This window comes from Heterodontus francisci, unplaced genomic scaffold, assembly GCF_036365525.1.
Source record: "Heterodontus francisci isolate sHetFra1 unplaced genomic scaffold, sHetFra1.hap1 HAP1_SCAFFOLD_185, whole genome shotgun sequence".
Classification (NCBI taxonomy): domain Eukaryota; kingdom Metazoa; phylum Chordata; class Chondrichthyes; order Heterodontiformes; family Heterodontidae; genus Heterodontus; species Heterodontus francisci.
Genome location: NW_027140672.1, coordinates 3011978 through 3156156, shown reverse-complemented (window position 1 = coordinate 3156156; position 144179 = coordinate 3011978).

Genomic DNA, 144179 nt, shown 5'->3' with positions numbered 1-144179 from the left:
ACCTTCTTCACTTTCTACTATTCCATCAATTTTTGTTTCATCTGCAAACTTACCAATCATGCCCCCAACATTCATATCCAAGTCATTAATATATATGACAAACAAGAGAGGGCCCAGAACCGATCCCTGCGGCACACCACTGGTCACCGGCCTCCAATCTGAAAAACAACCCTCCACTTCCACCCTCTGCCTCCTATTACCAAACCAATTTTGTATCCAATTGGCTAGCACACCCTGGATCCCATGTGTTCGAACCTTCTGGACCAGCCAACCATGCGGGACCTTGTCAAAGGCCTTGCTAAAGTCCATGTAAACAACGTCCATCGCCCTGCCCTCGTCAATACTCTTGGTCACCTCCTCAAAAAACTCAATCAAATTCCTGAGACATGATTCCCATGCACAAAGCCATGCTGAATATCTCTAATCAGATGTTGCCTTTCCAAATGCATATAAATACTGTCTGTCTGAATCCCTTCCAATAACTTTCCCATCACTCATGTAAGGCTCACTGGCCTGTAGATCCCTAGCTTATCACTGCTGCCCTTATTAAATAAAGGCACAACATTAGCTATCCTCCAGTCTTCCGGTACCCCACCCGTGGCTAACGATAATGTAGAAATCTCTGCTCGGGCTCCAGGAATATCCTTCCTTTCTTGCCATAGCATCCTAGGATACACCTGGTCAGGCCCTCGGGATTTATCTACCTTAATGCGCTTCAGAACCTCCAACACCTCCTCCTTTGTAATGTTGATATGCTCCAGGATATCGCTGTTCCCTCCCTTGAACTCACTAGCTTCCATGTCGTCTCCATGGTAAATAAAAACGAGAAGTATTAGTTTAAGACCTCGCCCATTTCCCGTGGCTCCACACATAGATTACCACACTGATCCTTAAGGGGACCTACTCTCCCCCTCGCGTCCCTTTTCCTCTCAATATACTTATAGAATATTTTAGGATTCTCCTTTAGCTTATCTGCCAGCGAAATCTCATGGCCCCTTTTCACCCTCCTAATTTCCTTATTAAGTGTACTCCTATATCCCCTGTACTCCTCGAGGGACTCGTTTGATCCCCACTGTCTATACCTGACATATACCTCCTTCTTTGTCCTGTGGAGACCCTCAACATCCCTTGTCAACCAAGGTTCCCTAAACTTGCCAGCCTTGCCTTTGCATCTAACAGGAATATGCCAGCACATAACTATTCCTTTCTCACTTTTAAAAGCCACCCACTTGCCAGACGTCCCTTTACCTGTAAACCGTATCTGCCATTCAACTTTTGAGAGTTCCTGTCTGATGCCATCGAAATGAACCTTCCTCCAATTTGGGACTTCAACCTGAGGACCAGTCCTATCCTCTTCCATAACTATCTTGAAGCTAATAGAGTTATTGTCACTGGTCCCAAAGTGCTCCCCCACTGACACATCATCTACCTGCCCATCTTCATTTCCTAAGAGGAGGTTGAGTGCAGCCTTTTTTCTAGTAGAGCCATCAACATACTGCTTCAGAAAACTATCCTCGTCACACTTAACAAATTCTTGCCCATCTGATGCCTCAGCACTAAGCCAGTCCCAGTCAATATTAGGTAAGTTAAAATCACTTACTATTACAACCTTATAATTCCTACACCTATCTGTGATTTCCCGACATATATGCTCCTCCAATTGAGCTGCCAGTCTTGCCTATCCCTCAACCACGTTTCTTTAATAGCTACAATATCACATTCCCATGTACTGACCCATGCTCTGAGTTCATCTGCCTTACCTGTAAGGCCTCTTACATTAAAGTACATGCAGTTTAGCCTACCAGATCTTCCACGCTCCCTGTCCAGCCCCTGCCAGGCCCGCCTACTGGACTTGCTTGCATTAACCTCGACATTTACCTCAACTATCTCATCGGAGAGACTACTACTTTGAGTCCTACCCTCCTGCAAGACTAGTTTAAACCCTCCCGAGTAGTACTAACAAATCTCCCCGGAAGGATATTGATTCCCTTCCAGTTTAGATGCAACCCGACCGTTTTGTACAGGTTACCTCTGCACCAGAAGAGATCCCAATGATCCAAGTAGCTGAAGCCCTCCCGCCTACACCAGCTCTTCAGCCACACATTCCTTTGCCTAATCCTCCTATTCCTACCCTCACTAGCACGTGGCACAGGGAGTAATCCTGAGATTCTTCTTCTTCATTGGGCCTCCTAGTCTCGAGAAACAATGGATAAGCGCCTGGAGGTGAACAGTGGTGTGTGGAGCAGCTCCTGGAGTGGCTATAAAGGCGTATTCTAGAGTGACAGGCTCTTCCACAGATGCTGCAGAAAAATGTGTTTGTCGGAGCTGTTACACAGTTGGCTCTCCCCTTGCGCTTCTGTCTTTTTTCCTGCCAACTGCTAAGTCTCTTCGACTCGCCACACTTTAGCCCTGCCTTAATTGCTGCCCGCCAGCTCTGGCGATCGCTGGCAACTGACTCCCACAACTTGTGATCTTTGTCAAAGGACTTCATGTCGCGTTTGCAGACGTCTTTAAAGCGGAGATGCGGATGGCTGGTGGGTCTGATACCAGTGACGAGCTCGCTGTACAATGTGTCTTTGGGGATCCTGCCAACTTCCATGTGGCTCACATGGCCAAGCCATCTCAAGCGCCGCTGACTCAGTAGTGTGTATAAGCTGGGGATGTTGGCCGCCTCGAGGACTTCTGTGTTGGAGATACGGTCCTGCCACCTGATGCCAAGTATTCTCCGGAGGCAGCGAAGATGGAATGAATTGAGAGTTGCTGTTGGCTGACATACGTTGTCCAGGCCTCGCTGCCAAAGAGCAAGGTACTGAGGACACAGGCTTGGTACACTCGGAGTTTTGTGTTCCGTGTCAGTGCGCCATTTTCCCACACTCTCTTGGCCAGTCTGGACATAGCAGTGGAAGCTTTTCCCATGCATTGTTGATTTATTTTTAGAGATACAGCACTGAAACAGGCCCTTCGGCCCACCGAGTCTGTGCCAACCATCAACCACCCACTGATACTAATCCTACACTATACCATATTCCAACCACATCCCCACCTGTCCCTATATTTCCCTACCACATACCTCCACTAGGGGCAATTTTATAATGGCCAATTTACCTATCAACCTGCAAGTCTTTGGCATGTGGGAGGAAACCGGAGCAGCCGGAGGAAACCCACGCAGACACAGGGAGAACTTGCAAACGCCACACATTTCTGCATCTAGAGACAGGTTACTGGTGATAGTTGAGCCTAGGTAGGTGAAATCTTGAACCACTTCCAGAGCGTGGTCGCCAATATTGATGGATGGAGCATTTCTGACGTCCTGTCCCATGATGTTCGTTTTCTTGAGGCTGATGATTAGGCCAAATCCTGAGAGTAACCCTAGAGGTTCTACTTTTTAACCTTCTGCCTAACTCCCTATATTCACTGTGCAGGACCTTATCTCTCTTCCTGTGCATATCGTTAGCACCAATATGGACCACGACCTCTGGCTGCTCACTCTCCCCTTTCAGAATTTCCTGCAGCCACTCCGAGACATCCTTGACCCTAGCAGCAGGGAGGCAACATATCATCCTGGTGCCTCTTTTGCGGCCACAGAAACGCCTTCCTGCACACTCTACGATAGAATCCCATATCATGATAGCTCTTCCACTCCTTTTCCTCCCCTGCTGTGCAGCAGAGCCCTCTGTGGTCCCATGGGCCTGGCTGTTGCCGCTTTCCCCTGGGAGGTCACCCCCCCAACAGTATCCAAAGTAGTCGATCTGTTTGAGAGCGGGGTGGCCACAAGAGACTCCTGCACTACCTGCCTGTGCCTACTACTCTGTCTGGTGGTCACCCATCGCTTTTCTGCCTGTGCAGCTATTACCTGCGGTGTGACCAACTCGCTAAACATGTTATCCACGACTTCCTCAGCATTACGGATGCTCCACAGTGATTTCACCCGCAGCTCCATCTCCGTAATGTGGGTAACCAGCAGCTGCAGATGGATACACTTCCTGCACACATGGTCACCAGGGACACTGGGAGCATCCCTGATTTCCCACATAGCGCAGGAGGAAAATCACGGGGCTGAGCTCTCCTGTCATGACCTACCCTTAGATTAATTAGTTACACCCTTAATTTAAAAAAATACTAATTACATGAGGGGCCTTGTTCTGCCCACTTCAATCTAAGGTTCTTAATAATTAAAAAAAAGAAACACTTCAGCAGTACTCACCTTATCACCAGAGTTTTTTTCCACAAAAATAAACTTTTCACTTTTTTAAAGATATCTCCATGCACTAACAGCTGCTACTCACCCAACCAATCAGCTTGCAGCTCTCCTCTGACTTCACTGTTGGCGTTCTTCCTGAAGAATTCTTTCATATTATGGTCGCTCATCCTCAAGGGATTTCACACAACTAGATTGTCAATTATTCCTCTCTCTTTACACAATACCCAGTCTGGGATGGCCTGTTCTCTAGTTGGTTCCTCACAGTATTGGTCCAGAAAACTATCCCATATACATTCCATGAATTCCTCCTTGACGTTATTGTGACAAATTTGATTTGACCCAATCTATATGCAGATTAAACTCACCCATAATTACAGATGTTGCTTTATCGTATGCATCTCTAATTTCCTGTTTAAGACCATTCCCACATCACCACCACAGTTTGGGGGTTTATATATAACACCCACTAACGTGTATTGCCCCTCAGTGTTTCTCAGCTCTATCCATACAGTCTCCACATCATCAGAGCTAATATCCTTCCTCACTATTGCGTTAATTTCCTTTTTAACCTGCAATGCAACTCCACCGCGGATGGAAATAAGCCGTTTTACTGATGGTGTGAATATTTGTTCAGAAGCTCATCGCCAGGTATCTCAAGGTTAACTATGTAACCACGTTTCTGAACAGTTTGACTTCGTCTCAAGCATTTACAAAGGAGAGGGATGGAGTGTGTAGCTAGGAAATGTTTGGAGTGGAGACAGAAAACAATGGCTTCAATCTTCTCAATATTTAATTGACATTGCAGATGTGTGAGCTAATACATTTTGAAAGGATGAATGAGGAGAGACAATACAAGTTAAATGGTACAACTATAAAGGTGGTGAAATAACAGAGACACTTGGGGTATTTGTACACAAATCTTTGAAGGTGGCAGGAAAGGTTAACTAGACAGTTAATAAATATATGGCATTCTCGGGTTTATAAATAGAGGCAAAAAGAACAAAAGGTGAAACATATATAAAATACTAGTTCAGCTCCACCTGGAGTCTTGTGTCGAATACTGGGAACCACACTTTAGGAAGGACATGAATCCTTCGGAGAGGGTACAGAACTGTTTTACGAGAATTTGTGCAGGCATGAGGGATTACAGTTATGGAGCTGGGGTTGTTCTGCTTAGAGCAGAGAACTTTCAGAGGAGATTTAATTGAGCTGTTTAACATTAGGAAGGGTTTAGATAAATTAAATAAAGAGAAACTGTTTCCAATGTCCAAGGGACCGGCAATCAGAGACATAGATTTAAGGCGATTGATAAAAGAAGCAGACATGAGGATTTTTGTTTTTGAGTGGTTTGGATTTGGGATGCACTCTCTGATAAACTGATGGATACAGATTCAATAGTTGATCGCAAAAGGGAATTGGATAGATATCTGAAGCAGAAAAAATGTTAGGATATAGTGAAAGAGTCAGGGAGTGGGAGTAACTGGATTGCTCTTTGAAAGGGCCAGCACAGACTTGATGGGCCGAATGACATCATTCAGGACTGTGCTATTCTATGATTCTATGATTGTTCCTGTCTGTACTTTCCCAATATTCCTATCCTTTCAGCAGCTGTTTGATAAAGTAGCACATAACAGCCGTGTTAGCAAATTAGAAACACTTGGGATTAAAGGACCAATGTCAGCCGTGGCTCAGTTTGTCGCTCTCTCCCCTTTCAGTCACAAGCTTCTAGGATCAAGTGTCACTGCAGGACTTGATGACAAGAATCAAGGCTGACACTGCAGTCCTGTACTGAGTGAGTGCTGCACTGTCCGAGGTGCCGCCTCATCAAATAAAAGGAAAAGCCAGGCCCCGTCTGCCCTCTCAAGTGGATGTAAAGATCCTATGGAATTATTTAGAAGGTCAGGGGAATTATTCCCAGTTTCCTGGTCAACATTTACACTCAAATTAACATTACAAAAACAGATCTGATCATGATCACACTGCCACTTGTGGGATCTTGCTGTGCGGAAATTGGCTGTGTTTTTCCTGCATTCCAAGAAAGACAAAACGGTAAAAGGTACTCGTTAGTTGTAAGTCGCTTTGGGACATGCAGTGGTCATGAAGGCGTTACATAAATGGAAGTCCTTTTTTTTATTTTCAATGTCAGCATGCAGGAAATTAGGTCAGTGACAGAAAGCAGAGAGCAGCGGAGAATGGTTGTTGTTTAGTCTGGAGGGAAGTACAAAGTGCGGTTCCCCAGGGTCACTGTTGGAATCACTGTTGATGTATGTTAATGCAATGGGCTTGTGTACAGAGAGGACAATTTCAACGTTTTCAGAGGGCAGGAATCTCAGAAATGTTAATAAACAGTGTGATGGATAGTAACAGACTTCAGCAGGACAGAGACTGACTGGTGAAATGGACAGGAACATGGCAGATGTAATTTAACACAGTAAAGTGTGAAGTGAGACATTTGGGTAGGCAATATGAGGAGAAACAATATAAATTCAATGGTACCATTATAAAGTGGGTGCAGGATTAAAGAGACTGGGGGTGGACACACACACAGATCTTTGAATGTAACATGTAGTGTCCTTGGTGTTAGAGAGAGAGGCACAGAGTAATAAAACTCAGGAGGAAATGCTGATGTTCATCCATCATTGGTTAGGTCCCAGCTGGAGAATTGTGTCCAGTTCTGATCACCACACTTTGGTAAGGATGTCAAGCACTTAGTGAATATACTGAGGTGATTTACAAGAATGGTACCAGGTATCTGGGAATTCAGTTACGTGGAGAGATTGGAAAAGCTGGGATTGTTCTCTTCTGAGCAGTGAAGGGTAAGGAGAGGTTTAATATAGAATTCAAAATCATGAAGGGTCTTGATAGGTTAATTAATGTGAAACTGTTTCCAGTGTCAGAAAGTTCAGTATTAAGAAGACACAGATTGAAGGTAATTGACAAAGAACCAAAGGTGAAATGAGGAGAATTTTCTTACACAGCGAGTTGTTGGGATCTGGAATTCACTGCCTGAAAACATGGTGGAAGCAGATTCAATAATATCTTTCAAAAGAGAATTCAGCAAATACATGAATTGGAATTTAAAAAGCTGGAGAGTGAGTCAAAAGGAGGAGAGAGGAACTAATTTGATATCTCTTTCAAAGAGACTGCACTGACACAATGGGCCGAATATCCTCCTTCTGTGCGTAGGGTTTGTGATTCATGATCTGCCCGTGCCGGTACTTGTTGAGGCAGGTGACACACAAATCTCCTGCTTTCTCCTCATTTCCATGAATTCTACTTGCTGCCCAGGGTGACCCACGCTGATGTCTGTCTGCACATTAACTGGGAGCGAAGTGTGCGTGAGGCTGGCTCGTGTTTCAGCCAGCATTCAGATTTTAAAGGCAGACTGTCCCTCTTAAAGGGAAGCTGCACTGAATCACAGGAGGCTGCGTGTGCTGCTGGTGCTGCTGACTGTGAATTCTGCAATTGGAAACAAGGTAAATGGAATACTAGGACTGAGAGAGGCATCTGCAGTTCACGGATGTGGTGCTGGAGGCCTTAGTCATGGAGGGGAACAGGAAGAGGGAGGCCATGTTTTCATAGCGTGGGGCCGAGGCCCTCAAGTAACACTCTCCGAAGGGAATGGGAGCAGGTGGCCTGGGAGGTCAATGCAAGAAGTCCGGCCCCGAGGACCTGGCAGCAGAGTCGGAAGAAGTTTAATGAGCTCACACGGGTGATCAATGTCGGTGAATTCATCTCCACATGGCATCTCCTACCCCCAACACAACCAACGTCTCACACTGCTCAATGTACCACACCCCCATCACTCACCCATCAGCAATCCCTAACACTCAGGACTCACACCTAACATTCACTTACTCCACCTCACCCTCACACATCTTCCACTGGTGCCAGCCTCGCACCCACCTCTCAATGCCTCCACATACCTCCAGCTATTCAGCTATGGTAGGCAAATCACCCAAACACAGTGAAACACAATCACTGCCATTCTGCTCTCTCTCTTACAGGACAAGGTGGCCCATAATCACAGGGAGCAGCAGTGTTCCGGCGAGGGCCAGGCATAACTTCATCACCTGAGCCTGAGGGAGGAGATGGTTCTTCACATCATGGGACCGGCTGTGACAGAGCCCGTAACATCCGGCATCACCGACAGTATTCAGGATGATGCTGTGCTCCTGCCTTATGTCCCTTCTTAACTCCCACCTCCCCCTCATCCTGCTGTCTGGGATGATGTACAAGCTGCAAATGGTGGGACCATTGACCTCCTGCTTTCCATCCCACCCTCAATCCCTCACCCCAACTTTCCCCTTCTAATGTTATACTTTCCAATGATAACCCAAAACTACCAGCTTCCCAGTCACAGCAGCTCCAGGAGACAGAGAGAGAGCAGCAGCACAGCACTGATGGCGAAGCGCCATCACTTGGTCTAATACTCACAGCCAACAGTTCAAATACTTACACTGTGTGTGCTTTAGAGGCTGGTATAGAGTCGGAATCTACACGTGGTGAGTCACCGAGCACAAGTGAGCTGCAGCCAGGCCAGGGGGAAAGGATAGTCCATGTGTCAGCTCACCAGAGGGCGAGGTCACAAACGAGTTATAATACACAGGACTCAGATATGAACATTGCTGGAACTGCATACACGAGAATGCTGATGGACATGTACACTGAGATACTTTGTCCATTGACAGGCCTGTCAGACAGTCTGTTATCACTGTCAAGGAACATGGAGGAGTCCGGCTCCAAGATGGCACAGGACATTGCACAGAGATTGAAGCCCATTCTTTCCCCTGTGGAAGTGGTCACTAACTCCATGACATCACTCGCAGACCCAGCCATGATACTGCATCTGGTAACCATTGTCTCAGCTTCCACTGCAGCACAGACGGCAGACACCCAATGTCTCAGTGCTGCAATGGAAGCTCAGACTGAGGTCATGAGATCCATGCTTGCTGCCATGCAGGATCAAGCTTCTCTGGTGGGTAGGGCAGAGCCCCCTCCTCTTGCCTCTTGACATAGATTGCCCTCTCTGCAGCCTCTGATCCATCTGTTGGTCATGTTACAGACCCAGAGACACTGTAACTACAGTCCCCAAACCTCGTCCAGAATTGGGTCACAATGTCCTCTGTCCTGCCTGAATGTCTGCAGCAGCTCACAACACAACGTCCAGAAAAACATCCAAAGCACCTCCACTAACTTTGCAATGGCATTAGCAGGTCAAAAGCCCCTCACCTGTAAGTTCGATGCCTGGTCCTTTGAAATAACAAGTGACGAACACAGATTGTCAGTGGACATCCACAGACCAAGTTTCAAGGACAGACATCAACATTGTTGCGCTGGTGCACTGACGTCACCTTGAACCCTCCTTACACTAACAGCACATACATAGAACGCCCGGGCAAGTCCCCTGCCCAGCATGGGGCACTGTGTTGGCCACACTAGAAGTGGCCGGCTGTGCAGATAGCATCATTTTATGGATCAAGGTTTCTGTAACATTGGCACCAGCATGGAATTCACAGCCGGGGGAAATAGAGAGAAAAAGCAACTCACTTTCAATGGGGAATTGGGAAAAGAGTTGAAGGCATAATATTTTCAAGAATATGGGATATGGACAGGGAAATGGGACTAATTGGAGGGGTGAGGCCATGGAGGGATTCAAACACATGAATGAGAATATTTAAATTAAGGTGCTGCCAGACCGGGAGCCAATGTAGATCAGTGAGCACAGGGGTGATGGGTGATCAGGATTTGGGGTGATGGGTGATCGGGATTTGGTGTATATTAGTTTACAGGCAGCAGAGTTCTGGATGGTCTGTGGTTTATGGAGGTTTATAACTGGGAGGGTGACCAGGACAGAATTGGAATAGTCAAGTGTGGATTTAACAAAGGCACAGATGAGGGCTTATGCAGGAGATGTTTTGAGACAGAGGTGGACATGGGTGATATTACAGAAGTGGTATTAGGCAGGTTAAGTGATGGAGAGAACATGACGATGAACTCAGCTCAGGTATAAATAGAACATAGAGGTTGTAAACTGTCTGTTTCAGCCTCAGACATTGGCTAGTGAGGTCGATATAGACAGTGGATAGGGAGCAGACTTTGTGAGAGAGTTTGAAGACAGAGGCTTTAGTATTCCCAGGATTTACATGACAAGAACACAAGTCAGTGACATATGGTTTATAGATTTAATAGTTGGATACAGAGACTTACCAGGGACACCAATAATAGCGAGGATGGGATAGTAAATCGTTTGAATCATCTTTAGTGCATAATAGATTCGCATTTCTAATGTTCTCCAATAATAATCTGCAGTAACTTCGCCAAACTAATAGGATAAACTCTTGCTGCCCATTTTTGTAAAATTCGAATCTATTGTTCTCAGATTCTGATCAATCCTTTCCCACTCTCTGGAGCTGCTGTTAGTGTGGGGGTGATGCTCCCGGCTTGGAATAACACATTGAAAGAAATCCCTTATTAATGGAAGTGGAAAACTCTCCAATGACACAATTAAGGTGCATGGAGACTGACATTAATTACACACATTGAACAAACAGATTCAGTTAACCCCTGTCAAACCAACAATTAGTGTTCCAAAATAAAGTAGAACATTTACCCAGACTGGATGTTATGTATGAGGTTTGTTAAGGGAAGTAGTGGTAGAGTCACTGGCCAGAAGCTTTCACTCCTCCTTGGCTATGGGTGTAGTGACAGGGGAGTGGAGGACTGTAAATTATGCACCCTATTTTTAAAAAAAAGAGATTGGATAAACCCTGTAACTTCTGACCAATCAGTCTAATGTTGGCGATTGGAAATTTCTAGAGGCCATAACCCAGCTCAAAAATATATCTTTCTTGGAAAAACATCTGATAATAAATGACAAACAGGATGGATAGCTTGATAACCAATCATGTCTGATAATCTTGATCAAGTTAGTTGATGACATAACTGTGAGTGTTGATGAGGTCAGCGTGTTTCGTGTTATGTATATGATCTTTCAAAAGGCCTGTGATCAAATGACATTTCATAGACTTGTTATTAAAAACTGGATGACATGGATTAATGTGAGAGTGATAGTGTGGATATGACATTGACTCAGGGACAGAAAGCAGAGAGAAGTTGTGAACAGACATTGTTTAATCTGGGGGTGGAGAAGTATACAGTGATGTTTCTCAGGGGTCAGTATGAGAACCATTGCTGTTCCTGACATAAAGATAGATGCATGATATAGACTTAAATGTAAAAATAAACAATTTCAACTCCTGCAGATGACATGAAACTCATATGTAAGGGTGGCAAAGGCGCAGACCACAGAATTATCCAACCTCACAGACTGTATATGTTTTAAAAAAATTATCATGGACTCTCATCCAACACCAATGTATTTCTCACTCTAATTTATTTATGTGTGATTCTCGTTTGAGTGTGTGCGTGAACGTGTAGCGTACATGTTTATTATTTTATGCAGATCCAGTTTAGATCGTTAAGTATAATAAACTCACCTCTTGTTTAATCTCAAGAAAACCTGTCTGACTGGCTCTTTCACGAGCACAATAAAGATATAAGGTAAAATATTCACTGAGGTGGTCAGCACGTCCAATGCGATAAAGGAATAAACCCTATTGTGGTCAAATGAGAGATAGGAGAAGAGGGGATCTGGGAACCCTCCTCACATGGCTGTAACAGAAATTGATTGTAACCCAATGACAAACGAGAAATTAGAAGTAGGAAAAACAATTGATTCCCAGAAAAAAATGAAGATTTCAATGTAGGTTTTATTGTGGCTTTCGCTGCTACAGCACTAAAAAGTTCACATTCGGAGACAGTACCATCCTAAGCCACAGCTTATGAAAATATGAACAGATGAATTAGGATCACGAGTAGGCCACTCGGCCCCTCAGGCCTGCTCTGCCATTCAATAAGATCATGACTAATCTGATTGTAAACTCGACTTCACATTTCCACCTGCCCCCGATAACCTTTCACCCCCTTGCTTATCAATAATCTATCTACCTCTGCCTTACAAATATTCAAAGACTCTGCTTCCAGCGCCTTTTGAGGAAGAGATTTCCAAAAACACATGACCCTCACAGGAAAAAAATCTCCTCATCTGTGTGTTAAATGGGTGACCCCCTTATTTTTAAATAGGGACCCCTAATTCTAGATTCTCCCACAATGGGAAACATCCTTTCCGCATCCACCCCGTCAAGACGCCTCAGAGTCCTATATGTTTCAATGAAGTCGCCTCTTACTCTTCTAAAGTCCAGCGGATACAAGCCCAGCCTGTCCAATATTCCCACATAAGACGGCCCGCCCATTCCAGGTATCAGTCTAAATAGCCTTCTCTGTATTGCCCCCAATACATTTACATTCTTCCATTAACAAGGAGACCAATACTGTACATAATACTCCAGATGTGGTCTCACCAATGCCCTGTAAAACTGAAGCATGACCTCCATACTTTGCTATTCAATTTCTCTTGCAGTGAACAATAACATTCTATTAGTTTTCCAATTACGTGCTGTACCTGCTTACTAGCCTTTTGTGATTCATACACTTGGACACCCAGATCCCTCTGCATCTCAGAGCACTGCAATCTCTCACCATTTAGATAACAGGCTTCTTTTTATTCTTCCTGCCAAAGTGGATAATTTCACACTTTCCTGCAGTATACTCCATTTTCCAGGTCTTTGCCCACTCACCTAACCTATCTATATTCCTTTGCAGTCCCCTATGTCCTGTTCACAACTTAGTTTCCTACATATCTTTGTGTCATGGGAAAATTTAGCAACCATACCTTCGGTCCCTTCATCCAATTCATTTATATAAATTGTAAAAAGTTGAAGATCCCTGTGGTACACCACTCGTTTCATCTTACCAACCAGAAAATTACACATTTATGCTGACATTCGGTTTCCTGTTAGCTAGTCAATCTTCTTTCCATACCAATATGTTACCCCCGACACCATGAGCTTTTATTTTCCACGATAAACTTTGATGTTGCATCTTATCAAATGCCTTATAGAAATCTAAGTGCAGTACATCCACCGGTTCTCCTTCATCCACAGCACATGTAACTCAAAGAACAAAGAACAAAGAACAAAGAAAATTACAGCACAGGAACAGGCCCTTCGGCCTTCCAAGCCTACGCCGATCCAAATCCTCTATCTAAACCTATCGCCTATTTTCTAAGGGTCTGTATCTCTTTACTTCCTGCCCATTCATGTATCTGTCTAGATACATCTTAAAAGACTCCATCGTGCCCGCGTCTACCACCTCTGCTGGCAACGCGTTCCAGGCACCCACCACCCTCTGCGTAAAGAACTTTCCACGCATATCCCCCGTAAACTTTTCCCCTTTCACTTTGAACTCATGTTCCCTTGTAATTGAATCCCCCACTCTGGGAAAAAAGCTTCTTGCTATCCACCCTGTCTATACCTCTCATGATTTTGTACACCTCAATCAGGTCTCCCCTCAACCTCCGTCTTTCTAATAAAAATAATCCTAATCTACACAACCTCTCTTCATAGCTAGCGCACTCTATACCAGGCAACATCCTGGTGAACCTCCTCTGCACCCTCTCCAAAGCATCCACATCCTTTTGGTAATGTGGCGACCAGAACTGCACGCAGTATTCCAAATGTGGCCGAACCAAAGTCCTATACAACTGTAACATGACCTGCCAACTCTTGTACTCAATACCCCGTCCGATGAAGGAAAGCATGCCGTATGCCTTCTTGACCACTCTATTGACCTGCGTTGCCAGATTCAGGGAACAATGTACCTGAACACCCAAATCTCTCTGTACATCAATTTTCCCCAGGACTTTTCCATTTCCTGTATAGTTCCCTCTTGAATTGGATCTTCCAAAATGCATCACCTCACATTTGCCCTGATTGAATTCCATCTGCCATTTCTCTGCCCAACTCTCCAGTCTATCTATATTCTGCTGTATTCTCTGACTGTCCCCTTCAGTATCTGCTACTCCACCAATCTTAGTGTCGTCTGCAAACTTGCTAATCAGACCACCTATCCTTTCCTCCAAATCATTTATGTATATCACAAACAACAGTGGTCCCAGCACGGTTCCCTGTGGAACACCACTGGTCACACGTCTCCATTTTGAGAAACTCCCTTCCACTGCTACTCTCTGTCTCCTGTTGCCCAGCCAGTTCTTTATTTATCTAGCTAGTACACCTTGGACCCCATGCGCCTTCACTTTCTCCATCAGCCTACCATGGGGAACCTTATCAAATGCCTTACTGAAGTCCATGTATATGACATCTGCAGCCCTTCCCTCATCAATCAACTTTGTCACTTCCTCAAAGAATTCTATTAAGTTGGTAAGACATAACCTTCCCTGCACAAAACCATGTTGCCTATCACTGATAAGCCCATTTTCTTCCAGATGGGAATAGATCCTATGCCTCAGTATCTTCTCCAGCAGCTTCCCTACCACTGATGTCAGGCTCACCGGTCTATAATTACCTGGATTTTCCCTGCTACCCTTCTTAAGCAAGGGGACAACATTAGCAATTCTCCAGTCCTCCGGGACCTCACCCATGTTTAAGGATGTTGCAAAGATATCTGTTAAGGCCCCAACTATTTCCTCTCTCGCTTCCCACAGTAACCTGGGATAGATCCCATCCGGACCTGGGGACTTGTCCACCTTAATGCCTTTTAGAATACCCAACACTTCCTCCCATCAAAGAAACTCCATCAAAGAAATCCAACAAACTGATTAAACATGACTTAACTTTCATAAATCCGGGTTGATTCTGCCTGATTACCTCGATTTGTTCTGACTGCTGGCGATATCATCTCTAATAATATCTTCTCAATTTTTCCCCAAGACAAATGTGAAGCTAACTGGCCTGTAGTTTCCTGCTTTCTGTCTCCCTCCCTTTTTGAATAAAGGAGTTATATTGCCAATAAAGGAGTTACATACAGAGTGAAGTAACTTGGTATAGGTTAAACGCCCTGTCTGCTAAAAAGTTGAGTAATGTAGCCGGAAGGTTAGGGATTACACTCCGGCCAAATGCTAGGGAATACGTAATCGTTAGACTTGTGGCCAACCATTTTTCTCTTGAAGCTGAAGGCTCAAACAGGGTTAGAATCACTAACAGATAGAGTAATGTTAGCTAAGGTAAAACTAGAACAGAAAGGACTAGAATTGGAATTCCAGAGAGAGCGAGAAAGAGCAGAGTGAGTGTCAAGAAAGGGAAAAAGTAAGAGTGTTCCAGAAGGAGAAGGAGGAAAGGGAATTATGGCGGCTCAAACAACTAGATGAAGACCCAGTACACCCAGTGAAGGCACAGCTGCTGACGGAGCTATCCCGAGATCAGGACCATGTGCTGAGCATTTAAAGTTCTCCCAGTTCATTCTAAAGTTCAATGAGGAGGATGTGGCAGCACTTTTCTTTCCTTTTAAAACATTTTCAACGCAACTGCAATGACCGTCAGAGAACTGGACGCTGGTTTTACAAAATAAAATAACAGGAAAAGATGAAAGTTCATCAGATTATGAGAGGACTGAAAATGCTATCCTGGGCCCATATGAGATAGTACTGGAGCTGGACCAGCAGAAATTCAGAATCTTTGGAAAGCAGCCTGACCAAACCTCCCTGGCGTTTGAAAGAGTTAAGCAATTTCGGAACATTGGAACATAGGAGCTGCAGTAGGACATCGAGCCTGTTCCACCATTCAATATGATAGTAGCTGATCATCCACTTCAATGCCTTTTTCCGACACAATCCCCATTTCCCGTTCCGTCACTGGTATTTAGGCTGGGGCATTGAGTACACCAATTGGGACATCATGTTACATTTGTACGTAACATTGGTTAGGCCGCATTTGGAGTATTGTGGGCAGTTCTGGTCGTCGCACTACACAAAAGATGTGATTAAGCGAGAGAGGGTGCAGAAAAGATTCACAAGGATGTTGCCTGGTTTGAAGGGCTTCAGTTATAAAGAGACTGGATAGGCTGGGTCTGATTTCCCTGCAGCGAAGGAGGCTGAGAGGAGACATGATAGAGGTATCTCAAATTAAGAGAGGCATAGATAGGGTAGATAGCCAGAGTCTGTTTCCCATGGTAGGGGTGACTAAAACTAGAGGACATAGATTTAAGTTGAGAGGGAGGAGGTCTAAAGGGATCAAAGGGTTAAATGTTTCACACAAAGAATAGTGGGTATTTGGAATGATCGGCCTGAGGAGGTGGTGGAGGCAGGAACAGTAGTGACATTTAAGAGGCATCTGGACAGGTACTTGAATGAGCAAGGCATAGAGGGATATGGAATTAATGCAATCAGTTGGGATTAGTATGGATCGGCATTATAGTCAGCCCGGACGCGGAGGGCCGAATGGCCTGTTTCTATGCTGTACGACTCTATGACTCCATTTAGAAATCTGTTAATCTCTGCTTTAAACATACTCAATGACTGAGCTTCCACAGCCCTCCGGGGTAGAGAATTCCAAAGATTCACAACCCTCTGAGAAAAGACATTTCTCCTCATCTCTGTCTTCAGTGGATTTCCACTTATTTCGAAATTGTTTCCCCTGGTTCTAGACTCCCCAACCAGCGGAAACATGTTAGCTGCATCTACCCTGTCTATCACTTTCAGTATTTTGTAGGTTTCAATGAGATCACCTCTCATTCTTCGAAACTCTAGAGAATACAGGCCCAGTTTCCCCAATCTCTCTTCATGGGATGGTCCCGCCATCTCGGGAACAAGTCTGATGAACCGTCATTGCACTCCCTCTATGATCATAACATCCTTCCTAAGGTAAGGGGACCAAAACTGCACACATTACTCCAGGGGCAGTCTAACCAAGTTTCCATACAATTGCAGCAAAACGTCACTACTCCTGCACTCAAATCCACTTCAATAAAGGCTAACATACCATTAGTCTTCCTAACTGCTTTCTGCACATGCATGTTTGTTTTCAGTGACTTATTGACGAGGACATCCAGGTCCCTTCGTACAACTACACTTTCTACTCTCTTACCGTTTAAGAAATACTCTGCACATCTGTTTCTGCTACCGAAGTGGATAACCTCACATCTTTCCACATTATATTTCAACTGCCATGTTCTTGCCCACTCACGAAGTCCGTCCAAATCCCCTTGAAGCCGTTTTGCATCTTCCTCGCAACACTCATTCCCATCTAGTTTACTGGCATCTGAAAACCTGGAAATATTACATTGGTCCCCACATCCTAGTCATTGATACATATTGTGAACAGCTGGGGCCCAAGCACTGATCCCTGCAGTACCCCACTAGTCACAGCCTGCCAAGGCAAGAATGACTCATTTATTCCTACTCTGCTTTCTGCCTGTTCTTCTTCTTTGGGCCTCCTTATCTCGAGAGACAATGGATACGCGCCTGGAGGTGGTCAGTGGTTTCTGAAGCAGCGCCTGGAGTGGCTATAAAGCCCAATTCTAGAGTGACAGGCTCTTCCACAGGTGCTGCAGAGAAATTTGTTTGTCGGGGCTGTTGCACAGTTGACTCTCCCCTTGCGCCTCTGTCTTTTTCCTGCCAACTACTAAGTCTCTTCGACTCGTCACATTTTAGCCCCGTCTTTATGGCTGCCCGCCAGCTCTGGCGAACGCTGGCAACTGACTCCCACGACTTGTGATCAATGTCACAGGATTTCATGTCGCGTTTGCAGACGTCTTTAAAGCGGAGACATGGATGGCCGAAGGGTCTGATACCAGTGGCGAGCTCGCTGTACAATGTGTCTTTGGGGATCCTGCCATCTTCCATGTGGCTCACATGGCCAAGCCATCTCAAGCGCCGCTGACTCAGTAGTGTGTACAAGCCGGGCATATTGGCCGCCTCGAGGACTTCTGTGTTGGAGATACGGTCCTGCCACCTGATGCCAAGTATTCTCCGGAGGCAGCGAAGATGGAATGAATTGAGACGTCGCTCTTGGCTGACATACGTTGTCCAGGCCTCGCTGCCAAAGAGCAAGGTACTGAGGACACAGGCCTGATACACTCGGACTTTTGTGTTCCGTGTCAGTGTGCCATTTTCCCACACTCTCTTGGCCAGTCTGGACATAGCAGTGGAAGCCTTTCCCATGCGCTTGTTCATTTCTGCATCTAGAGACAGGTTACTGGTGATAGTTGAGCCTAGGTAGGTGAACTCTTGAACCACTTCCAGAGCGTGGTCGGCAATTCTGCCTGTTAACTAATCCTTAATCCATGCCAGTACATTATCTCCTATTCCTTGTGCTTCAATTTTACTAACCAACCTCCTGTCGGGGACTTTATCAAAAGCCTTCTGAAAATACAAGTATACCACGTCCACCGACTCCCCTTTATCAATTCTGTGAGCAACATCCTCAAATAACTCCAACAGGTTCGTCAAACATTGTTTCCCATTTATATATCCATGTTGACTCTGCCCAATCAGATCCATTTATCACATTCTTTAGAATAGAGTATAGCTTGTTCCCAGCGACTGATGTAAGGCTAACATGTCTGTAGTGCCCTGTTTCCTCTCTCCCTCCATTCTTAAATACTGGGGAGACATTTTCTATCTTCTAATCTACAGGAACAGTTCCAGAATCTACAGAATATTGAAAGATATTCACCAATGTATCCACTATTTCCAAAGCTTCCTCTTTCAACACTCTGGGATGTAGAATATCAGGTCCTGGGGACTTGTCAACCTTCAGCTCTATTAATTTCTCCAAGCTAACCATCTTACTCATACTAATTTCCTTCACTTCCTCAATCCCCCTAGTCCCTTAGATCTCTAACTCTGGGAGATTTCTTGTATCTTCCTCAGGCAGACACAAAATAATCATTTAGCTTCTCTGCCATTTCTCAATTCCCCATTATAAATTCTCCTGACACTGCCTGTAATGGACCCACATTTGTCTTAGCTAAACTTTTCCTTTTTCCGTACCTGTAGAGGATTTTACAGTCCATTTTTGTGTTTGTTTTTGGCCAGTGATATGAGTGCTCAAGATAGACCCCACATATGAAACCCTCAGAGCGGTGATCCTCCTCGAGGAGTTCACAAACTCGCCCGCTCGCATTAAAACCCACATAGAGGGCCAGAAGGTTCACAGATATTCTGGCTGATGAATTTTCCCTTGTACGCAAAGCCTTAACCCCAGAGGGAACTCCGTTCCTAGTCACCCCAAAGATCCGAGAATAAAAGGTGGAAGGGTGATCGGAGTCCCAGCAGCCATGGGCAAGAACGAAAATCGGGACACACAAGGGTCCATCCTCAGGCCAAATAGGACGGTACTGAGAGCAGGAGTAATGGCTGAAGATCTGTATGTTTTCACTGGAATAAGGCAGACCACCATCGAGATGACTAATGGACGTGACGGGGAAAACCTGTAGGATTAATCAGGGTCCACCAGAGCAGTGCAGGAAAACGGGCCATGATGGAAAACACAGCAGATCAGGCTGTGCTTTTAACTGTCGCAGTCAGACCCAGTAAACCTACCACTGAGCGTGTGGGAAACTTAACAAAATCCCAGAGTTACCAGGATTTAGTATTAAAAGGAAAAGTGACCCCATACCCCTCGAGTGGGGCAAGCAAGCCCATCGTCATACTGAGGGATACAGGGGCCACCCAATCCTATCAACTGGGAAAAGGCATCACCTTTCCTCCAGAGAGTACAGTGAATGCTGGAGTGTGAGTGAATGCTATCGGAAGACAGTATATGTCCATACCTTTATATCAGCTGCACTTGGAGTGTGACCCAGTTTCAGGACCGGTAACCATGGGAATTGTACCTAGATTACTGGTGTATGGGTCGACCTGCTCCTGGGTAATGATCTGACAAGGGAAAAGGTGGCAGCTTCCCCAGTAGTTCTTGAGATACCAAAAGAGGTCAGAGAGACAGAACATTTACAGAAGAAGATCCCAGGCATTCTCCCTGATTGTGTGGTGACTCGGTCCATGGCCAAACAATCTCCTGAACTTACACAGCAGACGGATGACCCTACTGTCTGGTTGTCTCAAACCTTCTTTGGGAAGTTAGAGGACCCAAAGTATGTGTTAAACAGATCGTCCTTAGTTGAGTCTCTGTGTTACAAAAATAGCACAGACTGTCCAAACCAAAACTGAAGCAGAGGGAGTTGCAGAGTGCTACTATTTAAAGAATGAGGAGCTGATGTGGCAGTGGAGACCTGCTCACAGACCTGCGGATGAAGACTGGACAGTGGTTCACCGCATAGTGGTGCCGCTGGGGACCCTTACAGAAATATTAAGAATGGCCCACGAACATCCACTGACTGGACATGTCGGTGTACGAAAAATCGAAGACCGCATAAGAGAACATTTAGACTGGCCACAACTCACAATTCACCAAAGTGAAGGACTTGGTGGATGATAAGCCAATGGAAGGGAGTGCAGATAGTCTCGGTCATGTTGTTATCAAAAAGGAGGCTTTGGGCGTCTTGCAAAGCATTAAGGTAGATAAGTCCCCAGGGCCTGATGGGATCTACCACAGAATACTGAGGGAGGCAAGGGAAGAAATTGCTGGGTCCTTGATTGAAATCTTTGCATCCTCATTTGCTACAGGTGAGGTCCCAGAGGACTGGAGAATAGCCAATGTTGTTCCTTTGTTTAAGAAGGGTAGCAAGGATAATCCAGGAAATTATAGGCTGGTGAGCCTTACGTCATTAGAGAGCATTCTTCGGGACAGGATTTACTCCCATTTAGAAACCAACGAACTGATTAGCGAGAGGCAGCATGGTTTTGTGAAGGGGAGGTCGTGTCTCACTAACTTGATTGAGTTTTTTGAGGAAGTAACGAAGATGATTGATGAAGGAATGACAGTGGATGTTCTCTACATGGACTTCAGTAAAGCCTTTGACAAGGTCCCTCATGGCAGACTGATACAAAAGGTGAAGTCACACGGGATCAGAGGTGAGCTGGCAAGATGGATACAGAACTGGCTCGGGCATAGAAGACAGAGGGTAGCAGTGGAAGGGTGTTTATCTGAATGGTGCACTGTGACTTGTGGTGTTCCGCAGTTCTGTGACCTTTGCTGTTTGTAGTGTCTATAAATGATTTGGAGGAAAATGTAGCTGGTCTGATTAGTAAGTTTGTGGACAACACAAATATTGGTGGAGTTGTGGATAGTGATGAGGATTGTCAAAGGATACAGCAGGATATAGATCGGTTGGATACTTGGGCGGAGAAATGGCTGATGGAGTTTAATCCGGACAAATATGTGGTAATGCATTTTGGAAGGTCTAATGCAGTGGGACGTATACAGTCAATGGCAGAACCCTTAGGAGTATTGACAGGCAGAGAGATCTGGGCGTACAGGTCCACAGGTCGCTGAAAATGGCAACGCAGGTAGATAAGGTAGTCAAGAAGGCATGCAGCATGCTTGCCTTCATCGGTCGGGGCATAGAGTATAAAAATTGGCAAGTCATGCTGCAGCTGTACAGAACCTTAGTTAGGCCACACTTAGAATAATGTGTGCAATTCTGGTCGCCACACTACAAGAAGGACGTGGAGGCCTTGGAGAGGGTAAAGAAGAGGTTTACCAGGATGTTGCCTGGTCTGGAGAGCATTAGCTATGAGGAGAGGTTGGATAAACTCGGATTGTTTTCACTGGAACGACGGAGGTGGAGGGGCGAAATGATCGAGGTTTACAAATTTATGAGTGGCATGGACAGACTGGATAGTCAGAAGCATTTTCCCAGGGTGGGAGAGTCAGTTACTAGGAAAAATATGTTTGCGGTGAGAGGGGCAAAGTTTAGAGGGGATGTGCGAGGAAAGTTCTTTACACAGAGGATGGTGAGTGCCTGGAATTTGCTGCCGGTGGAGGTGGTGGAAGCAGGTACGATAGCGACGTTTAAGAGGCATCTTGACAAATACATGAATAGGATGGGAATAGAGGATACAGTCCCTGGAAGTGCAGAAGATTTTAGTTTAGGCAGGCATCAAGATCGGCGCAGGCTTGGAGGGCCGAATGGCCTGTTCGTGTGCTGTACTGTTCTTTGTTCCACGAAGATGTGGTTGAGCTCTGTAAAACTGGTCACATGTGCCAGGTTGTGCGGAAGCCACAACCGGCAGTAAAACCTGCATCCCTAATTCCCATACAGTTTTTGGGGAACCCTTCAGCAGAGTGCTGGTGGATTGTGTGGGACACCTGCTGAAAACAAAGTGGGGTCTACCAGTATCTTCTCACCATTATGGACGTAGTGGAACAATACCCAGAGGCCATTCCCTGAGGAGCTATCTCAGCCAATGTAGTTGTGGAGGGGCTGATCCAATTCTTTACACGATATGGGTTGCCTGCTGAGATCCAGATGGACCTGGGCACACATTTAATGTCCAGTATTTTTGAAAATGTCATGGGTAATCTGAACATAACCCAGCTAAAGCCCTGAGCCTACCACCCGCAGTCACAACGGGCTTTGGAGCGGTACCACCAGACCCTAAAGGCAATGATCAGCTCATACTGCTATGAGTAACCCTATGACTTTGACAAAGGGCTGGGATTTCTCCTGTTGGTTACCAGGGACTTATCCAGTGATTCCACTGGCTTTAGTCTCTTTGAATTAGTTTATAGACAGGAGATGAGAGATCCTCTTTAACTAATCAAGGAGAAGTCTTTGGGACACAGGGATGAGTCTTCCATGTTAGACAACATTTCCATGCTCTGGGAATAGTTCACGAGAGCCTCTGTAATGGCACAGGAGCACCTAAAAACCTCCCAGATAGCTATGAAAATGTAAGCAGGCAAAAATGCCGCGGCCAGAACATTTCAGGACAGAGACCATGTATTGTTATTCCTCCCAATGCAGGGTGAACCCCTAAAAGCCCAGTTCAGTGGTCCATGTCGAGTGGCAAACGGAATAGTCAGGTAAGTTATTTAATTGATACAGCAGACCAAAGGAAAAAAAGTGAAGGCTGTGGAGGGGACAGACAAGTACTGATCTGTCAGACAGTCAGGAGGGAAGGATTGAAAAGGACAGTGAGGACACGTTAGAGGAGGGCCAGGAGGATTCCCAACTAAAACCCCCTACTCTCCAATTAGCCAACTCTGAAATGTTAGAGAAATTAGACCACACGCTCTCCTCCTTAAATGCAGGACAAACAGGTACCCTAAAAAGGCTGCCAACAGCCTTTGCAGAAACGTGCAAGGACAAAGGAAGGTTTCCAAAAAGGTAAGCCAATGGTGAGGGAGATGGATGACCTAGTGGAAGTGCTACAGGAGAGTGCAGTGAAAGCCGGACAGACACTCGTGAGCACTAATGTCCCAGAGGACATAGGGCAGATCATAAAAATAATCCTCCCCATAGTAATGAGAAAAGGGAAGGGAAAATACCCTAAAGTAAACAGCACTTGTGTACCGCACCAGAAAGCTAAAAGTCAGGTCAGTGTGGATCTACCCATTGAAGAATCCAATGATCAATTCCCAAACCCAAAGCTCATCAAACACAACAATTTCAAAGCAGAACTCAGCAAGAACAAAGGCCCAGATGAAACCTCAAACACCTCACAGGGGCTAAAATAAACAATGCATTACACACTGTCGGTTTAGGGAGAAAGATTATCAATGTGCAGGAACCTGATTGGTTCAAGCTTCATTGCAAGAGAGAGAAAAAAAACAATGTAATCGCTGATGAATTGTCCAGGGCGGAACCCGACACGTAACCATCCCAGCCAAAACTCCAACACAATTAATTCAGCACAACTGTAACAGACAATGTCAGCTGCAGTAATTCTAAGATGAATGTGTCAATTTGAGAAGTTATTATTGAGATTGAATGTGTGTTTCCCTCTATTTCTTCCCACAATTATGTAATGAAATGTTCCTGTTATCACATTTCTTTCCGTGTGCTGCAGCGGTGTCAAGATAACACAATTAGTCAAATGAGGAATTTTAATTCATCGGTTGGAAACTTACAGTAAACTTTAATGGAAAAAATCCTACAGTTAGCCTTGAAAAATCTGGGAGCCAAGATTGCCACCGCAATTGGTATCTGAAAAACCTTTTCACATTCCAAGATCTCCAACAGGAGATACATGTCTGATGAGCGTGGAGCGAAAACGTTGGCTTGCTCTCGTTATCGAATTACCGTAGATTGCATTCATTAACACGGCATACAAGGCCATCCTGACACATTGACTTTAAAAGAACAAACTCTTCCAAGTGTAAATACTGGTATCCTGAGTCCTGGGGAGATAGAAGTTCCTAACCTTGAATCACATTATAAGTGACCAGAGAACACAGTGAATCAGTCATGCGGCCTTCTGTCCATCTCTGTGAAAGCTGGGAGCTTCCCCTGGACAAAGACAGACAAGTCAGTGATTCAAACTGTGTAGAAGCAGAAGGACTGCATCCTCCCTCTCTCTCTCCGTCTCTCTGTCAAGATAACAACACACGTTTGAAAAACACATGTGACTGTGGACCCTCCAAGCCTACAGATTACTACAGACAGAGACACCAGGGGAAGATAGCCACCCACAAGTCTGCCACCAAGAAAACACTGAGCCACGTGGGCCAGCAACAAAGGGCATTTTGACCAGCCAAATACTTCAAGAATACAAATTGAGCCAGAAGACCACCGAATCTACCAACATCACAGAATAAGTATGTATTTTTCAAAATTAATTTAGGACTCCAATACAACCACAAATGTACTTCTCACTCTGTAATATCGTTGTGTGTGATTCTCGTGAGTGTGTGTGTGGTGTACTTTTAATGATTTTATTTCGATCGGGTTTAGATTGTTAAGCATAATAAACTCACGGTTCCTTCACTATCACATCAAAGGGAAACGGTAAAATACTCACTGAGATGGTTAGCACATCCACTCTCTAAAAAGGACAAAACCTATTGCGGTCAAATAAGAGGAAGGACAAGAGAAGCGACTGTGACCCCTCCTCACCTGACCGGAACAATAGGCAGGGTTGCGGATGGAGAGAATATGGGAATGAACTCAGATCAGCATTAAATAGATAGCAGAGGTTATAAACTTCCTGGTTCAGCCTTAGACAATTGCCAGTGAGGGAATGTAGAACGTGAATAGGGAATAGAGTTTGTGACAGAAACTGAAGACACGATTTAAATGACAAGAATTCCAAATCCGTGAAATATGGTTTATAAAACTAATAGTTGGATACAGAGACTTACCAGGGACACCAATAATAGCGAGGATGGGATAATAAATCGATTGAATCATCTTCAGAGCATAAAAGATCCGCCGTTCAAATGTTATCAAAAAATAATCAGCAGTGAGCCAGTAAAACCAATGGGAGAAACTCCTGCTGTCCATTGTTGTAACATTCCAGTCTATTATCCTCAGATTCTGACCCATTGTTGTAACATTCCAATCTATTATCCTCAGATTCTGACCCATTGTTGTAACATTCCAGTCTATTATCCTCAGATTCTGACCCATTGTTGTAACATTCCAATCTATTATTCTCAGATTCTGACCCATTGTTGTAACATTCCAGTCTATTGTTCTCAGATTCTGATCTATCCTCTCCCTCTCTCTATGGAGCTGCTGATCCCTGTTCATGCCGGCGGTGATGTTCCCGCTGACAATGTGGGATAATACATTGAAAGGAGCCCCTTATTAATAGAAGATGGAAACCCTCCAGTGACACAATTAGGGCCTATGGAGACTGACATTGATTACAGTCACTGAACAAACAGGTTCAGTTAACTCCTTTCAATCCAACACTTTTTGTACCACAATAAAGTAGAACATTTATCCAGTCTGGATAGGATATCTGAGATTCAATGAGGGAAAGAATTGTGGAAACAGCAGCAGCACTGGTCAGAATCTTCGAATCCTCCTTGGATATGGGAGTGGTGACAGAGGACTGGAAGGCTGAAAATTTACACCTTGTTTACAAAAGGAGAGGTTGGACAAACCCTGTAACTACTGACCAGTCAGTCTAATGTTGGTTGTTGGAAACTTCTGGAGGCCGTAACCCAGCACGAAGCACGTGTTGCCTGTAAAATCATGGGTTAATAAATGACAAGCAGCAGAGATAGGTTAACGGAAAATCATTTTCTAATCTTGATCGAGTTCGTTGCGGACATAACTGTGAGTGTTAATGAGAATAGCGAGTTTCGTGTAATGGAATCATAGAAACAAAGAAAGGTTAAGGCACAGAAAGAGGCCAGCCGATAAACGATCCATCTGTTCTAATTCCACCTTCCAGCATTTGTTTAATAACCCTGCAGATTGCAGAACTTGAGCTGCATATCCAGTCTTCATTTGAATAGGTTGAGGGTCCCTGCATGAACTACCCTTTCAGGCAGTGAGTTCCAGACTCACACCAACGCAGGGGACACAGTACTGAGCCTTGTGGAACGCCACTGGAAACATCCCTCCAATTTCTAAAATACCTTCAACAATTACCCTTTGTTTCCTGCCCCTGAGCCAATTTCCTATTTCTGGGTGAACAAGTGTTTTCCTCAACTCCCCTCTAATCTTTCCACCAATCATTTTAAATCTATACCCCCTCATCGCTGACCTCTCTGCTAAGGTGGATAGACCCTTCACCTCCACTCCATCTAGGCCCCTAAAAATGCTGTACATTTCAATCAGATCTCCCCTCAGCCTGCTCTGTTCCAAGGAGAACCCCAGCCTATCCAATCTTTCCTCATAGCTTCATTTTTCCAGTCCTGGCAACATCCTCGTAAATCTCCTCTGTACCCTCTCTGGTGCAATTACATCCTTTCTGTAATGAGGTGACCTGAACTGCACACAGTACTCAGGTTGTGATCTACCCAAATAGTTATACAGTTCCAGCATAACCTCTGTGCTCTTATATTCTATACTTTGGCGAATAAAGGAATTGATTCCATATGCCTTCTTAACACCTTATGGACCTGTCCTGCTACCTTCAGGTATATGTGGACATTAACTCCAAAGGTCCTTCACTTCCTCTACACTTCTCACATGTTCCCATTTATCGTATATTCCTTTGCCTTGTTTGACCTCCTCAATTACATCGCCTCATACTTAATCAGGTTGAATCCCATTTGGCACTTTTCTGCCTTCGATATCTTCCTGCAGCCTACAGCAATCCTCCTCGCTATCTACCACATGGCCAATCTGTGTGTCATCGACATACCTCTTGATCATGATTCTACATTTACGTCCAAATCGTTAATATATACCACAAACAGCAGGGGACCCAGTACTGAGCCTTGTGGATCGTCACTGGAAGCAGCCCTCCAGTCAATAAAACACTCGTCAGCAATTACACTTTGTTTCCTGCCACTGAGCCAATTTTGTATCAACCTGGCTGTATTTCCCTGGATTACATGGGATTTTATTTTTTGAACCAGTCTGACATGTGGGACCTTGTCAAAACCCTTGATAAAAAATCCATGTAGACCACATGAACTGCACTACCCTCATCTATCTTCCTTGTTACTTCTTCAAAAAATTCAATCAAGTTGGTCAAACTAGAGCGTCCCTTAACAAATCCATGCTGACTATCCTTGATTAGCCTGTGCCTTTCTAAGAGACAGTTTATCCTGTCTCTCAGAATAGATTCCAATAATTTGCCCACTACTGAGGTTAGACTGACAGGCCTGTAATTTTTCAGTCTAACCCTGGCTCCATTCATAAACAGAGCTATAATGTTAACAGTACTCCAATCCTCTGGCACCACACTTGTACCCACTGACGACTGGAAAATGATGGTCAGACCCTCTGCTATTTCCTCTCTTGCTTCTTTTAACAGCCTAGGATGCATTTCATCTGGATCTGGTGACTTATCAACTTTCAAGAATGCTAATCCCAATAATACTTCCTCTCTCCCGATGGATATCACATCAAATACTTCATATTCCACCTCCTTAGCTACAATATCAACATCATACCCCTCTTTTGTAACGTGAAACACGAAGTATTCATTAAGAACCATACCAGCATCTTCCACCCCTGCACATGCATATGCAATTATGTATATACACTTATGTGAACAGACTTTCAAAAGGCCTGTGATCAAATGACATTTCATAGACCTGTTATGAAAATGGAACACATGGATTAATGTGACAGTGATAGTGTGGATATGACACTGACTCAGGGACAGAAAGCAGAGAGAAGTAGTGAACAGACATTGTTCAGACTGGTGGAGGAGGGGGAGTATACAGTGCAATTTCTCAGGGGTCAGTATTAGAACCAGTACTCTTCCTGACATATGGATAAATGGATACATGACAAAGACTTACTTGTGAAGAGCAGAGTCTCAACATTTGCATAAGCCAGGAAAATTATAAATGTAGTAACCAGTGTGAAGGATAGTAGCTGCTTCAGGAGGACATGGACAGACAGATGGTGAAATGAGAATACACATGGTGAATGAAATTTAACACATAGAATTGGGGAAGTGATTATTTTGTGAGGGAGAATAAGGGGAGTGAATAGAAACTAAACTGCACCATTTAAAAGGTGATACCGGAACTCAGAGACTGGGTGCATATGTACACAAATCTTCAATGGTGGCTGGACAAGTTGTGAAGATTTTTAAAAGGCATCCGGAATCCTTAGCTTGATAACTAGAAGCAAAGAATTTAAAAAAAAAACACAAGAACATTCCGCTAAGACTAGAAATGACTGTTTGAGCCTCAGCCGGGATATTGTTTCCAATTCTGGACACCACACTTTATGAAGATTTCAAGGCCTTGGAGATGGTACCTGGGTGTTACACTAGAATGGTAACAGGGATGAGGGACTTCAGTTATGGGGAGAGAATCTGGGATTGTTCTCCTTAGAGCAGAGAAGCTAAAAGGGAGATTTAATAGAGGGGCTGTAAATGTAGATGTTGTTTGCTAGAATAAATGAGGAGAATCTGGTTTCACTGGATGAAGGGTCAGTAACCAGAGAACACAGTTTAATGTTGATTAACAAACAAACAGAGGAGAGATGAGGAGATTTTCTTTTCTTTACACAGCGAGTGTTTATGATTTGGAATTCACTTCCTGAAAGGGTTGAGGAAGCAGATTTAACAGAAACTTTCAGTCAGGACTTGGATCAATACTAACAGGGTGATTTACTGGACTTGGAGAAAAGAACAGGGGAGAGGAATCATTGAAAATGTCCTTCAAAGAGCTGGAACTGGTACGATATGTTAAATAGTCTCTTCCTGTGCTGTGTGATTCTCTGACTGTCTGATAATAGAAACCATTGAGTATGTATCTCATGTGCACAATTGACATTCAGTAGTTTTTAATCCCGAGATTAATTGTTACTTGTTTTCTGATGAAGCCAACAGCAGAAAGACAGATACAAAGAGCTGGTGAGATAAATTGTGTTGATAATTTGTTTATTGGGTTATGACGTCTCACTCTGATCACAGACCTCGCCTGGTTTCAATCTGTCAATTACAAATTCATTGATTTTATGACTATTTTATATCCTGTCTATTTGTTCTCAGGATATGGGTGATACTGACAAAGCCAGCATTACTTCCCCATCCCTGGTTACCATGAGAAAATGGTGAGTCTTCATCTTGAACCACTGCAGTCCCTGTGGTTCTAACAAACAAAATAACATTTAGTATTTAGATGAGACAGTTTCATCACTGGGCATTTCAGAATGAGTTAGGTTTGAACATGAGGATGAGTGTTTTCAAATCAAGATGTTGCCGGAGCAGGGGCCAATGTTGGTCAACGAGCACTGCAGTGATGGATGAATGGGACTTGCTTTGAGTTTAGATACAGGCAGCAGAGTTTTAGATGAACACATGTTTGTGGCAGAGTCAGTACAGGTTCGATGCAGAGTAAAGCTCACTCTACACTGTCCCCATCAAACACTGCCATGACAGGTACAGCACGGCTTAGATCCAGAATAAAGCTCACTCTACACTGTCCCCCATTAAATACTCGGAGGACAGGTACAGCACTGGGGTTGGCTGCTGCCTAATTGGAGGTGCTGAGTAGTTAACGAAGTTCAGCTGACTGTTGCTCTGTGAAGAGGCTGGAAGCTGTGTGACTGCTGCAAGAGGGAGAGACTGAGATTGAAGGAAAGGTTTTTCCACATTGGCAACATGAGTCTGGGGACAGAGGCTGGGAGACGAGCTAATTCGATAGCTCTTTCAAAGAGACAGTACTGACACAATGGGCCGAATAGCCTCTTTCTGTGCTGCGCCAATCTCTAATTCTATGAGCAAGAGACAAAGTGTGAGGTGACTGAGGGAAAAAGAGAAAAAACGTGAAAGAGGGAAAGGTCAATCGGAAGTGCAAAAAAATCATGTTTGCATCACTTTTTCAGCAGAGGAGTCATGATTTGCCCGTCCCCGTTCCTGTTGAGACAGGTGACACACAAACGTCCTGCTGCCTCCTCATTTCCATGCATTCTACGTACACCACAAAGCGACCCGCGCTGCTGTCTGTCTGCAAGCTTAACAGGGGCCTAACTGTGTGTGAGGCTGGCTCGTATTTCAGCCAGGCTTCAGCTCTTCAAGGCAGTCTGTCCCTCTTAACGGGAGGTTGCACTGAATCACAGGAGGCTGCCGTTGCTGATTGGGAATGCTGCAATTGGAGACAAGGTCAATGGAATCTAGGACAGAGAGAGGGCTCTGCTGTTCACGGATGTGGTGTTGGAGGCCTTAGTCATGGAGTCTGAAAGGAGGAGAGAGGCCATGTTTCCGTGGAGTGGGCTGGAGACCCTCAAGGAACGTCCTCCGAAGGGAATGGGAGCAGTTGGCCAGGGAGGTCAATGCAAGAGGTCTGGCCCTGAGGACCTGGCAGCAGAGCCAGAAGAAGTTTAATGAGCTCACACGTGTGGTCAATGTCAGTGAATTCATCTCCACATGACATCTCCTACCCCCAACACCACCAACCTCTCACACTGCTCAATGTACCACACCCCCATCACTCGCCCATCAACAGTCCCTAACACTCTGGGCTAACACCTAACATTCACATACTCCACGTCACCCTCACACACCTTCCACTGATACCAGCCTCACACCCACCTCTCACTGCCTCCACATATCTCCAGCTATTCAGCTATGGTAGGCACATCACCCAAACACAGTGCAACACAATCACTGATATTCTGCCCTCTCTCTTACAGAACATGGTGGCCGACAATCACAGGGAGCAGCAGTGAACCGGCGTGGACCAGGCAGACCTTCATCCCCTGAGACTGAGGGAGGAGATGGTTCTTCACATCATGGGACCGGCTGTGACAAAGCCCATAGCATCCGGCATCACCGAGAGCATTCAGCATGATGTTATGCACCTGCCTTATGTCTCTTCTTAACTCCCACCTCCCCCTCCTCCTGCTGTCTGGGATGATGTACAAGCTGCAGATGGCGGGACCATAAATTCATGCTTTCTATCCCACCCCCAATCCCTCACTCCAACCCTCCTCTTCTGATTTTATACTTTCCAATGACAACCCAAAGCTGCCAGCTTCCCAGTCACAGCAGCTCCAGCAGACAGAGAGAGAGCAGCAGCACAACACTGAGAGTGATGCCCCATCATTTGGTCTGAAATTCATAGTCACCAGATCAAATACTGACACTGTGTGTATCTTATAGGCTGATATAGAGTCGGAATCTGCACGTGGTGAGTCACCGAGCACGAGTGAGCTGCAGCCAGGTCGGGGGAAAGGATAGTTCATGTGTCAGCTCACCGGAGGACGAGGTCACAAACGAGTTATAATACACAGGACTCAGATGTAAACATTGCTGGAACAGCAGACAAGAGAATGCTGATGGACATCTATACTGAGATACTTTGTCCATTGACAGTCCTGTCAGACAGCCTGTTGTCACTTTCAAGGAACATGGAGGAGTCCGGCTCCAACGTGGCACAGGACATTGCACAGAACTTGAAGCCCATTCTTTCCCCTGTGGAAGTGGTCACTAACTCTATGACTGCATTAGTGGACCCAGCCATGATGCAGTGTCTGGTGACCATTGTCTCAGCTTCCACTGCAGCACAGACGGAAGACACCCAAAGTCTCAGTGCTGCAGTGGAAGCTCAGATTGAGGACATGAGATCCATGCTTGCTGCCATGCAGGATCAGACAGCTGTCATCATGGCTGTGGATCTCAGTGCTCAAAGGGGTTTGCAGGCTCTCACAGCAGTCCAGCGATCTGTGATCCAGTAGATTACTAGGATTGCTGAGGTGTCGCCCCGGGGGAGTGACAGTGTCTCCGTGGAGCATGAACCTGCTGTCCTCTCTCAGGATGACAGTATTTGTTCTCCCTTCACTGTCACTCCACCAGTGTCCTTGCTGTTACCCATCAGCCAGCCCAGGCTGCTGCTGCCCATGTCGAGGTGGTGCAATCCGAATACGAGCCCGCAAGGCCCAGAGCTGCTCGAGGACCTCCTGCAAGTCCATCTGCAGTCTCCCCAGAGAAAGTCAGCAGCCTTCCATCAGCCATGCTGCAGCCATTGTGGAAACACTGTGTAGGAGCACTAGGCAAGTCGAGGGATCCACAAGACAGGCACTAAGGGAATACACAAGGGTGAATAGTTCAGTTTAGTTTGAATAATTGAATGTGTTGTTGGATAAAGATGTTAATGAAAATGTTTTTGCTGGTGGTTTTTATTGCAGGATGGTGACCAAGGGGACACTGTGATGGGGCGTCTCAGATGGGTGTAATGGTGGAGAATGGGGGATCCATGGTGGGAAAGGGAAGTTGTCTTATGGGAACTGGAATCTTAGGTGACAGTCTCCAACAACTGTCCGGGTCGATGGCATCCAGGAAATATCCTCCCTGCCTCCACCTCCTCCTCCTGAGGTGTCCTCTGGATTCCTGTTGCCAATGCCTGTGTCCTCATGATAGTGATGATATGAAGGGTGCAGCAGAACACCATGAACTTGGACACCTGCTCCAGTGTGTACTGGAGGACTCCCCCCGAGCGGTTCAGACATCGGAAGCATTGCTTCATCACACCGATGATTTGTTCCACCATGTTCCTGGTGACTCCATTGCTCACGTTATACACATGTTAATTGTGTGAGGTTGGTTGGCGGTGGGAGGTGGTTTGGGGATGTAGAAACATGGGCTGTGTCTAGAGAATGGAATCTTTCATCTCTGAGGAGCCACATTCTGGTTCTGCATAGGGGCCAAAGTGTGGAACCGGCTGACTGCATCAGAATGAATGTATGGTGGCTGCTGCCACGATAGTGGACATTCACCAACATGATGTACTGGCCATGCTCACACACCAACTGTACATTAATGGTGTGAGCGTTCCTCCAGTTCATGTACCCCTCCCCGTCGACATGGAGGCCCCGCAGAGACACATACACCATCAGGAATCCCGCTCTCCTGACAAAGCCACGGGATATCTCATCCTGCTTCTCCCTGCTGAGGGAGAAACTGATGACATAGATGGTCACCCTCACCTCCCTGAATTATCAATGGGGAACACACAGGCCTCGCAACTACTGGTCAGTTAGTTTAACATCAGTCGTGAGTAATGTTTTAGAAACAATAATCAGGGAAAAAGGACAACACACACTTGGAGAGGTTTGAGTTATTTAAGGATTGTCAGCACGGATATCTAAATGGCAGATCACGCTTGACTGAACTAATTGAATTTATTTTGATGATCAGAGAAGGTTGATGCAGGGAATGTGGTGGATGTTGTCTACATGGATTTTATGAAAGTATTTGACGAAGAACCAAACAAAAGCTTGGTTAGCAAAACTGAAGCTCATGGAATAGCATCCAATTGGATCAAAAATTGTCCAGAGGACAGAAAAAAGAGAAATGTGTTAAATGGTTGTTTTTCAGACTGGAGCATGGTCGACAGCGATGCTCCCCAAGGGTCAGTGCTACGACCACAGTGTTTTTTTGCTCTATATAAATGACATGGATCTTGGAATACAGAATAGAATTTCAAAATGTTCTGATGATCCCATACTTGGAGGTGTAGTAAACAGTAAGGATGTTGCAAACTGCCTGCAACAGGATATTGATAGGCTAGCAGAATGGACAGAGAACTGACAGGTAGAATTTCATACAGAGGAGTGTGAGGTGATGCATTTTGTCAGAAGGAATAGGAAGGTAATATAGACTTAATGACACCGTTCTAAAGATTGTGCAGGAACAGAGGGACCTGGGGCTCCATATGCATTGATCTTTGAAGGTGGAAGGACATATTAGGAGAGTGTTAAGCAACGCTCATCAGATATTGGGCTTCATGATTATAGGCAAAGATACAAAAGCACGGAAGTTATGCTGAAACTTTATAAAGCTTTGGTTAGGCCCCAACTAGAGAACTGTGTCCAGTTCTGGTCACCACACTTTCGGAAGGATGTGAAGGTCCCTGAGAGGGTGCAAAGGAGATTTAACAGAATGGTTCCAGGGATGTGGGGTTTAGCTACAAGGTTTGTTTGGAGAAGATGGAGTTACTCTCCCTGGAGTAAAGGAAATTGAGAGAGAGTTGACAGAGGTGTTCAAGATTATGATAGGCTTAGATAAGATAGACAAGGAAAAACTTGTTCCCATTAACTGATGAAACACAGACTAGGGGACACAGATGGAAGGTTTTGGGTAAGAGATGCAGGGAAATATGAGGAAGAACATTTTTACACAGTGGATGGTAATGAGCTGGAACTCACTGCCCATGAGGGTGGTGGAAGCCGAGACAATCAATGATTTCAAAAAGAAACTAGATGGACACCTGAAGGAAATGCACTTGCAGAGATACGGGGATTGAGCGGGGGAGTGGAACTGACTGGATTATTCCACAGAGATCTGGCACAGAGAGGCCGACTGGCCTTCCTCTGTGTCATAAATGTATCTACCACTCACTATGACTCTATGTTTGATATGTTTCCTGCTCCTGCCTGGAAAGATCCAGATACATAGATGTTCAAAGAAACTGTGACCTTAACAGCCACTGACAGCTCCGTCCTCACCCTGGTGTGAGGCTCCAGGCCGTGTTGCAGGAGATGACACCGCTCTGTGACCTTCTCCTTATTGAATCAGAGTCACACTACTCCTGGGTTAGGTGTAGATAGGAAAAGGAAAAGTGCTCTTGGAAAACCCGGGATGGGTAGGGCAGGGCCCCCTTCTCCTCCCGCTTTACAGAGCTTCCCCTCTCTGCAGCCTCTGCTCCATTTGTTGGTCATGTAACAGACCCAGAGACACCGTAACTACAGTCCCCATACCTCGTCGAGTGTTGGCTCACCAAATCCTCTGTCCTCCCTGAAGGTCTGCAGCAGCTCACAACACAACCTCCGGAAAACCATCCACAACACCTGCACTAACTTTACAATAGCAGAAGTAAGTCAAAAGCCCTCACCTGTAAGTTGGATCCCTGGTCCATTTAAATAACATTAGAGGGGATTCATTGTGATGCTAAATGTATATTCAGCTGACATTGACGAAAACAGGCGGTCAGTGAACATGCAGAGACCAGATTTCAAAGACGTACATCAAAGCTGTCTGGTTGGTACATTGAAGTCACATTCAAAATCATCCTCACATGAGCATCACAAACATAGTACGACTCGCTAGAGACCTGCCCACCATGGGGCACTGTGCTGACCATACTAGTGTACTGCCCACCATGGGGCACTGTGCTGACCACACTGGAGCCCGGTCCAGCATTGGGCACTGAGCTGATAATACTAGTGTACTGCCCACCATGGGGCACTGCGCTGACCACACTAGAAGTGGCTGGTGTGTGGTTGACATCATTTTATGTTTCCAGCTTCTGTGTCGTCAGCACCGCTGGTTCTGTAGAGTTGCAAATCTTGGCGAGGGACAGATACAGAGAGAAAGAAATTCACTTTAAAAAGAGAATTGAGAAAAGTTTGAATGCATATTATTTGCAGAAATATGGGAAATGGACTGGGGAATGGGACTAATGGAGTGGTGAGGCCATGGAGGGATTCAAACACAAGAATGAGAATATTAAAATTAAGGTGCTGCCAGACCGGGAGCCAATGTAGATCAGTGAGCACAGGGGTGATGGGTGATCGGGATTTGGTGTGAGTTAGGATACAGGCAGCAGAGTTCTGGATGGGCTGTGGTTCATGGGGGAGGGTGGCCAGGATAGATTAGGAATAGTCAAGTTTGGATTTAACAAAGGCACAGATGAGAGTTTGTGCAGCAGATGGGCTGAGGCAGAAGTGGAGACGGGTGATATTACTCAGGTGGTAGTCGGAAGGGTTGGTGATGGAGTGTATTTGAAGATGAACTCAGGTCAAGTAAAAATAGAACACAGAGGTTGTAAACTGTCTGGTTCAGCCTCAGGATCGGGTATGTGGTTCACAGATAGGGGATGGAGTTTGTGATGGAGACCAATGGACCAATGACACTGGCTTCTCTCTTCCCACAATTTACGTTCCAGAACAGTATTTCAGTAAACAGGGTTTACAGATCTGCTAGCTGGAAATAGAGGCAGTATCAGCAGCAAAGAGGAGACAGTAAATTACAAGAACTGAAATACCATTAGCAGTGGTTTATACAGCTGATTTCTGGAGATAGAGATTCAGCAGAAATAACAACAGCAGCAAGGAGGGCAGAGAAAATTACAGGAGCAGTAATGCAGTTAAACATGGTTAATCAAGGTAATTACTGGAGATATTCACCGGGATTAACAACAGCAGCAAGGAAGGTAGAGTAAATTGCAGGAATATAATACAGTTAAACATGGTTAATCAAGGTAATTACTGGAGATATTCACCGGGATTAACAACAGCAGCAAGGACGGTAGAGTAAATTACAGGAGCAGTAATGCAGTTAAACATGGTTAATCAAGGTAATTACTGGAGATATTCACCGGGATTAACAACAGCAGCAAGGAGGGTAGAGTAAATTACAGGAATATAATACAGTTAAACATGGTTCACAGAATAAATACCTGGGAACAGATACTAACCAGGGACACCAACAAGAGCGAGGATGGGATAATAAATGTATTGAGCAATCCGAAGTGCGAGGTAGATGCGAAAGTTTAATGAGAACCGATCATAATGTGTAGAAAGATCGTGAAGTTCTGAGGATAAACTCTTGCTCATTGTTGTAACATTCCAATCTATTGTTCTCAGACTCTGACCCATTGTTCTCAGATTCTGATCTATCCTCTCCCTCTCTCTGGAGCCGCTGATCCCTGTGAGTGCCGGGCGTGATGCTCCCGCTGACACTATGATAACACATTGAAAGAAGTCCCTTATCAATAGGAGAGGGAAACCCTCCTGTGACACAATCAGGGTCCAAGGAGACTGACATTAATTACAGTCACTGAACAAACAGTTTCTGTCAAGCACTTTCAATCCAACACCTTTTGGACCACAATAAACTGGAACTCTTACCATGTGTGAATGGATGTATAGGGGTTTCTGAGGGAAGGAATGATGGAAATAGCATAGGCACTGGCCAGAATCTTCCAATCCTCCTTGGATATGGATGTGATGACAGAGGATTGGAGGATTGTAAATGTTACATCCTGCTTAAAAAAGGAGATATGGGATAAACGCTGTAATTACTGACCAGTCAGACTAGAGTCACGGCTGGGGAATCTTTTCGACGTGACAACCCAAGAGAACAATATTTGTTGCTTGGAAAAACATTGGATAGTAACTGGTTAGCAACATCGATATGCTATAGACAAATGATGTCTGGCGAACTTCAACAACAACAATCTATATTTAGATATTGTCTTTCAACCATCCCACGATGCTTCACAGGAGCATTATGAAGCAAAGTACGAACTGACATACAACAGGAGATATTAGGTCAAAGGACCAACAGCTTAGCCAAAGAGGAAAGTTTTCAGCAATGTCTTAAAGGAGGGAAGCGAGATGGAGAGGCGGAAGTGTGTAGGGAGGATACTGCAGAGATTGGGCCCCGGCAGCTGAAGGCACGGTCACCAGTGGTGCAGTGATTAAAATAACAAAGAACCAAGAACAAAAAACAGTACAGCACAGGAACAGGCCATCCGGCCCTCCAAGCCTGCGCCGATCTTGATGCCTGCCGGAACTAACACCTTCTGCACTTCCGGGGCCCATATCCCTCTATTCCCTTCCTATTCATATATTTGTCAAGATGTCTCTTAAACGTCGCTATCGTATCTGCTTCCATCACCTCCCCTGGCGGCAAGTTGCAGGCACTCACCACCCTCTGTGTAAAAAACATGCCTCGCACATCCCCTCTAAACTTTGCCCCTCGCACCTTAAACCTAAGTTCCCAAGTAACTGACTCTTCCACCCTGGGAAAAAGCTTCTTAATATCCACTCTGTCCATGCCGCTCATAACTTTGTAAACATCTAAACGGATGCAAAAGAGGCCAGAATTCGAGAAGCACAGATGGCTCGATGGGTTCTGGAGCTGGAGGAGATTACAGAGATAGGGAGAGGCGAGACCATTGAGGGATATAAAAACAAGGATGGGAATTTTAAAATCAAGACATTGCTTGACTGGGAGCCTATGTCGGTCAGTGATGGTTGAAAGGGACTTGGTGTGAGCTAAGACATGGGCAGCAGAGTTTTGGATGACCTCAAGTTTACAGAGAGTAGATGTGGAAGATCAGCTAGGAGTGAGTTGGAATAATCACATCTCGAGGTGATGAATGCATGAATGAGGTTTCAGCAGCAGATGGGCTGAGACAGGGGTGACGTCAGGCGATGTTACTGAGGTGGAAATAGGCGGTTGTAATGATATCCTGAAAATGAGGTGAAAGCTCATTTTGTGGTGAAGTGTGACACCAAGATTGCAAACAGACTGTCTGAATCTCAGACTGTTACCAGGGAGTGGGATGGAATCAATAGCAAGGGAACAGAGTTGGAGTGGGGAGTGAAAACAATGGCTTCAGTCTTCCCAATATTTAATTGGTAGAAATTTCTGTTCATCCAGTACTGGGTGTCGGATAATCAGTCTGATAATTTAACAACAGTGGAGGAGTGGAGAGAGGTGGTGGTGACGTAAACTTGATGGAGTTCTTTGATGAAACAATGGAGAGGGTCAATGAGGGTGGTGTGATTGAAGTTATATATATGGACTTTCAAAAGGTGTTTGATCAACTGGCATTCAATAGACAAGTTCTATTCACCGAGGAGAGGGACATGACGGATGTTGAGGTTAGGAACAGATGTTTGATTACTCTAGGTCAAGTCGGCATAAGGAGGGAGGAAGTGTTGGGTATTCTAAAGGGCATTAAGGTGGACAAGTCCCCAGGTCCGGATGGGATCTATCCCAGGTTACTGAGGGAAGCGAGAGAGGAAATAGCTGGGGCCTTAACAGATATCTTTGCAGCATCCTTAAACACGGGTGAGGTCCCGGAGGACTGGAGAATTGCTAATGTTGTCCCCTTGTTTAAGAAGGGTAGCAGGGATAATCCAGGTAATTATAGACTGGTGAGCCTGACGTCAGTGGTAGGGAAGCTGCTGGAGAAGATACTGAGGGATAGGATCTATTCCCATTTGGAAGAAAATGGGCTCATCAGTGATAGGCAACATGGTTTTGTGCAGGGAAGGTCATGTCTTACCAACTTAATAGAATTCTTTGAAGAAGTGACAAAGTTGATTGATGACGGAAGGGCTGTCGATGTCATATACATGGACTTCAGTAAGGCGTTTGATAAGGTTCCCCATGGCAGGCTGATGGAGAAAGTGAAGGCGCTTGGGGTCCAAGGTGTACCAGCTAGATGGATAAAGAACTGGCTGGGCAACAGGAGACAGAGAGTAGCAGTGGAAGGGAGTTTCTCAAAATGGAGACGTGTGACCAGTGGTGTTCCACAGGGATCCGTGCTGGGACCACTGTTGTTTGTGATATACATTAATGATTTGGAGGAAAGTATAGGTGGACTGATTAGCAAATTTGCAGACGACACTAAGATTGGTGGAGTAGCAGATAGTGAAGGGGACTGTCAGAGAATACAGCAGAATATAGATAGATTGGAGAGTTGGGCAGAGAAATGGCAGATGGAGTTCAATCAGGGCAAATGCGAGGTGATGCATTTTGGAAGATCCAATTCAAGAGTGAACTATACAGTAAATGGAAAAGTCCTGGGGAAAATTGATGTCCAGAGAGATTTGGGTGTTCAGGTCCACTGTTCCCTGAAGGTGGCAACGCAGGTAAATAGAGTGGTCAAGAAGGCATACGGCATGCTTTCCTTCATCGGACGGGGCATTGAGTACAAGAGTTGGCAGGTCATGTTACAGTTGTATAGGACTTTGGTTCGGCCACATTTGGAATACTGCGTACAGTTCTGGTCGCCACATTATCAAAAGGATGTGGATGCTTTGGAGAGGGTGCAGAGGAGGTTCACCAGGATGTTGCCTGGTATGGAGGGCGCTAGCTATGAAGAGAGGTTGAGTAGATTAGGATTATTTTCATTAGAAAGACGGAGGTTGAGGGGGGACCTGATTGAGGTGTACAAAATCATGAGAGGTATAGACAGGGCGGATAGCAAGAAGCTTTTTCCCAGAGTGGGGGTTTCAATTACTAGAGGACACGAGTTCAAAGTGAAAGGGGAAAAGTTTAGGGGGGATATGCGTGGAAAGTTCTTTACACAGAGGGTGGTGGGCACCTGGAACGCATTGCCAGCGGAGGTGGTAGATGCGGGCACGATGGAGTCTTTTAAGATGGATCTGGACAGATACATGAATGGGCAGGAAGAAAAGAGATACAGAAGCTTAGAAAATAGGCGACATGTTTAGAGAGAGGATCTGGATCGGCGCAGGCTTGGAGGGCCGAAGGTCCTGTTCCTGTGCTGTAATTATCATTGTTCATTGTTCAAGTTAGGAAAACTGAACACTATGGATTAAATGTACAGTGACAGTGTGGATATAACATTGGTTAAAGAACAGTAAACAGAGAGAAGTGGTGAAAGGTTGTTGTTCAGACTCGATGGGCGTATACAGTAGTGTTCCCCAGTGTTCTATATTATGACCACTGCTCCTTTTGCTGTTGGAAAACCCGTGGTCGGTAGTGCAGAGCCCCCTCCTCCTCCTTCTTTACAGAGATCCATCACTCTGCAGCCTCTTCTCCATTTGTTGGTCATGTTTCAGACCCAGAGACACTGTAACTGCAGTCCCCAGACCCCGTCCAGAGTTGGGTCTCCAAGTCCTCTCTCCTCCCTGAATGTCTGCACAGCTCACAACACAACCTCCAGAAAACCATCCACAGCACCTCCACTAACTTTACAATAGCAGAAGTAAGTCAAAGGCCGCTCACCTGTACGTTGGATGCCTGGTCCTTTTAAATAATACTAGAGGACGTGTGTGTGTGTGTGTGTGCATATATATATAAGTCTCAGTGTCTGGGCTGTGGTGTGTGTGTGTGTGAGTGTGTGTGCGTGTGTCTGTGTGTGTGTGCATATATATACGTCTCAGTGTCTGGGCTGTTGTGTGTGTGTGTGTGTGTGTGTGTGTGTGTGTGTGTGTGTGCATATATATAAGTCTCAGTGTCTGGGCTGTTGTGTGTGTGTGTGTGAGTGTGTGTATGTGTGCATATATATAAGTCTCAGTGTCTGCGCTGCGGTGTGTGTGTGTGTGTGTGTGTGTGTGTGTGAGTGTGTGTGTGTGTGTGTGTGTGTGTGTGCATATATATAAGTCTCAGTGTCTGGGCTGTGGTGTGTGTGTGTGTGTGTGCATATATATAAGTCTCAGTGTCTGGGCTGTGCTGTGGTGTGTGTGAATGTATGTTCAGCTGAGAGTGACTAACACAGGTGGTCAGTGGACATGCACCGACCAAATTTCAAAGACGTACATCAAAGTTGCTGAAATGGCTGATTGACATCATATTCAGACCCCTCCTCACGCTACAGACACACACACGTTACACCCACGCTCGCACCCAGGCCAGCCTGGGTGTCCTGTACAATGTGCTGGATGTGAATAGAAGTGCAATTCATATCAGGTTATGGATCTAAACTTCCACAGCACCAGTGGAGCTGGAGAGATGAAATGTGTGGTCAGGGAGAGAGACAGAGGGAAATAAACTCACTTTAAAAAGGGAATTAGAAAAATACTTTTATAAAGTTCAGGAATATTGGAAATGAACAGGGGATTGGGATAATCAGAGGGGTGAGGACATGGGGGGATTTGCTCACATGAGTGAGAATAATAAAATTGAGGTGTTACTGGACCAAGAGCCAATGTAGGTCAGTGAGTGCAGTGATGTTGGGTGAACAGAATTTGGTGTAAATTAGAAGATGGCAGCAGAGTTTTGGATGACCACAAGGTTACAGAGAGTAGAATGTGGGAGAGCTGTCAGAAGTGTGTTAGAATAGTCAAGTCTCGAGGTAACAAAGGCATGGATGAGGGTTTCCGCAGCAGATGAGCTGAGCTTTCTCTCTCTCTCTCTCTCTCTCTGTTTCTCTCTCTGTGGCCTTCACCTACTCTACCCTACACTCAGAATCTTATGCTTCAATAAAGTCACCTTTTAATCTTCCAAACTCCAGCTGATATAAGCCTAGCCTGTCCAGCCTTTCCTCAAAAGACAACCCACCCATTCCAGGTATTAATCTAGTAAACATTCTCTGTACTGCTTTCAACACATTTACATCCTCCTTAAATAAGGAGACCAGTAAGCTACACAGAACTCCAGATGTAGTCTCACCAATGTCCTGTATAAATGAAATATAACCTCCATACTTTTGTATTCAATTCCTTCTGCAATACATGATAACATTCGATTAGTTTCCTGATTACCTGTTGTACCTGCATCATAACCTTGTACAATTCATACACTAGCACACCCAGTTCCTCTGCATCGTAGAGCTCTGCAATCTCTCACCATTCAGATAATTCGTTTCTTTTTTATTCTTCCTATAAAATGGACAATTCCACATTTTACTCCATTTGCCACATCTTTGCCCACTAACGTAAGCTATCGATATCCCTTTGCAGCCCAATTATGTCCTCTTCACAACTTTCGTTCTGATCTGTCTTTGTTTCATCAGAAAATTTAGCAACCATACCTTGAGTCCCTTCATCCAAGTCATTTATATAAATTGTAAAAAGTTACGTCCCCAGCACTGATCTCTGTGGCACACGACTCGTTACATCTTACCAAACAGAAAATGACCCATTTTGCCTACTCTCTGTTTTCTGTTGGATAGCCAATTTTCTATCCATGTCAATATGTTACCCCCTACACCATTAGCATTTAGTTTCTGCAATGACCATTGATGTGACACGTGATCAAGTGTCTTCTGGAAATCTAACTACATTACATCCAACGGTCCCCCTTTATCCACAGTACGTGTAATTTCTTCAAAGAACTCCAATAAATTAGTTCAACCAGATTTTCCTTTCACAAAACCATGCTGACAATACCTGATCACTTTAAATTTCTCTACCTGCTCTGCTATAATGTCTTTAATAGCTTCTAACATCTGATCCTTAGCCAGAAAGCCTTTCTCACCTGTCACAGGTCGTACGTCTACTATGTCTATTCTTATTCTGTGCTGTATATGAATTGTTACTCCTCAATAAACTGCTTGTGACCCTTCGACCACCTTTTGGGTAATCTGGGATCTTATAGTGGTGTAGGAGAGGGAACAGAGTTCATGCCAAAGTCCTGCCTCCCTTTTCTATGATCCTGTATAATGGACAGGGACTACTGGGCAGTAATGTGCTCAAAGGTTATCAGCAGTAATTGATTATCTCTATATTTGTATATTGTAGAACATTAAACCATACCCCTACTCTGGTGTCCATTGCACCCTCAATATTCATGATTAAAATATCAGAGGAGTGTGAACCAGTCACCTCTGATCACCCTGAGGTAAAGGCGATTCTTGAGTCGGTGCTGAGTGTATTCACAACTCATAAAGATGACTGTGGAAACATGAGCAGACCTGAAGAAATTAACTGACCATTGCATGCTCCATGAAGCAGTATTCTTACCGAGCTGAGATTATATCATATATTCTAGACACTATCAGGTCATTATTATACCAGGGTGTCGTTTACAAAGACACATTCATTACTAACTGCCCCATTTGGCCGGTTACAAAACCAGATGGTAGCTGGTGACTGACTATTGACCATCACAAACTCAACTCAGTCATCCCTGTGTGAGCCCGGTTATGTGAGAGACACCCACCCTACTCTTCCGGATTCCCAGCGGCAGGGCTGTCTTCACCACCCTGGATATCTCTAATGGTTATTGTAGTATCCCAGTAAAACTAGAGAAACAATTTAAATTCACATTCACTTCTGAGGACCAGAGATACCCCTGGACATGTCTGTCAGAAGAGGTTCCACAATAACCCCACTATTCTCCACAAACATATGGCCGGGGTCCTTATGAGCCCTTCACAGTCTTCGTGCTGCTGCAATATGTCGATGATCTCCTCTTCATCACCACAGACCGTGTCCACACATTTAACCCTTTTACAGGAACGACTGCAGGTACTTTGGGAACTGGACTAAAAGACCATCCATGTAAGGCCCAGCTGGTGTAAGATCGTGTCACCTTTCTAGGTGTCCAGATTGGCTCATCCAACATCAGCCCAGACCAACATCAAGATCAAAGAACAAAGAACAAAGAAAATTACAGCACATTAACAGGCCCTTCGGCCCTCCAAGCCTGCCACTGACAGCTATGTCCTCACCCTCGTGTGAGGCTCCAGGTCGTCTTACAGGAGGTGACACAGCTCTGTGACCACATCGTTATTGAATCAGAGTCACCTCACATACTGCTCCTGGGTTAGGTTTCGGTAGGAAAAGTGCTCTTGGAAAACCCGGGGTGGGTAGGGCAGATTGTGGTTGAATACAATTCTGCTGCTGCTGATGGGCCACAGCACCTCATGGCTGCCCAGATTTGAGTTGCTAGATCTGTTTGAAATCTATGCCATTGAGCATGGTAGATTCCCCTTCCTCCTCCCTCTTTACAGAGCTTCCCCTATCTGTAGCCTCTGCCACATTTGTTGTTCGTTTTACAGACCCAGAGACACTCTAACTACAGTCCACATACCTCGTCCAGAGTTGAGTCACCAGATCCTTTGTCCTCCCTGAATGTCTGCAGCAGCTCACAACACAACCTCCAGAAAACCATCCACAGCACCTCCACTAACTTTACAATAGCAGAAGTAAGTCAAAAGCCCCTCACCTCCAAGTTGGATGTCTGGTCCTTTTAAATAACACGAGAGGGGGTTCCTCGTGCTGCTGAATGTATGTTCAGCTGAGAGTGACTAACACAAGCGGTCAGTGGACATGCACAGACCAAGTTTCAAAGATGTACATCAAAGCTGTCAGAATCGCTCACGGACGTCACATTCAAACTATCCTCATATGAGCATCACATGCATGTACAACAGGACTGGACCCTTGCCCAGCATGGGGCACTGTGCTGACAACACTAGAGCCCTGTCCAGCATGGGGCATTGTGCTGACCACACTAGCGCCCTGTCCAGCATGGGGCACTGTGCTGACCACACTAGAGCGCTGTCCAGCATGGGGCACTGCGCTGACCACACTAGAGCGCTGTCCAGCATGGGGCACTGTACTGACCACTCTAGCGCCCTGTCCAGCATGGGGCACTGTGCTGACCACACTAGCGCCCTGTCCAGCATGGGGCATTGTGCTGACCACACTAGCGCCCTGTCCAGCATGGGGCACTGTGCTGACCACACTAGAGCCCTGTCCAGCATGGGGCACTGTGCTGACCATGATAGAAGTAGCCGGCTGTGCTGTTCACGTCATTTTCTGAAACCAGGTTACCATAGCGTTGGCACCAGCGGCGCCATAGATTGAAAATCGCAGCAGGGGAAGTTAAGGATTTAAAATAACTCACTTTATAAAGGAAATTGGATGTAAAGTTGAAGGTATAAGATTTTCAAGAATATGGACAGGGGAATGAGATTAATTGGAGGGGTGAGGCCATGGAGAGATTCAAACACCAGAATGAGAATATTAAAATTAAGTTGCTGTCAGACCTGGAGTCAATGTAGATCAGTGAGCACAGGGGTGATGGGTGATCGGGATTTGGTGTGAGTTAGGATACAGGCAGCAGAGTTCTGGATGATCTGTGGTTTATGGAGTTTTATAACTGGGGGGGGGGGGTGTGACCAGGATAGTCTTGGAATAGTCAAGTGTGGATTTAGCAAAGGTACAGATGAGGGTTTATGCAGCAGGTGGGCTGAGGCAGAGGTGGAGACGGGTGATATTACAGAGGTGGGAGTAGGCACGGCTGATGATGGAGAAAAAATGGAGATGAACTCAGCTCAGGTTTATATAGAACACAGAGGTTGTAAACTGTCTGGTTCTGCCTCAGTCATTAGCCAGGGTGGAGAATGAGTTTGACAGATAGGGGATGGAGTTTGTATGGAAACCAATGACACTGGCTTCAGTCTTCCCAAAGTTTACATTACAGAACCGTATTTCAGTGAAACAGGGTTGACAGATCTCCTGGCTGGAAATAGAAACAGCAGCAGAAGAAATGATGAGAGAGTAAATGACAAGAACTGTAATACTATTAGCAATGGTTTATAGAGCTAATAGTTGGAGATAGAGATTCACCAAGAATAATAACAGAAATAAGCAGGGCAGAGTAAATGACTGGAGCAGTAATGCAGTTAAAAAACGGTTTATAGAATTAATAGCTAGACAGAGAGAGAGAGACTTACCAGGGATACCAACAATAGCGAGGATAGGATAGTAAATGTATTGAATAATCTTAAGTGCGCGATGGATCCGAGCATTTAATGAGAGCCGATCATAATATGTAGAAAGAATGTAAATATCCCAGGATAAACTCCTGTCCATCGTTGTAACATTCCAATCTATTGTTCTCAGATTCTGATCCATCCTCTCCCTCTCTCGAGAGCTGCTGATCCCTGTTAGTGCTGGGGTTATGGTCCATCTCACAGTATGGGATCACACATTGAAAGGAGTCCCGTTTTAATAGAAGATGGAAACCCTCCAGTGACACAATTAGGATCCATGGAGACTGACATTAATTACAGTCACTGAACAAACAGGTTCAGTTAACCACTTTCAATCCAGCACTTTCTGTATCACAATAAAGTAAAACATTTACCCAGTCTGGATGGGATGTATGAGGGTTGCTGAGGGAAGGAATGGTGGAAATAGCAGAGGCACTGGCCAGAATCATTCAATTCTCCTTGGATATGGGAGTGGTGACAGAGGACTGGAGGTTGCAAATGTTACAACCTGTTGAAAAAAGGACAGATAGGATAAACTCTACAATTATTGACCAATCAGACCGGTGTCACCAGTGGGGAAAAATCTAGAGGTGACAACCCAGGAGAAAAATATTTGTTACTTGGAAAACCATTGGTTTGTAACTGGCTAGTAACATGGATATGCTGAAGGACAATCATGTCTGGCAAAATTCAACAACAACAACTTATATTTATATAATGCCTTTAACATTGTAAAACATCCCAAGGTGCTTCACAGGAGCATTACGAAGCAAAGTATAACGCTGAGACACAACAGGAGATATTAGGTCAGATGACCAACAGCTCAGTCAAAGAGGTAGGTTTTAAGGTGTGTCTGAAAGGAGGAAAGCGAAGTGGAGAGGCGAAGAGGTGTAGGGAAGATATTACACAGCTTAGGGACCCGGCAGCTGAAGGCACGGCCGCCAGTGTTGCAGTGATTAAAATCAGGGATGCACAAGAGAGCAGAATTAGAGGAGCATAGATATCTCGGTGTGTTGTGGAGCTGAAGGAGATAACAGAGGTAGGGAGGGACGAGGCCATGGAGGGATGTCAAAACAAGGTGGAGAATTTTAAAATCAAGACATTGCTTGACTGGGAGACAATGTCGGTCTTTGGTTGATGAACCGGACTTGGTGTCAGCTAAGACATGGGCAGCAGACTTTTGGATGACCTCACGTTTACAAGAGAGTAGATGTGGGAGATCAGCCAAGAGTGAGATGTAATAGTCACATCTAGAGGTGACAAAGGCACGAATGAGGTTTCAGCAGCAGATGGACTGAGACATGGTGAAGTCGGGTGATGTTACTGAGGTGGAAATAGGCGGTTGTAATTATATCCTGAGAATGAGGTTAAAGCTCATTTTGTGGCGAAATGTGACACCAAGGTTGCAAACAGACTGTCTGAATCTCAGACTGTCACCAGGGAGAGGGATGGAATCAATAGCAAGGGAACAGAGTTGGAGTGGGGAGTCAAAACAATGATTTCAGTCTTCCCAATATTTAATATTGGTTAAGGAACAGTGAACAGAGAGAAGTAGTGAAACGTTGTTGATCAGACTCGATGGGAGTATACAGTGGTGTTCCCCAGGACTCGGTATTAGGATCGCTGCTCTTTTTGCTCTTGGAAAACACGAGGTGGGTAGGACAGAGACCCCTCCTCCTCCCGCTTTACAGAGCTTCCCCTCTCTGCAGCCTCTGCTCCATTTGTTGGTCATGTTACAGACCCAGAGACACTGCAACTACAGTCCCCATACCTCGTCCAGAGTTGGGTCACCAAATCCTCTGCCGTCCCTGAATGTCTGCAGCAGCTCACAACACAACCTCCAGAAAACCATCCACAGCACCTCCACTAACTTTACAATAGCAGAAGCAAGTCAAAAGCCCCTCAACTGTAAGTTGGATGCCTGGTCCAGCAGTGCAGCTCACACCATTTTATTGATCCAAACTTCCATAGCACAAGTGGAGCTGGAGAGATGAAATGTGTGGTCAGGGAGAGACAGAGGGAAACAAACTCACTTTAAAAAGTGAATTAGAAAAAGACTTTAATATGAACAAGTTTCAGGAATATTGGAAATGGACAGGGGATTGGGATAATCAGAGCGGTGAGGCCATGAAGGGATTCGTTCATACGATTGAGAATATTAAAATTAAAGTGTTACTGGACCAAGAGTCAATGTAGGTCAGTGAGCACAGGGTTGTTGGGTGAACAGAATTTGGTATAAATTAGAAGATGCCAGCAGAGTTTTGGATGACCACAAAGTTACAGTGAGTAGAATGTGGGAGACCAGCCAGGAGTGTGTTAGAATAGTCAAATCTCGAGGTGGAAAGGCATGGATGAGGGTTTCAGCAGCAGATGAGCTGAGCTCTATCTCTCTCTCGCTCTTTCTCGTTCTCTCTTTCTGTTTCTCTCTTTGTCGCCTTCACTTGCTCTGCCCCCCTCTGGATCTTATATGTTTCTATCAAGTCGCCTATTAATTCCCTCAACTCCAGCTGATGTAAGCCGATCCTTTCCAGCCTTTCTGCATAAGACAGCACACCCATTCCAGATATTAGTCTAGTAAACCTTCTCTAAACTGCTTCCAACGCATTTACATCCTTCCTTAAATAAGGAGACTAATACTGTACACAATACTCTAGTTCTGAAGAAGTGTCACTGACCCAAAACGTTAACTCTGCTTCTCTTTCCACAGATGCTGCCAGACCTGCTGAGTGGTTCCAGCACTTTTTGTGTTTATATTAATTAGCAATTCTTGCCTGCGCTCTGTTTCCTGTTCGCTAGCCAATCTTCTATCCATGCCAATATGTTGCCCCCTTAACCATGAGCTTTTATTTTCCGCATTGACATTTGATGTGACACATTATCAAATGCCTTCTGGTAATCTAAGTACAGTACATCCACCGGTTCCCCTTTAGCCACCGCACATGTTACTTCTTCAAAGAACTCCAATCAATTGGTTAAACATGATTTCCCTTTCACAAAACCATGTTGACTCTACCTGATCACCTTGAATTTTTCTATGTGCCCTGCTATAGCGTCTTTCATACTCACTTCCAATAACTAATCTGTAGCCAGAAAGCCATCACCTGTTACAGGTCATATGTCTCCTGTTTCTAATCTGATTTTGTGCTGTATTTGAACTGTCATTACTCAATTAACTGCTTGTGACTCTTCTCCCTCCTTTTGGTTAATCTGTGACCGTTGATCAGATCTTACAGTTGTGTAGGAGAGCGTTCACAGAGATCTGGATCATAGGCTTGGCTAACTTGGTTTGTGAGAAATGACAAACTCAGTTGAGCGATCTTTGCTGGGAATGGGTAGGAGATTTGGAGACAGAGAGAGATTACAATCGGCCTGATACCTGTGGTTCTTGCAAAGTCTACGTAGGAATCTTGTGACAGAGAGCTGGAGAGAGAAAATGTACACTCTAAAACATGTGATTAGCGTTGGGACTGGCTCAGAAATCTCGAAGCTGGTGGCATTGGCAAATTTGGAGATTCTACTCTGTATTCCAAGAACTAAGTCATTTATATACCGCAAAATCACAATGGCCCCAACACTGAACTTTGGGGAACTCCCACTGTCTACCATCCTCCAAACTTAAAAACAACCATTTATTACCACTCGCTGTTTTCTATCCTTAATCCAATTTGACAATGATCCTCTTATTCCATGAGCCTCAATTTTGCTAACCAGCCTTTTACGTGGTACCTTATCAAACACGTTCTTAAAATACATATAAACAGTATCCACGGCATTCCCTTCATCAACCGTCTCTGTTACATGATCGAAAACATCAAGTAAATGAGTGAAGTATGATCTACCTTTACTGGAGTGTGTACGAGATGGGTTTCTGGAGCAGAACATTGAAGGACTAAGAATCGGGCTATTTTATGTAACGAGAAAGGATTAGTTTATAACACTGCTATAAAGGAGCTTTTGGGAAATAATGACCATATTATGATAGAATTTCACATTCCATTTGAATGTGATAAATCTGAAACTAGGGTGTTCAATCTGAACAAGGGGAACCATGAAGGTACGGGGGCAAATTGTCAATTTAGTGTTAGCAAAGAGGTAGTACTTGAAAATGTAACTGGACTGAAGGCTGATAAATCCCTGGACCAGATGAGCTACATCCCAGAGTGTTAAAGGAGGTGGCATTATAGATGGTGGATGTATTTATGGGAATCGTTCAAACTTCTCGATTCGGGAAGAGTTCCTGAGGACTGGTAAGTAACAAATGTAACCCCACTATTTAAGAAGGGTGGGAGAGGGAGAATGAGAACTGCAGGCCTGTTAGTTTAACATCAGTAATAGGGAAAATGTTAGAATCTCTTGTCAAGGATGTGATAACTGGACACTTCGAAAATAATAATAAAATTGGCAGAGTCAACGTGGATTTATGAAAGGGGTATTATGTTAGAATTAGAATTAGAACATTACAGCGCAGTACAGGCCCTTCGGCCCTCGATGTTGCGCCGACCTGTGTAACAAACCTGTTGAAGTTTATTGAGGATGTTACTTGTTGCATTACGAAAGGAGAACCAGCAGGTGTGGTGCATTTGGACCAATTTTGGTAAGGTCCCACACAGGTGATTAGTAAATAAAATTACAGCACATGGAATTGGGGGCAATATGCTGGTATGGATCGAGAACTGGTTAACAGACAGAAAACAGAGAGCAGGAATAAACGGGTCATTCTCCGAATGGCAGGATGTTACTAGTGGGGTAACACAAGGATCAGTACTAGGGCCACTGCTGTTCACAATCTATACAAATAATTTGAATTTGGGGACCAAATGTAATATTTACAAATTTGCTGATGACACAAAACTAGGTGGGAAAGTAGGTTGTGAAGAGGATGCAAGGAGGCTTCAAGTGGATTTGGACAGGCTAAGTGAGTGGGCAAGAACATGGCAGCTGGAATAGAATATGAATAAGTATCAAGTGCTCCACTCCGGTAAAACAAAAGCAGAAAGACAGAATATTTCTTGACTGGCGAGAGGTTGCGACGTGTTGATTTTCAAAGAGACCTGTGTTTCCTTGTGCATGAGTCATTGAAAGCAAATGTGCAGGTGCACCAATCAATTTGGAAGGCAAATGGTATGTTGGCCTCCATCTCAAATGGGTTTTGAATACAGGAGTAAAGATGTCTGGCTGCAATTGTATCCCGCCTTGATGAGACTGCACCTGGAGTATTGCGTACAGTCTTGGTCTCCTTGTCTAAAAGAACAAAGAACAAAGAACAGTACAGAACAGGAACAGGCCACTCGGTCCTCCAGGCCTGCGCCGATCTTGATGCCTGCCCAAACTAAAACCTTCTGCACTTCCGTAGTCCGTATCCCTCTATTCCCATCCTATTCATGTATTTGTCAAGATGCCTCTTAAACGTCGCTATGGTACCTGCTTCCACCACCTCCCTCGGCAACATGTTCCAGGCACTCACCACCCTCTGTGTAAAGAACTTGCCTCGCACATCCCCTCTAAACTTTGCCCCTCTCACCTTAAAACTATGTCCCCTTTTAACTGACTCTTCCACAATGGGAAAAAGCTTCTGACTATCCACTCTGTCCTTGCCGCTTATAAATTTGTAAACCTCTATCATGTCGCCCCTCCACCTCCGTCCTTCCAGTGAAAACAATCCGAGTTTATCCAACCTCTCCTCATAGCTAATGCCCTCCAGACCAGGCAACATCCTGGTAAACCTCCTCTGTCCCCTCTCCAAAGCCTCAACTTCCTTCTGGTAGTGTGGCGACCAGAATTGCACACAATATTCGAAGTGTGGCCTAACTAAAGTTCTGTATAGCTGCAGCATGACTTGCCTATTTTTATACTCTGTGCTTCGACCGATGAAGGCAAGCATGCCGTATGCCTTCTTGACTACCTTATCCACCTGCGTTGCCACTTTCAGTGACCTGTGGATCTGCACGCTCAGATCTTTTTGCCTGTCAATACTCCTAAGGGTTCTGCCATTTACTGTATACTTCCCACCTGTGTTAGACCTTCCAAAATGCGTTACCTCACATTTGTCCGGATTAAACTCCATCTGCCATTTCTCCGCCCAAGTCTCCAACCGATCTATATCCTGCTGTATCCTCTGACAATCCTCATCACTGTCAGCAACTGCACCAACCTTTGTGTCATCCACAAACTAATTATCAGACCAGCTACTTTTTCCTCCAAATCATTTATATATACTACAAACAGCAAAGGTCCCAGCACTGATCCCTGCGGAACACCACTAGTCACATTCCTCCATTCAGAAAAGCACCCTCTGTCTTCTATGACTGAGCCAGTTATGTATCCATCTTGCCAGCTCCCCTCTGATCCCATGTGACTTCACCTTTTGTACCAGTCTGCCATGAGGGACCTTGTCAAAGGCTTCACTGAAGTCCATCTAGATAACATCCACTGCCCTTCCTTCATCAATCATCTTCGTCACTTCCTCAAAAAACACGATCAAATTAGAGAGACGCGACCTCCCCTTCACAAAACCATGCTGCCTCTCGCTAATAAGTCCATTTGTTTCCAAATGGGAGTAAATCCTGTCCCGAAGAATCCTCTCTAATAATTTCCCTACCACTGACGTAAGGCGAACCGGCCTATAATTTCCTGGATTATCCTTGCTACCCTTCTTAAACAAAGGAACAACATTGGCTATTCGCCAGTCCTCTGGGACCTCAACTGTAGCCAATGAGGATGCAAAGATTTCTGTCAAGGCCCCAGCAATTTCTTCCCTTTCCTCTCTCAGTATTCTGGGGTAGATCCCACCAGGCCCTGGGGACTTATCTACCTTAATGCTTTGCAAGACACCCAACACATCCTCCTTTTTGATAATGAGATGAATGAGACTATCTGCACTCCCTTCCCTCGGCTCATCATCCACCAAGTTCTTCTCCTTGGTGAATGCTGATGCAAAGTACTCATTTAGTACCTCGCCCATTTCCTCTGGCTCCACACATAGATTCCCTTCTCTGACCTTGAGTGGCCCAACCCTTTCCCTGGTTACCCTCTTGCTCTTTATATACGTATATAAAGCCTTTGGTTTTTCCTTAATCCTGTTTGCCAATGTCTTCTCATAACCCCTTTGAGCCCTCCTGACTCCTTGCTTAAGTTCCTTCCAACTGTCTTTATATTCCTCAAGGGATTCGTCTGTTCCTAGTCTTCCAGCTCTTATGAATGCTTCCTTTTTCTTTTTGACAAGGCTCACAATATCCCGCGTTATCCAAGCTTCCCGAAACTTGCCAAACCTATCCTTCTTCCTCACAGGAACATGTTGGTCCTGGATTCTAATCAGCGGACGATTGAAAGACTCCCACATGTCAGATGTTGCTTTACCCTCAAATAGTCGTCCCCAATCTAAATTCTTCAGTTCCTGCCTAATATTGTTATAATTAGCCTTCCCCCAATTTAGCACTTGCAGCCGAGGACTACTCTTATCCTTATCCACAAGTACCTTAGAACTTATGGAATTATGGTCACTGTTCCCGAAATGCTCCCCGATGAAACTTCGACCACCTGGCCGGGCTCATTCCCCAGTACCAGGTCCAGTACGGCCCCATTCCTAGTTGGACTATCGACGTATTGTTTCAAGAAGCCCTACTGGATGTTCCTTACAAATTCTACCCCATCCAAGCCCCTAGCACGAAGTGAGTCCCAGTCAATATCGGGGAAGTTAAAATCACCCACCACTACAACCCTGTTACCTTTACATCTTTCCGAAATCTGTCTACATATCTGCTCCTCGACCTCCCGCTGGCTGTTGGGAGACCAGTAGTCAACCCCCAACATCGTGACTGCACCTTTCCTATTCCTGAACTCCACCCATATTGCCTCGCTTCATGACCCCTCCGTGGTGTCCTCCCGAAGTACAGCTGTGATATTCTCCTTAACAAGTAATGCAACTCCCCACCCCTTTTACATCCCCCTCGTTCCCGCCTGAAGCTTCTAAATCCTGGAACATTTAGCTGCCAATCCTGTCCCTCCCTCAACCAAGTCTCTGTAATAGCAACAACATCATAGTTCCAAGTACTAATCCATGCTCTAAGATCATCTGCCTTACCTGTTATACTTCTCACATTGAAAGAATTGCACTTCAGACCACCAGTCCCGCTGTGCCCTGCAGCATCTCCCTGCCTGCTCTTCCTCTTAGTCTTACTGTCCTTACTGTCCTAGTTCCCCCTCATTTATTTCACTTGGTGTCCTACTGCTCTGGTTCCCACCCCCCTGCCACACTAGCTTAAACCCTCCCGAGTGACGCTAGCAAACCTCGCAGCCAGGTTATTTGTGCCCCTCCAGTTCAAATGCAACCCGTCCTTCTTGTGCAGGTCTCATCTGTCCCTGAAGAGATCTCAATGGTCCAGATATCTGAAACCCTCCCTTCTACACCAGCTGTTCAGCTCCGTGTTTAGCTGCACGATCTTCCTATTTCTAGCCTCACTGGCACGTGGCACAGAAGGAGAGATTTGCCATGCAAGGATTGCAACTGAGGTTCAGCAGGATAACCATGGGATGGCAGGATTGTCTTATGAGGAGAGATTGAGAAAAATGGGCCTGTATTCTCTCGCATTTCAAAAAATGAGCAGTGATCTCATACAAAATTCTTACAGGGGGTGATGGGGTGGATGCAGATCGGATTTTTCCCCTGTCTGGTGAGTCTACAACCAGGGGACATAAACTCAGAATAAGGGGCAGGCAAATTAACACTGAGATGAAGAAGAATAACTTCACTCAGAGGGTGGTAAATCTTTGGAATTCACTGCCACAGAGGGTGTGGAAGCTCAATATTGAGTATGTTCAAGACAGAAATCAATGGATTTCGGGAGACAAATGACATCAAGGGATACAGGGATAGCACGGGAATGTGGCGTTTAGGTAGATGATTAGCCATGATCTAATTGAATGACAGAGCAGTGTCGATGGGCTGAATGGCCTACTCCTGCTCCTATGTTCCTGCAAACACGTGCTTGCTATCCTTCATTCCCTCAAACCTCTCCAAGTTTCTGTTGATTTCTTCTCTAATTATTGTTTGCTGAACATTACCCTCTACTGATGTTAAACTAATTGGTCTGTAATTGCTAGGACTGTGCTCACAACATCATTAAAAATATGCAGATTTCAGGTAATTGGCAAAGAACCAGAGACAAATTGAAGAGAATTTTCTTACACAGTGAGTTGCCAAATTTAGAGCCCCCGGTTGTCCAGAAACATACAGAAACATAAATCAGAAAAATAAAGCTTATGACAGTCACAAACAAATAATAATTTAGAAAGCTGAGAGGAGTAAAGAAAGTGCAGGGGTGAAGTAAAGAAAGGAAATTAGAAAAGCAAAGAGAGGGCATGAAAAAATATTGGCAGATAAAATCAAGGAAAACCCAAAGATGGTTGATCAGTACATTAAGAATAAAAGGATAACTAAGGAAAGGGGAGGACATATCAGAGATGTACAAGGTAGTTTGTGCATGGTTGCAAAAGATGTTGGCAGGGTCCTTAATGGATTTTATGTCTCTGTCTTCACAAAGTAAAGGGATGATGTAGACATTGTAATTAAAGAGGAGGAGTGTGAAATATTAGATACAATCAGCATAATGAGAGAGGAAGTACTCGAGGGTCTGAAATCCTTGAAAGTGGATAAATCGCCAGGGCAGGATGGATGGTATCCCAGGCTGTTAAAGGAAGCGAGGGAGGAAATAGCAGATACTCTGAGGATCATCTTCACATTCTCACTAGATACAGGCGAGGCATTAGACGATTGGAGGTCTGTGAACATAGTGCCAGTGTTTAAACATAGTGCAAAGGTTAGGCCAAATAATTATAGGCTGGTCAGTCTGACCGAAAGGCCCGCTACCCGACACAAACCCGATGAGACCCGACGTCATATGTCGGGTTCGGGTCGGATCGCTCTTCCGGATCCGGTTTTCGGGCTCGGGTTGGGTCGGACACACACAGTACTACCTTTTGCTCGGCTGGGAAGGAAAGAGAAGTTGAGTAAGTAAGCATCAACATTTGAAAAGCCTGCCAGAGCTGGGAGTCTGTGACGTCAAGGAGGGAAACTTGCATCTGGACTCAACAGACTGTGAGTCTGCGCAGTGAGAAAGTGAGTGTTTCTATGATGTCACCGCGCTCATGATGCAGCTTCCTTCCATTCCATCCAAAAGTGCTAAGTACAGTGAGTGCAATATGGTCGGGTCAGGCTCGGGTCGGCTCGGACTCGGGTCCAATGTGGTTCTGTGAGGTTTGGTCGGTTTTATTTCCAGACCCGAGCAGGCCTTTAGATTAGATTAGAGATACAGCACTGAAACAGGCCCTTCGGCCCACCAAGTCTGTGCCGAACATCAACCCCCCATTTATACTAATCCTACACTAATCCCATATTCCTACCAAACATCCCCAAATGTCCCTATATTTCCCTACCACCTACCTACACTAGTGACAATTTATAATGGCCAATTTACCTATCAACCTGCAAGTCTTTTGGCTTGTGGGAGGAAACCGGAGCACCCGGTGAAAACACACGCAGACACAGGGAGAACTTGCAAACACCACACAGGCAGTACCTGGAATCGAACCCGGGTCCCTGGAGCTGTGAGGCTGCGGTGCTAACCACTGCGCCATTGTGCCGGACATCGGTGGGCAAATTATTAGAATCAATTCTCAGAGCTACGATAAACTGTCACTTAGAAAGGCAAAGATTAATCAGGGATAGTCAGCATGGATTTGTTTAGGGAGGGTCTTGTCTTACTAACATAACTAAGTTTTTTGAGGAAGGAGCAAAAAGGATTGATAAAGGTAGTGCAGTGGATGTGGTCTACATGGATTTTAGTAAGGCGTTTGACAAGGTCCCACATGGCAGACTGATCAGAACAGTGAAAGCTCATGAGATACAGGGGAATGTGGCAAGTTGGATCCAAAATTGGCCAAATGTCAGGAAACAAAGGGTAATGGTCGACAGATGTTTCTTGTGAATGGAAAGCGGTGTCTAGTGGCGTTCCCAGGTCTCAGTGTTGGGTCCCTTGCAATTTGTGATAGATATTAATGCTTTGGACTTAAATGTGGGAGGCAAGATTGGAAAATTTGCTGATGACACAAAAATTGGTCATGTAGTTGATAGTGAAGAGGATAGCTGTGGACTCCAGAATGATATCAATGGTTTAAATGGTTTGGTTGAGTGGGTGAAAAAGTGGCAAATGGAAGTCAATCTGGGGAACTGTGAGGTAATGCAGTTGGGAAGGGCAAATAAAGCGAAGGAATACACAACAGACAGGAGGATAGTGAAAGGGGTAGAAGATGTTAGAGACCTTGGAGTGTTTGTCCACAGTTCCTGGAAGGTGGCAAGACAGGTAGACAGAGTGGTGAAGAAGGCATATGGAATGCTTTCCTTTACTGGCCGATATATAGAATACAAAAGGAGGGATGTAATTCTGGAATTGTATAAAACACTGGTTAGGCCACAGCTGGAGTATTGTGTACAGTTCTGGTCACCACATTACAGGAAGGACATAATTGCTTTGGAGAGAGTACAGAGAAGATTTTCAAGAATGTTGCCAGTGATGGAAAATTGCATCCATGATGAAAGATTGGATAGGCTAAGATTGTTTTCTTTAGAACAGAGGAGACTGAGGGGTGACTTGATTGAGGTGTACAAAATTATGAGGGGCCCAGGTAGAGTAGTCAGGAAGTACATGTTTCCCCCATTGGAGAGGTCAATCACCAGGGGGCACAGATTTAATTGATTAGTAGACGGATCAAAGGGGACGTGAGGACAAACATTTTCACCCAGAGGGTGGTGGGTGTCTGGAATTCACTGCCAGGAACGGTGGTGGAGGCAAAAACCATCAAAGATTTTAAAAGGTACCTGGACCTACACCTGAAGTGCTGCAACTGGCAAGGCCATGGACCAGCGGCTGGAAGATGGGATTAGATTCGGCGGCTAGTTTTTTCAGCCAGCAGAGACACATTGGGCTGAATAGCCTCCTTTTGTGCCATAACCCTTCCATGGATATTTGGTCCAATCTGTCTGTGGGTGGGATCTGGAATTCAATGCCTGAAATCATGGTGGAAGCAGATTCAATAATATCTTTCAGAAGGGAATATAACAAAAACTTGACAAGGAAAAAAAATCAACAGGAGTCTGGGGAAAGAGGAGGGAGTGGGACTAATTAGTTAGCTCTTTAAAGGAGACAGCACTGATACAATGGACATTCTGTGCTGCATCAATCTGTGATTATATGAACAAGGGACAAAGAGAGAGAGGGAGAAAGGGTGAAAGAGAAAAGGAAAATAGATACAGAGTTAAAGAGAAGTTTCTACCAGTTTTCAGGGGTTGGGACTGTGATTCGTGATCTGCCCGTGCCCATTCCTGTTGAGGCAGGTGACGCACAGACTTCCTGCTGCCTCCTCATTTGCATGAATTCCACGTACCGCCTAGGGTGACCCGCGCTGCTGTCTGTCTGCAAGCTGAACAGGGACGTAACTGTGTTTGAGGCTGGCACGTGCTTCAGCCAGGATTCAGCTCTTAAAGGTAGTCTGTCCCTCTTAAAGGGAAGCTGTACTGAATCACAGGAGGCTGCTGCTGACTGTGAATGCTGCAAATGGAGACAAGGTAAATGGAATACTAGGGCAGAGAGAGGGCTGTGCTGTTCACGGATGTCGTGCTGGAGGCCTTAGTCATGGAGGTTGACCGGAGGAGAGAGGCCATGTTTCTGTGGGGTGGGGCGGAGACCCTCAAGGAACGTCTTCCGAAGGGAATGGGAGCAGGTGGCCAGGGAGGTCAATGCAAGAAGTCTGGCCCCAAGGACCTGGCAGCAGAGCCAGAAGAAGTTTGATGAGCTCACACGGGTGGTGAATGTCAGTGAATTCATTGCTACATGGCATCTCCTACCCCCTACATCACCAACCTCTCACCTGATCAATGTACCACACCCCCATCACTTAGTTTCAAAGACGTGTATCAAAGCTGCTGGAATGGCTGATTGGTGTCAGATCAGATCCCTCTGCACACTACCAGCACATACTTGGTGAACAGGGACGAGAGCCCTGCTTAGCATGGAGCACTGGAAGTGACCGGCAGCTCAACTGATACCATTTTATGGATCCAAACGTCCATGGCATTGGGCCCAGTGACACTGCAGAGCTGAGAATACCTGCCATAGACAGATACAGAGGGAAAGAAGCCTTCTTTTAAATCGGAATTGAAGAAAAGACTTGAAGGCAGGAATATGGGAATGGACAGGGCAATGGGACTAATTGAGGATGAGATTCAAACACAAGAATGAAAATATTAAATTTAAGGTGCTGCTGGTCCCGGAGCTAATGTAGATCAGTGAGCACAGGGGTGATGGGTGATCAGGATTTGGGGTGACGGGTGAAGAGGATTTGGTGCATATTAGTGTACAGGCAGCAGAGTTCTGGATGGGCAGTGGTTTGTGGAGGTTTATAACTGGGAGGGTGACCAGGATAGAACTGGAATAGTCAAGTGTGGATTTAACAGATTTAAAGATTGATGAAGACAAATGTAGGTCCCTTACCGTCAGAAACAGTGGAATTAATTATGGGGAACAAAGAAATGGCTGACCAACTAAATGCATACTTTGGTTCTGTCTTCACAAATAAGCACACAAATATCATATCAGAAATGTTGGGGAACACGGGGTTTAGTGAGAGAAAGTAACTTAAGGAAATCTGTATTAGTAGAGAAATGGTGTTGGGGAAATTGATGGTATTGAAGGCCGATAAATTCCCAGGGCCTGATAATCTACATCTCAGAGTGCTGAAGGAAGTGGTCCTAGAAATAATGGATGCATTGGTGGTCATCTTCCAAAATTCTATAGATTCTGGATCATTTCCTAACGATTGGAATGTAGCTAATGTAACCCCAGGGAGGTTGAGAGAAAGCAGGGAATTATCGACAAGTCAGCCTGACGTCGGTGGTGGGGAAAGATCTAGAGTCCATTATCAACGATTTTATAGAGGAGCACTTGAAGAAAAGTGGTTGAATCGGACAGAGTCAGCATGGATTTACTAAAGGGAAATCACGCTTGACAAATCTGCAAGAATTCTTCGAGGATGTAACTAGTAGAGGGGGAGCCAGTGGGTGTGGTTTATTTGGACTTTCAGAAGGCTTTCGACAAAGTCCCACGTAACACATTAGCCTGTAAAATTAAAGCACATGAGATTGGTGCTAGTGTATTGTGATAGATAGAAAATTGGTTGGCAGACAGGAAACCCAAGAGTAGGAATAAATGGGTCTTTTATTCCGAATGGCAGGCTATTCACCTGCTAATGTCACTAGTGGGGTACCATAGGGATTGGTGATAGGACCCCAGCTATTCACAATATATCTTACTGATTTCGGTGAGGGATCTAAATGTAATATCTCCAAATTTGCAGATGACACGAAACAGGGTGGGAGGGTGAGTTGTGAGGAGGATGCAGAGAGGCTTCAGGGTGATTTGGACACATTGAGTGAGTGGGCTAATGCATGGCAGATGCAGTACAATGTGGATAAATGTGAGGTTAATCACTTTGGTAGCAAAAGCAGGAAGGCAGATTATTATCTGAATGGCTATAAACTGAAAGAGGGGAATATGCAAGGAGAGCTGGGTGTTCTCGTACACCAGTCACTGAAGGTAAGAATGCAGGTGCAAAGGACATTAAAGAAGGCAAATAGTATGTTGGCCTTCACAGCGAGATGATTCGAGTACAGGAGCAGGGATGTCTTGTTGCAATTATTCAGGGCCTTGGTGAGGCCACACCTGGAATATTGTGTACAGTTTTGGTCTCCTTATTTAAGGAAGGATGTTATTGCTATAGGTTTACCAGACTGATTCCCTGGATGGCTGGACTGACGTCTGAGGAGAGATTGAGTCGGTGAGAATTATGTTCGCTGGAGTTCAGAAGATTGATGGGGATCTCATAGGAACCTATAAAATTCTAACAGGACTTGACAGAACAGATACAGGAAGGATGTCCCCGATGGTGGGGGAGTCCAGAACCAGTGGTCGTCGTCTAAGGATACGGGGTAAACCTTTCAGGACTGATATGCAAAATTTCTACACCCAGAGAGTGGTGAGCCTGTGGAATTCGCTGCCGCAGAAAGCAGTTGAGGCCAAAACATTGCATGTTTTCAAGAAGGAGTTAGATATAGCTCTTAGGATGAAAGGGATCAAAGGAAATGGGGGGAAAGCGCAAACAGGTAGCTGAGTTGGACGATCAGCCATGATCATAATGAATGGCGGGGCAGGCTCGAAGGGCCGAATGGCCTACTCCTGCACCTATTTTCTATGTTTCTATGTTAACAACGGCACAGATGAGGGTTCATGTAGCAAATGAGCTGAGGCAGACGCGTGATATTACAGAGCTGGTAGTAGGCAGGGTAGGTGATGGAGAGAATAAGGGTTCAGAACTCAGCTCAGGGTTAAATAGAACACAGAGGATGCAAACTGTCTGGTTCATCCTCAGATATTAGCCAGTTAGGGGTACGTCGTTCATGGAGATGGACAAAATTTCCGAAGGAGACCGATTGCACAAGCTCCACTCTTCCCAAAATTAAAATTGTAAGAACATTATTTCAGTGAAACGCGGTTTACAGATCACATCGCGGGAAGTAGGGACTTAGCAGGGGCAGCAACAGCAGAAAACATGGTAGAGTAAATTCCATGAACTCTAATACAAGTAGCAATGGTTTATAGAGCTCATAGCTGGAGATAGAGTTTGCCAGGGATAACAAAAGTAACAAGGAGGGCAGAGTAAATGACAAGAACAGTAATGTTGCGAAACTTGGTTTATAACATTCATAGCTGGATAGAGAGACTCACCAGGGACACTGATAATAGCAAGGATGCGATAGTAAATGTGTTGCATAATCTTCAATACAAGATAGATCCGATAGTCTAATGGGAACCGATCATAATTGGCAGAAAGATAGTCAAACTCCCAAATGAAACTCCTGCCCATTGTTGTAACATTCCAGTCTGTTGTTCTGAGATTCTGACCCATTGTTGTAACATTCCAGTCAATTGTTCTCAGATTTTGATCCATTGTTGTAACATTCCAATCTATTGTCCTCATATTCTGACCCATTGTTGTAACATTCCAGTCAATTGTTCTCAGATTCTGATCCATTGTTGGAACATTTCAATCTATTGCTCTGATCTATCCTCTCCATTTCTCTGGAGCTGCTGATCCCTTTTAGTGCCAGGGCTGATGCTCCCGCTAACACTATGTGATAACACATTGAAAGCAGTCCCTTATTAATAGCAGAGGGAAACCCTCCAGTGACATGATTCGAGTCCATGGAGACTGACATTAATTACAGTCACTGAACAAACAGGTTCAGTTAACCCCTTTCAATCAAACACTTTTTGTACCACAATAAAATAGAACATTTACCCTGTCTGAATGGGATGTATAAGGATTACGGAGGGAAGGAATGGTGGGAATAGTAGAGGCACATGACAGAATCTTTCACTTCTCCTTGGATATGGGAGTGGTGACAGAGGACTGGAGGTTTGTAAATGTTACACCCTGGTTACAAATGGAGAGATGGAGTAAACCCTGTTCTGTTCAGTCAATCTGACGTCAGTGGTGGGGAAATTTCACAACCCAGGGCAGAAATATTCGTTGGTTGGAAAAGCACAGCATAATACATTTCAAGCAGCACAGATATACCAATGAAAAATCATGTCTGGCAAACTTCAACAAGTACTTATCCTAAGGTAAGCAGCATTATGAAACAAAGTATAACACTGAACCACAAATGCAGATATTCGGTTAGGAGACCAAAAGCTTGGTCAAAGAGGTAGGATTTAAAGGAGTGTCTTAAAGGATACAAGCGAGGTGGAGAGGTAGAGCTGTATAGGGAGGATATTCCCGAGCTCGGGACCGAGGCAACTGAAGGTGCAGACAGCTATGGGGGAGTAATTAATATCAGGAATGCACAAGAGGCCAGAATTAGTGGAGCAGAGATATCTCAGAGGGTTGTCGGGCAGGAGGAGATTACAGTTATCGTGAGGGGTGAGACCATGGACGGATTTGAAAACATGATTGAGAATTTTAAAATAAAGGCATTGTTTGACTGTGAGGTGATGTAGGTTCGTGATCGGGGAATGGGACTTGTTGTGAGTTCAGACACAGGCAGCACAGCTTTAGATTACCTCAAATTTACATGTAGTAGCATGTGGGAGAATGAGTTGGAATAGTCTAGTCCACAGGTAATGAAAGCATGAATGAGAGCTTCATCAGCAGATGAGTTGAAACAGGGGTGACGTTGGGCGATCTTATTGAGGTGGGAATAGGTGGGCATAGTGATGGCACGAATATAAGGTTGGAAGCTCATTTTGTGTTCAAATGCCACAGAATCACAGAATTGTTACAGCACAGAAGGTGGCCATTCAGTCCATCGAGTCTGCTCTGCCTCTCCAAAAGAGCAATTCATCTAATGCCACTCTCCTGCCTTCTCCCTGTAGCTCTGTACAATCTTCCTTTTCAGATAGCTATCCAATTTCCTCCTGAATGCCTCGATTGAATCTGCCTCCACCAGACTCTCAGGTACCGCATTCCAGACCTTAACACTCGCTGTGTGAAAAAGTTTTCCTCATGTCACTTCTGCTTCTTTTACCAATTACTTTAATTCTTTGTCCTCTCGTTTTCGATCCTTTCAGGAATGGGAACAGTTTTTCCCTATCCACTCTGTCCAGACACCTCATAATTTTGCAGACCTTTTTCAAATTTCCTCTCAGCCTTCTCCTCTGCAAGGAAAATGTTCCAACTTCTCCAGTCTATCTTCAATACTGATATTCGTCATCTCTGGAACCATTCTTGTGAATGTTTTTTCACACTCTCCAATGTTTCCATGTTATCTAATGTGCCCAGAACTAGACGTAACGCTGCAGCTAAGGCCGAACTAGTGTCTTATACAAGTTCAAAACAACCTCCTTGCTCTTGTATTCCATGCTACAGGATACTGCAGGCTTTATTAACTGCTCTCTGATCCTGTCATGCCACATTCAATGACCGATGCACATATACATCCAGGTCCCTCTGCTCCAGAACCCCCTTTAGAATTGTAACCTTTATTCTATATTTTCTCTCCATGTCCTTCCTACGAAATGAATCACTTCACATTTCCCCACATTGAACTTCATCTGTCTGCCCATTCCACCAACTTGTCTGTGTCCTTTTGAAGTTTTACACTATCCTCCTAATAGTTCATAATGCTTCCAAGTTTTGTATCATCTACAAACTTTGAAATTGTGCCCTGTACACCAAGGTCTAGGTCATTAATATATGTCAGGAAGAGAAAGGGTCCTAACACTGATCCCTGTGGTCCTCCACTACAAATCTTAAATAAAAAACGAAACGAGCTGGAAATACTCAGCAGGTCTGGCAGCACCTGTGGAGAGAGAAGCAGAGTTAATGTTCCAGGTCAGTGACCCTTCATCAGAACTGGAAAAGGTTAGAAATGTAATAAGTTTTAAGCAAATAAAGCAGGGATGGGGCAAAATGGAGCAGAAGGGGTGTTGATAAGACAGAGGGCCAGAGAGATTAACTGACCAGGAGGTCATGGGGCAAAGGCAAAGAGAGTGTGCTCATGGTGTGGTGAAAGACAAAGCATTAGTGCAGAGCAGTTGTTAAATGACAGAACAATGAACAGCCCGAGCTAAAAGCACCAATATAAAAATCCCAGTTTAAGTCTGGCACATGGTAAAATAAATCTGATAAAACAAATAATAAAAATGGACCTGCTCTGAATGCACTGAAATTATTGAACTCAGTGTTCAGTCCAGAAGTCTGTCGAGTGCCTAATCAGGCAATGAGGTGCTGTTCCTCGAGCCGGCGTTGATGTTCACTGGAACACCGCAGCAGGTGAAACGCAGATTGGGTGAGCGCTTTGTGGAACACCTCCACTCAGTCCAAAAGCATGATCCCGAGCTTCCACTCGCTTGTCATTTCAACACCTTTGATCCCCCACCCCTGCTCAAATGTCCACATTTCTGTCCTTGTGTTTACACCCTCTACTCCCGCTTTACTTGCTTAAAACCTATTACATTTCTAACCTAATCCAGTTCTGATGAAAGGTCACAAGCCTGGAACATTAACTCTGTTTCTCTCTCCACAGACACTGCTGAGCATTTCCAGCACTTTCTGTTTTTATTTCAGATTTCCAGCACCTGCAGTATTTTGTTTTGATTCCACTACAAACTTTTCTCCAACCCGAAAAGCATCCATTAATCACTACTCTCTGTTTCCTGTCACTCAACCAGTTTAGTTTCATGTTGCTACTGTCCTTTTATTTGATGAGCTGTAACTTTGCTCACAGGTCTGTTGTGTGACACTTTATCAAATGCTTTTTGGAATTCCATTTAAACCACATCAACAGCATGTGGGTGCCTGGAACGCGTTGCCAGCCGAGGTGGTAGATGCGGGCACGATGGCGTCTTTTAAGATGTATCTGGACAGATACATGAATGGGCAGGAAGAAAAGAGATACAGACCCTTAGAAAATAGGCGACATGTTTAGATAGAGGATCTGGATCTGCGCAGGCTTGGAGGGCCGAAGGGCCTGGTCCTGTGCTGTAATTTTCTTTGTTCTTTGTTCTTTGTTCATTGTCCTCATCAAGCTTCTTTTTTACCACTTCAAAAAACTCCAGCAAGTTTGTTAAACACCATTTTCCCTTAACAAATCCGGCTGGTTTTCCTTAATTAACCCACATTTGTCCATGTGCCTATTAATTTTGTCCTGAATATGACACCAATGTTAAAAACAGACTGTCTGAATCTCATACTGTTGCCAGGGAGAGGGATGGAATCATTAACAAGGGAACAGAGTTGGAGTGGGGCGTGAAAACTATGGCTTCAATCTTCCCAATATTTAATTGGAGGAAATTTCTGCTCATCCAGTACTGGATGTCGGATAAGCTGTTGGATAATTTAACAACAGTGGAGGAGTGGAGAGAGGTGGTGGTGAGGTAAACATGATGGAGTTCTTTGATAAAACAATTGAGATGGTTGATGAGGGTGGTGTGATTTATGTTATATTTATAGACTTTCAAAAGGTGTTTGATCAAGTGTCATTCAATAGACTGATTAGGAAAACTGAACCCAATGCAGTTCTTTGATAAAACAATGGAGACAGTTGCTGAGGGAAGGAATGGTGGAAATAGCAGAGGCACTGTCAGAATCTTCCAATGCTCCTTGGATATGGGAGTCATGACAGAGGACTGTAGGGCTGTAAATGTTACTCCCTGTTACAAAAGGAGTGATTAGATAAATACTGTAACTACTGACCAGTCAGTCGAATGTCAGTGGTTGGAAATTACTAGAGGCCAGAACCCAGCTCAAAAATATATCTTTCTTGGAAAAACATGGGATAATAAATAACAAACAGCACGGATAGGTTAATGGAAAATCATGTCTGATAATCCTGATCAAGTTCGTTGATGACAAAACTGTGAGTGTGTTGTGTTATGTGTACAGACATTCAAAAGGCCGGTGATCAAATGTCAGTTTATAGACTTGTTATGAAAAATGGAACATATGGATTAATGTGACAGTGATAGTGTGGATATGACACTGACTCAGGGACAGAAAGCAGAGAGAAGTGGTGAACGGTCATTGTTCAGACTGGGGGAGGGGGAGTATACAGTGCTGTTTCTCAGGACTCGGTATGAGAACCAGTGCTGTTCCTGGAATATAGATAGATATATAAATGACACCAACGTCTCCGTAAAAAAAAAAAACATAATTTCAACTCTTGCAGAAGACATGAAACTCATAGCTAACGGTGGAACAATGCAGACCAGAGAATTATCCAACCACACAGACGTTTTTTTTTAAATTTATTTATTCTGGACTCTAATCCATCACGAGTTTATTTCTCACTCTAATTTATTTGTGTGTGATTTTCATGAGAGTGTGTGCGAGAATGTGTAGAGTATATTTTTATTATTTTATTTAGATTCAGCTTCTATTGTGAAGTATAATAAACTCACCTCTTGTTTAAACTCAAGAAAACCTGTCCGATTGGTTCTTTTATGATCACAACAAAGATAAAAGGTAGAATACTCACTAAGGTGGTCAGCACGTCCACTGTTAAAAAGGATACCCACTTGCGGTAAAATAAGATATAAGACAAGAGGGGGACTGGGACCCTTACTCACCTGGCTGGAACAGAAATCTGGAGGTTCGAATGATGATAACGCAACAACACATGAGAAATTGGAAGTGGGAAAAACAATTGATCCTGAGAAAAAAGTTGAAAATATCAATGCAGGTTTTATTGTGGTTTTCACTGCTGGAACACTGAAATGTCCACGGTCGAAGACAGAGCATACAAACATATGAACATATGAATTAGGAGCAGGTGTAGGCCACTCGGCCCCTCAAGCCTGCTCTGCCACTCAATAAGATCATGACTAATCTGATTGAAACCTCAACTCCACATTACCACCTACCCTCGATAATCTTTCACCCCCTTGCTTATCAAGAATCTATCTATCTCTGTCTTACAAGTACTTAAAGACTCTCTTCCACTGCCTTTTGAGGAAGAGAATTCCCAAGGCTCACATCCCTCAGAGAAATAAAAATCTCCTCATCTCTGTTTTAAATGGGCGACCTCTCATTTTTAAATCGTGACCCCTAATCCTAGATACACCCAGATACACACATCTTTCCACATGCACCTGTCAAGACTGCTCAAGATCTTAGATGTTCAAATCAAGTCGCCACTTACCCTTCTAAATTCCAGTGGATATAAGCCTAGCCTGTCCAATATTTCCTCATAAGACAGCCCACCCATTCCAGGTATTAGTCTAGTAAACCATTTCAGGGTTGCTTCCAATGCATTTACATCATTCCTTAAATAAGGAGACCAGTGCTGTATACAGTACGCCAGATGTGGTCTGACCAATGCCCTCTATAACTGAAGCATAACATGCCTACTTTTGTATTCAATTACCGTCGCGATAAATGATAACATTCTATCAGCTTTCCTAGTTACTTTCTGAACATGCATACTAAGCTTTGGAGATGCATGCAAAAGGACACCCAGATCCCTTTGCATCTCAGAGCTCTGCAATCTCTCACCATTAGATAATATGCTTCGATTTTATTATTCCTGCCAAAATGGGCAATTTCCCACTTTCCCACATTATACTCAATTTGCCAGGTCTTTACCCAATCACTTAACCTATCTATATTCATTTACAGTCTCCTTATGTCTCCTTCACAAGTTACTTTCTTACTCATCTTTGTGTCATCAGCAAATTTGGTAACCAGGCCTTCGGCTCCTTCATCCAAGTCATTTATATAAATTGCAAAAAGTTGAGGTCCCAGCCCTGATCCCTGTGGCACACCAGTCCTTACATCTTGCCAACCAGAAAATGGCCCATTTATGCCTACTCTCTGTTTGATGTTAGCTAACCAATCTTCTATCCATGCCAACATGTTACCCCATTCACCATGAGCTTTTATTTTCACAAAACCTTTGATGTGGCACCGTATCTATTGCATCCTGGAAATCTATGTACAGTACATCCACCGGTTCCCCTTTCTCCGCAGCACATGGTACCTCTTCAAAGAACTCCAACAAATTGATTAAACATGATTTCCCTTTCATAAAACCATTTTGATTCTGCCTGATTAGGTTGAATTTTTCTAAGTGCCGGCTACACCGTCTTTAATAATAGCTTCTAACATGTTTCCTATGACAGATGTGATGCTAACTTGCCTGTAGTTTTCTGTTATCTGTTTCCCTGGATTTTTGACTAAAGGAGTTACATTCCCAATCAAGGAGCTATATACAGAGTGAAGTAACTTGGTACAGGTTAAAGTCCCTCTCTGTCGAAAAGTTGAGCAATGTAGCTGGACAGTTAGGGATTACTCTCCATCGATTTTCCACTTAAAGCTGAAGATTCAAACAGGGTTAGAATCACTAACAGATAGAGTAATGTTAGCTAAGGTAAAACTGGAAAAGAAGAGACTAGAATTAGAATTCCAGAGAGAGCGAGAAAGCGCAGAGCGAGTGCCAAGAAAGGGAAAAAGTAAGATTGTTCCAGAAGAAGAAGGAGGAAAGGGAGTTAAGGTGGCTCAAACAACTAGATGAAGACCCAGTACACCCAGTGAAGGCACAGCTCGTGAGGGAGCTACCCCTAGCTCAGGACCATGTGCTGATCTCTTAAAGTTCTCCCAGTTCATGACAAAGTTCAATGAGGAGGATGTGGCAGAATTTTTCGTCACTTGTGAAAAGCTTGTAAAGCAACCAAAATGGCCGGCAGAGAGCTGGACACTGTTTCTACAAAGCAAAGTAACAGGAAAATCCCATCAGTTCTGTTCAGTGTTGCCACCTCCCTATTCCTTTTGAAACATCTAAACCCCGGAACATCCAACATCCATTTCTGCCCCTGTGATATCCAAGTCTCCCTAATGGCCACAACATTGTCGCTCCAAGTACTGATCCATACTCTAAGTTCATCACCCTTATTCCTGACACTTCTTGCGTTAAAATAGACACACTTCTCCCATCATACTGGCTGCAACTGTGCCCTGTCAACTGTCTAACCTTGCTCACAGACTCTCTGCACTATGTATCTGCCTGTTCAACATATGGAGTAAATGGCAAGAACAGTAATGCAGTTAAACATGGTTTATAGAATAAATAAGTGGATTGAGACACTTCCCAGGGAAACCAATGATAGCCAGGATGGGATAAAAAAAATATTGAATAATCATAAGTGTGTAATAGATCCGCCTGTTTATTGGCAGCCAGTCAAAATTTGCAGAAAGAAAGTCAAACTGCCAGATGAAACTCCTGCCTATTGTTCTGACATTCCAATCTATTGTTCTCATATTCTGACCCATTGTTGTAACATTCCAATCTATTGTTCTCAGATTCTGACCCATTGTTGTAACATTCCAATCTATTGTTCTTAGATTCTGATCTACCCTCTCCCTTTCTCTGGCGCCACTGATCCCTGTTAGACCCGGGGATGATGCTCCCACTGACACTAGGGGTGACACATTGAAATGAGTCTCTTATTAATAGAAGAGGGAAACCCTCCAGTGACACAATTACGATCCATGGAGACTGGTATTAATTAAAGTCACTGAACAAACAGGTTCAATTAACACCTTTCAATCCAACACTCTTAGCACTACAATAAACTGGAGCATTTAACCGGTCTGGATGGGAATTATGAGGGTTGATGAGAGAAGGAAAGGTGCAAATGGCAGAGGCACTGGACAGAATCTGTCAATTCTCTTTGGATATGGGAATGATGACAGAGGACTGGAGGGCTGCAATTGTTACACCTTGTTTAAAAAAGGTGATATGGGTTAAACCATGTACTGTCCAGTCAATATGACGTTAGGTGGGGCATTTCAAAACCCAGGTCATAAATATTCGTTGCTTGGAAAAGTACAGCATAATAAATTTCAAGCAGCACGGATATGCTAACGACAAATCATGTCTGGCAAACTTCAACAAGAACTTATCCCGAGGTACTTCACAGCAGCATTATGAAACAAAGTATAACACTGAACCACAAAATGGGATATTAGGATGGGTAGCCAAATGCTCGGTCAAAGAGGCAGGTTTTAAAGGAGTGTGTTAAAGGATAAAAGCGAGGTGGAGAGGTGGAGCTGTGAAGGGAGGATATTCCAGAGCTTGGGACCGAGGCAACTGAAGGTATGGCCACAAAAGGGAGAGTAATTAAAATCAGGGATGCACATGAATCCAGAATTAGAGGAGCAGAGGTACCTCGAAGGACTGTGGGGCTGGAGGAGATTACAGAGATAGTGAGGGGTGAGACCATGGAGGGATTTGAAAACGTGTTGAGAATTTTAAAATAAAGACATTGCTTGACTGTGAGCTGATGCAGGTCAGTGATCGGGGAATGGGACTTGTTGTGAGTTAAGGCTCAGGCTGCAGAGTTTTAGATGACCTCAAGTTTACAGATAGTAGAATGTGGGAGAATGAGTTGGAATAGTCTAGTCTACAGGTGATGAAAGCATGAATGAGAGCTTCAGCAGCAGATGAGTTGAGACAGGGGTGAAGTCGGGCAATGTTATTGAGGTGGAAATACGTCGTCATAGTGATGGCACGAATATGAGGTTGGAAGCTCATTTTGTGGTCGAATGTCACAGAATAATAGAATTGTTACAGCACAGAAGGTGGCCATTCAGTCCATCGTATCTGCACTGGCTCTGCAAAAGAGCAATTCACCTAGTGCCACTCCCCTGCATTCTCCCTGTAACTCTGTCCAATTTTCCTTTTCAGATAACTATCCAATTTCCTCCTGAATGCCTCGATTGAATCTGCCTCCACCACACTCTCAGGTAGTGCATTCCAGACCTTAACCACTCGCTGTGTGAAAAAGTGTTCCTCATGTCACTTATGCTTCTTTTACCAATTACTTTAATTCTTTGCCCTCTCGTTTTCGCTCCTTTCAGGAATGGCAACAGTTTTTCCCTATCCACTCTCTCCAGACACCTCATAATTTTGCAGACTTTTTGAAATCTCCTCTCTGCCTTTTCTTCTCTAAGGAAAATGTTCCAACTTCTCCAGTCTATCTTCCTAACTGATATTCTTCATCCCTGGAACCATTCTTGTGAATGTTTTTTCACACTCTCCAATGTCTTCACGTTAGATAAGGTGTGGTGCCCAGAACTAGACGTAATACTGCTACTGAGGCCGAACTAGTGTCTTACACTAATTCAAAATAACCTCCTTGCTCTTGTATCCCATGCCTCTGTTAATAAAGCCCAGGATACTATGTGCTTTATTAACTGCTCTCTCATCCTGTCATGCTACCTTCAATGACCGATGCACATATACGTCCAGGTCCCTCTGCTCCTGCACCCCCTTTAGAATTGCACCCTTTATTTTCTATTGTCTCTCTATGTTCTTCCTACCAAAATGAATCACTTCACATTTCTCCACATTGATCTTCATCTGCCACCTGTCTGTCCATTCCACCAACTTGTCTATGTCCTTTTGATGTTCTACACTATCCTCTTCACAGTTCACAATGCTTCCAAGTTTTGCATCCTCTGCAAACTTTGAAATTGTGCCCTGTACACCAAGGTCTAGGTAATTAATATTTGTCAGGAAGAGAAAGGGTCCCAACACTGATCCCTGGGGAACTCCACTGCAAACCGTAAATATGAACAAAAAGTGCTGGAAATACTCAGCAGGCCTGGCAGCATCTGTGGAGAGATAAACAAAGTTAACGTTTCAGGTGTGTGACCATTCATCAGAATTGGCAAAGGTCAGAAATGTAATAGATTTTAAGCAAATAAAGCAGGGGTGGGGAAAAAGTGAACAAAAGGGGTGCAGATAGAACAGAGGATCAGAGGGATTAAGTGACGAGGAGGTCTTGGGGCAAAGGCAAAGAAAATGTGCTTGTTGTGTGGCGAAAGATAAAGCATTAGTGCAGAGAGGGTGTTAAATGATAGAATAATGAACAGCTCTAGCCAAAAGCACCAAGAGAACAAATCCAGTTTCAGGCCGACACATGGCAAAAAATGTTAAAACAAAATAATTGTTGATCTCAATATTCAGTCCAGAAGGCTGTAAATGCCTAATCGGACAATGAGGTGCTGTTCCTTGAGCTGGCGTTGTTATTCACTGGAACACCGCAGCAGGCTAAATGCAGATTGGGTGACCGCTTTGTGGAACACCTCCACTCAGTCCAGAAGGCATGACACTGAACTTCCGCTCGCTTATCATTTCAACACCCTCCATCCCCCACCCCCGCTCTAATGCTCACCTTTCTGTCCCTGTGTTTCCCCCCAAACCCCCACTTTCTTTGCTTAAAACCTATTACATTTCTAACCTTTGCCAGTTCTGATGAAAGGTCACCGACTTGAAACATTAACTCTGCTTCTCTCTCCACAGATGCTGCCAGACCTGCTGAGTATTTCCTGCACTTTCTATTTGTATTTCTGATTTCCAGCATCCGCTGTATTTTGTTTTGATTCCACTACAAACTTTTCTCCAGCCCGAAAAGCATCCATTAATCACTACTCTCTGTCTCCTGTCACTCAACCAGCTTAGTTTCATGTTGCTACTGGCCTTTTTATTTGATGAGCTATAACTTTGCTCACAGGTCTGTTGCGTAACACTTTATCAAATGCCTTTTGGAATTCAATTTATACCACAGCAGCAGCATTGCCCTCACGAAGCTTCCTTTTTACCTCTTCAAAATATTCCAACCATTTCGTTAAACACAATTTTCCCCAAACAAATACATGCTGGTTTTCCTATTTGTCCATGTGCCCATTAATTTTATCCCAAATATGACACCAAGGTTGCAAATAAACTGTCTGAATCTCAGAGTGTTACTCGGGAGAGGGATGGGATCAATAGCAAGGGAACAGAGTTGGAGTGGGGGCTGAAAACATTGGCTTCAGTCTTCCCAATACTTAATTGGAGAACATTTCTGCTCATCCAGTACTGGATGTCGGATAAGCAATCTGATAATTTAACAACAGTGGAGGAGTGGAGAGAGGTGGTGGTGAGGTAAACTTGATGGAGTTCTTTGATAAAACAATGGAGAGGGTTGATGAGGGTGGTGTGATTGAAGTTATATATATGGACATTCAAAAGGTGTTTGATCAAGTGCCATTCAATGGACAGGTTAGGGAAACTGAACCCTATGGATTAAAGGGATAGAGACAGTGTGGATATAAAATAGGCTAAGGAACAGTAAACAGAGAGAAGTGGTGAAAGGTTGTTGTTCAGACTCGATGGGAGTATACAGTGTTTTTCCCCAGGGTTTGGTATGAGAACCACTGCTCTTTTTGCTCTTGGAAAACCCGGGGTGGGTCGGGCAGAGACCCCTCCTCCTCCCTCTTTACAAAGCTTCCCCTCTCTGCAGCCTCAAACTCAGCTCATTCACTCCTACATGAATCCAGTTGTCTGAGAGACACCCACCCTACTCTCCCGGATTTCCTGCGGCAGGGCTGTCCTCATCACCCTGGATATCTCTAATGGTTATTGGAGTATCCCAGTAAAACTAGAGAAACAATTTAAATTCACATTCACTTCTGCGGACCAGAGATACCCCTGGACATGTCGGTCACAAGGAGTTCCACAATAACCCCACTATTTTCCACAAACGTATAACCGGGGGCCTTCTGAGCTTTTCAGTCTTTCTGCTTTGTGCAATATGTCAATGATCTCCTCCTCATCACCACAGACCGTGTCCACACATTTAACCCTTTCACAGGAACTACTGCAGTTACTTTGGGAGTTGGACGAAAAGACCATCCACGTAAGGCCCAGCTGGTGCAAGGTTGTGTCACCATTCTAGGTGTCCAGATTGGATCATCCAGCATCAGCCCAGACCAACATCAGGTCGAGACCATCCAGCATCTACAACTGTCCACCTCAAAGACTGCCCAGTGCCCTATATTCAGGCTGGTGGGGTATTAGGGGACCTTCATCCCTCGATTTGCAGAGACTGTGACTCCACTTTATGAACTACCTAATGGTGATATTGACCAGTTTTAACCCGGTTGGACTGAAAAGAGCACGGAAGAAGCAGTACAACTGAAGAAAGCTGTCGCCCAGGTAACGCGCCTTATCCCACCTAACACTGGCAAGATTTTCCACATGGAGGTGGAGGACACAGTGAAAAGCCTGGTTGCTGTCCTGTGTAGAGAAAACCAGGAGAAACTACTCCCCATTGTGAATGACTCCAGAATTGTGAGTGGGTCTGAACTGATTTACTCTGTTTGTGAAGGACATTGATTAACCACGTTCTGGCCACTTACATCACGGGTGATACTGCCCAGTCCATGATAAACTTTCCCAGTATCGGAAAGCAGTAGTAATTGTAATCCCCTGTCAGAGAGTCATAGTCATTTGAGCACAGAATGAGGCCACTCAAACCATCGAGTCCATGCCAGCTCTTCCGAGATAAAGCCAGTCAGTCTCATTCCCCAGCTCTGTCTCCATATTCCTGCAAGTTTATTTCCCTCACGTGTCCATCCAATATCCTTTTGAAATCATTCACCATCACTCCTTCCACCACCCTCGTAGGCAGTGAATTTAGAGGCCATTCCCACTCGCTGTGTAAAAAAGTTGTTCGTCACATCCCCCTGTATCTCTGTTCCACCACCTGAACTCTGGTCCTTGTACCATTAACTAATGGGAACATCTTTTCCCTTCTACCTTTTCCAAACAAGTCATCATCATGTATACCTCTATCAAATCTCCCCTCAATCTCCTTTACTCCAAGGAAAATAATATAGGCTTTTCAAGAGTAACCTTGTAGCTAAAATCCTCCATCCCTGGAACGATTCTGGTAAATCTCCTCTGCACCCTGTCAAGGACACTCACATCCTTCCTAATGTGTGGTGAACAGAACTGGATGCAGCACTCCAGTTGGGGCCTAACCAGAGCTTTATAAAGGTTCACAATAACTTGCCTTCTTCTGTACTCACCACCTCTATTTATTTTAGGATAATCAGTATGGATTTGTTAAGGGAAGATTTTGTTTGACCAACTTGGTCGAATTTTTTGAAGAAGTAACAAGGAAGAGAAATGAGGGTAGTGCAGTTGATGTGGTCTACTTGGATGGTAGCAAGCCTTTTGACAATGTCCTACATGGCAGACTGGTTCAGAAAATCAGATTGGGGTGGCACAGTGGCGCAGTGGTTAGCACCACAACCTCACAGCTCCAGCGACCCGGGTTCAATTCTGGGTACTGCCTGTGTGGAGTTTGCAAATTCTCCCTGTGTCTGCATGGGTTTCCTCCGATGCTCCGGTTTCCTCCCACAAGCCAAAAGACTTGCAGATGGGCAGGTAAATTGGCCATTATAAATTGCCCCTAGTATATGTAGGTGGTAGGGAAATATAGGGACAGGTGGGGATGTGGTAGGAATATGTGATTAATGTAGGATTAGTATAAATGGGTGGTGGATTGTCAGCACAGACTCGGTGGGCCGAAGGGCCTGTTTCAGTGCTGTATCTCTAAAAAAAAAATAAAATCCCACGGGATCCAGGGAAATGCATCAAGGTGGATACAAGATTGACTCAGTGGCAGGAAAGAAAGGGTATTTGTTGACGGCTGTTTTAGAGACTGGAAGGCTGTTTCCAGTGGCGTTCCGCAGGGCTCAGTACTGGATCCCTCGCTTTTTGTGGTCTATATTAATGATTTGGACTTAAATGTAGGGGGCATTATCAAGACGTTTGCAGATGACACAAAGATTGACCATGTGGTAGCGAGTGAGGAGGGTAGCTGCAGACGACAGAAAGATAGTGATGGCCTGGTCAGATGGGCAGAAACGTGGCAAAAGGAATTCAACTTGCAGAAGTATGATCTGATGCATTTAGGGAGGTGAACCAAGGCAAAGGAATACAGGATTGATGGCAAAATACTGAGAAGTGTAGAGAAAGTGAGGGACCCTGGATTGAATTTCCACACATCCCTGAAGATAGCAGGAGTGTTCGACAACGTGGCATAGGGAATGCTTTCCTTTATCAGCCCAGGTACAGAATACAAGAACAGGGAGGTTAGGCTGGGGCTGTATAACTCATGGGTTAGGCCACAACTTGAGTACTGTGTATAGTTCTGGTCACCTCAGTACAGAAGGGATGTAATTGCACTCCAGAGGGTACAGAGGAGATTTACGAGGATGTTGCCAGGACTGGAAAACTGCAGCTATGTAGAAAGATTAGATAGGCTGGGGTTCTTCTCCTTGAAACAGAGAAGGCTGAGGGGTGATCTGATTGAAATGCACAAAATTGTAAAGGACCTGGATAGAGTGGAGGTGAAGAATCTATTCACCATAACATCGAAGAGGGGGAATAGAGTTAAAGTGATTGGTAGAAAGATCAGAAAGGAGATGAGGGTGGTGCTGGGTCTGCAATTCACTACCTGAAAGGGTAGTTGAGTCAGAAACCCTCAACTCATTCAAACATAGTCTGGATATCCACCTTAAGTGCTGTAATCTGCAGGTCTACGCACCAAATGCTGAAAGATGGGATTAGAATAGACGGATCATTTTCTAGCTGGCGCAGACAAGATGGGCCAAGTGGCTGCTTTCTGTGCCTTAACTTTCTATGATTCTACTAGAATGCTTCCAGGGATTGGGGTATTTTAGTTACAAGGTTAGTTTGGAGAAGATGGAGTTGCTGTCCCTGGGATAAAGGAGATTGAGAGAGTTTGATAGAAGTGTACAAGATTATGATCGGTTGAGAGAAGATAGACAAGGAAACATTGTTCGCATTAACTGATGAAACACGGACTAGGGGACACAGATGGAAGGTTTTGGGTAAGAGATGCAGGGGGAATAGGAGGAAGAACTTTTTTACACAGTGGATGTTAATCAGCTGGAACTCACAGCCCGTGAGTGTGGTGGAAGCCGAGACCAGGATAGAATTGGAAGAGTCAAGTGTGGATTTATCAATGTCACGATGAGGGTTTACGCAGCTGGTAGGCTGAGGCACATATTAAAGAGGTGTTATTGGTGTCAAGGAAACACGATACGCCAATGAGGAATTTTAATTCATCAGTTGGAAACTTACATTAAAGTTTTAATGGAACAAATCCTGCAAGAAACTGGCAGCCAAGATGGCCACTGCAATTTGTATCTGAAGCACCTTTTCACATTCCAACGTCTCCAACAGGAGACACATGTCTGATGAGCCTGGACCCAAAATAATGGCTTGCTCTTGAGACTGAATTTGCTAAGATTGCGTTCATTAGCATGGAATTCAAGGACATCCTGACACACTGACCTTGAAAGCGTAAACTACTCCAAGTGTCAACAATGGCATCCTGAGCCCTAGGGAGATGGCAACTCCTCACCTTGAATCTCATTAGAAGGCTCCGGAAAATATATTGAGGCAGCCATGAGACCGTCTGACCATCTCTGTGAAAGCTGGCAGTTTCCCCTGGACAAAGACAGACAAACCAGTGATTCAAACTGGCAGAAGCAGAAGGGTGGTCTCCTTCCCCCCTCCCCTAGCCACCCCCCAACCCCAAGCCCCGTTCTCTTTCTGTCTCTCACCAGATGACATCACAAGTTTGAAAACCATCAGCGACTGTGGACCCTCCAATCCTACAGATTGCTACAGACTGAGGCACCAGGGTAAAAAGGCCACCTACCAGTCTGCCTTCAAGAAAATCCTGAACCATGTGGATCAGTCACAACGGGCACTTCGACCAGCCAAAGACTTCAAGAGTACAACTTCAGCCGGAAGATCAGGGATTTATCAAACCTCACAGACTGCATATTATGTTTTCGAACATAGAACATAGAACAGTACAGCACAGTACAGGCCCTTCGACCCACGATGTTGTGCCGAACCTTTAACCTACTCTAAGATCCATCTAACTACCTACCCTTCATTCTACTATCATCCATGTACCTATCCAAGAGTCGCTTAAATGCCCCTAATGTATCTGCTTCTACCACCACCGCTGGCAGCGCATTCCACGCACCCACCTGTGTAAAGAACCTACCTCTGACATCTCCCCGAAACCTTCCTCCAATCACCTTAAAATTATGCCCCCTGGTGATAGCCCTTTCCACCCTGGGAAAAAGTCTCTGACTATCCACTCTATCTATGCCTCTCATCATCTTGTACACCTCTATCAAGTCACATCTATTTATTTTATTTAGAGATACAGCACTGAAACAGGCCCTTCGGCCCACCGAGTCTGTGCCGAACATCAACCACCCATTTATACTAATCCTACACTAATCCCATATTCCTACCAAACATCCCCACCTGCCCCTATATTTCCCTACCACCTACCTACACTAGTGACAATTTATAATGGCCAATTTACCTATCAACCTGCAAGTCTTTTGGCTTGTGGGAGGAAACCGGAGCACCCGGAGAAAACCCACGCAGACACAGGGAGAACTTGCAAACTCCTTCTTCGCTCCAATTAGAAAAGCCCTAGCTCCCTCAATCTTTCTTCGTAGGACATGCCCCCCAGTCCAGGCAGCATCCTGGTAAATCTCCTCTGCACCCTCTCTAAAGCTTCCACATCCTTCCGAAAAATGAGGCGACCAGAACTGAACACAATATTCCAAGTGTGGACGAACCAGGGCCTTATGGAGCTGCAGCATAACCTCGCGGCTCTTAAACTCAATCCCCCTGTTAATGAAAGCCAACACACCATACACCTTCTTTACAACACTATCAACTTGGGTGGCAACTTTGAGCGATCTATGGACATGGACCCCAAGATCCCTCTGTTCCTCCACACTAACAAGAATCCTGTCTTTGAGCCTGCATTCCGCATTCAAATTCGACCGTTGATTTATTCTGGACTCTAATCCAGCCACGATTTTACTTCTTATTCTGTAATCTATTTGTGTACGTGAGATTCTTGGGTCAGTGACAGCATAAATGTATAACGTATGTTTTTATTATTTTATTTTGATTGGGTTTAGATATTAAGTGTATTAAACTCACCTCTTTCATGGTTAAACTCAAGAAAACCTTTCCGATTGGTTCCTTCACTATTACACCAAAGGTAAAAAGTAAAACATCACAAAAATGGTAAATACATCCACGGTTAAAAAAGAACAAACACGATTGCGGTCAAATAAGAGGAAGGACAAGAGGACCGACTGTGAACCCTCATCACCTGGCTGTATCAATATGTAGGGTTGGAGGTGGAGTTAATATGGGGGTGAACTGAGCTCAGCATTAAATATACCAGAGGCTGTAAACTTCCTGGTTCAGCCTCAGTGAGGGGATTACAGATCGTGGAGAGGGAATAGAGTTTGTGACAGAAAGTGAAGACAATGGATTCAGTCTTCTCACGATTTAAATGACAAGAACCCTAATTCACTGAAATATGGTTTATGAATCTAATAGTTGGATACAGAGACTTACCGGGGACACCAATAATAGCGAGGAAAGGATAGTAAATTGTTTGAATCATCTTCAGTGCATAATAGATCCGCCATTCTAATGTTAGCCAAGTATAATCTGCAGTAACTAAACCAAACCAAAAGGAGAAAGTCCTGCTGTCCATTGTTGTAACATTCCAATCTATTGTTCTCAGATTCTGACCCATTGTTGTAACGTTCCAATCTACTGCTCACAGATTCTGATCTATCCTCTCCCTCTCTCTGGAGCTGCTGATCCCTGTAAGTGCCGGGTCTGATGCTCCAGCTGACACTATGGGTAAGACATTAAATGAAGACCCTTATTAATAGAAGAGGGAAACCCTCCAGTGACACAATTAGTGTCCAAACAGACTGACATTAATTACAGTCACTGAACAAACAGGTTGAGTTAACCCCTTTCAATCCAGTTCTTTTGTACCACAATAACGTAGAACATTTAGCTGGTCTGGATGGGATGAGTGAGGGTTGCTGAGGGAAGGAATGGTGGAAATACCAAAGGCACTGGCCAGAATCTTCCAATCCTCCTTGGATATGGGAGTGGTGACAGAGGACGGAAGGGTTGTAAATGTTACATCCTGTTTTAAAAAGGAGAGATAAATAAACCCTGCAACTACTGACCAGTCAGTGTAATGTCGGTGGTTGGAAATTTCTAGAGGCCATAACCCAGTACAAAAATATATAATCCTTGGAAAAACATGGGATAATAATTGACAAACAGGCCGGATAGGTTAATGGAAAATCATGTCTGATAATCCTGATCAAGTTCGTTGATGACAGAACTGGGAGAGCTGATGAGGATAGTCTGTTTAGTGTTATGTATATAGACTTTCAAAAGACCTGTAATCAAATGACATTTCATAGACTTGTTATGAAAAATGTAACACATGGATTATTGTGACAGTGATAGTGTGGATATGACACTGACTCAGGGAGAGAAAGCAGAGAGAAGTGGTGAACAGACATTGTTCAGACTGGAGCAGGGGGATTATACAGTGCTGTTTCTGAGGAGTCGATATTAGAAACAGTGCTCGTCCTGACATATAGATAAATATATAAATGACATAGACTTAGAGTAAAACAAAAACATAATTTCAACTATTGCAGATGACATGTAAATCATAAATGCTGTCACTAGTGTGGCAGACAGTAGCAGGATTAATGAGGACATGGACAGTCTCATGGTGAAATGAGAATACACATGGTGAATAGAATTTAACACATAGTACTGGGGAGGTGATTATTTTGTGAGGGATAATAAGGGGAGTGAATAGAAACTAAACTGCACCATTTAAAAGATGGTACAGGAGCACAGAGTCTGGGAGTGTATGTACAGACATCTTCAATGGTGGCTGGACAAGTGGTGAAGGATTTAAAAAGGCATAGGGGATCGTTAGAATTATAACTGGAAGCAAAGAATTAAAAAAAACAACACAAGAACATTCTGCTAAGACTAGATAAATGACTGTTTAAGCCTCAGCTGGAATATTGTGTCCCATTCTGGACACCACACTTTATGAAGGATTCCAAGGCCTTGGAGATGGTGCTAGATGATATACTGGAATGGTAACAGGGATGAGGGACTTCAGTTATGTGGATAGAAGCTGAGATTGTTCTCCTTAGAGCAGAGAAGATAAAAGGGAGATTTAATCGAGGGGCTCAAAATGATGATGTGTTTTTCTAGAATAAATAAGGAGAATCTGGTTTCACTGGATGAAGGTTCAGCAACCAGTTTAATGTTGATTAACAAACAAACAGAGGAGCGATGAGGAGATTTTCTTTTCTTTACACAGCGAGTGTTTATGATTTGGAATTCACTTCCTGAAAGGGTTGTGGAAGCAGATTTAACAGAAGCTTTCAGTCGGGAATTGGATCAATACTAACAGGGTGATTTACTGGACTGGGAGAAAAGAACAGGGGAGAGGAATCATTGGAAATCTCCTTCAAAGAGCTGGAACTGGTACGATTTGTGAAATAGTCTCCTCCTATGCTGTGTGATTCTCTGACTGTCTGATAACAGAAATCATTGAGTACGTATCTCATGTGTACAATTGACATTCAGCAGTTTTTAATCCCGTGATTAATTGTTACTTGTTTTCTGATGAAGACAACAACAGAAAGACAAACACAAGGGGCTGGTGAGGTAAATTGTGTTGACAATTTGTTTATTGGGTTATGACATCTCTCTCTGATCACAGACCACGCCTAGTTTCAATCAGTCAATTACAAACTCATTGATTTTATTCCTATTTTATTTCCTGTCTATTTGTTCTCAGGATATGGGTGATACTGACAAGGAAGGCCAGCATTACTTCCCCATCCCTGGTTGCCATGAGAAAATAGTGGGCCTTCATCCTGAACCACAGCAGTCTGTGATGTGAAGGTGTTCCCTCAAACAAACCAACATTTAGTATTTTGAGGAGGCAGTTTCATTTCTGAGTAGTTCGGAATGAGTTGGGTCAGAAAGCTAGGATGAGAATTTTAAAATCGAGGCATTACTGGACCAGGAACCAACGTAAGCCAGTGAGCACAGGAGTGATGGATGAACGGGACTTGGTGGAAAGTCCTGTTACCCGACCAGAACCCGATGGGACCCGATGACATGTGTCGGGCCATTCTTCTGAACTCGACCTTTGGGCTTGGGTCGGGTCGGGTCGGTCTCGGGGGAAAATGGACGGACCTGGGCCGGGTCGGGCTCGGGTCCCATATGGCTCCGTCGGATTCAGGTCGGGTTTTTGTTTGTGACTTGAGCAGGCCTTTAACTTGGTGCGAGTTTGGATAGGAATTTTATTTGTGCTGAAGTTTATGGCAGGGGCAGCACGGCTTCGATACAGATTCAAGCTGCCTCTAAACTGTTCAGTTCAACACAAGTTTAAAAAACGGGGGAAAGAAAAGAAAAAAGAGGGAAAAAATGGGGTCAGACACAGAGTGAATCTTTCTCTACACTGTCCCCATCAAACACTCCCAGAAGAGGTACAGCATGGGGTTAGATACAGAGTAAAGCTCCCTCTGCACTATCCCCAGCAAACACTCCCATGACATGTACAACACTGGGATTGGCTGAGCAATTTGAAGCACTTCCTGCCAGCAATCAGGGGGAGCAGCTGCACCTGTGCTGTAGCAACTGCAGAGCGGAGACTGGAGAAAGTGGAGATAGGAAGAACATGGAACATTACAGCGCAATACAGAACCTTCGGCCCTCGATGTTGCGCCGACCTGTGAAACCATCTGACCTACACTATTCCATTTTTATCCATATGTCTTTCCAATGACCACTTAAATGCCCTTAAAGTTGGCGAATCTACTACTGCTGCAGGCAGGGCGTTCCACGCCCCTACTACTCTCTGAATAAACAAACTACCTCTAACATTTGTCCTATTTCTATCACCCCTCAACTTAAAGCTATGTCCCCTCGTGTTTGTCATCACCATCCGGGGCAAAAGACTCTCACTATCCAACCTATCTAACCCTCTGATTATCTTCTATGTCTCTATGAAGTCACCTCTCCTCCTCCTTCTCTCTAACGAAAACAACCTCAAGTCCCTCAGCCTTTCATCGGAAGACCTTCCCTCCATACCAGTCAACATCCATGTAAACCTCTTCTGCACCCTTTCCAAAGCTTCCACATCCTTCCTATAATGTGGTGACCAGAACTGCACGCAATACTCCAGGTGCGGCTGCACCAGAGTTTTGTACAGGTGCAGCATGACCTCGTGGCTCCGAAACTCGATCCCCCTACTAATAAAAGCTAACACACCATATGCCTTCTTAACAGCCCTATTAACCTGGGTGGCAACCTTCAGGGATTTATGTCCCTGGACACCAAGATCTCTCTGCTCATCTACACGATCAAGAATCTTCCCATTAGCCCAGTACTCTGCATTCCTGTTATTCCTTCCAAAGTGAATCACCTCACACTTTTCCGCATTAAATTCCATTTGCCATCTTTCAGCCCAGCTCTGCAGCCTATCTATGTCCCTCTGTAATCTACAACATCCTTCGGCACTATCAACAACTCCACCGACCTTCGTGTCATCCGCAAATTTACTAACCCTCCCTTCTACACCCTCTTCCAGGTCATTTATAAAAAATGACAAACAGCAGTGGCCCCAAAACAGATCCTTGCGGTACACCATTAGTAACTAAACTCCAGGATGAACATTTGCCATCAACCACCACCCTCTGTCTTCTTTCAGCTAGCCAATTTCTGATCCAAAGCTCTAAATCACCTTCAACCCCATACTTCCGTATTTTCTGCAATAGCCTACCGTGGGGAACCTTATCAAACGCCTTACTGAAATCCATATACACCACATCCATGGCTTTACCCTCATCCACCTGTTTGGTCACCTTCTCGAAAAACTCAATAAGGATTGTGAGGCACGACCTACCCGTCACAAAACCGTGCTGACTATCGCTAATGAACTTATTCTTTTCAAGATGATTATAAATCCTATCTCTTATAACCTTTTCCAACATTTTACCCACTACCGAAGTAAGGCTCACAGGTCTAAAATTACCAGCGCTGTCTCTACTCCACTTCTTGAACAAGGGGACATTTGCTATCCTCCAGTCTTCCGGCACTATTCCTGTCGACAATGACGACATAAAGATCAAGGACAAAGGCTCTGCAATCTCCTCCCTGGCTTCCCAGATAATCCTAGGATAAATCCCATCTGGCCCAGGGGACTTATCTATTTTCACACTTTCCAAAATTGCTAACACCTCCTCCTTGTGAACCTCAATCCCATCTAGCCCAGTAGTCTGAATCTCAGTATTCTCTTCGACAACATTTTCATTCTCTATTGTAAATACTGACGAAAAATATTCATTTAACGCTTCCCCTATCTCCTCTGATTCCACACACAACTTCCCACTACTATCCTTGATTGGCCCTAATCTAACTCTAGTCATTCTTTTATTCCTGATATACCTATAGAAAGCCTTAGGGTTTTCCTTGATCCTATCCGCCAATGACTTCTCGTGTCCTCTCCTCGTTCTTCATAGCTCTCCCTTTAGATCTTTCCTGGCTAGCTTGTAACGCTCAAGCGCCCTAACTGAGCCTTCACGTCTCATCCTAACATAAGCCTTCTTCTTCCTCTTGACAAGCGCTTCAACTTCTTTAGTAAACCACGGCTCCCTCGCTCGACAACCTCCTCCCTGCCTGACAGGCACATACTTATCAAGGACACGCAGTCGCTGCTCCTTGAATAAGCTCCACATTTCTATTGTGCCCATCCCCTGCAGTTTCCTTCCCCATCCTACGCATCCTAAATCTTGCCTAATCGCATCATAATTTCCTTTCCCCCAGCTATAATTCTTGCCCTGCGGTATCTCCCTGTCCCTGCCCATCGCTAAGGTATACCTAACCGAATTGTGATCACTATCACCAAAGTGCTCACCTACATCTAAATCTAACACCTGGCCGCGTTCATTACCCAGTACCAAATGCAATGTGGCATCGCCCCTGGTTGGCCTGTCTGCATACTGTGTCAGAAAACCCTCCTGCACACACTGGACAAAAACTGACCTATCTAATGTGCTCGAACTATAGTATTTCCAGTCAATATTTGGAAAGTTAAAGTCCCCCATAACAACTACCCTGTTACTCTCGCTCCTGTCGAGAATCATCTTCGCTATCCTTTCCTCTACATCTCTGGAACTATTCGGAGGTCTATAGAAAACTCCCAACAGGGTGACCTCACCTCTCCTGTTTCAAACCTCGGCCCATACTACCTCCGTGGAAGAGCACTAGCAAATCTCCCCCCCAGGATATTGGTACCCCTCTGGTTCAGGTGAAGACCATCCTGTTTGTAGAGTTCCCACCTACCCCAGAAAGAACCCCAATTATCCAGGAAACCAAAACCCTCCCTCCTGCACCATCCCTGCAGCCACGTGTTCAACTCCTGTCTCTCCCTATTCCTCACTTCGCTATCACGTGGCACGGGCAACAACCCAGAGATAACAGCTCTGTTTGTTCTCGCTCTAAGCTTCAACCCTAGCTCCCTGAATTTCTGTCTTAAAACCCCATCTCTCTTCCTACCTATGTCGTTTGTGCCTGTGTGGACCACGACTTCGGGCTGCTCCCCCTCCCCCTTAAGGATCCCAAAAACACGATCCGAGACATCACGAACCCTGGCACCTGGGAGGCAACACACCGACCGTGAGTCTCTCTCGTTCCCACAGAACCTCCTATCTGTTCCCCTAACTATGGAGTCCCCAATGACTAATGCTCTGCTCCTCTTCCCCTTCCCTTCTGAGCAACAGGGACAGACTCTGTGCCAGAGACCTGTACCCCATTGCTTACCCCTGGTAAGTCGTCCCCCGCAACAGTATCCAAAACGGTATACCTTTTGTTGAAGGAAACGGCCACAGGGGATCCCTGCACTGCCTGCTGGTTCCCTTTCCTTCCCCTGACGGTAACCCATCTACCTACTTCTTTTACCTGAGGTGTGACTGCCTCCCTATAACTCCTCTCAATAATCCCCTCCTCCTCCCGAATGATCCGAAGTTCATCCAGCTCCAGCTCCAGTTCCCTAACGCGGTTCACGAGGAACTGGAGTTGGGTGCACTTCCCGCAGATGCAGTCAGCAGGGACACTCTTGGCGACCCTTACCTCCCACATTCTGCAGGAGGAACATACAACTGCCTTAACCTCCATTCCCAGTATTCTAAATTCCCAACAAATCTACTGAAAAAGCAAAAAAAAGTCAAAACATGTTAGCTTTGCAATCTGACGGACAGAAGTTTTTCAATAAAAAGCTTACCTTATCAACACACCAGAGTCCTTTTTTTTTGGTTATAGGAGGAGGATGGGTGGGAGACACTACCCGAGTAGTGTTTCGGGAAAAGCAACCACCCAAATATGTAACCTCACTTACCCAGCAGTCCCCTGGTCCGCCGAAACAAAAGGTAGTTAACTTTAAACTGAAACTGACCTCCCAGCTATTCGCTCGCTCGCACTAGCAACTCCTGAAAAAAGCCCCTGTACCAAAGGGAAAATCAATTCAAACTGCCCAAATATGTATATTTTACTTACCCAGCAGTCCCCTGGTCCGCTGAAACTAAAGGTAATTAACTTTAAACTGAAACTGACCTCCTCGCTGTTCGCTGGCTCGCACTATCAGCTCCCGAAAAAAGCTGCTGTACCAAAGGGTGAATGCAGAATTGAGAGAATCCATCAAGGAAGGCTGCAATTGTTATAGATAGGTGGGTGGCAGAGCACCTGAAGAACTCTTAAGTTTGGACTGTTTGGGGGGAGGGAGAACAGGCCGTAAGACTTGGGCGGGGCTGACAAATCCAGTAGGGGGCCCCTGTATTTGTATTGGTGCTTGCACACAGGGAGCTCCGTTCCCACCCCAATTACCTGCTCGGGACAGCTGGAGTTGCCTGGGGAAGACTTTTTTTGTTAAAAGCAGAAGAGGAGAGTACCCGGCGGCTTCAGCCATCCCGGGCGAAGAAGCCTCCCCCAACTAGAAGACAACAAACAGTTTTGGACTAATTGTTACAAACGTGCTCCAACTGGCAGATGGATCAAACATCCCTGTCAGCCTTTCTCTCCCTTCCTCCACTCAGTCGCCTGAGTAATCTATCCTCCCATTTTCTTTTACCTTCCTACCCCTATCCTCCTCAACTCCCACTCCACTTTGTTTACAGTTTGTTTGTTTATTGTTTCAATTGTAAATTTGCTTTGTTTCTTGGGGGTGGACGTGGCTCTTAGACCCCATGGCAAGCCCTCCTTCGCCGGTGGCGGGGCCTTCCCGTTCATATGCTGCTGCGGCTGCTGCAGCTGCACCTGTTGCCCCGTCGGCGTTTGCTTTATTAACATCGAAACATGGGGTCAATAGCGACATCCACCCGAACATGACTGTAGAGGCATGTGTGAAAGCAATGGCCGAGGTTGTCGGCCCTTCGGCCATTGTTGCAGCCTCTAAAATGTACGGGAAAGCAGTGTTATTCCTGAAGACCGAGCAGGCGGTGTCCCTGGCTCTGAGCAAGGGGCTCACCGTGGGCGGGACCTTCCTGCCAGTGGACAACCTGGAGGAAACTGTGCAAAGGCTCACTCCATCCAATGTCCCGCCCTTCATTCCTGGTGAGCTCCTCCTTCCCCACCTGCACCGTCTGGGGCAGGTAAAGTCGGGGCTCACCCCAGACCTGCTCGGTCTTCGGCAGAACAGCCTCTGACACGTGTGCTCCTTCCGCCGCCAGTTATTCATGCAGCTCGCGTGGGAGGAGGTTACAGAGGGCCACTTTAATGTAGAGTTCCAGGGGACGGCCTACCGCGTCTTCTGGACCTTGGACGGGGTGCGTTGCCATGTCTGTAAGGGGGTGGGGCATGTTCGTAAGAACTGCCCCAACCTCCCTGCTGCCAACACCAAATCGGCGGCCCAGGTTGGCACCGCTGCACCTCCTCCCACCCCCCCAACTCCTCTACCAGATACCATACAGTCGGTACAGGAGGCTGTGGTTTTCACGGCCTCCGGCAGGGAGGGGGTGACCGTCCAAGTGGAAGGAATGCGCGGAGGAGAAATCAACATCGAGAGGCGCGTCCCCTGGAAACAGGGACACTACCCGAGTCTGAGCTCAGCACAAAGCCCGATCTCGGGGAGTCAACTTGCCCCAGGGCTGGGCTCAAGCCCAGGGTGAATAAATAAAAAGTGAGTGCGGAGGTGGAGGCCTCTGATAATATGGAGGTCTCTGAGCCTCCGCACCCAACTGGGAAAAAGAGGAGAAGGCAGCCTTCCACAGAGGTGACAAGGGGCCCTGAGGCGCAGGGCCCATCTGCTGAAGGTGAGCTGTCTCCGGTTTCGGGTCCACAGGTTTCCCCTAACGCCACCACCAAGGCCACAAAGTCTGGGCAGGAGATCCCTATTCCTCAGGATGGAGTGGAGGGGGAGGCACCTGGACATGTGACCACTCCAGGGGAAGCCAGTAGAGCCCTGCTTGTGATGGAGGAGCCTGGGGACGCCACCCATTCTGCCACTGCCACTGGGTCGGGTGCCCTGAGTAAAGGGGAGGGCGGGGCCTCAAATTGTCGGCCCTCCCAGCCGGAGTCCACCACCAACCAGGATACACCCGACCCGGTTGTAACCGAGAACGCTGCCCCATCTGCTGGGCCTGTGGGTGCTGGCGGAGGGGGAGATGGCCTCCTCCCTCCGCCTCCTGTGGTCTCGGCTCCGGCTGGATTTCTGGAGTCAGGAACGCCTGTCTCCCCTGGACCACTCATTGCCCTGGGGATGGAGGTGAAGGGGGGTCCTGAACTGCTGGCGCCCACAGGCTCCAGTTTCACAATAGAACCCAGAGAGGACTCCTCCGCCATCGATCCTGGGGGTGGGATCGTGATGGAAGCGGGATCAGCTGGCGCTGCCGGGACGTCCGCCCCACAGTGTGTGGTGGGTGTGTCGGCCAGTGGCGGTGATGACCCGGAGGAGGATGGGGATTCGGTGTGGGGCACGGAGGATGATCTTGATTCCATCGCCAGTGAGGTGGTGGAGTCCCTCGTGCCTCCCACTGAATCTCCTCTCATCCCCACGGCGGAACTCCGGGATTTCCTCGCGGTTTGCAGGGGTTGCCGCAATAAAGGTCAGCTGGCCCTCGGTCGTTGGTCGAATCTGGCGCTGATCATGCAGTCCGTCCGTGCCACCCTTAAGAAAGCGGGCAAGCGCGCGGACGTGAAACTGGTTGAGAGGCGCCGTTTTAATGTGTTCCTCAATGGATTGCTGGGGGAGTGGAGGGCCAGGTGCACTTCCACTCCCTCCTCACAGTGAGGTGTTGGTGACGGGTTTTTAGTACCTTTGACATGAAGATAACCATAGCCAGACTCAACATCAACGGCAGCATGGGGTCTCACCACAGATTTGCCAATCTCTCAGTCCTCAGGGAAGGGAGTTACGCTGTGAGCTTTCTGCAGGAATCCCACACCGTTCCGGGAGACGAAGCCACCTGGCTCCTGGAGTGGCAAGGTGGGTTCTACATGAGTCACCTCACCCCTATTTCTAATGTGGTGGCTATCTTGTTGGCCCCGACTTTTCAGCCGGAGATCTTGGGGGTCAAGGAGCTAGTGCCGGGTTGCTTGCTCCACCACGCCGTTCGCCTGGGGACCGTGCTGCTCCACTATGTGAACGTGTACGCGCCCAGGCCCGGCGCGTTGCAAGCGCGCTTCTCTTGAGCTCCATCGATAGCAGCGAGTGCATCATCCTCGGGGGGGGGGGGGGTGGGATTTTAACTGCACCTTCGAGTTGGGGGATCAATCAGGTCCCCAGCGCGGCCAAGCGTCGGTGGAGAAGTTGAGGGGCTGATCAGCTCCCTTAACTTGGTGGACGTCTGGCAGAAACTCCATCCCGACTCCAGCGCCTTCACGTGGAGGTCTGGAGGGGGAGGGTCGCGAAACGACCGCCTCTACTTTTCGCAGGCGTACGTCTCACGCGTCTCGGCGGCCTCCAGGTGGCTGGTGCCATGCTCCACCACCTGGTGTGGGCAGAGTTCTTTCCGCTCCGCACGCTGGCGGGATCTGCGTACTGCACATTAACAACTGGCTGCTGGAGGACGAGCGGTTCCGGGACTCGTTCTGTCGATTCTGGGCCGACTGGAGAAGGAAGCAGGGGAGCTTCCCCTCCTTGAGGCTATGGTGGGATGTGGGCAAGACTCACATCCGCGTCTTCTGTCAGGAGTACGCGAAGGGGTCGACCAAGAGGCGGGAAGCCGAGATCGGGCGCCTTGAGAGGCAGGTGCTCGACTTGGAGTCCCGCCTCGAACATGCCATCATGGGCCCGGCCCTGTGGCAGGCGTACAAAGAGAAGTAGGGCGCGCTGAGGGACCTGCAGCTCATAACGTCCCGAGGCGCGTACGTGAGGTCGCGGATCCAGATCCTGGAAGATCTGAACCGCGCCTCACCCTTCTTCTACTCGCTGGAAAAATGGCGGGGGGTTGGTAAGCAGCTCGTCGAGCTGCTGGCCGACGGCGGATCCTCCATCACGGATCCGGAGAGAATGGGCCTCCTGGACCGTACTTATTGCAGTGCGTTGTTCTCTCCGGATCCGTCCAGCGAGGATGCACGCAGAGTTTTGTGGGAGGACCAGCCGCAAGTCAGCCCGGAGGGCGCCGAAGGTTTGGAGGCTCCGCTCACGTTAGAAGAGCTCCACCAGCTCTCGCGGGGCAAATCCCCAAGGTTGGATGTGTTGACCGTGGAGTTCCTCAGGGCGTTCTGGGACATCCTGGGGGACGATTATGCGCGGGTCCTGGGGGAAAGCCTGGCGACCGGGGAGATGCCCCGGCGGTCGTCGTCCTGCTGCCAAAGAGGGGCGATCTCCGCCTGCTTAAAAACTGGCGTCCGGTCTCCCTCCTCAGCACGGATTATAATATCTTTGCCCGGGCTATGTCTACCTGCCTGGGCTCCATGGTGGCCCACATGATCCAACCCGACCTGTCCTACACGGTCCAGGGCCGGTCCATCCAGGACAACATCCACCTGTTCTGGGACCTGATCCATCTTTCCCAGAGGACTGGTCAGTTGGTCGCCTTACTCTCCCTCGATCAGAAGAAGGCGTTCGACAGGGTGGATCACAAAAACCTTTTCGGGACTCTGCGCACTTTTGGACTTGGGCCGCATTTGCAGGAGGTTGACGGGATTGACTCTGCGTGAGCCGGCCAGCGGGTCGTCCTCTCAGCTTCCGCCGACGACGTGCTCCTCGTGGTCACAGATCCCGTTGACTTGCGGAGGATGCGTGACTGCCAGCAAACCTTTTCTGCTGTGTCCTCCGCGAGGATCAATTGGGAGAAATGTTCCGGACTCCTGGTTGGTCAGTGGCGGGTGGACTCCCTGCCGGAGGAGATGACACCTTTTGCGTGGAGCACCACGCACCTCCTTTATCTGGGAGTCCACCTGAGCCCCGCTGAGGAAGCCTGGCGGGCAAACTGGCAGGAGTTGGAGGCGAAAGTCACCACACGGCTGGGGCGTTGGTCAGGACTGCTCCGAGTGCTTTCCTACAGGGGCCGAGCGTTGGTCATAAACCAACCTCCATGTTGTGGTACCGGTTGGTCACTTTGGCCCCGCCCCCTGTATTTGCCACCAAGATCCAGAAGAAACTCGTCGATTTCTTCTGGGGCAGGAGGCAACACTGGGTCTCTGCCGCGGTCCTGAGTCTCCCGAACGAGGAGGGCGGTCAGTCGCTGGTGTGCATCCACACCCAGGCTGCGACTCTCCGCCTTCTGGCCCTGCAGAGATACCTGTACGTCGTGCATCCTCCCAGATGGTGTGCGCTGGCGACGTATTTTTTCCGCCAGTGTCACTGCCTTCAAGACGACACGCAGCTCCCGGTGGAGTCCATTAGCCGCGCCTCTCTGAGGGAGTTGCCTGTCTTTTACTGGGATCTATTCTGCGTCCGGAACATGGTCGCCTCCAGTCAGGGCGCTCCCCCGCCGGCGGAGGAGAGCGCCTCGGCTGTCCGTGCGGCCGACTCCGGGGACTGTCCGGCGGGCGGAGGAGTAGCCGAAACCCCCGGGAAGCCCCTCACTGCGGGTGGCGAGGGGGCTCGGGAGTGCGGAGCGATTTCGGCGGAGCTGACCCCCGCTCGGCCGGAACTGCTCATCGGATCCAGGCCCCGAAACCCTCCTCGGGAGCCGGTCCCGCACAACCCGAGCCGCTTCTCAGAAATGCCCTCCGTGCCATTCCAATCGGCGTGGAGGGGTTTCCTGTACGGGCTGCTCAAGCACACTCTCCACTTCCTCGCCCTCGTCAGCCGGCCGGACAAGCCCTGGCGGTCCACGTTGCCATCTGGCGGCGAGGGGAATCCCCGATTGACATCTCTCTACGCGGGAGTCTTCCCCCTTTACATCAGGGACCTGGGGTGGAGGGTGCTGCACAGAGCAGTCCCGTGCAATAGACTTTTAAGTAGGTTCATGGACTCCCAGGCCGCCATTACATTCTGCGGCCTGGATGAGTCCGTGTTCCATGTTTATACGGATAGTGCGAGGTTGCAGCCCCTCTTTGAATATCTGAAGGGGCTGCTCCTCAAATTCTGGCTGCACTTCAGTCCCACGGTCCTGATCTTTGGGCACCCAGTGCTGAGGGGCTTGGGCCGGGAGGAGGATCTCCTTGTCAGTCTGCTCCTGGGCCTGGCCAAGGTGGCAATTCACAGGTCCAGGTTGCGGGCCGTCGGGGGGTCCGTCCTCCCCGATTACCTGCCCCTCTTCCGCGGTTACGTTCGCGCCCGGGTGTCCCTGGAGAAGGAGCATGTGGTGTCCGCCGGTACGCTTGAGGCCTTCCATGGCCCGTGGGCACCGCAGGGACTGGAGTGCATTGTCGACGCCGAAAATGGCATTTTAATTTGAGTTTTTGTTTATTTCTGTTTTTAATAAAGTTATTTTTAAAAATATAAGTGTGTATATAAAGGTGGCCTGAAGAATAAAGGCCCCCTCGACATAAAAGATATAAAAGGGGCCTGGGGTATAAAGGCCACCTTGGAAAAGAGAAAAAAAAAACGGGGTTAGAAAAAAAAAAAGGTGCTTAGATACAGAGTAAAGCTCCCTCGACACTGTCCCCTATCAAACACTCCCAGGACAGGTACAGCACGGGGGTTAGATACAGAGTAAAGCTTCCTCGACACTGTCCCCATCAAACGCTCCCAGGACAGGTCATCACGGGGGGTTAGATACAGAGTAAAGCTCCCTCAACACTGTCCCCATCAAACACTCCCAGGACAGATACTACACGGCGGTTAGATACAGAGTAAAGCTCCCTCGACACTTTGGGCACCCGGTGCGGAGGGGCTTAAGCCGGGAGGAGGATCTCCTCGTCGGTCTGCTCCTGGGCCTGGCAAAGGTGGCAATTCACAGGTCCAGGCTGCGGGTGGTCGGGGGTTCCGTGCTCCCCGATTGCCAGCCCCTCTTCTGCGGTTACGCTCGCGCCCGGGTGTCCCTGGAGAAGGAGCATGTAGTTTCCGCCGGTATGCTTGAGGCCTTCTGTGACCGGTGGGCACCACAGGGACTGGAGTGCATCATCGACGCCGCGAATGGCATTTTAATTTGAGATTTTGGTTTATTTATCTGTTTTAAATAAAGGTATTTAAAAAATGTAAATATGTATCTAAAGCGGGCCTGAGGAATAAAGGCCCCCTCAATATGGGATATAGAAAAGGGGAAGAAAAATAAACAGGGTTAGATATAGAGTAAATCTCCCTCTACACTGTCCCCATCAAACACATACAGTGCAGGAATGGCACGGGTTTACAAACAGAGCAAATGTCCATCTATCTGTGCTATCGATGTTACAAGGTTAGTTTGGATAAGCTGGAGTTGTTCTCCCTGGAGTAAAGGAGATTGAGAGAGATTCGATAGAGGTTTACAAGATTATTAGAATTAGAATTAGAATTAGAATTAGAATATTACAGCGCAGTACAGGCCTTTCGGCCCTCGATGTTGCGCCGATCATCTGACCTACACTATTCCATTTACATCCATATGTCTATCCAATGACCACTTAAATGCCCTTAAAGTTGGCGAGTCTACTACTGTTGCAGGCAGGGCGTTCCACGCCCCTACTACTCTCTGCGTAAAGAAACTACCTCTGACATCTGTCCTATATCTTTCACCCCTCAACTTAAAGCTATGTCCCCTCGTGTTTGCCATCCTCATCCGAGGAAAAAGACTCTCACTATCCACCCTATCTAACCCTCTGATTATCTTGTATGTCTCTATTAAGTCACCTCTCCTCCTCCTTCTCTCTAACGAAAACAACCCCAAGTCCCTCAGCCTTTCCTCGTAAGACCTTCCTTCCATACCAGGCAACATCCTAGTAAATCTCCTCTGCACCCTTTCCAAAGCTTCGACATCCTTCCTATAATGCGGTGACCAGAACTGCACGCAATACTCCAGGTGCGGCCTCACCAGAGTTTTGTACAGCTGCATCATGACCCCGTGGCTCCGAAACTCGATCCCCCTACTAATAAAGGCTAACACACCATATGCCTTCTTAACAGCCCTATTAACCTGGGTAGCAACTTTCAGGGATTTATGTACCTGGATACCAAGATCTCTCTGCTCATCTACACTACCAAGAATCTTCCCATTAGCCCAGTACTCTGCATTGCTGTTACTCCTTCCAAAGTGAATCACCTCACACTTCTCCGCATTAAACTCCATTTGCCATCTCTCAGCCCAGCTCTGCAGCCTATCTATGTCCCTCTGTACCCTACAACACCCTTCGACACTATCCACAACTCCACCGACCTTCGTGTCATCCGCAAATTTACTAACAGAAGTTATGACAGAAGTAGATAAGATAGACAAGGAAAAACTATTCCCATTCACTGATGAAACACGGACAAGGGGACACAGATGGAAGGTTTTGGGTAAGAGATACGGGGGAATATGAGAAAGAACGTTTTTACACAGTGAATTGCAATGAGATGGAACTCACTGCCCAGGAGGGTGGTGGAAGATAACACAATCAATGATTTCAAAAGGAAACTGGATGGGCACCTGAAGGAAATGAACTTGCAGGGATAGGGGGATTGAGAGGGGGAGTGGGAATGACTGGATTGTTCCAGATTGAGCTGGCATGGAGGGGTAAAATGGCCTCCTTTTATGTCGGAAATTATTTTATGACTACATCGATTTCTACATCCCTACGTTAGATTTGTCTCATGCTCCTGCCTGTAAAAATCCAGATACATAGACGTTCAATGAAACTGTGACCTTAACAGCCACTGACAGCTCCGTCCTCACACTGGTGTGAGGCTCCAGGTCGTGTTACAGGAGGTGACACAGCTCTGTGACCACATCCTTATTGAATCAGAGTCACCTCACACACTGCTCCTGGGTTAGGTGTAGGTAGGAAAAGTGCTCTTGCAAAACCGGGGTGGGTAAGGAAGAGCCCCCTCCTCTCCATCTTTACAGAGCTTCCCCTCTCTGCAGCCTCTGCTCCATTTGTTGGTCATGTGACAGACCCAGAAACACTGTAACTACAGTCCCCATACCTCGTCCAGAGTTGGTTCACCAAATCCTCTGTCCTCCCTGAATGTCTGCAGCAGCTTACAACACAACCTCCAGAAAACCATCCACAGCACCTCCAATAATTTTACAACAGCAAAAGTAAGTCACAAGCCCCTCACCTGTAAGTTGGATTCCTGGTCCTTTTAAATAACACCTGTGGGGGTCCTTCGTGCTGCTGAATGTATGTTCAGCTGAGAGTGACTAACACAGGCGGTCAGTCGACATACACAGATCAAGATTTAAAGACGTACATCAAAGCTGTCGGAATGGCAGATTGACGTCAATTCAAACCCTTCCTCACACTAACAGCACATGCACAGTATACCCAGGCTAGTTCCCTGCCCAGCTCTGGGCACGGTGCTGGCCACACTAGAAGTGGCCGGCTGTGCAGTTCACATCATTTTATAGTTCCAGGTTTCCATAGCGTTGGCACCATAGAGTGAAACGTCATAGAGTGAAACGTCATAGAGTGAAAATCACAGCAGGGGAAGATATAGAGTGAAAACAGCTCACTTCTAAAAGGGAATTGGAAAAAGACTTGAAGGCATTAGATTGACAAGAATATGTGAAATGCAAAGGAAATGGGACTAATTTGAGGGGTGAGGCCATGGAGGGATTCAAACACAAGAATGAGAATATTAAAATTTAGGTGCTGCTAGACCCGGAGCCAATGTCGATCAGTGAGCACAGAAGTAATGGGCGATCGGGATTTGGTCTGAGTTAGGATATAGGCAGAAGAGTTCTGGATGGGCTGTTGTTTATGGGGGTTGATAACTGGGAGGGTGACCAGGATAGAATTGGAATAGTTAAGTGTGGATTTAACAATGGCACAGATGAGGGTTTATTAGCAGATGGGTAGAGGTGATGATGGGTGATATTACAGAGGTAGTAGCAGGTAGGGTTGGTGATAGGCGGAATATGGCAATGAACTCAGCTCAGGTATAAATATAACAAAGAGGTTCCAAACAGTCTGTTTCAGCCTCAGACATTGGGTAGTGAGGGGAATGCGGAAAGTGGATGCAGAGTGGAATGTGAGACAGAGACTGAAGACTGTGGCTTCAGTCTTCCCAAGATTTACATGACAAGAACACTAAATCAGTGAAATATGATTTATAGATCTAATAGTTGGATACAGAGACTTACCAGGGACACCAATAATAGCGAGGATGGGATAGTAAATCGTTTGAATCATCTTCAGAGCATAATAGATCCGCAAATCTAATGTTATCCAAAAATAATCTGCAGTAACGAGGCTAAACCAATAGGAGAAACTCTTGCTGTCCATTGTTTTAACATTCCAATCTATTGTTCCCAGATTCTGATCCATTGTTTTAACATTCCAATCTATTGTCCTCAGATTCTGACCCAGTGTTGTAATATTCCAATCTATTGTCCTCAGATTCTGACCCATTGTTGTAACATTCCAATCTATTGTTCGCAGATTCAGATCTCTCCTCTCTCGCTCTCTGGAGCCGCTGATCTCTGTTAGTGCCAGGGGTGATGCTCCCACTGACACGATGAGCCAGCACATTGGAAGGAGTCCATTATTAATAGAAGAGGGAAACCCTCCAGTGACACAATTCGGGTCCTTGGAGACTGACGTTAATTACAGTCAATGAACAAGAAGGTTCAGTTAACACCTTTCAATCCAACACTATTTACAACACAATAGTGTCGAAAATTTACCCAGTCCAGATGGGATACATGAGGTTTGTTGAGGGAAGGAATGTGGAAATAGCAGAGGCACTGGCCAGAAGCTTTCAATCGTCTTTGGATCTGGGAGTGATGACAAAGCTGTTACAAGCTGTTTAAATAAGGAGACATTAGATAAACCCGATAACTACTGACCAGTCAGTCTAATGTCGGTGGTTGGAAATTTCTGGAGGCCATGACCCACTACAAAAATATATCATTCTAGGAAAAACATGTGATATTAAATGATAAACAGTACGGATAGGTTCATGGAAAATCATGTCTGATAATCTTGATCAAGTTAGTTGATGACATAACTGTGAGTGTTGATGAGGATAGTGTGTTTCCTGTTATGTATCTGGACTATCAAAAGGCCTGTGATCAAATGACATTTCATAGACTTGTTATGAAAAATGAAACACATGGATTAACGTGAGAGTGATAGAGTGGATATGACACTGACTCAAGGACAGAAAGCAGAGAGAAGTGGTGAACAGACATTGTTCAGACTGGGGGAGGGGAGAATACAGTGCTGTTTCTCAGGGGTCAGTATTAAAACCAGTGCTCTTCCTGACATATAGATAAATATACAAGTGACATAAACTTATATGTAAAACAACATAATTTAAACTCTTGCAGATGACATGACACATAAATAAGGGAGGCAAAGGCGCAGACCACAGAATTACCCAATCTCACAGATTTTGGTTTATTTTTAATTTATTCTGGACTCTAATCCGAATAGAAATTTAGTTCTCACTCTATAATTTATTTCTGTGTGATTTGCAGGTCTGTGTGTGTGTGCATCAATGTGTGTATGTTTATTATTTTATTTAGATTCAGTTTAGATTGTTAAGTATAATAAACTCACCTCTTGTTTAAACTCAAGAAAACCTGTCTGATTTGTTCTTTCACGATCACAACAACGGTAAAAGGTGGTCAGCATGTCCAGTGCTAATCAGGAATAAGCCCCGCTGCAGTGAAATAAAAGTTAGGACAAGAGGAGAGCCTGGGACCCCTCCTCACCTGGCTGTAACAGAAATCTGGCGGTTCTAGTGATCATAACGCAACAACAAATGAGAAATTGGATGTGTCACAGATACACAGAGTTTTACAGCACAGAAACAGTCCCTTCGCCCCACTCTGTCTGTGCCGGCCATCAAGCCTGTCCATTCTAATCCCCTTTTCCAGCACTTGGCCTGTAACCTTGTATGCTATGGCATTTCAAGTGCTCATCTAAATACTTCTTAAATGTTGTGAGGGTTCTTGCCTCTGCCATCTTTTCAGCTAGTGTGCTCCAGATTCCAGCCACCATCCGAGTGAAATATTTTTCCCTCAAATCTCCTCGAAACCACTTGCCCCTTACCTTAAATCAATGCCCCCCTGTTATTGACACCTCTGCTAAGGGAAAAGTTTCTTCTTCTCTACCCTATCTATGGGTCTCATAATTTTTCCTGCTTTCTGTCTCCCTCCCTTTTTGAATAAAGGAGTTACATTGGCATAAAAGGAGTTACATACAGAGAGAACTAACTCGGTACAGCTTAGAATCCCTCTCTGTTGAAAAGTTGAGTAATGTTGCTGGACAGTTAGGGATTACTCTCCGCCCAAAAGCTAGGAAACCCAAAATTCTAAGACCTGTGGCCAATCATTTTTCACTTGAAGCTGAAGACTCAAACAGAGTTAGAATCACTAACAGATAGAGTAATATTAGCTAAAGTAAAACTAGAACAGAAGAGACAAGAATTAGAATTCCAGAGAGATCGAGAAAGAACAGAGTGAGCGTCAAAAGAAAGGGAAAAAGTAGGAGTGTTCCAGAAGGAGAAGGAGGAAAGGGAGTTAAGGTGGCTCAAACAACTAGAGGAAGACCCAGTACACCCAGTGAAGGCACAGCTAGTGAGGGAGCAGCCCACAGCTCAGGACCATGTGCTGAGCTCTTACAGTTATCCCAGTTCATTCTAAAGTTGAATGAGGAGGATGTGGAAGTTTTTTGTCACTTTTGAAAAACTTGCAAAGCAGCTGAAATGGCCGGCAGAGAACTGGACACTGTTTTTATAAAGCAAAGTAACAGGAAAAGCTCATGAGGTGTATTCAATGTTGCCAGATGAAAGTTCATCAGATTCTGAGATGACTAAAAACGCTATCCAGGGTGCATATGAGATAGTATCAGAAGGTGCATTTGTTTTAATGCAAGAAGTGTAGTAGGTAAGGCAGATGAACTTAGGGCTTGGATTAGTACCTGGGAGTATGATGTTATTGCTATTACTGAGACTTGGTTGAGGGAAGGGCACGATTGGCAACTAAATATCCCAGGATATCGATGCTTCAGGCGGGATAGAGAGGGAGGTAAAAGGGGTGGAGGAGTTGCATTACTGGTCAAAGAGGATATCACAGCTGTGCTGAAGGAGGGCACTATGGAGGACTCGAGCAGTGAGGCAATATGGACAGAACTCAGAAATAGGAAGGGTGCGGTAACAATGTTGGGGCTGTACTACAGGCCTCCCAACAGCGAGCGTGAGATAGAGGTACAAATATGTAAACAGATTATGGAAAGATGTAGGAGCAACAGGGTGGTGGTGATAGGAGATTTTAATTTTCCCAACATTGACTGGGATTCGCTTAGTGTTAGAGGTCCAGATGGAGCAGAATTTGTAAGGAGCATCCAGGAGGGTTTTCTAGAGCAGTATGTAAATAGTCCAACTCGGGAAGGGGCCATACTGGACCTGGTGTTGGGGAATGAGCCCGGCCAGGTTGTTGAAGTTTCAGTAGGGGACTACTTTGGGAATAGTGATCACAATTCCATAAGCTTTAAAATACTCATGGACAAAGACGAGAGTGGTCCAAAAGGGAGAGTGCTAAATTGGGGGAAGGCCAACTACACCAAAATTCGGCAGGAGCTGGGAAATGTAGATCGGGAGCAGCTGTTTGAAGGTAAATCCACATGTGATATGTGGGAGGCTTTTAAAGAGAGGTTGATTAGCGTGCAGGAGAGACATGTTCCTGTGAAAATGAGGGATAGAAATGGCAAGATTAGGGAACCATGGATGACAGGTGAAATTGTGAGACTAGCTAAGAGGAAAAAGGAAGCATACATAAAGTCTAGGCGGCTGATGAAAGACGAAGCTTTGAAAGAATATCGGGAATGTAGGACCAATCTGAAACGAGGAATTAAGAGGGCTATAAGGGGTCATGAAATATCTTTAGCAAACAGGGTTAAGGAAAATCCCAAAGCCTTTTATTCATATATAAGGAGAAAGAGGGTAACTAGAGAAAGGATTGGCCCACTAAAGGACAAAGGAGGAATGTTATGCTTGGACTCAGAGAAAATGGGTGAGATTCTAAACGAGTACTTTGCATCGGTATTCACCGAGGAGAGGGACATGACGGATGTTGAGGTTAGGAACAGATGTTTGATTACTCTAGGTCAAGTCGGCATAAGGAGGGAGGAAGTGTTGGGTATTCTAAAGGGCATTAAGGTGGACAAGTCCCCAGGTCCGGATGGGATCTATCCCAGGTTACTGAGGGAAGCGAGAGAGGAAATAGCTGGGGCCTTAACAGATATCTTTGCAGCATCCTTAAACACGGGTGAGGTCCCGGAGGACAGGAAAATTGCTAATGTTGTCCCCTTGTTTAAGAAGGGTAGCAGGGATAATCCAGGTAATTATAGACCGGTGAGCCTGACGTCAGTGGTAGGGAAGCTGCTGGAGAAGATACTGAGGGATAGGATCTATTCCCATTTGGAAGAAAATGGGCTCATCAGTGATAGGCAACATGGTTTTGTGCAGGGAAGGTCATGTCTTACCAACTTAATAGAATTTTTTGAGGAAGTGACAAAGTTGATTGATGAGGGAAGGGCTGTCGATGTCATATACATGGACTTCAGTAAGGCGTTTGATAAGGTTCCCCATGGCAGGCTGATGGAGAAAGTGAAGGCGCTTGGGGTCCAAGGTGCACTAGCTCGATGGATAAAGAACTGGCTGGGCAACAGGAGACAGAGAGTAGCAGTAGAAGGGAGTTTCTCAAAATGGAGACGTGTGACCAGTGGTGTTCCACAGGGATCCGTGCTGGGACCACTGTTGTTTGTGATATACATTAATGATTTGGAGGAAAGTATAGGTGGACTGATTAGCAAATTTGCTGACGACACTAAGATTGGTGGAGTAGCAGATAGTGAAGGGGACTGTCAGAGAATACAGCAGAATATAGATAGATTGGAGAGTTGGGCAGAGAAATGGCAGATGGAGTTCAATCAGGGCAAATGAGAGGTGATGCATTTTGGAAGATCCAATTCAAGAGTGAACTATACAGTAAATGGAAAAGTCCTGGGGAAAATTGATGTCCAGAGAGATTTGGGTGTTCAGGTCCACTGTTCCCTGAAGGTGGCAACGCAGGTAAATAGAGTGGTCAAGAAGGCATACGGCATGCTTTCCTTCATCGGACGGGGCATTGAGTACAAGAGTTGACAGGTCATGTTACAGTTGTATAGGACTTTGGTTCGGCCACATTTGGAATACTGCGTACAGTTCTGGTCGCCACATTATCAAAAGGATGTGGATGCTTTGGAGAGGGTGCAGAGGAGGTTCACCAGGATGTTGCCTGGTATGGAGGGCGCTAGCTATGAAGAGAGGTTGAGCAGATTAGGATTATTTTCATTAGAAAGACGGAGGTTGAGGGGGGACCTGATTGAGGTGTACAAAATCATGAGAGGTATAGACAGGGTGGATAGCAAGAGGCTTTTTCCCAGAGTGGGTGTTTCAATTACTAGAGGACACGAGTTCAAAGTGAAAGGGGAAAAGTTTAGGGGGGATATGCGTGGAAAGTTCTTTACACAGAGGGTGGTGGGCACCTGGAACGCATTGCCAGCGGAGGTGGTAGATGCGGGCACGATGGAGTCTTTTAAGATGTATCTAGACAGATACATGAATGGGCAGGAAGAAAAGAGATACAGAAACTTAGAAAATAGGCGACATGTTTAGAGAGAGGATCTGGATCGGCGCAGGCTTGGAGGGCCGAAGGGCCTGTTCCTGTGCTGTAATTATCTTTGTTCTTTGTTCTTTGTTCGTACCACCAAAAATTCGGAACACTCCGAAAGTCGCCTGAGCGAACTTACCTCCAGTTTGAAAGAGTTAAGCAGCTTCGGAACATAGGAGCAGGAGTAGGCCATTCAGCCCATCTAGTAGCCCCGCCATTCAATACGATTATGGTTTATCTTCTATTTCAATTCCTTTTTACCACACTATCCCCATATCCCTTTATGTCATTTGTATTTAGAAATCTGTCAATCTCTGCTTCAAACATATTCAATGACTGAGCTTCCACAGCCCTCTGGGGTAGAGAATTCCAAAGATTCACAACCCCCAAGTAAAGAAATTTCGCCTCATCTCTGTCCTAAGTGACTTCCTCCTTATTTTAAAATTGTCTCTGCTGGTTCTAGACTCCCCAACCAGGGGAGACATCTTAGCTGCATCAACCCGTCTATCCATTTAATTCTGTTGTAGGTTTCAATGAGATCACATCTCATTCTTCGAAATTCTGGAGAATCCAGGCCCAGTTTTCCTAATCTCTTCATAGGACAGTCCTGCCATCCCAGGAACAAGTCTAGTGAATCTTCGTTGCACTCCCCCTATGGCAATAATATACTTCCTAAAGTAAGGGGAGCAAAGCTGCACACAGTACTCCAGGTGTGGTCTCACAAGGTTCCATACAATTGAAGCAAGACTTCACCACTCCTGTACTCAAATTCTCTTGTGATAAAGGCTAACATACCATTAGCCTTCTTAAGTGCTTGCTGTCCCTGCATGTCAGCCTTCAGTGACATATTGACAAGGACACCCAGATCCCTTTGTACATCTACACTTTCTAATTTCTTACCATTCAGGAAATACCCTTCACATCTATTCCTCCCTCCAAAGTGGATAACCTCATATTTTCCACATTATATTCCATCTGCCACGTTCTTGCCCTCCCACGAAGTCTGTCCAAATTCCCTTGAAGCCGCTTTGCACCTTCCTCACAACACATACATTCCCACATCTTTTTGTATCATCTGCAAACTTGGGAATATTACTCTGGTCTCCACATCTAAATAAATGATACATATTGTGAACAGATGGGGCCCAAGTACTTACCCAAATGTTTCCTTTTTACTTACCCCACTAGTCACAGCCTGCCAAAGTGAGAATAACCCATTTATTCCTACTCTCTGTTTTATGCTTGTTAACCAATCCTTAATCCATGCCAGTATATTGCGTCCTATCCCATGTGCTTTAATTTTACTAACCAACCTCTTGTGGGGCACTTTATCAAAAATTCATCTGAAAATCCAAATAGACTACATCCACCGACTCCACTTTATCAATTCTGTTACTAATATCCTCAAAAAACTACAACAGGTTCATCAAACATGATTTCCCATTCATAAATCCATGTTGACTATGTCCAATCAGATCATTATTATCCAATTATCCATTTATCACATCCTTTATGATAGATTCCACCATTTTCCCAACTATTGATGTCAGGCTAACAGATCTGTAATTCCCCGTTTTCTCTCTCCCTCCCTTCTTAAATCGTGGGGTGACATTTGCGACCTTCCAATATGCTGGAACCGTTCCAGAAGATGATCACCCATGCACCCACTGTCTCCACAGCTACCTCTGTCAACACTCTGGAATTTAGAATATCAGGTCCTGAGGATTTATCAACCTTAAACCCCATTAATTTCTCCAACACAAACTTCTTACTAATATTAATTTGCTTCACTTCCTCATTCCCCCTAATCCCTTGGATCTCTAATTCTGGGAGATTTCTTGTATCTTTCTCAGTGAAGACAGACACAAAGTGATCATTTAGCTTCTCTGCGATTTCTCGATTCCCCATTATAAATTCCCCTGACTCTGCCTGTAACGGACACATACATGTCTTACCCAAATGTTTCCTTTTTACGTAACTATAGAAGATTTTACAGTCCACTTTTATTTTTGCCTCTGACTAGTAGATACGGAAAATCGGGATACAGCCCACATATGTAAACCTCAGAGTGGTGATCCTTCTCGAGGAGTTCAAAAACTCAGTCCCGCTCCCATTAAAACCCATGCAGAGGAAAAAAAGGTTCGAAGAACCAGGAAGGTTGCAATTCTGGATGATGATTTTTTTCCGTGTACACAAGGCCTTAACCCCAAAGGGAATGCATTCCCTAGTCACCCCAAAGACCCGGGAATAAAAGGTGGGAGGGTGATAAGAGCCTGAGCAGCCACAGGCAAGGAGGAAAATCTGGACACACAGGCGTCCACGCTCAGGCCAAATAGGACGGTACTGAGAGCAGGAGTAAAGACCAATGATCTGTATGTTTCCACTGCAGCAAGGCAGGTCACCATCGAGTTGAATGCTGGAAGTGATGGGGAAAACCTGTAGGATTACTCAGGGTCCACCAGAGCAGTGCAGGAAAACGGGCGCTGATGGAAAGCACAGTAGGTCAGGCTGTGCCTTTAACTGAAACAGTCAGACACAGTAACACAACCACAGAGAGTGCGGGAAAACTTAACAAAATCCTTGAGCGTTACTAGAATTTTGAATCCCAGGGGAAAGTGACCCTATACCCCTTCATTGAGGTTAGCAAGCCCTGGTCATACTCAATGATAAAGGTGCCACCCAATCCCTTCTGCTGGGAATAGGCATGACCTTTCTCCGAGAGTGCAGTGAATGCCAGAGTGTTAGCAAATGGTATAGGAAGACAGTATATGTCCATACCTTTATATTGGGTGCACGTGCAGTGCGACCTATTTTCAACACCAGCAGCTATGGGGACCTGTTCCTGGGTATTGATCTGGCAGGGAAAAGGTGGCAGCTTCCGCAAAGGTTCTGGAGAGACCACAAGAGATCAGGGACACAGAGCAGTTACAGGGGAAGGTCCCCGGCATTCTCCCTGATTCTGTGGTGACTCGGTCCATGGCTAAACAATCCCCATCAGAGGTGGCTGAACTGACACTGGAGATGGATGTCCCTACTGTCTGGTTGTCTGAAACCTTCTTTGGGAAGGTAGAGAGCACAAAGGATGTGTTAAACAGATCTTACTTAGTTGAGGCTCAACAACTCGACCCAGTGTTAAAATATAGCACAGACTGTCCAAAACATAACTGAAGCATAGGGAGTTGCAGAGTGCCACTATTTAAAGATTGAGGTGCTAGTGAGGAAGTTGAGACCTCCTCACAGACCTGAGGATGAAGAGTGGACAGTGCTTCACCAGATAGTGGTGCTGCTGAGGACCCTTAAAGAAATATTAATGGCCCACGAACTTCCAATGACAGTACATGTTGATGTATGAAAATTTAAAGTCCACATAAGGCAGCATTTTGACTGACCACAACTGCACAAAGATGTGGTGGAGTTCTGTAAAACTGGTCACACCTGCCATGTTGTGGGGAGGCTCCAACCTGCAATAATACCTTCACCCTAATTCCCATACCAGATTTTGTAGAACCCTTCAGCAGAATGCTGGTGGATTATGTGAGACACCTGCTGAAAACAAAACGGGACAACCAGTATCTTCTCACAATTATGAATGTGGTGACCCGATTCCCAGAGGCCACTCCCCCGAAGAACTATCTCTGCCAAGGTAGTTGTGGAGGAGCTAACCCGTTATGGGCTGCCTGCTGAGATTCAGATGGATCAGGTCACACATTTTACGTCCAGTATTTCTGAAAAGGTCATGGGTATTCTAGACATAACCCAGCTAAAGTCAACCACCCACAGTCACAAGGAGCTTTGGAGCAGTACCACCAGACCCTAAAGACAATGATCAGGCCATACTGCTATGAGTAACCCCATGACTGGGACAAAGGGATGGCATTTCACCTGTTGGATACCAGGAACCTATCCACTGAGTCCACTGGCTTTAGTCTCTTTGAATTACTTTATGGACACGAGGTGAGAGGTACTCTTAAACTAATCAAGGAGAAGTTTTTGGGACACAGGGATGAGTCTTCCATGTCAGACTACATTTCCATGCTCCGGGAGTGGCTCACGACAGCCTGTGCAATTGCTCAAGAACACCTAAAGATCTCCTACTCAGTTATGAAAAGGTAAGCAGGCAACAATGCCAAGGCCAAAACATTTCAGGACAGAGACCATGTATTGTTACTATTCCCAATGCAGGGTGAATCCCTGAAATCCCGGTTCAGTGGTCCATATCGAGTGGCAAAAGGAATAGTCAGGTAAATTATTTAATTGGCACCCAGACCAAAGGAAAAACGCAAAGGCTGTGGAGGGAACAGAGAAGTACAGATCTGGCAGACTGTCAGGAGGGAAGGATTGAAAAGGACAGTGAAAACAGGTTAGAGAAGGGCCAGGAGGATTCCCTTTTGGAATCCCCTACTCTCCGATTTGCCAACCCTGAAATGTTAGTTAAATTAGACCCCACACTCTCCTTCTTAAATGCAGGTCAATGAGGCAACCTAAAAAGTCAGCTAAAAGCATTCACTGAAGCATGCAATGACAAAGGAAAGTTCGCAAAAAGGCAAGCCAATAGTGAGGGAGATGCCTCACCGAGTCGAGGTGCCGCAGGAGAGTGCAGTGAAAGATGGACAGCCACCTTCGAGCCATAAAATCCCAGAGGACATGGAGCCAGTTAGCAAAATGATGCTCCCCGTAGTACAGGGAAAAGGGAAGGGAAAATACCCTAAAGTAAACAGCACTTGTGCACCTCACCAGAAAGCTAAAAGTAAGGTCAGTGTTGATCTACCCACTGAAGAACCCAATGATCAGGTCCCAAACCCAAATCTAATCAAACCCAACAATTTCAATGCGGAACTCAGCAAGAACAAAGGCACTGAGGAAATCCCAGACACCTCACAGGGTCTAAAATAACAATTTATTACACACTGTGGGTTTAGGGAGAACGATTATCAAGGTGCAGGAACCGGAATGGTTAAAGCTTCATTGCAGGAGAGAAAAAATAAACAATGTCCAGGGTCGAACCCGACACATAACCATCCCAGACAAAAGACCAAAACATTAAATCAGTACAGCTGCAACAGACAATGTCAGCTGCAGTAATTCTAAGATTAATATGTCAGTTTGGGAAGTGATTATTGAGAATGAATGTGTGCTTCAGTTACAGTTACAGTTACAGAGATACAACACTGAAACAGGCCCTTCAGCCCACCGAGTCTGTGCCAACCATCAACCGCCCATAGATACTAATCCTACACTAATTCCATATTCCTACCACATCCCCACCTGTCCCTATATTTCCCTACCACCTACCTATACTAGGGCCAATTTATAATGGCCAATTAACCTATCAACCAGCAAGTCTTTGTCTTGTGGGAGGAAACCGGATCACCCGGAGGAAAGGAAGCCCACGCAGACAGCGGGGGAACTTGCAAACTCCACACAAGCAGTACCCACATTTGAAACCACGTCGCTGGAGCTGTGAGGCTGCGGTGCTAACCACTGCGCCACTGTGCCGCCCCACTGTGCACAATTCTGCAATGAAATGTTCCTGTTATCACATTTTTCCCCGTGTGCTGTGGCGGTGTCAATATAACACAATATGCCAAATTATGAAATTTAATTCATCGTTTGGAAACTTACAGTAAACTTTTAATCGAAAAACAACCTTGCAGTTAACCTTGAAAAAACTGGCAGCCAAGATGGCCACCGCAATTGGCATCTGAAACACCTTTTCACATTCGAAGGCCTACAATAGGAGACACATGTCTGATGAGCCTGGACCCAAATCATTGGCTTGCTCCAGTGATTGAATTACCTAAGATTACATTCATTAACACGGCATACAAGGTCATCCTGACACATTGACTTTGAAAGAGCAAACTCCTGCAAGAGTAAATACTGGTATCCTGAGCCCTGGGGAGATAGAAGTTCCGAACCTTGAATCTCATTGTAAGGGTCCAGCGAATGCACTGAGGCAGTCAGGAGACTGTCTATCTCTGTGAAAGCTGAGAGTTTCCCCTGGACAAAAACAGACAAGTCAGTGATTCAAATTGAGCTGAAGCAGAAGGGCTGTGTTCCCGCCACACCCCTCCCTCTCTCTCCGTCTCTCTCTCCAGATAACATCACAAATTTGAAAACCTCATGTGACTGTGGGCAGTCCAAGCCTACTGATTGCTACAGACAGAGCAACCAGGGGAAGAAAGCCACCGACAAGTCTGCCTCAAAGAAATCCCTTAGCCATGTGGACCATGTGACAAACTGCACTTTGACCAGAAAAAGACTTCAAGGATACAACTTCAGCAGGAAGACCACGGAATGGTCAAATCTCACAGAATGAATTTTTTAAAAATATTTATTCTGGACTCCAATCCAACCACAAATTTATTTCTCACTCTGTAATCTATTTCTGTGTGATTCTCGTGTGTGTGTGTGTGTGTGCATAAATGTCTTCTATTTATTTTAATGATTTTATTTAGATCGGGTTTATATTGTTCAGTATAATAAACTCACCTCTTTCATGGTTAAACTCAAGAGAACCTGTCCAATCGATTTCTTCACCATCATACCAAAGATAAAATGTAAACCACTCACTGAGACGTTAAGCATATTCACAGTTTATAAAGGACAAACACTGTTGTGATCAAATAAAGCCGAGCGACTTTGACCCCTCCTCACCTGGCCATAACAATAGGCAGGGTTGGTGATGGAGAGAATATGGGGATGAACTCAGCTCAGCATTAAATAGATACCAGAGGTTGGAAAGTTCCTGCATCAGCCTCCGACAACGGCCAGCAAGGTGGATGCAGATCATGGAGAGGGAATGGAATTTGTGACAGAAACTGAAGATAATGCTTTCAGTCTTCTTACGATTTAAATGACAGGAACACTAAATCAGTGAAATATGGTTTATGAATCTAATAGTTGGATACAGAGACTTACCAGGGACACCAATAATAGCGAGGATGGGATAGTAAATAAATTGAATCGTCTTCAGAGCATAAAAGATCCGCCATTCTAATGTTATCCAATCATAATTTGCAGTAAGATAGTCAAACCAATAGGATACACTCCTGTCCATTGTTGTAACATTCCAATCTATTGTTCAGATTCTGATCTATCCTCTCCCTCTCTCTGCAGCTGCTGATCCCTGTTAGTGCCGGGGTTGATGCACCCACTAACACTATCGGATAACACATTGAAAGGAGTGCCTTCTTAATAGAAGAGGGGAACCCTCCATTGACACCATTAGGGTCCATGGAGACTGACATTAATTACAGTCACTGAACAAACAGGTTCAGTTAACACTTTTCAATCCAACACATTTTGTGCCGCAGTAAAGTACAAAGAAAAAGAACAAAGAAAATTACAGCACAGGAACAGGCCCTTCGGCCCTTCAAGCCTGCGCCGATCCAGACCTCTATCTAAACATGTCGCCTATTTTCTAAGGGTCTGTATCTCTTTTCTTCCTGTCCATTCATGTATCTGTCTAGATACATCTTAAAAGACGCTATCGTGCCCGCATCTACCACCTCCGCTGGCAACGCGTTCCAGGCACCCACCACCCTCTGCGTAAAGAATTTTCCATGCATATCCCCCCTAAACTTTCCCCCTTTCACTTTGAACTCGTGTCCTCTAGTAATTGAATCCCCCACTCTGGGAAAAAGCCTCTTGCTATCCACCCTGTCTATACCTCCCATGATTTTGTACACCTCAATCAGGTCCCCCCTCAACCTCCGTCTTTCTAATGAAAATAATCCTAATCTACTCAACCTCTCTTCATAGCTAGCGCCCTCCATACCAGGCAACATCCTGATGAACCTCCTCTGCACCCTCTCCAAAGCATCCACATCCTTTTGGTAATGTGGCGACCAGAACTGCACGCAGTATTCCAAATGTGGCCGAACCAAAGTCCTATACAACTGTAACATGACCTGCCAACTCTTGTACTCAATACCCCGTCCGATGAAGGAAAGCATGCCGTATGCCTTCTTGACCACTCTATTTACCTGCGTTGCCACCTTCAGGGAACAGTGGACCTGAACACCCAAATCTCTCTGGACATCAATTTTCCCCAGGACTTTTCCATTTACTGTATAGTTCACTCTTGAATTGGATCTTCCAAAATGCATCACCTCGCATTTGCCCTGATTGAACTCCATCTGCCATTTCTCTGCCCAACTCTCCAATCTATCTATATTCTGCTGTATTCTGTGACAGTCCCCTTCACGATCTGCTACTCCACCAATCTTCGTGTCGTCTGCAAACTTGCTAATCAGTCCACCTATACTTTCCTCCAAATCATTAATGTATATCACAAACAACAGTGGTCCCAGCACGGATCCCTGTGGAACACCACTGGTCACACGTCTCCATTTTGAGAAACTCTCTTCTACTGCTATTCTCTGTCTCCTGTTGCCCAGCCAGTTCTTTATCCATCTAGCGAGTACACCTTGGACCCCATGCGCCTTCACTTTCTCCATCAGCCTGCCATGGGGAACCTTATCAAACGCCTTACTGAAGTCCATGTATATGACATCTACAGCCCTTCCCTCATCAATCAACTTTGTCACTTCCTCAAAGAATTCTATTAAGTTGGTAAGACATGACCTTCCCTGCACAAAACCATATTTCCTATCACTGATAAGCCCATTTTCTTCCAAATGGGAATAGATCCTATCGCTCAGTATCTTCTCCAGCAGCTTCCCTACCACTGACGTCTGGCTCACCGGTCTATAATTACCTGGATTATCCCTGCTACCCTTCTTAAACAAGGGGACAACATTAGCAATTCTCCAGTCCTCCGGGACCTCACCCGTGTTTAAGGATGCTGCAAAGATATATGTTAAGGCCCCAGCTATTTCCTCTCTTACTTCCCTCAGTAACCTGGGATAGATCCCATCCAGACCTGGGGACTTGTCCACCTTAATGCCTTTTAGAATACCCAACACTTCCTCCCTCCTTATGCCGACTTGACCTAGAGTAATCAAACATCTGTTCCTAACCTCAACATCCGTCATGTCCCTCTCCTCGGTGAATACCGATGCAAAGTACTCGTTTAGAATCACACCCATTTTCTCTGAGTCCAAGCATAACATTCCTCCTTTGTCCTTTAGTGGGCCAATCCTTTCTCTAGTTACCCTCTTTCTCCTTATATATGAATAAAAGGCTTTGGGATTTTCTTTAACCCTGTTTGCTAAAGTAGAACATTTATCCAGTCTGGATGGGATGTATGATAGTTACTGAGGGAAGGAATGGTGGAAATAACAGAGGCACTGGACAGAATCCTTCAATCCTCCTTGGATGTGGGATTGATGCCAGAGGACTGCAGTTTTGTAAATGTTACACTGTTTAAACAAGTAGAGATTGGATAAACCCTGTAACTATCAGTCTCAAGTTGGTGGTTGGAAACTTCTAGAGGTCATAACCCAGCAGAAAAATATATCTTGCTTGTACAAACATGGGTTAATCAATGACAAGTAGCATGGATAGGTTAATGGAAAATCATTTCTGATAATCTTGATCGAGTTCGTTCAGGACGTAACTGTGAGTGTTAATGTGGATAGCATATTTCATGTAATATACTCAGAGAAAGTTTAAGACAGAGAAAGAGGCCACTTGGCCCATTGTGTCTGTGCCGGCCGATAAATGATCCACCTATTCTAATCCCACCTTCCAGCATTTGATCCATAGCCCAGAAGATTATGACACTTGAGTTGAACATCCAGACTCCTTTTGAATGAGTGCAGGGATTCTGCCTCAACTATCCTTACAGGCAGTAAGTTCTAGACCCTCACGAAAAACAGGGGACCCAGGACTGCACCCTGTGGAATGCCAAAGGAAGCAGTCCTCCAGTCACTAAAATACCCCTCAACAATTACAGTTTCATAAAAACAAGAAATGCTGGAAATACTCAGCAGCTCTGGCAGCATCTGTGGAGAGAGAAGCAGAGTTAGCGTTACAGGTCAGTGACCCTTCTTCACTGACCTGAAACATTATCTCTGCTTCTCCCTCCACATATGCTGCCAGACCTGCTGAGTACTTCCAGCATTTCTTGTTTTTACTTCAGATTTCCAGCATCCGCAGCATTTTGCTTTTATTATAACAATTACCCTTTGTTTCCTGTCACTGAGCCCATTCTGTATTTTTGGGTGAACAAGTTTCTCCTCAATTCCCCGCTAGTCCTTCTACCAAGCACTTTAAGTTACTGCCCCCTATTCACTGATCTCTCTGCTAAGGTGAATAGACTCTTCACCTCCACTCTATCCAGGCCCCACGAAATTATGTCCATTTCAATCAGGTCTCCCTTCAGCCTTCTCTGTTCCAAGTAGAACAACCCCAGCCTATCTAATCTTTCTTCATAGCTGCATTTTTCCAGTCCTGGCAACATCCTTGTAAATCTCCTCTGTACCCTCTCTAGTGAAATTACGTCCTTTGTGTAATGAGGTGACCAGAACTGCACACAGTACACAGGTTGTGACCTAACCAATGATGTATACAGTTCCAGCATAACCTTCCTGCTCTTGTATTCTATACCTCAGCTAATAAAGGAACGGAGTTCATATGCCTTCTTAACCACCTTATCGGCCTGTCCAGCTACCTTCAGGGATCAGTGGACATTGACTCCAAGGTCCCTCACTTCCTCTACACTTCTCAGTATTTTCCTATTAATCGTCTATCCCTTTGCCTGGTCTGACCTCCTCAATTGCATCACCTTAGACTTATCCAGGTTGAATTCCATTTGTCACTTTTCAGCCATCAATATCTTCCTGCAGCTCACAGCTATCCTCCTCGCTATCAACCACACGACCAATCTGTGTACCATCTGCACAAATCTTGATCATGCCCCCTACATTTACGTTCAAATCGTTAATATGTACTACAAAAAAGCAGGAAGTCCAGTACTGAGCCCTGTGGAACGTCACTGGAAACAGACCTCAAGTCAGTAAATCACCCATCAACAATCACCCTTTGTTTCCTGTCACTGAGTCTATTTTGTATCCAGCTTGTTGAATTTCCCTGGATTCCATGGGATTTTATTTTTTTAACTAGTATGCCACATGGGACCTTGACAAAAGCCTTGTCAAAATCCATGTAGACCATACCAACTGCACTACCCTCATCTATCATCCTTGCTTCTTCTTCGAAAAATTCAGTCAACTTGGTCAAACAATATCTTCCCTTATCAAATCCATGCTCAATATCCGTGATTAACCTGTGCCTTTCTAAGTGACACTTTATCCTCTCTTTCAGAATAGATTCCAATAATGTGCCCACTACTGAGGTTAGACTGACTGGCCTGCAATCATTCGGTCTATCCCTTGCTCCCTTTTTAAAGAGGTACAATGTTAACAGTTCACCAATCCTCTGGCACTACACCTGTATCCAGTGAGGACTGGAAAATGATGGTCATATCCTCTGCTATTTCCTCTCTCACCTCTTTTGACAGCCTAGGATACATTTCAACTGGCCCTGGTGATGGATCAACTTTCAAGGATGCTAATCCCATTAATACTTCCTCTCCCCCTATGTATATCAGATCCAATAATTCACACGCCTCATCCTTAACCACAATATCTGCATCGTCCCCCCCCCCTTTTGTTAAGACAGATCCAAAGTATTCATGAAGAACCATACCAACATGTTCCTCCCCTTCTCGTGTATATCCATTTATGTCTATAGACTTTCAAAAGGCCTGTAAACAAATAACATTTCATAGACTTGTTATCAGAAATGGAAGACATGGATTAATGTGACAGTGATGGTGTGGATATGACAGTGACTCAGGGACAGAAAGCAGAGAGAAGTGGTGAAAAGTCATTGTTCAGATTGGAGGTGGAGGGGAATACACAGTACTGTTTCTCAGGGTTTGATTCACTCCACGTGATATCAAGATATGACAGAAGGCACTGTATACTGCAATGGCTATGAGCCCTGACAATATTCCAGCAATAGTACTGAAGACCTGTGCTCCAGAACTTGCCGCACCCCAAGCCAAGCAGTTCCAGTAGAGCTACAACACTGGCATCAACCCGGCAATGTGGAAGGTTGCCCAGGTATGTCCTGTAGACAAAAAGCAGGACAAGTCCAACCCGGCCAACTACCGCCCCATCAGCCTACTCTCAATCATCAGTAAAGTGATGTAAGGTGTCATCAGCAGAGCTACCAAACAGCACTTGCTTAGCAATACCCTGCTCAGTGACACTCAGTTTAGGTTCCGCTCGAGCCACTCAGCTCCTGTTCTCATTACTTCATTATCTCAAACCCTCCGCTGGCTGGAGTCATACCTAGTGAAAAGGAAGATGGTTGTAGTTGTTGGAGGTCAATCATCTGAGCACCAGGACATCACTGCAGGAGTTCCTCAGGGTAGTGCCCTCGGCCCAACCATTTTCCGCTGCTTCATCAATGACCGACCTTCAATAATAAGGTCAGAAGTGGGGATGTTCGCTGATGACTGCACAATGTTCAGCACCATTCGTGACTCCTCAGATACTGAAGCAGTCCGTGCAGAAATGCAGCAAGACCTGAACAATATCCAGCCTTTGGCTGATAAGTGGCAAGTAACATTCGTGCCACACAAGTGCCAGGCAATGACCATCTCCAACAAGAGAGAATCTAACCATCTCCCCTTGATATTCAATGGCATACCATCGCTGAATCCCCCACTATCAACATTCTGGGGGCTACCATTGACCAGAAACTGAACTGGAGTAGCCATATAAATACCGTGGCTACAAGAGCAGGTCAGAGGCGAGGAATCTTGAGGTGAGTAACTCACCTCCTGACTCCCCAAAGCCTGTCCACCATCTATAAGGCACAAGTCAGGAGTGTGATGTCAGGGGTACTCTCCACTTGCCTGGATGGGTGCAGCTCCAACAACACTCAAGAAGCTCGATACCATTCAGGAAAAAGCAGCCCGCTTGATTGCCACCCCATCTACAAACATTCACTCCCTCCATCACCGACGCACAGTGGCAGCAGTATGTACCATCTACAAGATGCACTGTAGCAATGCACCAAGGCCCCTTCGACAGCACCTTCCAAACGCACGACCTCTCCCAACTAGAAGGACAAGGGCAGAAAATGCATAAGAAAATCACCACCTTCAAGTTCCCGTTCAAGTAACACACCATCCTGACTTGGAACTATGTCGCCGTTCCTTCACTGCCGCTGGGTCAAAATCCCCTCCAAACAGCACTGTGGGTCTACCTACTCCAAATGGACTGCAGCTGTTGAAGAAGGCAGCTCACCATCACCTTCTCAAGGGCAACAAGGGCAATAAATGCTGGCCAAGCCAGTGACGCCCAAATCCCATGAATGAATATAAAAAAGAGCCAGGGTGTGGAACTAACTGGTAGATCTTCGAAAGGGCCAGCACTGACATGTTGGACCAAATGGCCTTCTTCAGTGCATTGCTATTCTATGTTTCCATGATTGTTCTTGCCTCTACTTTCCTGATATTCCTATCCTTTAAACAGGCGTTTGATAAAGTACCACATAACAGCCATGTTACCAAGTTAGAAACACATGGGATTAAAGGACCAATGTCAGCAGTGGCTCAGTTTGTAGCTTTTCCCCTTTCAGTCACAAGCTTCTAGGATCAAGTGTCATTTGATCGCAAGAAACAAGTAACAGGACTTAATCACAAGATTCAAGGCTGACACTGCAGTGACATGACTGAGGGAGTGTTGCACTGTCAGATGTGCCGTCTATCGAATGAAACATTAAACAAACATTTGCCCTCTCAGGTGGATGTTAAAGATCTGATCATTATCACATTGCTGCTTGTGGGATCTTGCTGTGTGGAAATCTTCTGCCATCTTTCCTACATTACAATAGTGACTAGGGTTTAATAAGTACTCATTGATTGTAAATCGCATTGGGAAGTGCAGTGGTCATGAAGGCGCTACATAAATGGAAGTTTTTTAAAAATTTACAATGGCAGCATGCAGGAAATTAGCTAAGTGTCAGAAAGCAGAGAGTAGTGGAGAATGGTTGTTGTTCAGTCTGGAGGGAAGTACATTGCGGTTTCCCCAGGGTCACAGTTGGGATCACTGTTGCTGTATGTTAATGCAATGGGCTTGTGTACACAGGGGATAATGTCAAAGTTTTCAGATGGCAGGAAACTCAGAAATGTTAACAAACAGTGATAAGGATAGTAACAGACTTCAGGAAGACAGGGACTGACTGGTAAAATGGGCAGGAACATGGCAGATGTAATTTAACACAGTGAAGTGTGAAGTGAGACATTTGGGTAGGAAGTATGTGGAGAAGTAATATAAACTTAATGGTACCATTATAAAGTGGGTGCAGGATTGGAGAGACCTGGGCTGTGCACACACAGATCTTTGAAGGTAACATGTAGTGTCCTTGGTGTGTGAGAGAGAGGCACAGAGTAAAAAAAACTCAGGAGGAAATGCTGATCTTTATACATCATTGGTTAGGTCCCAGCTGGAGAATTGTGTCCAATTCTGATCACCACACTTTGGTAAGGATGTCAAGGACTTAGTGAAGATACTGAGGTGATTTTCTGGAATGGTACAATGGATCTGAGTACCAGTTACGTGGAGAGATTGGAAAAGCTGGGGTTGCAATGAAGGGTAAGAGGAGATTTAATATAGAATTCAAAATCATGAAGGGTTTTGATGGGATAATTAATGTGAAACGGTCTCCAGTGTCAGAAAGTTCAGTATTAAGAAGACACAGATTGAAAAAGAACCAGAGGTGAAATGAAAATAATTTTCTTACACAGCGAGTTGTTGGGATCTGGAATTCACTGCCTGAAAAGATGGTGGAAGCAGATTCAATAATATATTTCAAAAGGAAATTTAACAAATACTTGAAAAGGAGAAAAAACGCAGGAGTCTGGGGAAAGAGGAGGGGAGAGGAACTAATTAGGTAGTTTTAGTTTAGTTTAGAGATACAGCACTGAAACAGGCCCTTTGGCCCACCGTGTCTGTGCCAACCATCAACCACCCATTTATACTAATCCTACACTAATTCCATATCCCTACCACATCCCCACCTATCCCTATATTTCCCTACCACCTACCTATACTAGTGGCAATTTATAATGGTCAATTAACCTATCAACCTGCTTGTCTTTGGCATGTGGGTGGAAATCGGAGCACCCGGAGGAAACCCACGCAGACACAGGGAGAATTTGCAAACTCCACGCAGGCAGTAACCCGGGTGGCTGGAGCTGTGAGGCTGCGGTGCGAACCACTGCACCATTGTCCTGCCTCTGCACCACTGTGCCGATTAATACCAGCTGGAGTGGTACTGAGTCTCACTCACACACCAGGGAAGAGACAATTCAAACCAGACCTCTATTAATAGCAGCTGGAGTGGAACTGAGTCCCACTCAAGCACCAGGAAAGAGACAGTTCATTACAGACCACCATTAATACCAGCTGGAGTGGTACTGAGTCCCACTTACACAGCAGGAAAGAGACAATTCAATCTAGGCCTCTATTAATACTAATTAGTTAGCTCTTTCAAAGAGACAGTACTGACACAATGGGCCGACAGACCTCCTTCTGTGCTGCATCAATCTCTGATTGTATGAGCAATAAACAGAGACTGAAGAGAGAGAGAGAGAGAGGGGGGGAAGTGTGAATGACGGAAAGGGAAATAGCAAGAACGAGAAAATCGGGTTTGCATCGCTTTGTCGGCAGAGGGATCATGATCCGCACGTGTCCACTCCTGTTGTGGCAGGTGACACATTAAGCTCCTGCTATGTCCTCATTTCCATGAAAAATTCGTGTCGCCCATGGTGACCCGCGCTGCTGTTTGCCTGCAAATTTAACAGGAGCCTAATTGTGTGTGAGACTGGCTCGTCCTTCATCTAGCATTCAGCTCTTAAAGACAGTCTGTCCCTCTTGAAGGGAAGCTGCACTGAATCACAGAAGGCTGCTGCTGCTGACTGTGAATGCTGCAATTGGAGACAAGGTAAATGGAATACTTGGACAGAGAGAGGGCTCTGCGGCTCACGAATGAGGTGCTGGAGGCCTTAGTCATGGAGAGTAACAGGAGAAGAGAGCCCATGTTTCTGTAGGGTGGTGTGGAGACCCTCAAGAAACACCCTCCAAAGGGAATGGGAGCAAGTGGCCACGGAGGTGAATGCAAGAAGTATGGCACCGACGGCCTGGCAGCAGAGCCAGAAGAAGTTTAATGAGCTCACACGGGTGGTAAATGTCAGTGACCTCATCACCACATGGCATCTCCTACCCTCAACACCACCAACCTCTCACACTGCCCAATATAACACACCCCTATCATTCACCCATCAGCAGTCCCTAACACTCAGGACTCACACCTAACATGCACATACTCCACCTTACCCTCACACACCTTCCACTGATAACCAGCCTCACACCCATCTCTCACTGCCTCCACATATCTCCATCTATTCAGCTATGGAAGGCACAGCACCCAAACACAGTGCAACACAGTCACTGACATTATGCCCTCTCTCTTACAGGACAAGGTGGCCCATCATCACAGGGAGCAGCAGTGAACCGGCGGGGAACAGGCATACCTTAATCCCCTGAGCCAGAGGGAGGAGGTGGTTCTCCACATCATGGGACCGGCTGTGACAGAGCCCGTAGCATCCGGCATCACCGAGAGCATTCAGGATGATGCTATGTTCCTGCCTTATGTCCCTTCTTAACTCCCACCTCCCCCTCATCCTGCTGTCTGGGATGAAGTACAAACTGCAGATGGCGGGACCATGGACCTCCTGCTTTCCATCCCAACCCCAATCCCTGACCGAACCCTCCCTTTTATACTTTCCGATAATAACCCAAAACTGCCAGTTTCCCAGTCACAGCAGATCCAGGAGACAGAGAGAGAGCAGCAGCACAGCACTGATGGTGAAGCCCCATCACTTGGTCTGATACTCACAGTCACCAGATCAAATACTTGCATTGTGTCAACCTTAGAGGCTGGTATAGAGACACAATCTGCACGGGGTGAGTCACCGAGCACAAGTGAGCTGTAGCCAGGCCAGGGGGAAAGGATAGTTCATGTGTCAGCTCACCGGAGGGCGAGGTCACAAACGAGTTATAATACACAGGACTCAGATATGAACATTTCTGGAACAGCATACAGGAGAATGCTGATGGACATGTACACTGAGATACTTGGTCCATTGACAGGCCTGTCAGACAGTCTGTTATCACTGTCAAGGAACACGGAGGAGTCCGACTCCAACATGGCACAGGGCATTTCACAGAGCTTGAAGCCCATTCTTTCCTCTGTGGAAGTGGTCACTAACTCCATGACAGCACTAGTGGACCCAGCCGTGATACAGTGTCTGATACCATTGTCTCAGCTTCCACAGCAGCACAGACGGCAGACACCCAAAGTCTCGGTGCTGCAGTGGAAGCACAGATTGAGGACATGAGATCCATGTTTGCTGCCAGGCAGGATCAGACAGCTGTTATCATGGCTGTGGATCTCAGTGTTCAAAGGGGTTTGCAGGCTCTCACAGCAGTCCAGCAAACTGTGATCCAGTAGATTACCAGGATTGCTGAGGTGTCGCCCCTTGGCAGTGACAGTGTCTCTGTGGAGCATGAACTTGCTGTCCTCTCTCAGGATGACAGTATTTGTCCTCCATTCACTGCCACTCCACTAGTGTCCTTGCTGTTCCCCATCAGCCAGCCCAGGCTGCTGCTGCCCATGTCGAGGTGGTGCAATCCAACTACGAACCTGCAAAGCCCTGTGCTGCTCGAGGACGTCCTGCAAGGCCATCTGCAGTCTCCCCAGTGAAAGTCAGCAGCCTTCCACCAGCCATGCTGCAGTCACTGGGGAAACACTGTGTAGGAGCACTAGACAAGTCGAGGGAAGCCACAAGACAGGCACTAAGGGAATACACAAGGGTGAATAGTTCAGTTTTGTTTGTATAATTGGATGTGTTGTTGGATAAAGATGTTAATGAAAAGATTTTTGCTGGTGTTTTTCATTGCAGGATGGTGACCAAGGGGACACTGTGATGGGGCGTCTCAGATGGGTGTATTGGGGGAGAATGGGGGATCAATGGTGGGAAAGGGAAGTTGTCCTATGGAACGGGAATCTTAGCAGTGACTCTCCGACAGCCTGTCCGGGTCGATGGCATCCAGGAAATATCCTCCCGGTCTCCTCCTCCTCCTCCTCCTGAGGTGTCCTCTGGATTCCTGTTGCCAATGCCTGTGTCCTCATGATAGTGATGATATGAAGGGTGCAGCAGAACACCATGAACTTGGACACCTGCTCCAGTGTGTACTGGAGGACTCCCCCCGAGCGGTTCAGACATCGGAAGCATTGCTTCATCACACCAATGATCTGTTCCACCATGTTCCTGGTGACTCCATTGCTCACGTTATACACATGTTAATTGTGTGAGGTTGGTTGGCGGTGGGAGGTGGTTTGGGGATGTAGAAACATGAGTTGTGTCTAGAGAATGGAATCTTTCATCTCCGAGGAGCCACATTCTGGTTCTGCATGGGCGGCCAAAGTGTTGGAACCGGCTAACTGCATCAGAATGAATGTATGGTGGCTGCTGCCAGGATAGTGGACATTCGCCAACATGATGTACTGGGCATGCTCACACACCAACTGTACATTCATGGAGTCAGAGTTTTTCCAGTTCCTGTACCTCTCCCCCTTGACTTCGGGGGCCCCGCAGAGACACCCACACCATCAGGAATCCCTCTATCCGGCCAAAGCCACGGGATCTCTCATCCTGCTTCCCCCTGCTGAGGGAGAAAATGATAACATCGATGGTCACCGTCACCTCCCAGAATTATCAATGGACAACACACAGACGAGTAACTACTGGTCAGTTAGTTTAACATCAGTGGCGAGTAAGGTTTTAGAAACAATGATCAGGGAAAAAGGACAACACACACTTGGAGAGGTTTGAGTTAATTACGGATTGTCAGCACGGATTTCTGAAAGACAGATTATGCTTGATGAACTAATTGAATTGATTTCGATGATCAGAGAAGGTTGATGAAGGGAATGTGGTGGATGTTGTCTCCCTGGATTTTAGTAAAGTATGCGATGAAGAACCACACAAAGCTTGGTTAACAAAATTGAAGCTTATGGAATAGCATCCAATTGGATCAAAAATTGTCCAAAGGACAGCAAAAAGAGTCTTGTGTTAAATGGCTGTTTTTCAGACAGGAGGATGGTAGACAGTGATGTTCCCCAAGGGTCAGTGCTAGGAACGCTGATTTTGTTTCCTTGCTATATATAAATGACATGCACCTTGGAATGCAAAGTAGAATTTCAAAATTTTCCGATGATCCCAATCTTGTAGGTGTGATAAACAGGGAGGATGATACAAACCATCCGCAACAGAACATAGATAGGCTGGCAGAATGGAGAGAGAAGTGGCAGGTAAAATTTATTACAGAGCAGTGTGCGGTGATGTATTTTGTCAGAAGGAATAGGAAGGCAATGTAGACTTAATGACACATTACTAAAGATTGTGCAGGAACAGAGGGACCTGGGCCTCCGTATGCATTGATCTTTGAAGGTGGCAGGACATATTAGGAGAGTGTTTAGCAAATCATATCAGATCTTGGGCTTCATAATGACAGACAAAGATACAAAGGCAGGGAAGTTATGCTGAAACGTTATAAAGCTGTGGTTGGGCCTCAACTAGAGAACTGTGTCCAGTTCTGGTCACCACACTTTAGGAAGGATGTGAAGGTCCTTGAGAGGATGCAGAGGAGATATACCAAAATGGTTTCAGGGATGGGGGTTGCGCGACAAGGTTAGTTTGGAGAAGATGGAGTTGTTCTCCCTGGAGTAAAGGAGATTTAGAGAGCTTTGGTAGAGGTGTACAAGATTATGATAAGTTTAGATAAGACAGACAAGGAAAAACTGTTCCCATTAACTGATGAAACACAGACTTGGGGACACAGATGGAAGGTTTTGGGTAAGAGATGCAGGGGGAATATGAGGAGGAACATTTTTACACAGTGGATGGTAATAAGCTGGAACTCACTGCCCATGAGGGTGGTGGACGCTGAGGCAATTAATGATTTCAAAAGGAAACTGGATGGACACCAGAAGGAAACGAACTTGCAGGGATACGGGGACTGAGCGGGGGATTGGGACTGACTGGATTGTTCCAGGGAGAGCTGGCATGGAGGGGCCGAAAGACCACCTTCAGTGCCGCATTTGACTAATTCACTCTCTGTGACTCTATGTTGGATATGTCTCCTGCTCCTGTCTGGAAATATCTAGATACACAGAAATTCAATGAAACTGTGACTTTAACGGCCACTGACAGCTCCTTCCTCACCCTGCTGTGAGGCTCCAGGTCGTGTTACAGGAGGTGACACTGCTATGTGACCAGATCCTTATTGAATCAGAGCCACCTCACGCACTGCTCCTGGGTTAGGTGTAGGTAGGAAAAGCGCTCTTGGAAAACCCGGGGTGGGTAGGGCAAAGCCCCCTCCTCCTCCCTCTTTACAGAGCTTCCCCTCTCTGCAGCCTCTGCTCCATTTGTTGGTCATGTCATAGACCCAAAGACACTGTAAATATAGTCCCCATTCCTTGTCCAGATTTGGGTCACCAAATCTTCTGTCCTCCCTGAATGTCTGCAGCAGCTCACAACACAACCTCCAGAAAACCATCGACAGCATCTCCACTAACTTTACAATAGCAGAAGTAAGTCAAAAGCCCGTCACCTGTGAGCTGGATGCCTGGCCCTTTTAAATAACATTAGAGGGGATTCATTGTGATGCTAAATGTATGTTCAGCTGACATTGACTAACACAGGCGGTCAGTGAACATGCACAGACCAACTTTCAAAGAAGGACATCAAAGCTGCTGGTATGGTACATTGACATCACTTTCAAATCCACCCTCAAAGGAACAACACATACAAGGTACAATTGAGCTAGAGCCCTGCCCAGCATGTGATATTGTGCAGGCCACAGTAGAAGTGGCCGGCTGTGAAGACCACGCTGACAGCACACAGATGATACGACTGGGCTGGAGCCCCGCCCAGCGTGGGATATTGTGCAGACCGCACCGGAAGTGGCCGGCTGTGCGATTCACATCTCTTCATGAATCCCAGCTTCTGTACCGTCAGCAGCAGTCTTGCTGCAGAGTCTAAAATCGTGGCTCGGGACAGATACAGAGGGAAATAAATTCACTTTACAAGGAGAAATGAAAAAAGATTGAAGTCGAAAGATTTGCAGGAATATGTGAAATGGACTGGGGAAAGTTAATAAATGGAGGGGTGAGGCCATGGAGAGATTCAAACACAAGAAAGAGAATATTAAAAATAAGGTGCTGCCAGTCCTGGAGCCAATGTAGATCAGTGAACACAGGGGTGATGGGTGATCGGGATTTGGTGTCAGTTAGGATACAGGCAGCAGAGTTCTGGATGGGCTGTGGTTTATGGAGGTTTATAACTGGGAGGGTGACCAAGATGGAATTGGAATAGTCAGCTGTGTATTTAACTGTGATGCAGATGAGGGTTTACGCAGTAGATGGGCTGAGGCAGAGGTGGAGAGGGGTGATATCACAGAGGTGGTATTAGGCAGGGTTGGTGATGAAAAGAATATGAAGATGAACTCAGCTCAGGTTTAAATATAACACAGAAGTTGTAAACTGTCTGGATATTGGGCAGGGTGGAGTATGTGCTTCCCAGATAGGGGATGGTGTTTGTGATGGAGACCAATGACACTGGCTTCAGTCTTTCCAAAATTTACATTACAGAACAGTATTTCAGTGAAACAGGGTTTACAGATCTCCTAGTCTGAAATAGAGACAGCAACAGCAGCAAAGATGAGCGAGTATATGACAAGAACTGTAATACAGCTGACAATGGTTTATCGAGCTCATGGCTGAAGATATTCACCAGGAATACAATGACAGCAAGAAGGGCAGAGTAAATTACAGGAACAGTAATGCAGTTAAACATGGTTTAAAGAATTAATAGCTAGATCGAGAGACTTACCAGGGACACCAATAATAGTCAGGATGGGATAGTAAATGTATTGAATAATCTCCAGTGCGAGATAGATACGAGAGTTCAATGAGTACCGATCATAATATGTAGAAAGATAGTAAAGATCCGAGGATAAACTCCTGTCCATTGTTGTAACATTCCAATCTATTGTTCTCAGATTCTGACCCATTGTTGTAACATTCCAATCTATTGTTCTCAGATTCTGACCCATTGTTGTAACATTCCAGTCTTTTGTTCTCAGATTCTAACCTACCCTCTCTCTATCTCTCTGGAGCAGTTGATCTCTGTAAGTGCCGGGGCTGATGTTCCCACTGACACAATGGAAGAACACATTGAAAGAACCCCCTTATTAATAGGAGATGGAAACCCTGCAGTGACACAATTAGGCTCCATGGAGAATGACATTAATTACATTCACTGAACAAACAGATTCAGTTAACCCTTTTCAATCCAACACTTTTGTACCACAATAAAGTTGAACATTTATCCAGTCTGGATGGGATGTATGAGGGTTGCTGAGGGAAGGAATGGGGGAAATAGCAGAGGCACTGGCCAGAACCTTCCAATCTCCCTTGGATATGGGCGTGATTACAGGTTTCCACAGGCTCACCACTCTCTGGGTGAAGAAACGTCTCCTCATCTCAGTCCTGAAAGTTTTACCCCATATCCTGTGGTTCAGGAGTCCCCCACCATCGGGAACATCCTTCCTGCATCTGCCCTGTCAAGTCATGTTAGAATGTTATAGGTTTCGATGAGATCCCTCCTCACTCTTCTGAATTCCAGTGAATACAGTCCTAACCGACTCAATCTCTCCTCATACGGCAGTCCCGCCATCCCAGGAATCAGACTGGTAAAACTCTACTGCACTCCCTCTTACAAGACCATCCTTCCTCAGATAAGGAGACCAAAACTGTACACAACATTCCAAGTGCGGCCTCACCAAAGCCCTGTATATTGCAGTAAAACATCCCTGCTCCTGTACTCGAATCCTGTCTCTATAAAGGTCAACATAACATTCGCCTTTTTCTACCGCCTGTTGCACCTGCATGCTTACCTTCAGTGACTGGTGTACGAGAACACCCAGGTCTCGCTGCATATTCCCCCCTCTCAGTTTATAGCCGTTCAGATAATAATCTGCCTTCCTGTTTTTGCTAGTAAAGTGGATAACTTCACATTTATCCACTTTGTACTGCATCTGCCATGCATTTGCCCACTCAGTCAACTTGTCCAAATCACCCTGAAGCCTCTTTGCATCCTCCTCACAACTTACCCTCACACTCAATTTTGTATCATCTGCAAATTTGGAGATATTACATTTAGTTTCCTCATCTAAATCAATAACATATATATTGTGAATAGCTGGGGTCCTAGCACCGATCCCTGCGGTACCCCGCTAGTCATTGCCTGCCATTCACAAAAAGATCCGTATGTTCCAATGCTTTGTTTCCTGTCTGCCAACCAATTTTCTATCCATCGCAATATACTACCCCCAGTCTCGTCCACTTTAATTTTACACGCTAAACCCTAACGTGGAACCTTGTCGAGAGCCTTCTGAAAGTGCAAAGAAATCACATCCACTGGCTCCCCCTCATCAACTCTACTAGTTACATCCTAGAAGAATGCTAGTAGATTTATCAAGCATGATTTCCCTTTCATAAATCCATGCTGACTCTGTCCGATTCTACCACTATTCTCCAAGTGCTCTGCTGCAAAATATTTGATAATGGACTCCAGGATTTTCCCCACGACCGATGTCAGGCTGACTGGTCTACAATTTCCTGCTTTCTCTCTACCTCCCTTTTTTAATAGTGGGATAACATTAGCGACCTTCCAATCTGTAGGAACTGTTCCAGAGTCCAAAGAATCTTGGAAGATGACCACCAATGCATCCACTATTTCTCGGGCCACTTCCTTAAGTACTCTGGGATGTAGATTACCAGGCCCTGGGGATTTATCGGCCTTCAATGCCATCAATTTCCCCAACACCATTTCTCTACTAATACTGATTTCTTTCTGTTCCTCTCTCTCACTAAACCCTGTATTCACCAACATTTCTGGTATGATATTTGTGTTCTCCTTTGTGAAGACAGAACTAAAGGATGCATTTAGTTGGTCAGCCGTTTCTTTGTTTCCCATAATAAATTTCCCTGTTTCTGACTGTAACGGACCTGTATTTGTCTTCGCCAATCTTTTCCGCTTCACATACCTATAGATTCGTTTGCAGTCAGTTTTTATGTTCCCCGCAAGCTTACTCTCGTACTCCATTTTCCCCTTCTTAATCAATCCCTTGGTGCTCCTTTGCAGAATTTTAAACTGCTCCCAATCCTCAGGTCTGTTGTTTTTTCCTGGCGAATTTATATGCCTCATCCTTGGATCTAATGCTCTCTCGAACTTTCCTTGTAAGCCATGATTTGGCTATCTTTTCCGTTTTACTTTTGCGCCAGACAGGAGTAAACAATTGTTGCAGTTCATCCATGCGCTCTTTGAATGTTTGCCATTGCCTATCCAGGGTCATCTCTTTAAGTAACGTTTCCCAATGTATCATCGACAACTTATGCCTCATACCTTCGTCGCTTACTTTATGAAGATTCACGACCTTCGTCTCAGAATCAACTAGGTCACTCTCCATCGTGATGAAGAATTCTATCATATTATGGTCGCTCATCCCCGAGGGATCTGGCACAACTAGATTGTCAATTATTCCTCTCTCATTACACAATAACCAGTCTAGGATGGCCTGTTCTTCAGTTGGTTCCTCAAAGAATTGGCCCTGAAAACCATCCCGTATATTCTCCAGGAATTCCTCCACAACGTATTGTGACCAATTTGATTTGCCCAATCTATATGCAGATTCAAGAAACCCATAATTACAGATGTTCCTTTATCGCATGCGTCTCTAATTTCCTGTTCAATGCCATTCGCAAATTCAGCACTACAGTTTGGGGGTCTATATACAACCCCCACTAACGTTTTCTGCCCCTTAGTGTTTCTCAGCTCGACCCATACATATTCAGCATCGTCAGAGCTAATATCTTGCCTCACTATTGCGTTAATTTCCTCTTTAACCAGCAATGCAACTCAACTGGGGGGTGGAAATAGGCCGTTTTACTGATGGTGAGAAAATTCGGTAGGAAGCTCATCTCAAGGGATCTCAAGGTTAGCTATGTAAACAAGTTTGTGAACCGTTTTACTTAGTCTCAAACATTTACAAAGGAGAGGGATGGAGTGTGTAACTAGGAAATGTTTGGAGCAGAGACAGAAAACAATGGCTTCAATCTTCTCAATATTTAATTGACATTGCAGATGTGTGAGGTAATACATTTTGAAAGGATGAATGAAGAGGGACAATACAAGTTAAATGGCACAACTATAAAGGTGGCGAAATAACAGAGACACCTGGGGTGTTTATACACAAATCTTTGAAGGTGGCAGGAAAGGTTAACTGGACAGTTAATAAATATATGGGATCCTAGGGTTTATAAATAGAGGCAAAAAGAACAAAAGCAAGGACATTATGTGAAACACATATAAAATACTAGTTCAGCTGCACCTGAAGTCTTGTGTCGAATACTGGGAACCACACTTTCGGAAGGACATGAAGCCTTCGGAGTGGGTACAGAACTGTTTTACTAGAATTTGTCCAGGCATGAGGGATTACAGTTATGTAGCTGGGGTTGTTCTGCTTCGAGCAGAGAACTTTCAGAGGAGATTTGATTGAGGTGTTTAACATTAGGAAGGATTTAGATAAATTAAATAAAGAGAAACTATTTCCAATGTCCAAGAGACACAGATTTCAGGCATTTGGTAAAAGAAGCAGACATGAGGATTTTTGTTTCTGAGTGGTTTGGATTTGGGATGCACTGTCTGATAGGCTGATGGATACAGATTCAATAGTCGATCCCAAAAGGGAATTGGATAAATATCTGAAGGAGAAAAAATGCAAGGATATAGTGAAAAAGCCTGGGAGTGGGACTAACTGGATTTCTCTTTGAAAGGGGCAGCACAGACATGATGAGCCGAATGACCTCATTCACTTTGTGCCATTCTATTATTTCTCCTGCCTGTACTTTCACAATATCCCTATCCTTTCCACAGGCGTTTGAGAAAGTACCACATAACAACCGTGTTACCGAATTAGAAACACATGGGATTAAAGGGTTAATGTCAGCCGTGGCTCAGTTTGTAGCTCTCTCCCCTTTCAGTCACAAGCTTCCAGGATCAAGTGTCACTGCAGGACTTGATCACAAGAATCAAGGCTGACATATCAGTGCAGCACTGAGAGAGTGTCGCACAGCCAAAGGTGCAGTCTATCGAATGAAACTTTAAACCAAGTTGCAGTCCACCCTCTCAGGTGGATGTTAAAGATCCCATTGCACTATGTAGAAGCAGAGCAGGGGAATTATTCCCGGTGTCCTGGTCAATATTTATCCTTCAATAAGCATCGCAAAAACAGATCTGATCATCATCATATTGCTGCTTGTGGGAGCTTGCTGTGCAGAAATAGTCTGCCTGTTTTCTGCATTACAAGAATGACTTCGCTTTAAGAAGTATTCATTGGTTGTAAATCACTTTGGAACATGCACTGGTCATGAAAGGCGTTTCAGAAATGGAAGTCTGTTCTTTTATTTTCAATGTCAGCATGCGGGAAATTAGCTCAGTGACAGAAAGTAGAGAATAGTGGAGAATGGTTGTTGTTCAGTCTGGAGGGAAGTAGTCAATGGGGTTCCCCAGGGTCACTGTTGGGATCACTATTGTTATATGTTAATGCAATGGGCTTGTGTACAGTGGGGATAATGTCAAAGTTTTCGGATGGCAGGAAAGTCAGAAATGTTAATAAACAGTGAGAAGGATAGTAGCATACTTCAGGATGATGGAGACTGACTGGTGAAATGGGCAGGAACATGGCAGATGTAGTTTAACACTGTGAAGTGTGAAGTGAGACATTTGGGTAAGAAGTGTAAGGGAAGGGAACAGAAACAAATGGGTATTGTTTAAATGAGGAGACAGGAACAGAGAGACTTGGTGTGTATTCAGACAGATCTTTGAAGGCCGCACGAAAGGTTGACAAGTTTATGTCTGATATAACGGACATCAGGTAGAATATACTATTGAGAAGCAGGCTGAATATAGAAGGTCCAGAGGGGAAGAGAAAAAGCAAATAAGAGAATCAAAGAGAGAGCAGGAAAAGAGGCGAGCATTGAAGGAAATCCCAAAGTTTTCTATTGGCATCTAAATACTAATAGGGTAGTAAAAGGAACAATGGGGCCGGCTCAGGACCATAAAGGGGATTTGCACATGGAGGCAGAGGGTATAGCTGAGGTAATAAATGAATAATTTCCACCTGTCTTTATCAAGGAAGGAGATATGGAATCCTTTCCTTTATTAGCCGAGGTATAGAATATACGGCCAGGGAGGTTATGCTAGAATTCTATAACTCATTGGTTAGGACACAACTTGAGTACTGTGTGCAGTTCTGCTCACCGCTTTACAGAAAAGATGTAATTGCACCCAAGAGGGTGCAGAGGAGATTTATGAGGATGTGGCGAGGACTGGAAAAATGCAGCTATGAGGAAAGATTGGACAGGCTGGGACTGTTCTCCTTGAAATAGAGAAGGCTGAGGGTAAATCTGATTGAAATGTACAAAACTGAGAGGGGCCTGGGTAGAGTGGAGCTGAAGGGTCCATTCACCTTAGCAAAGAGGTCAGTGACGAGGAGGCATGGACTTAAAGTGATTGGTAGAAAGATTAAAAGGGAGCTGCGGATTTTATTTTTCACCCAGCGGGTGGTCAGAGTCTGGAACTCACTGTCCGAAATGGTCGTTGAGGCAGAAACCAACAACTCATTCAAAAGGTGTCTGGATATGCACCTCAAGTGCTGTAATCTATCAAATGCTGGAATATAGGATTAGAATGGATGGGTCGTTTTTTGGACAGCATAGACACGATGGGCCAAGTGGTCTCTCTGTGTGCCATAAACTGTCTATGATTCCAAGATGCAACCCAGGCAATGTTGAAAGAGGAGGTAAGTCAGACACTTGTGGGGTTTAAAATTGATAAAGAGGAAGTATTAGACAGGCTGTCTGGACTTAAATTGAATAAAGCACCAGGAAAAGATGAGATGTATCCAAAGATACTGAGGGAAGTGAGGGTGGAAATCGCAGAGGCACTGGCCATAATTTTTCCGTCTTCCTTAGACTTGAGGGTGATGCAAGAGGACTGGAGAATTGTAAACGTTACACCCTTGTTCAAAAAGGGTGTAAAGATAAGGCCAGCAACTACAGGCCATTCAGTTTAACTTCGGTGGTGGGAAAACTTCTAGAAATAAATAATCTTGGACAAAGCAAATAGTCACATGGACAAATGTGAGTTAATTAAACAAGCCAGCATGGATTTCTTGAGAGAACATCATGTTTAACTAATTTGCTGGAGATGTTTGAGGTGGTATCAGAGAAAGTTGATGAGAGCAATTCTGTTGATGCGGTGTACATTGATTTTCACATAACGGTCTATTCAGTTTCAAATGAACCTGCCTCCACCATTCTCAAGCAGTGCATTCCAGACATTTAACTATTCCCTGCATGCAAAACCTATTGATACAAAGCCGCACAACAGACCGGTGAGCAAACTTGTAGCTCATGGAATAAAAGGGACGGTAGCAACATGGATACGAAATTAGCTAAGTGACAAGAATCAAACTTTAATGATTAATGCAACAAAAACAACAAATGCTGGAGTCACTCAGCAGGTCTGGCAGCATCTGTGGAAAGAGAAGCAGAGTTAACGTTTCGGGTCAGTGACCCTTCTTCGGAACTAATTAATGGATGTTTTACAGGCTGGAGGAAGGTTTGTTGTGGAGTTCCCCAGACATCCTTGCTTTTCCTGATATATATTAAGGACCTAAACCTGGGTATGCAGGCACAATTTCAAAGTTTGCAGCTGATACGAAAGTTGGAAGAATTGTGAACTGTGGGGAGGATAGTGTAGAACTTCAAAAGGACACACACAAGTTGGTGGAATGGGCAGGCAGGTGGCAGATGAAGTTCAATACAGAGAAATGTGAAGTGATTCATGTTGGTAGGAAGAACATGGGGAGACAATATACAATAAAGGGTACAATTCTATAGGGTATGCAGGAGCAGAGGGACCTGTGTGTATATGTGCAGAAGTCATCGAAGGCGGCAGGACAGGTTGAGAAAGTGTTTAATAAAGCATGCAGTATCCTGGGCTTCATTAATAGGGGCATAGAGTCCAAGAAAAAGGAAGTTATGTTGAACTTATATAAGACACTATTTCAGCCTCAGCTGTGGCATTGCGTCCAGTTCTGGGTGCCACACTTGAGGAAAGACGTGAGGGCATTGGAGAGAGTGCAGAAAAGATTGACCAGAATCATTCCCAGGATGAGGAATTTTAGTTATGAAGATAGGCTGGAGAAGTTAGGACTGTTTTCCTCGGAGAAGGTGAAGAGGTGCTTTATTAGAGGTTTCAAAAATCATGAGGTGTCTGGACAGAGTAGATAGAGAGAAACAGTTCCCACTCGTGAAAGGATCGAGAACGAAAGGGCACAGATTTAAAGTCATGGGTAAAAGAAGCAAAGACGACCTGAGGAAAATATTTTTTCACACAGTGAGTGGTTAGAGTCTGGAATGCACTGCCTGAGAGTGTGGTGGAGGCAGGTTCAATTGAAGCTGAATAGACTGTTATATGAGAAGGAAGAATGTGCAGGGTTGCAGGGAGAATGCAGGGAACGGCATTCGGTGAATTGCTCATTCGGAGAGCCAGTGCAGACACGAAAGGCTGAATTGGTCCTTCTGTGCTGTAATAATTCTCTGATTATTTTATTACAGGATGCTGACCAAGGTGACACTGTGATGGGGCGTCTCAGATGGGTGTAATGGTGGAGAATGGGGAATTCATGGTGGGAAAGGGAAGTTGTCCGATGGGAACTGGAATCTTAGCAGGGACTCTCCGACAGCCTGTCCGGGTCGAAGGCATCGAGGAAATATCTTCCCTCCCACCACCTCCTGACGTGCCCTCCAGATTCCTGGTGCCAATGCCTGTGTCCACATGCTGCTGATGAAATGATGGTGATGATGTGAATGGTGCAGCAGAACACCATGAGCTCAGACACCTTCTCCAATGTGTACTGGAGGACTCTCCCCGAGCGGTTCAGACATCGGAAGCATTGCTTCATCACACCGATGGTCTGTTCCACCATGTTCCTGGTGACTCCATTGCTCACATAACACACGTTAATTGCGTAACTAACAGTTGACGGTGGGAGGTGGTTTGGGGGTGTAGAAACATGGGCTGTGTCTAGAGGGGGTTCATTTGTCTCCAAGGAGCCACATTCTGGTTCTGCATGGAGACCCGCAGTGTTGGGACCGGCTGACTGCTTCAGAATGAATGTATGGTGTCTGCTGCCAGGATAGTGGACATTCACCAGCATGATGTACTGGGCATGCTCACACACCAACTGTACATTAATGGAGTGAGAGTTCTTCCAGTTCCTGTACCTCAACCCATTGACATGGGGGCCCCGCAGATCAACCGAAACCATCAGGAATCCCGCTATCCTGACAAAGCCACGGGATCTCTCATCCTGCTTTTCCCTGCTGAGGGGGAAATTGATGACATAGATGGTCACACTCACTTCCCAGAATTATCAATGGACAACACACAGGCCTCGCAACTACTGGCCAGTTAGTTTAACATCAGTGGCGAGTAAGGTTTAAGAAACAATAATCAGGGGAAAAAGACAACACACACTTGGAGAGATTGAGTTAATTAAGGATTTCAGCACGGATTTCTAAAAGGCAGATCATGCATGATGAACTAATTGAATTTATTCGGAAAATGAGAAAATGTTGATGAAGGGAATGTGGTGGATGTTGTCTACGTGGATTTTATGAAATTATTTGATGATGAACAACACAGAAGCTTGGTTGATAAAATTGAAGCTCATGGAATAGCATCCAATTGGAAAAAAATTGTCCAGAGGACAAGAAAAAGAGAAATGTGTTAAATGGTTGTTTTTCAGACCGGAGGATGGTAGACAGTGATGTTCCCCAAGGTTCAGTGCTTAGGACCACTGTTTTTCTTTTGCTATATATAAATAGGATGGCTCTTGGAATACAGAGCAGAATTTCAAAAATTTCTGATGATACCAATCTTGGAGGTGTGGTAAACAGTGAGGATGTTACAAACCACCTGTAGCAGGATATAGATAGGCTAGCAGAATGGACAGAGAAGTGGCAGGTGGAATTTCATACAGAGGAGTGTGAGGTGATGTATTTTGTCAGAAGGAATAGGAAGGTAATATGGACTTAATGACACAGTTCTCAAGATTGTGCACGAACAGAGCGACCTGGGGCTGCATATGCATTGATGTTTGAAGTTGGCAGGACATATTAGGAGCGTGTTTAGAGAAGCATATCAGATCTTGGGCTTCATCATTAGAGGCAATGACTTCAAAAGGATACTGGATGGACACCCGAAGGAGATGATCTTGCAGGGATACGGGTACTGACTGGGAGAATGGGACTGACTGGATTGCTCCACAGGGAGCGGGTACCGAGGGGCCGAATGGCCTTCTTCGATGTAATAAATGTATCTATCACTCTCTATGACTCTATGTTGGATATGTCTCCTGCTGCTGCCTGGAAAGATTCAGATACAGAGAAGATCAATGAAACTGTGACCTTAACAGCCACTGACAACTCCGTCCTCACCCTGGTGTGAGGATCCAGGTTGTGTTGCAGGAGGTGACGCAGCTCTGTGACCACCTCCTTATTGAATTAGAGTTACCTCATACACTGCTTCTGGGTTAGGTGCAGATAGGAAAAGTGCTCCTGGAAAACCCGGGGTGGGTAGGGCAGAGCCCACTCCTCCTCCCTCTTTACAGAGCTTCCCTTCTCTGCAGCCTCTGCTCCATGTGTTGGTCATGTTACAGACCCAGAGACACTGTAACTACAGTCCCCGTACCTCGTCCAGAGTTGGGTCACCAAATCCTCTATCCTCCCTGAATGTCTGCAGCAGCTCACAACACAACCTCCAGAAAACCATCCACAGAACCTCCACCAACTTTACAATAGCAGAAGTAAGTCAAAAGCCCCTCACCTGTAAGTTGAATGCCTGGTACTTTTAAATAACACTGCAGGGAGTTCCTCGTGCTGCTGAATGTATAAGCTGAGAGTGACTAACACAGGCGTTCAGTGGACATGCACAGACCAAGTATCAAAGACGCACATCAAAGTTCCCGGTATGGTACATTGACATCACTTTCAACTCCATCCTCAAAGGAACAACACATATCCGGTACCATTGAGCTAGAGCCCTGCCCAGATTGGGACACTGTGCAGGCCACACTAGAATTGGCCAGCTGTGAAGACCACACGAATGGAACATAGATGATCCGAGTTTGCTGGAGCCCTGCCCAGCATGGGGTATTGTGCACTAGCAGTGGTCGGCTCTGCGGTTCTCATCATTTTATGGATCCCAGCTTCTGTAACGTCAGCACCAGTAGTGCTGCAGAGTCGAAAATCGGGGCTCGGGACAGATACAGAGGGAAATAAATTCACTTTATCAGGAGAACTGAAAAAAGATTGAAGTCAAAAGAGTTGCAGGAATATGGGAAATGGACAGGGAAATGGGACTAACTGGAGGGGTGGGCCATGGAGAGATTCAAACACAGGAATGAGAATATTAAAATTAAGGTGCTGCCAGACTGGGAGCCAATGTAGATCAGTGAACACAGGGGTGATGGGTGATCAGGATTTGGTGTGAGTTCGAATAGAGGCAGCAGAGTACTGGATGAACTGTGGTTTATGGGGGTTTATAACTGGGAGGGTGACCAGGATAGAATTGGAATAGTCAACTGTGGATCTAACAGTGACACGGATGAGGGTTTATGCAGCAGATGGGCTGAGGCAGGAGTAGAGATGGGTGATATTACAAAGGTGTTAGTCGGCAGGGTTGGTGATGGAAAGAATATGGAGATGACCTCAGCTCAGGTTTAAACATAAGCGGGCAGAACCCGCTCCTCATCCCTCTTTACAGAGCTTCCCCTTTCTGCAGCCTCTGCTCCATTTGTTGATCACGTTACAGACCCAGGGACATTGTAACTACAGTCAAGAACAAAGAACAAAGAACAGTACAGCACAGGAACAGGCCATTCGGCCCTCCAAGCCTGCGCCGATCTTGATGCCTGCCGAAACTAACACCTTCTTCACTTCTGGGGCCCATATCCCTCTATTCCCTTCCTATTCATGTATTTGTCAAGATGTCTCTTAAACGTCGCTATCGTATCTGCTTCCACCACCTCCCCCGGCAGCAAGTTCCAGGCACTCACCACCCTCTGTGTAAAAAACCTGCCACGCACAACCCCTCTAAATTTTACCCCTCGCACCGTAAACCTATGTCCCCTAGTAACTGACTCTTCCACCCTGGGAAAAAGCTTCTGACTATCCACTCTGTCCATGCCGCTCATAACTTTGTAAACCTCTATGATGTCGCCCCTCCACCTCCGTCGTTCCAGTGAAAACAATCCGAGTTTTTTCCAACCTCTCCTCATAGCTAATGCCCTCCAGACCAGGCAACATCCTGTTAAACCTCCTCTGCACCCTCTCCAAAGCCTCCACATCCTTCTGGTAGTGTGGCGACCAGAATTGCATGCAATATTCCAAGTGTGGCCTAACTAAGGTTCTGTACAGCTGCAACATGACTTGCCAATTTTTATACTCTACGCACCGGCCCATGATGATAAGCATGCCGTATGCCTTCTTGACTACCTTATCCACCTGTGTTGCCACTTTCAGTGACCTGTGGACCTGCACGCCCAGATCTCTCTGCCTGTCAATACTCCTAAGGGTTCTGCCATTTACTGTATACCTCCCACCTGCAATCGACCTTCCAAAATGCATTACCTCACATTTTTCCGGATTAAACTCCATCTGCCATTTCTCCACCCAAGTCTCCACCTGATCGATATCCTGCTGTATCCTCTGACAATCATCATCATTATCCGCAACTCCACCAACCTTTGTGTCGTTCGCAAACTTACTAATCAGAGCAGCTACATTTTCCTCCAAATCATTTATATATACTACAAACATCAAACGTCCCAGCACTGATCCCTGCGGAACACCACTAATCACATCCCGCCATTCAGAAAAACACCCATCCACTGTTACCCTCTGTCTTCTATGACGGAGCCAGTTCTGTATCCATCTTGCCAGCTCACCTCTGATCCTGTTTGACTTCACCTTTTGTACCAGTCTGCCATGCGGGACCTTGTCAAAGGCGTTAGTAAAGTCCATATAGACAACATCCACTGCCCTTTCTTCATCAATCATCTTCGTCAATTGTTCAAAAACTCAATCAAATTAGCAAGACACGACCTCCCCTTCACAAAACCATGCTGTCTCTCGCTAATGAGTTCGTTTGTTTCCAAATGGGAGTAAATCCTGTACGGAAGAATCCTCTCTAATAGTTTCCCTACCACTGGCATAAGGCTCACCAGCCTATAATTTCCTGGATTATCATTGCCACCCTTCTTAAACAAAGGAACAACATTGGCTATTCTCCAGTCCTCTGGTACCTCACCTGTAGCCAATGAGGATGCAAAGATTTCTGTCAAGGCGCCAGCAATTTCTTCCCTTGCCTCCCTCAGTATTCTAGCGTAGATCCCATCAGGCCCTGGAGACTTATCTACCTTAATGCTTTGCAAGACACCCAAAACCTCCTCGTTATTGATAATGAAATGACTGAGACTATCTGCACTCCCTTCTCTAGGCTCACCATCCACCAAGTCCTTCTCTTTGGAGAATGCAGATGCAAAGTATGCATTGAGCACCTCGCCCACTTCCTCTGGCTCCACACATAGATTCCCATCTCTGTCCTTGAGTGGGCCAACCCTTTCCCTGGTTTCACTCTTGCTCTTGATATATGTATAAAAATCCTTGGGATTTTCCTTAATCCTGTTTGCCAATGACTTTTCATGACCCCTTTCAGCCCTCCTAACTCCTTGCTTAAGTTCCTTCCTACTGTCTTTATATTCCTCAAGTGCTTCGTCTGGTCCTAGCCTTCCAGCCCTTACAAATGCTTCCTTTTTCTTTTTGACTAGGCTCACAATATCCCGTGTTATCCAAGCTTCCCGAAACTTGCCAAACTTGTCTTTCTTCCAGAACATGCTGGTCCTGGATTCTAATCAGCTGACGTTTGAAAGACTCCCATATGTCAGATGTTGATTTACCCTCAAACATCCGCCCCCAATCTAAATTTTTCAGTTCCTGCCTAATATTGTTGTAATTAGCCTTCCCCCAATTTAGCACCTTCACCCGAGGACTACTCTTATCCTTATCCACAAGTACCTTAAAACTTATGGAATTATGGTTACTGTTCCCGAAATGATCCCCCACGGCAACTTCGACCACCTTGCCGGGCTCATTCCACAATGCCAGGTCCAGAATGGCCCCATCCCTAGTTGGACTATCTACATACTGTTTCAAGAAGCCCCCCTGGATGCTCCTCAGAAATTCTGCCCCATCCAAGCCGCACAAAGCGAATCCCAGTCAATATTGGGGAAGTTAAAATCACCCACCACCACAACCCTGTTACCTTTACATCTTTCCAAAATCTGTCTACATATCTGCTCCTCTCCCTCCCGCTGGCTGTTGGGAGGCCTGTAGTAAACCCCCAACTTCCTATTCCTGAGCTCCACCCATATTGCCTCGCTGCATGACCCATCTGAGGTGTCCTCCCGCAGTACAACTGTGATATTCTCCTTAAACAGTAATACAGCTCCCCCACCCCTTTTACATTCCCCTCTATCCCGCCTGAAGCTTCTAAAACCAGCATCATTTAGCTGCCAATCCTGCCCTTCCCTCAACCAAGTCTCTGTAATAGTAACAACATCATATTTCCAAGTACTAATCCAAGTTCTAAGTTCATCTGCCTTAACTGTTATACTTCTCGCATTGAAACAAATGCACTTCAGACCACCAGTCCCGCTGTACTCAGCAACATCTCAGTTCCTGCTCTTCCTCTTCGTCCTACTGGCCTTATTTACTATGTCCTCCTCATTTATTTCACTAGCTGTCCTCCTGCTCTGGTTCCCACCCCCTGCCACAGTAGTTTAAACACTTCCGAGTGACGCTAGCAAACCTTGCAGCCAGGATATTAGTGCCCTTCCAGTTTAGATGCAACCCGTCCTTCTTGTACAGGTCCCATCTGTCCCTGAAGAGAGCCCAATGGTCCAGATATCTGAAACCCTCCCTCCGACACCAGCTGCTCAGCCACGTGTTTAGCTGCACTATCTTCCTATTTCTAGCCTCACTGGCACGTGGCACAGGGAGGAATCCAGTGATTACAACCCTCGGGGTCTTGTTTTGTAATTTACTCCCTAACTTCCTAAACTCCCCCTGCAGGACCTCATCACTCTTCCTGCCTCTGTCATTGCTACCGATGTGTACCACAACCTCTGGCTGTTCACCCTCCCCCTTCAGAATGCTTCCTGTCCGTTCAGAGACATCCTTGACCCTGGCACCAGGGAGGTAACATACCATCCTGGAGTCTCGTTCACGTCCACAGAAGGGCATATCTGTGCCCCTGACTATAAAGTCCCCTATAACTATTGCTCTTCTGCGCTTTGTCCCTCCCTGCTGAGCAACAGTGCCAGCCGTGGTGCAACTGCTCTGGCTGCTGCTGTTTTCCCCTGATCGGCCATACCTCGTGCAGAGTTGGTTCACCAAATCCTCTGTCCTCCATGAATGTCTGCAGCAGCTCACAACACAACCTCCAACAAACCATCCACAGCACCTCCACTAACTTTACAATAATAGAAGTAAGTCAAAAGCCCCTCACCTGTAAGTTGGATGCCTGGTCCTTTTAAATAATACTAGATGTTATGTTATGCATAATCCTCATGCTGCTGAATATATGTTCAGCTGAGAGTGACTAACACAAGCAGTCAGTGGACATGCACAGACCAAGTTTCAAAAACGTACATCAATGCTGCCGGTATGGTACATTGACAACACATTTAAAACCATCCTCAGCTCAACAACACATACATGTTCCGATTGAACTAGAGCCCTGCCCAGCTTGGGGCACTGTGCAGGCCGCACTGGAAGTGCCTGGCTGAGCAGCTCACATCTCTCTATGGATCCCAGCTTCTGTACCGTCAGCACCAGTAGTGCTATAGAGTCTAAATAGTGGCTCGGGACAGATACAGAGTGAAAGGAATTCACTTTAAAAGGAGAAATGGGAAAAGATTGAAGTCAAAACATTTTCAGGAATATGAGAATGGGCAGGAGAATGGGACTAATTGGAGGGGTGAGGCCATGAAGGGATTCAAACACAAGGATGAGAATGTTAAAATTAAGGTGCTGCCAGACCAGGAACAATGTAGATCAGTGAGCACAGGGGGATGGGTGATCGGGATTTGGTGTGAATTAGGATACAGGCAGCAGAGATCTGGATGGTCTGTGGTTCATGGAGGTTTTTAACTGGGAGGGTGACCAGGATAGAATTGGAATAGTCAAGTGTGGATTTAACAAAGGTACAGGTGAGGGTTTATGCAGCAGATTGGCTGAGACAGAGGTGGAGATGGGGGATATTAAAGAGGTGGCCATAGACAGGGTTGGCACTGGAGAGAATATGGAGATGGACTCAGCTCAGGTTTAAATAGAACACACCGATTGCAAACAGTCTGGTTCAGCCTCAGTATTGGGCAGGGTGGTGTATTTGTCTCACAGATAGGGCATGGAGTTTGTGATGGAGACCAATGACACTGGCTTCAGTCCTCCCAAAATTTACGTAACAGAACAGTATTTCAGTAAAACAGGTTTTACAGATCTCCTAGACGGAAATAGAGACAGCAAGGGCAGCAAAGATGAGAGATTAAATGACAAGAACTGTAATACAGTTGGCAATGGTTTATAGAGCTGATAGCTGGACATATTCACCAGGAATACAACGGCAGCAAAAAGGGCAGAGTAAATTACAGGAGCAGTAATGCTGTTAAACTTGGTTTATAGAATTAATATCTAGATAGAGAGACTTACCAGGGACACCAATAATAGCCAGAATGGGATAGTAAATGTATTGAATAATCTTCAGTGCGAGATGTATACGGAAGTTTAATGACATCCAATCATAATATGTAGAAAGGTAGAAAAGTTCCGAGGATAAACTCCTGTCCATTGTTGTAACATTCCAATCTATTGTTCTCAGATTCTGACCCATTGTTGTAACATTCCAATCTATTGTTCTCAGATTCTGACCCATTGTTGTAACATTCCAATCTATTGTTCTCAGATTCTGACCAAGTGTTGTTGCATTCCAGTCATTTGTTCTCAGATTCTGATCTATCCTTTCTCTCTCTCTGGAGCCGCTGATCTCTGTTGTGCCGGGGCTGATGTTCTGGCAGAAACGATGGGATAACACATGGAATCCCCTTATTAATAGAAGATGGAAAACCTCCAGTGACACAATTCGGGTCCATGGAGACTGATATTATTTGCAGTCACTGAACAAACAGATTCAGTTAACCCTTTTCAATCCAACACTTTTTGTCCCACAATAAGTAGATAATGTACCCAGTCTGGATGGGATGCATGAGGGTTGCTGAGGGATGGAATGGTGGAAGTAGCAGAGGCACTGGCCAGCATATTCCAATCCCTCTTGGATATGGGAGTGATGACGTAATTTCACTGGCTCACCACTCTCTGGGTGAAGAAATTTCTCCTCATTTCAGTCCTGAAAAGTTTACCCCGTATCCTTAGACTATGACCCCTGGTTCTGGACTCCCCTCCCATCGGGAACATCCTTCCTGCAACTACCCTGTCAAATCCTGTTAGAATTTTATCGGTTTCTATGAGATCCCTCTTCACTCTTCTGAACTCCAGCGAATATAATCCTAACTCTCCTCATACGTGAGTCCCGCCATCCCAGGAATCACTCTGATAAAACTTCGTTGCACTCCCTCTAATGCAAGAACATCCTTTCTCAGAGAAGGAAACCAAAACAGCACACAATATTCCAAGTGCGGCCTCACCAAGGCCCAGTATAAGTGCAGCAAAACAACCCTGCTCCTGTACTCGAATCCTGTCTCCATGAAGGCCAACATAACAATCGCCTTTTTCTACCGCCTGTTGCACCTGCATGCTTACCTTCAGTGACTGGTGTACGAGAACACCCATGTATCGCTGCATATTTCCCTCTCTCAGTGTGTAGCTGTTCAGATACTAATCTGCCTTCCTGTTTTTGCTACCAAAGTGGATAACCTCATATTTATTCACATTATACTGCATCTGCCATGCAATAGCCCACTCACTCAACTTGTCTGAATCACCCTGAAGCCTCTCTGCATCCTCCTCACAACTCACCCTCCCACCCAGTTTTGTGTCTTCTGAAAATTTGGAGATATTACATTTAGTTCCCTCATCTAAATCATTAATATGGAGTGTGAATAGTTGGGGTCCCAGCACCGATCCCTGTGGTACCCCACTAATCACTGCCTGCCATTTGGAAAAAGATCCGTTTATCCCTACTCTTTTTTTCCATCTGCCAACCAATTTTCTATCTATTGTAATACACTACCACTAATCCCATGCGCTGTAATTTTACTCACTAATCTCTTATGTGGGACTTTGTCGAAAGCCTTCTGAAAGTCCAAATAAACCACATTCTCTGGCTCCCCCTCATCCACTCTATTAGTTACATATTTGAAGAATTCTAATAGATTTATCAAGCATGATTTCCCTTTCGTAAATCCATGCTGACTCTGTCCGATTCTAACACTGTTCTCCAGGTGCTCTGCTTTCAAATCTTTGATAATGGACTCTCGAATCTTCCCCACTACCGACTTCAGGCTGACTTGTCTACAATTCCCTGCTTTATTTCTCCCTCCCTTTATAAATGGTGGGGTTACATTAGCTGCCCTCCAATCAGCTGGAACTGTTCCAAAGTCTAAAGAATCTTGAAAGATGACCACCAATGCATGCACTATTTCTAGGGTCACTTCTTTAAGTAATCTGGGATGTAGATTATCAGGCCCTGAGGATTTATCGGCCTTCAATACCATCAACTTCCCCAACACAATTTCTCTACTAATACTGATTTCCTTCGGTTCCTTCCTCTCACTAAACCCTGTGTTCCCCAACATTTCTGGTAAGATATTTGTGCCATCCTTTGTGAAGACAGAATCAAAGTATGCATTTAGTTGGTTAGCCATTTCTTTGTTTCCCATAATAAATTCCCATGTTTCTAACTGTAAGGACCTACATTTGTCTTAACCAATCCTTTCCTCTTCACATACCTACAGAAACCTTTACAGTCAGGATGTATGTTCCCCACAAGCTTACTCATGTACTTTATTTTCCCCCTTATTAATCAATCCCTAGGTCCTCCTTTGCTGAATTCTAAACTGCTCCCAATCCTCAGGTCTGTTGTTCCTTTCTGTTGAATGTATATGCCTCTACCGTGAATCTAATACTATCTCTAATTTTCCTTGTAAGCCATGGTTTGGCTACGTTTCCCATTTTACTTTTGCGCCAGACAGGAGTAAACAATTGTTGCAGTTCATCAATGCACTCTTTGAATATTGCCATTGCCTTTCCACCATCATCCCTTTAAGTAACGTTTCCCAATCCATCAGAGCCAACTGGTGCCTCATACCTTCATACTTTCCTTTATTAAAATTCACGACCCTAGTCTCAGAATCAACTACGTCACTCTCTATCTTGGAGTCATAGATTCGTACAGCATAGAAACAGGCCCTTCGGCCCACTGCGTCCATGCCGACCATAATGCCGATCTGTACTGGTTCCACGTGCCTGCATTAATTCCATATCCGTCTATGCTTTGCTCATTCAAATACCTGTCCAGATGACTCTTAAATGTGGCTACTGTTCCTGCCTCC